This window comes from Sorghum bicolor, chromosome 3 (assembly GCF_000003195.3).
Source record: "Sorghum bicolor cultivar BTx623 chromosome 3, Sorghum_bicolor_NCBIv3, whole genome shotgun sequence".
NCBI lineage: Eukaryota > Viridiplantae > Streptophyta > Magnoliopsida > Poales > Poaceae > Sorghum > Sorghum bicolor.
In genome coordinates this window covers 5,356,561-5,463,670 of record NC_012872.2, presented here as the reverse complement: position 1 = coordinate 5,463,670, position 107,110 = coordinate 5,356,561, and the positions used below count along the sequence as shown (strand labels likewise).

The 107,110-nt window shown below is 43.5% G+C and overlaps 15 protein-coding genes, 1 long non-coding RNA gene and 1 pseudogene across 26 annotated transcripts; 4 read left to right on the top strand and 13 right to left on the bottom strand.

Moving 5' to 3' along the window:
- On the bottom strand, positions 4,148-5,876 carry LOC8075127 (cinnamate beta-D-glucosyltransferase). Its single transcript, XM_002455122.2, has one exon. The coding sequence runs from the start codon at positions 5,874-5,876 to the stop codon at positions 4,428-4,430; it is 1,449 nt and encodes a 482-aa protein (XP_002455167.1). The 3' UTR covers positions 4,148-4,427.
- Positions 9,323-11,310, bottom strand: LOC110433460 (lectin-like). Of its 2 annotated transcripts, none has more exons than XM_021455630.1 (3): positions 10,242-11,310; positions 9,977-10,095; positions 9,323-9,841 (listed from the first exon to the last, which is right to left on the bottom strand). In XM_021455630.1, the coding sequence occupies exons 1-3, from the start codon at positions 10,524-10,526 to the stop codon at positions 9,451-9,453; spliced, it is 795 nt and encodes a 264-aa protein (XP_021311305.1). In that variant the 5' UTR covers positions 10,527-11,310; the 3' UTR covers positions 9,323-9,450. The 2 variants fall into 2 exon arrangements, with proteins under 2 accessions (XP_021311305.1, XP_021311307.1); XM_021455632.1 differs by having other exon boundaries at positions 9,323-9,838; positions 10,242-11,309.
- LOC8075126 (PHD finger protein ALFIN-LIKE 1) lies at positions 13,329-18,336 on the bottom strand. Its single transcript, XM_002455121.2, has 5 exons — positions 17,995-18,336; positions 17,858-17,890; positions 17,541-17,763; positions 14,140-14,263; positions 13,329-14,053 (listed from the first exon to the last, which is right to left on the bottom strand). Exons 1-5 carry the CDS (start codon positions 18,107-18,109, stop codon positions 13,820-13,822), a joined length of 729 nt encoding a protein of 242 aa, XP_002455166.1. The 5' UTR covers positions 18,110-18,336; the 3' UTR covers positions 13,329-13,819.
- LOC8075125 (NF-X1-type zinc finger protein NFXL2) lies at positions 19,485-24,993 on the bottom strand. 2 transcript variants are annotated; one of them, XM_021456448.1, is made up of 13 exons: positions 23,693-24,993; positions 22,882-22,995; positions 22,750-22,805; positions 22,469-22,535; positions 22,110-22,202; positions 21,799-21,884; positions 21,529-21,691; positions 21,204-21,404; positions 20,883-21,073; positions 20,677-20,758; positions 20,214-20,420; positions 19,994-20,086; positions 19,485-19,926 (listed from the first exon to the last, which is right to left on the bottom strand). In XM_021456448.1, exons 1-13 carry the CDS (start codon positions 24,905-24,907, stop codon positions 19,759-19,761), a joined length of 2,736 nt encoding a protein of 911 aa, XP_021312123.1. In that variant the 5' UTR covers positions 24,908-24,993; the 3' UTR covers positions 19,485-19,758. The 2 variants fall into 2 exon arrangements, with proteins under 2 accessions (XP_021312123.1, XP_002455165.1); XM_002455120.2 differs by having other exon boundaries at positions 20,003-20,086.
- LOC8059114 (protein DOG1-like 2) lies at positions 27,790-29,063 on the bottom strand. Its single transcript, XM_002455119.2, has 2 exons — positions 28,460-29,063; positions 27,790-28,369 (listed from the first exon to the last, which is right to left on the bottom strand). Exons 1-2 carry the CDS (start codon positions 28,988-28,990, stop codon positions 28,061-28,063), a joined length of 840 nt encoding a protein of 279 aa, XP_002455164.2. The 5' UTR covers positions 28,991-29,063; the 3' UTR covers positions 27,790-28,060.
- Positions 37,585-38,190, top strand: LOC110433557. The gene is made up of 2 exons (XR_002451039.1): positions 37,585-37,751; positions 37,866-38,190. It is a non-coding gene; the product is annotated as an uncharacterized LOC110433557 (long non-coding RNA).
- Positions 40,791-42,086, bottom strand: LOC8075122 (fasciclin-like arabinogalactan protein 11). The gene has a single exon (XM_002455117.2). The coding sequence runs from the start codon at positions 42,069-42,071 to the stop codon at positions 41,016-41,018; it is 1,056 nt and encodes a 351-aa protein (XP_002455162.2). The 5' UTR covers positions 42,072-42,086; the 3' UTR covers positions 40,791-41,015.
- LOC8075121 (E3 ubiquitin-protein ligase MBR2) lies at positions 44,279-49,947 on the bottom strand. Of its 5 annotated transcripts, XM_021456574.1 has the most exons (8): positions 49,654-49,946; positions 48,459-48,517; positions 47,156-48,360; positions 46,399-47,067; positions 45,741-46,147; positions 45,561-45,659; positions 45,320-45,475; positions 44,827-45,205 (listed from the first exon to the last, which is right to left on the bottom strand). In XM_021456574.1, the coding sequence occupies exons 3-8, from the start codon at positions 47,244-47,246 to the stop codon at positions 45,080-45,082; spliced, it is 1,548 nt and encodes a 515-aa protein (XP_021312249.1). In that variant the 5' UTR covers positions 47,247-48,360; positions 48,459-48,517; positions 49,654-49,946; the 3' UTR covers positions 44,827-45,079. The 5 variants fall into 5 exon arrangements, with proteins under 5 accessions (XP_021312250.1, XP_021312249.1, XP_021312248.1 ...); XM_021456573.1 differs by having other exon boundaries at positions 48,459-49,946; XM_021456572.1 differs by having other exon boundaries at positions 47,156-48,517.
- LOC8075120 (acyl-coenzyme A oxidase 4, peroxisomal) lies at positions 52,390-57,586 on the bottom strand. Its single transcript, XM_002455115.2, has 13 exons — positions 57,387-57,586; positions 57,152-57,262; positions 55,932-56,038; positions 55,579-55,656; positions 55,071-55,194; positions 54,852-54,925; positions 54,717-54,776; positions 54,057-54,166; positions 53,714-53,873; positions 53,502-53,578; positions 53,251-53,422; positions 53,033-53,125; positions 52,390-52,901 (listed from the first exon to the last, which is right to left on the bottom strand). Exons 1-13 carry the CDS (start codon positions 57,400-57,402, stop codon positions 52,770-52,772), a joined length of 1,314 nt encoding a protein of 437 aa, XP_002455160.2. The 5' UTR covers positions 57,403-57,586; the 3' UTR covers positions 52,390-52,769.
- On the top strand, positions 62,083-62,642 carry LOC110433392. Its single transcript, XM_021455397.1, has one exon. It carries the CDS (start codon positions 62,205-62,207, stop codon positions 62,457-62,459), a length of 255 nt encoding a protein of 84 aa, XP_021311072.1. The 5' UTR covers positions 62,083-62,204; the 3' UTR covers positions 62,460-62,642.
- On the bottom strand, positions 62,569-63,672 carry LOC8059113 (late embryogenesis abundant protein EMB564). The gene is made up of 2 exons (XM_002455114.2): positions 63,389-63,672; positions 62,569-63,278 (listed from the first exon to the last, which is right to left on the bottom strand). The coding sequence occupies exons 1-2, from the start codon at positions 63,540-63,542 to the stop codon at positions 63,148-63,150; spliced, it is 285 nt and encodes a 94-aa protein (XP_002455159.1). The 5' UTR covers positions 63,543-63,672; the 3' UTR covers positions 62,569-63,147.
- LOC8075119 (transcription factor bHLH51) lies at positions 67,569-69,445 on the top strand. 3 transcript variants are annotated; one of them, XM_021455396.1, is made up of 3 exons: positions 67,569-67,794; positions 67,877-68,238; positions 68,608-69,445. In XM_021455396.1, the coding sequence occupies exons 2-3, from the start codon at positions 67,996-67,998 to the stop codon at positions 69,091-69,093; spliced, it is 729 nt and encodes a 242-aa protein (XP_021311071.1). In that variant the 5' UTR covers positions 67,569-67,794; positions 67,877-67,995; the 3' UTR covers positions 69,094-69,445. The 3 variants fall into 3 exon arrangements, with proteins under 3 accessions (XP_021311071.1, XP_021311070.1, XP_002457305.1); XM_002457260.2 differs by having other exon boundaries at positions 67,570-67,794; positions 67,952-68,238; XM_021455395.1 differs by having other exon boundaries at positions 67,569-68,238.
- On the bottom strand, positions 70,258-75,403 carry LOC8075118 (pyruvate decarboxylase 1). The gene is made up of 6 exons (XM_002455113.2): positions 74,792-75,403; positions 72,218-72,381; positions 71,495-72,145; positions 71,075-71,192; positions 70,782-70,970; positions 70,258-70,694 (listed from the first exon to the last, which is right to left on the bottom strand). Exons 1-6 carry the CDS (start codon positions 75,272-75,274, stop codon positions 70,524-70,526), a joined length of 1,776 nt encoding a protein of 591 aa, XP_002455158.1. The 5' UTR covers positions 75,275-75,403; the 3' UTR covers positions 70,258-70,523.
- Positions 76,354-89,673, bottom strand: LOC8059112 (cytosolic purine 5'-nucleotidase). Of its 3 annotated transcripts, none has more exons than XM_021457960.1 (17): positions 89,528-89,673; positions 86,387-86,506; positions 85,758-85,847; positions 85,563-85,678; positions 85,385-85,484; positions 84,547-84,618; positions 84,268-84,315; positions 84,105-84,182; positions 83,897-84,016; positions 83,678-83,783; positions 82,046-82,209; positions 80,628-80,762; positions 80,265-80,395; positions 79,946-80,008; positions 79,782-79,860; positions 76,970-77,037; positions 76,354-76,656 (listed from the first exon to the last, which is right to left on the bottom strand). In XM_021457960.1, exons 1-16 carry the CDS (start codon positions 89,609-89,611, stop codon positions 77,002-77,004), a joined length of 1,542 nt encoding a protein of 513 aa, XP_021313635.1. In that variant the 5' UTR covers positions 89,612-89,673; the 3' UTR covers positions 76,354-76,656; positions 76,970-77,001. The 3 variants fall into 3 exon arrangements, with proteins under 3 accessions (XP_021313635.1, XP_002455157.2, XP_021313634.1); XM_002455112.2 differs by lacking the exon at positions 89,528-89,673 and adding an exon at positions 87,641-88,265 and having other exon boundaries at positions 76,362-76,656; XM_021457959.1 differs by lacking the exons at positions 86,387-86,506; positions 89,528-89,673 and adding an exon at positions 87,641-88,265 and having other exon boundaries at positions 76,362-76,656.
- On the bottom strand, positions 90,259-98,363 carry LOC8075116 (annotated as a pseudogene).
- LOC8075115 lies at positions 102,061-103,245 on the bottom strand. Its single transcript, XM_002455110.2, has one exon. It carries the CDS (start codon positions 103,243-103,245, stop codon positions 102,061-102,063), a length of 1,185 nt encoding a protein of 394 aa, XP_002455155.1.
- Positions 103,381-106,872, top strand: LOC110433599. The gene is made up of 4 exons (XM_021456070.1): positions 103,381-103,384; positions 104,067-104,287; positions 106,354-106,379; positions 106,495-106,872. The coding sequence occupies exons 1-4, from the start codon at positions 103,381-103,383 to the stop codon at positions 106,568-106,570; spliced, it is 327 nt and encodes a 108-aa protein (XP_021311745.1). The 3' UTR covers positions 106,571-106,872.

Below are 107,110 nucleotides of genomic sequence, written 5' to 3'. Positions count from 1 at the left end.
GTTTGTGTAAAAGTTTCAGTAGCATGCAGATGTTTTGTGTCGCGGTATCCTTGAGCCCAAGGCCACCCAGCTCCTAGCCTCCTTTGGTTGACACACATTTGTCCAAGCTGCCATGAAGCTAGCCGGGGCTGCTTTGCCCGTTTTGTCTGCATACCAGAGAAAGACCCTCCTCCTTTTGTCGAGTTGATCAATGACTGCGGTTGGTAGCTGTAGCGAGCTCATCAAGTAAACCAGCTGTGAGTCTAGAACTGAGTTGATTAGCACCGATCTTCCCATTGGGTTCAACAGATTTGCCTGTCAGGTGCTTAGGTATCTGTCTGCCTTCTGAATGTAGGGAATGAATGCTGAAACAGGCAGTTTGTGAGAGGATAAAGGAAGTCCCAGGTATGGCTGTGGGAAGGAGTCGCGCTTACATCCGATAGCTTGCACACATTTAGTCGCCAAGGTTTCATCCATATGGATCGGTACCATGGTGCTCTTTGCATAGTTAATGTGTAGTCCTGTGATAGCAGCAAACTGATCAAGAATCAACTTCAGTGCTGTCGTACCCCTTTGGTCAACCCTGAGCACAACTAATATGTCATCCGCGTACTGTAACACTGCACATGGCAAGCCATCCTCAGTCGGATGCCTAATGTCCGAGCGTCTTCTGATCAGCCCCTGTAAACTTTCGCCAACCAGTAGGAAAAGGTAGGGGGATATGGGGTCTCCCTGTCGAAGTCCCTGTCTGCATGTGATCCAAGGCCCTGGGCAGCCATTAACAAGGACTGCTGATTTTGATGAGCTGAGCATGTAGTGCATCCATGAGACCCACTGCTCCGGGAAGCCTCTCGCCCTGAGGACTCTGAAGAGGCCGTCCCAGTTGACCATATCAAAGGCTTTGGCAAAATCTAGTTTCAACACGATTGCTGGTTTCTTTTTTTTATTGCAGACCTGTACAAGCTCCATGGCATAGACAAAAGTATGTGAGATTGACCTTCCCCTAATGAAGCCGATCTGATTCAAGTTGATCAACTTCGGGATTTCTGCCTGCAGTCTCATTGTGAGTACCTTAGACATTAACACCGAGCAGCCTAAGTGTGATGCGTAATTACGCAGCTGGAACCACCCACCGGTACCAAGATATAAATGGCTAACCGACTAGATTTTGATCTGAAGGCAGATAATTGACCTGAAGAAGTTTGTTAGTGCTTCTGTCTTTCCACGGTGGCCTTCCACTCTTACTGAACGGATGAACTTAGTGTGTAAACGCTGAGTAAGGGCCTGTTTAGATTTGAAAATTTTTGGTCTAAAGAGGAAAATTTTTGTGAAATTGGGGCCTGCACGCACTTCCATCGAAGCCCACCAATGACAACTGCAACTGCATGCAGCCCAAGTTGTGTCAGAAAAAAATTGTCAAACTAAACACCTAAAACTTTTCGCGTGCGTCAGACTTCTGAGTTAAAGTTCTGACCACAAAAAATTTTACTATTTTGGCCAAAAAATTTCAAATCAGAGAAGCAGACTCAAACACAGTTCGATTGTAATAGTTCACCTTAATAAACGAAGCGTTTGTTAAAAGAAAAAGAAGAAAAAATTGACATTGCTAACATTGAGTAGCGTTTTGTTAAAGAAAAAGAAAGAAAAAAAATGGAGGATGAAGTAGGTAGTCGGTTAGCCATTTATATTCTGGTACCAGTGGGTGGTTCCAGATGCGTAATTACGCATCACACTTAGGTCTTGTTTAGATGTGAATTTTTTTAAGATTTTGATAGTGTACCACTTTCATTTTTATTGAACAAATATTGTTCAATCATGAAGTAGCTAGGCTTAAAAGATTCGTCTCGTGATTTATAGACAAACTATGTAATTAGTTTTTATTTTCATCTATATTTAATGCTCCATGCATGTGCCACAAGATTCAATGTGACAGAAAATCTTGAAAATTTTTTGGTCTTTGGGGTTAACTAAGGGCCTGTTTAAATTCGAGACGAAAAATTTTTGAGTGTCACATCGAATATGTCAGAAGGACGTCGGGAGGGGTTTTTAAAAACTAATAAAAAAACAAATTACATAGCTCGTCAGGAAACTGCAAGACAAATCTATTAAGCATAATTAATCTGTCATTAGCACATGTGGGTTAGTGTAGTACTTAAGGCTAATCATAGACTAACTAGGCTTAAAAGATTCGTCTCGTGATTTTCAACCAAACTGTGTAATTAGTTTATTTTTTTATCTATATTTAATGTTCCATGCATGTGTCCAAAGATTCGATGGGATGGATAAAAATTATTTGGGTGGGGAACTAAACAGGGCCTAAACAAGGCCATATCCATGGCATCACCATCACAGCGTGGTACACGACCTGCAGAAAAATGGTATAAATAAAAGAACTAGCTTGTGGCAGTTTTCAAAATCTTTTAATCTTTCGTCTGAACAGTTTTCCAAATCTTTTAATCTTTCGTGCTGGACGCAGCAAAGAATTAAATGTTGGCGTTTAAAAACAAGTGTAGAAAAGAAAACCTCATGTGGTGGGGTGACAGATCTCAGATGTCACACATATGCAGATACAGACACAACAAAGACTAACCACAAACACAACTGTACAATTAGTGGAAATCTTACATTCTACTCCCTCCATACCAAATTATAAAACATTATAAGAATTTTAGAAAGTAAAAACATCTCAAATTTGACCAAATTTATATAATAAAACAATAAAACTGATAACACCAATTAAATATCATTAGGTTTTTCATTAATTATATTTTTATAATATATCTATTTAATTTCATAAATCTTTATAATTATTACTATAACTTTGGTCAAACTTGAAATACTTTGACTTTCTAAAATTTTTAAAATTAATTTATAATTTGGGATGGAGGTACGCAGAAGTGAAGTTTCGCCATGCGCCAATTCAGACCAGCGCGTACCGGAGTTTCCTCCTCTAAGAGAGAAAAAAATGAACAGAAAAATGTAGGCTATTTCACTTATCCGTCGATCGGTTAGTTGACGTGGTGTTACATCCGCGCATTTAGACTCTTTTTTTTTTCAAGAGTTTGGTTTTCTCGAAAAAATGGTCTCTGGAACTTTAGAAGAAGTGGTCCTATTTGGTACAAATCTATCCTTCAAACTGTTTCCCTCTTCAATAAAGAAGTATCTCTACCAAACGATTTAGTGACATATTCTACAGCTACAAAGCAGCCTTATTCCCTCAACTAATTAGAATCAGTTTCCATCCAGAAACATTTTCTCAAGAAATGGAATCCCTTCAAAACAGGGCTCTTCCTTATGTTTCCTACTTTTTCCATTTCAAACTGTAGATGTTTTTTTCAGCTTGATACATTGTTTTAATTATGTATTTTAGCATAGTGTGTATATAAGTGTATATATAATAAAAACTAGAAAAGTTAAGACATCCACTTTCTATCTCATATTCATCATGAAAGTAAGAAAGGTCTTCCCCAATGATGCTTTTTACTTGTAGCCCCAAGTGCCATATAGGATTGGATAAAAAAAGTGGCACTTGAGGCTTGCATAAGTTACATCTACTTATGCAAGCCACTATAAAAACTATAGTGGCTTGCATAAGTTACATATGCATGGGGAGAGAGAAGACGGTATATGCTAAGAGAGACAGAGAGAGGGAGAGAGAGAGAGGAAATAAAGGTGAGGTATGATGAAAGGAAAAATTTATGTACAAACCACAAATAATGATAGTTTGCATTGTATGAATAGTAGTTTCAACATTTTCTAGTCTATGTGGAATTGTGGATCACTTTATTTGTACTAGAACTATTAATAGTGTTAGCCTACTAGAACTATTAATAGTGTTAGCCTCAATGGTTGTATCTTTTCATGCACGTAGGAAGCACATAGACACAGGATCTATAAGATACATAGCAGTAATTGTTTTTTAGATAAAGGAAATTTTATTTCGGGCTTCAGTCATCCTCTCTCAAAAATGCATCATGCCAAATTATTACAACAGGAGAAACTAAAATAAAATAACTAACGAAGGAAAATACATCCCCAACAAGAAACTCGAGTAGTCCTATGCGACAACTGACTTGCTCCATATGAGACATTATGGAATTCTCACTATGAGACATTTAGTAGTAAAAGTTTATACTAAATTTTGAATGCTAAAATACTAGAAGAAACGAGGATGAAAATTCGGGTTGTGTATTAAGTCAAAATCAAGCAAACAGTACAAGGGTGAGCCGTGTTTTTTCACGCACACAACAAAATAGATAGGCCTCTGATAGACAAAAGGACCTTTAAAATACAGGAATTTCACAGAAATTACATAGGAGTTTCATAATACGAATCGATTTACTTTTACAGGAATAACAAACAAAGGGAAAAAAATCTCACGTTCCAAATGAGCTAACAAGGAAGCAATTGACATCTTGAGAGCCTGCGTGGAGTAGAGTAAGGTCAGGTTACCCGCTCATCGTAACCTCGTCTGGTTGCCTTCCACACGCTCGCCGCACAACCTCGTCGACGAACGTCTGGACGTGCCGGTCCGACGACCCGCCGGGCGCCACGGCCGCCCGGGCCACCGCGCTCCACGACCTGGCACTGGACAGCATGGCGTCGGCCTCTGGCCCCGCCACGGCGGCGTCCACGGCCTCGCGCACGGCCTCCCGCCGCAGCGGCGCGCGCAGGCGGACGCCCATCCTGAGCTCGTCCACCAGGAACTTGGCGTCCGTGCACTGGTCGCCCCATTGGGGGAAAGCTACCACGGGCACGCCGGCGGCCACCGTCTCTAGCGTGGAGTTCCAGCCGCAGTGCGTGAGGAAGCACGCGGTGGCAGCGTGCGCCAGCACGCGCTCCTGCGGGCTCCACGGCACGACCATGCCGCGGCCCGCGACGGTGTCCAGGAACCCCTCCGGGAGCAGCGGGCGGGTGTCCGGCCGCACCACCCACAGGAAGGGCCGGCCGGCGGACGCGAGCCCGTGCGCCATCTCGGCGACCTCCTCGGCGGACAGGACCACGATGCTGCCCACCGACGCGTACACGACGGAGCGCGGCGGCTGCGCGTCCAGCCACCCCACGCAGTCGTCGTCCTCGGCCTTGATCAGGTCACCCCGCACCGCACCGCCGCCGTCCTCCTCGAGCTCGATGAGCGGGCCGACGGGGATCAGCTGCGGCGGGCGCGGCGTGACGCCCGGGAGCGCGGCGAGCACGTCGCGCTCGAGCTCCGTGAAGGAGTTGACGAGCACCCACGCCGCCTTGTCCACGTTGCGGAACTGGCCCAGAATCGCGTCGGCGATCATCTTGTACGGGTTCGACGGGAGCAGGAACGACGGCACGTCGGCGACGGACAGCGGCGGGAGGCCCGGGAGCGCGACCCGCGCGTCGTCGGTGTCATCCTCGGGCGGGAACTCCACCAGCCCGCGCGCGTAGTGGTAGTAGAGCGAGAACACCGCGCACGACTGCACCCACAGCACCGCGGCGGGGACGCCGGCCTCGGCGGCGACGTCGACCGCCCACGGAAGGAACGGGTTGCCGACGACGCACGTCACTGGCCGCCCCGCCGCGGCCTGGCGCGCGAGCAGCTCGGCGAACGCCGCCCGCCCGGACGTCTCGAGGTACCGCATGAGGTCGTCCTTCTCGTTACCGTGGTCGTCGAGGAACTCGAACCGGATGCGTCCGCTGCCCACGCGCACGCCGCCGGTCGACACGGCCGCCGACGAGGAGGAGGCGGCCGCGAGGCAGGCGCCGACGCCGGAGGTGGTGCAGCAGGTGACGAGGAGGCCCTTGGCTGCGAGGCGCTTGGCGAGGCGGAGCGTAGGGTTCAGGTGGCCCTGGCTCGGGAAGCAGACGAGGACTACGTGGGGCGGTGCGGCCGCCGCGGCGGCGGACGCTGACTCGTCCCGAGCGCTCATGGCCGCGCGCGGTATGCTAGGAGCTCGTTGTATTCGCCTACTTCTGAGAGGTGTCATCGAAAAATGCAGCTGCCTCGCTATATATCTATTCAGTTTTTTTAAAAAAAAAATTGCGAACGTTCACTGATTATTCACGTTTGTATCTATGGGCACTGATTATGCCGCGTTATTTTCTGAAGTGAAAAATTTCGCGACACCGTAGCATTTTCGTTTGTTTGTAGTAATTATTGTCTAACTCATGGACTAACTAGGCTCAAAAGATTCGTCTTGTAAATTCCGACCAAATTGTGCAGTTAGTTTTTATTTTCGTCTATGGCCTTGTTTAGATGCGAAATTTTTTTGGATTTCGCTACTGTAGCACTTTCGTTTGTTTGTGGCAAATATTGTCTAATCATGGACTAACTAGGATTAAAAGATTTGTCTCACGATTTACAGGTAAACTGTGCAATTAGTTTTTATTTTTGTTTATATTTAATGCTTCATGCATATGCCGTAAGATTTGATGTGACAGAGAATCTTGAAAACTTTTTGGTTTTGGGATGAACTAAATAAGGCCTATATTTAATACTCCATATGCATATGTCTAAATATTCGATGTGACATTGAAAAATTTTGAATTCTGGAGTGGAAGTAAACAAAACCTAGGCCCATGCAGACCACGCAAGTAATAAAACTCACCGAAGAGTACACCATACACTTCCCTGTAAACGTACATACACTCTATTTTTATAAGGTCACTTTAGTGAAAGTTTCATTTGAGTTTTATTCATATTAAATAGGCTGTCATATAGGTATTTTGAATGACATGACAGTGTATTTAAAAAGAGAGAAAAGAAATGGGTTTCATCTAGATGAAACTCTCATGGCACAATTACCAACTCTTTATGAGTCTTGAAATTAAATACCTATAAAACTATGGAATGAAACTCTCCATTGAGAGTGGATGTTTCATCCAAGTTTCATTTCATTTCACATAATATGGTAACCTTGGAAACAACGCTACAAAACTCTCTACTGAGACAACATTGGAAACAACGCTATGAAACTTTTCACTGAGACTGACCTAAGCATCACTCTATATTTATAAGCATCTCGGAAAGAATTAAGTCAGAGTTATCATAAGTGTCTCACTGTTGATGACATCTTCGAAGAACTGAGCTGGAGTCACCACACTGCTGGTGATGCGTACAATAGCACCATTCAAGTTATGGCACAGGTTCCGCCATCTAAAATCTAACCAATTAATTAAGCTATTTATGGCACAGGTTCCACCAACCTAACCAATTAATTAAGCTATTGTTCAATTCACGTCTCCAACAGCCTCCCTCAATCATGTTTCCCATTTTTCTCTCGGTTAGTCTATTTCTCTCTACGGAATAAGCAAATAAACCTTAAATACTGCCCTTTCGTTCTAAAGTATAACTTTTATTATATTTTTAGAATCTATATTTAGGTGCACTGCAAAAACAAGGTACCTAGAAAAAAAATAGAACTTAAAGTTATAATCAGAAAGAGAGGAAGTAACTTGGATACAAGAGTAAGAGGCATTTCATTCGGTAATGCTACTATTAACACATCCGTCCGCGTCGGACGGAATTCCGACTCGACCGAACGCAGCGTTTCGCTTTCTCCGCTCGTTCTTATCCTATCGCCCCCTCCGCTTCTGCTTTCTTCTCTAACAACTTCCCTCACTCGCTCCTCTCTGTTCCTCCTTCGCACTTGCTGGTCTGCGCTGTCTTCCTCCTTCTTCCCTCATACCACCACGTTCTCCCACAACCTTGCCGCCTGTGCTGACTCCCCTCTTCTTCCCTCGCACCACCGCGCTCTCCACGTATCCACCAGAGAGGAGGACGACGGCGGCGGCTTCGACAAGGTAGGTGGCACATGGATGTGGATCTGAGGCATTCTTTCCTCTCTAGATCTAGATCTGAGGCCTCCTTCCTCCTCTAGATCTGGATTCGAGCCCTCACCTAACTCCTTCCTCATCATCCCGCTGCTGCTCCTCCTTCCTCCTCCTCCTCCTCCTCTCCCGTTTGGATCTAAGGGATGTGGTGGCGCCTAAGGTTCCAGGAACTCTTGGTGTTCAGCTCTCGTGTTCGTTGGAATGGTTCTTTTTCAGTGTTGCAACAAGCGATTTGAGAATGTTGCAGTGGTATTTTTTTGTTGCAAACAATTTTTTTTCTGATGTTGCGTTAGTAATGCTTTGAGATGTTTTGCAGTTGTTGCAACATAATTTTTTCAATGTTGCAGTGAATGTTTTTTTAATGTTGCAATAGATTTTTTTTTTGATGTTGCAGTGCATACTTTTCGGTTGTTGCATTAGATGTTATTTTGATGTTGTAATAGCTTTTTTTGTTCGTATCAGCAGTTTGTTTATTGTTGCAACATAATTTTTCGTTTGTTGCATTAGATGTTTTTCGATGTTGAAATAGTTTTTTTTGTTGTTGCAGCTGCTGGTCGGGCCGCGGCTATGGGGGACGAGCTGGTGGTGGACGGAGGTGCTCGAGGTCGGCGAGGTTTGAGGGTGGGCGATCTGTGCGCGTGGGGGGCAGAGGCGTGTCCCTGGCGTGGCGAGTGGGGAAAAATTGGTTTATTTCTTCCTACACAGCGGCGAAGGTGCTTGGGGGTCGTCGAGGTTGAGGACGGGCGGATCTGTGCGCGTTGCGGGGGAGGGGGTCCTCGGCGTGACGAGCGGGGGAAAAGGTCTGCTTCCTTTCTTCTTCGTACAGAGGCGGGCGAGATCGGATTCACATCTCTAGTTTTTTCCCTGTCCATGCGGAGGATGGGCGGTGGTGTATATAAAAGGTCAGCGTCCGGACACTGGCGCCCGGATCGAACGTCCGGGCGCTAGCAGTACCGCTATTTTTTTCCCTGTCCATGCGGAGGATGGGCGGTGGTGTATATAAAAGGTCAGCGTCCGGACACTGACGCTCGGATCGGACGTTCGGGCGCTAGCAGTACCGCATTTCATTTGGCATTGCTGATCAGCCGCTGAACGACACATCCACAAGGCGGCAGTCAGCGATAGTGGTGGAGGCAGGGAGAGGCTTGAGGCAAAACCCCATTAAGCCAATGCAATTTCCATTGAAAAAAATAAAAATCAACCAAATTTTGATAAAATTTGCACGTTTGGTCCCCTCTGGCAACAGAAAAAATGCATTTCTGGCCCGCCGCTGGTTGGCGATCAGTATGGACAACAAAGTGCACAAGCCATAGGGTATGGAAGGTTGAGTGAATTTTTTGGTCACTGAGTTACCGGACTGTTTTTTTTTTTTTTTGCAACATTTGGACTACTCGTATCCACCTCAATTTATATGTACCAGAGTGTAAAATAGAAATTAAACTAAGATAATTCTAATATACTACTCCAACACATGTTAGTTAAGGTGACAACGTCATAGATTATTTCATTTCAATTGTAAGGGTTTTTTTTTTTCGATTGAGCGAAGCCTTAAAACACGCAGTGCCTCACATGTCATTATTATTCCACGTATCTCATTGGTCTTACAAGTTGTTTTTGGCACACCCTGACACGAAAACAAAAGCGCGAAATGAAACAAATTAATACTAATCATCACTCCTTGGGGACGATCTTGACGCCCTTGATGAGGAGCCCCTTCTTCCAGAGCCCACCATCGTACTCAAACAGGGAGATCTCCAGCTCGCCGCCGCCGCTGTGCCCTTCCCCCGGCTGCGCCGCCGTCTTCACCTCCCCGGCCTTGAGCTCCAGCCACTGCTTCGTTGGCCTGTCCTGCAGCTTCTCCTTCCGCTCCTGCACCGCGCCGTCGGGGAACCTGAGCCGCAGGTTCACCGGCACCGTCCACCCGTACGCCGGCTCCGTCAGCATCACCTCGAAGACGACGTCGTAGGTGATCCCCGGCGTGAGGTGCGACAGCTCCAGCTTCCCGTGCACCTCCAGCCAGCACACGTTCTGCAGCGACGCAGCCTCCACCTCGGCGTCGCTGCTTGGTTGGTTGGTTGGTTGGTTGATTTGCCAGCAGCAGGTTCAGAAATCATCAGAACAGAGCGAAAGTCAGCTGCTGTACAAACAAGACTTGAACTGAGCATGTTTAATTAAAAAAGGTAATAGCAGTACGTACTTTGTTTCTTTGACGGGATGCCAGATCCAGTATCTGGGATCATCGCTCCAAGTGATGGACAGTGCCCTAGCGAACAGCATGAAGCAGTTGCACCTGGTTTTCTCGTGCACCCAGTACTTCTGCATCACCATCAATCAGAGCATATTGCATCAGTAGCGATCTACTGACTCCTACTACAGTAGTAAGCATCAAAGGTTCAGGTGTATACTTGTTCGTGCCTGAAACAAACTTTTTTTTTTTGACGAATCCTGAAACAGAAACTTACCTTCGTTTTGCCAGCAAGGTAGACCCCCGTGCTGTACACCTGATCCTCCAGTTCGGCGGCAGCTGCAGGAGTGCCGCCCGTCGTCGTCGTCGCCGCCTGCGCGACTATCTCATGGAACTTGTGAGGAAGCGGCGCCCTCTTCGACTGGGCCTGGTTGTTGCTGTTGCTACCAGTGGCAGAGGCAGCGCTGCTCGCCACCACGGCCACGGCCCGGCCGTCTCCGGCGCGCGACGAGTCGGACGCCGACGCTGTCTCCTGCCGCGACGTCGACGTCGACGCCCCCATTGATCGTCTGCGGCCTGCAGTCTACAGTCTACCTGAAACTGAAACTCGATCGTTGCAAGAAAGCTCAGCAGATGGCTGCCATATATATATATGGCTGCACTGCAGAAAGAAGAACCAGAAGGTAGTCTAGAACAAGATGATGTGAGATAGCATTTTTCAGATTGCTGATGATAATGAAGTGCAGAGCGAAGGAATAATGTAGAGCCGCTTGACTTTTGGCGCCGTGTGGACGGCATGCGAGCTGTCCATGCAGAGCATCGTTGAGTTATCGGCAGAGACGAGAGGGACGGCATAAAGCGATTGCGGTTGCGGCTGTGGCGGGGGAAAGCGGGGAGCTGCTGAGCCTGTTCTTTTTTTGCTCCAGCTTTGAGCTAGTGTGGTATCTGATTCGAGATGATGGAGTTTTGTAGCGCGGAAACGGTGGTGTTACAGGACAGGAGAATCTACTAGCCTGCGGCGTAGGGTAGCCTGCAGAGTTGCACTGATGATGCTGCGCGCCACTGCTTGCAGCTATGGAGGACGTAACGGCGACTATGAGGACAATCATCAACAACTCAATACTAGTAGAGCAAAGTTCTTCTATCAAGAGTTCAAGACGGACGCACTTGAAAAGTTCAAAACCCTATATGCTTTCTAGTTTCTACAAAAGCCGGTAAGGTTTACCTCTGTCAAAAAATGAGAGCCAGCGATATGCATGTGTAGTAACTGGCAGCTAAGTCTAAGGTTCAGAGAGTTGTACTTTCCTTTCTTAATCCAATCCATGTATGCACGAGAAGAAGTAACAGAATTTGACAGCCGGAGTTCAATACAAGATCTCAAATCTCTAGTCAGTGCACAACTCTGTTATGCAACGATGATACTTGTGCAAACGATTAGGGAGAAGGAAATATAGGACATTCTTGTTGACGTTCCTTCTCGCTTCGTTGAAAAGCCATGAGTGAAAGTATTATTTAAGAAAAACACCGTTGAATGGTTGACAGATTCGACAGATCCGTTCAAGCGAATAGACTCGTTAACACTCTTGGCGCAGTTGACACATTTGTTCTTGTTCATCAAGACGATGAAGCTAGGCTGGCTGATCACCGATGGGACATTTAACGACTGCTATACACTGATTCCACTTAAGCCGTCACAGAAAAAAGAACAATTTGAGTCACTGCTATACACTCCGCGACGAGGCAGCACTTCGTCTCCTGCAGAGTCCCAAATAACGCAGCCTCAAGTTCCTTACATCCCTCCTGTTCTGAAGGAATTGACAAATTTAAGGTTGTTCGCTTAACTTATAATAAGGCCCTATTTGGTTCCCCTTACTAGCTAAAATTATTTTAGCTACTCTTGGATGACTAATGGAACTAAACTATTTTAGCTCTTTTTAGTCAATGTGTTTGGAACTTTAGCTACTAAAATTTAGCTAGCTAAAATTTAGTTGGTGGAACCAAACAGAGCCTAAATCAACGAACAGTATTTTCAGTTATGACTTTTCAGACGAGCGAACGACGACCCCCCGTTGATTGTGGTCAAAAGGGATGGTTGCTTCAACAGCCAGCTAAAGTTATTTTAGCTATTTTTAGGTGACTAGTAGGACTAAACTATTTTTGCTACTTTTTAGTTATTGTGTTTGAAAGTTTAACTACTAAAGTGACTAAAGTTTAGTTAGCTAGAATTTAATAAGTGAAATCAATCAGACCCTTTGCCGCTCTTTGGTCAGTCATGTGACTCATGTCTCTATGTGATATATGCCAGCAGTTCTATCCAATAGCTCTAGCAATTCATAAATTCACTGCCTTAGTTTCTTATGAACTCTGGCTCTGTATCTTTTCCCCCGCTCGTGAAGGTATCGGCTTAATGTGGAGAAGGCAGAATGAATATAATACCTACAGAAACAACATTTCCATAAAATTTTCAGCGTGAGTGCCAAATCACATTTTGTTTAATTATCAGGTTTGCAATTTTGTTAAACGACAGGATTTGTGTCTAAAGCACTTGGATGAAACTGATTGTAGGCTGCTACCATGGCTGGCTGGCTGGCTCCCAGACCAAAACGAAGAGGGGAACCGGATGAGATGCAATCCTAATGCACGCTCATCAGCATGGACACCAATGAGAACTCATAGACCGATAGCAAACAAGAATGTGCTGGGAGTTCTTGATGGAAGTCTGTTCCAGTAGCTCTTGAATCGGTCTATGAGTTGTGGTTTACAATTCCTACGAGCAGCAGCCTAAGACAACCATATTTCTGAAGTAATTGCAGGAATTACAGACTATGACAACTTGGGTGAAGAATCAATCATCTTTTGATATCTTTCTTGTGCTATTTAGGTTGTTGAGCAGGCTTGCGTCGATCTATTTCCCCATTATTTGTGCGACTGCTTGTACAGCCTATCTGAAGCATTCTCAAAGTTCTACACCAGTTGCCAGGTAGTATCATTCTTGTTTGCTATCGCTTCTCTCATGTTTCTGAACTTTCCACTTCTGCACCAGATGTCAACACGAGTGGCTGTTTCTCCCTTGTCGACTCCGCAGGTCGTTGGGTCACCTGAAGTATCGAGCCGTCTTCTTCTTTGCCAAGCGACGGCAATTGTCATGCGGCAGTGTTTCAGCCTGTTCACCAATCTACAAGTTATAAAAACTCTCAATTTGCTTGGCACCTTGTTGCTGTTATTTGTCATAGCATATATATAACCTCTCTCGACAGAAAGAATTAGGAAGTTCTATTAAAAAAAGGATGTAAAGAGTTACAACAAAAAAACAAATCGTAAAGCTAGTTTTCATACTACTATGTGCTACAGTTATCGCTCAATGTAAATATAAACATTTTCCTTTTCATGTATGGTCCATTTATTCTACTTGTGCTTCTCCTTTGGTACATATGTATTTTGCGTAGCAATCAATATGCCACTGACCGACCGATAGACAAAACAGTTTTGACAAAACTTAACCTTCTGTTCCTATATAGTTCGAGATGTTCTGTAAAGCCATGCATTATCAAAAGGGGTACATGTTACTGTAAGAAAAAACAACTCCATATTCAATAAAGCACGATTTCCTCTTCTTTTACCCCACATTAGCTTATCATAGGGGTACTCAACTCAAGTGCCTCTGGTTATCAAATGTCTTATCTTACCTCACATTAGCTTATCATAGGTAAAGTAAGAATAAGGCACAGGGAAGATAGCAATATAGTTCTAATCTTGTAAATGGAGCCTCTTGGCCTTCTCCTGCCTGGAAACTTTGCAATGCGCCACTGCACCATACATCCGGCATTCAGAGGCTTCCTGCGTTCATGAGTTTTGCTACTGCCTCGCCCTCTTGGAGCTGCAGCTCGGGCATTTGTAATGCTTTATGCTATCCGCCTTGGCGGGAGTTATCTTGACACACTTGCCATGGTACCACCTCTCGCACATGTCGCACCCAATCCAGAACTCATCCGCACTGTATATCCCACCACAGGTTCCGCATAGGGTTTCACCGTGATCACTGTCATCTTCTCCATATGCTTCGTCTGTGGCTTTTCCATTATTTTCTATCTGCCAATCATGTTTTGGTCGCGGTGTGAGAAATAAATTGGATGTAGAGTGAAACAATGGTAGCATCAATAACAAATATCTTTTACCTTTACAGGCTTGGATCTACCACCATTGTCCATACTGGACCTCTCTTTAGATTGCTGTTGTCTTGCACCGGAGACAACTTCAAAAACAGTTTGCAATTCATTAATCATGCCAAATAAGCGCTTCCTGTTGGATGACAGTGAAAGCAGTAAGATATTAGCTACATAGACTTAAGTAAACAGGAATTTAAACAAACTAATGGCACCGCAACATATCTATCCTTTCAAATTTGCATAAATAAGTATATAATCAAAGACTATGTTCGCAGTACTCAGATCACTGTGACTGTGTGACAACATCATCATCATCGAAAAAACAGGCATTGTACAACTGAAAAAAAAGAAACGAATGCTACTCTTGGTGCAACAGTACCAAAAAGTTTCATGCTAGTCTGGGTTCACATTGATTTAAAATGACTAACGAATCCACAAGAAACCAACACCCCCCCCCCCCCCCCACCACCACCCCAAAAAAAAACTCACTCATTAAAAGAGGGAAAAAGTTTATCCTCCAAGTTGCTAGTACAGCATTCACACAGATTACAGTATTTATATGAGTATTATCATTAAAAAAAGGAACTGCAGATTATAGACTCTAAAGTCTAAACTACCATAGGCATGTGCATTAGCACACTTATCATATCTGATGTAAATTACTATAGAAAAAAAAAGGCGCAGTGCAAAACACAACTTGAGAACTTTATGTCCATATTCCATATAAAAATCAAGAACACACAAATTGAATAAGATAACAGGCTGTAAATATCAAACATGTGCTCCTTATGTTATTAACCCACATACCTCTTGAGCAAAGAATGCTCTACTTTTTTTGGTAAACACTCTCTCCATTTGAAATTAGTAGCCATATTTCGTTCCATTATGACAAATTTTTACCAACAATTACTCTATTGATGTCATTTATGTGATTAAAGTCATAATCTAGTGGCATTAATTTTGTATTACAAAAAACTGTGTATTAATACAATTTTTTGGTCAAAGGCTTGTCCTAACGAAACAAAATACTCCTTACCAATTTCAAACTGTGGGAGCACAAATAACTGTGCTGTAACTCTAAACAGAGCATTACATATATTTCGGTATGGTATAATTTCTCCAAAACTCCATTGCTCTTCAGATAAATAAATAAACGTACTCTATTTTAACTTGCACTGATGAAACACAGCTTTCAACTGTTATAAACAGAATCACTCTTTTCTTCTCTTTGTTGGAAATGAATCACACAATTCCTCTCTTTGCTCTCTATCTTGATCCACACAAATATGAGAGAACAACACAAGTAACTAGCTCAACCTACAAAGCTTACAGAACTCACTTTTTACAACGAATCACTACTGCTAGCTTGATCTTCACAACCAAGCACTACTACTAGCTTGATAGCACTACTACTAGCTTGATCTTCACAACCAAACACTACTAGCTTGACAATTGATCATATCACATACACAAGCTTACATGATCTCTCATCTAGTATCTAATGACTTCACATCACAAGCATCTACATTTTATCCATCTCTCATGTGGCTTTAATTTCTATTCTCTCAGTCATAAGGGTGTTGTAGCCTTTATCGTCCTGTAAGTTGGTTTGCTACGGTAACCAGAGTGCTACATTGACAACCTAAACAGCACACCTCACCATCAGTTGTACTACTTTTACAGCTCAACTTCAAAACAAACTTCGCAACCAAATGTTAGCTAGCCATTAGCTCATGCAACGAATCAATTTTCTCTTTGACAAGAACACCTCATCTCCATAGATGCATGTAGATTGTAGATGTGTTTATTCATCTCTTATTACAAGATTATTTCTGACACCAACAAATCACACTCTACATGTTGGTTCTCTTTGCAAAAAAATAAAGAAAGAAAATAATATGCACAGGAGGTGCTAGGAGACAAGGGGTTAATCGCTGTTATGAATTTGAACACAAATTTCTAAGAAAATAATATGCACAGTTGCAATGAAATTATAAGATGTAAGGCTGCAGGTGTCTCATAATTCAGAATTTGGAAGTGATTAACAGGATTTGCTTGAAGAGTTGGGTTGGGTTTGGAAAGAGATGTCAAATTCTTTTATTAACAGAGAGAATATCAGCATAAATGCAAATTCAGTAGCCACCATTGGCAGAGAAATTCTTGATTCTCCAAATCCATAACACTCATGATTCATGAAATGTCTCTCTCTAATAAAAGAATTTCCTTATAGTAGGTGGGTAACCTTTAATTGTTTGGGTGTATCCAACCATCCAGGAGACCAGGACATCAATAATTAACCAAAGACCTCATAAATGTTTTTTCTTGAACAAGCAGGACAGCGTGTATTATTACATTAAGAAGAAAAAGGGTTTGGAACCCATACAACACACACAGTCACACCATACAATAGACTAGCGTATTGATACAAAGTAAACCCGACCTCGGCCAGGACACTAATGTTTATGCCAATATTGTCATGCCAAAATATCGCAGAAGTTAAATAAGAAGCACAACAAGTGCAAAATTTGTCAGATTCACAGCTTCCACCAAATATTACTTTTCCCTGTGGAAAGTGCCTTTAGAAAGTTGGCATGACATAAACATTGAAGCTAGCCTTCAACTAGCCGAAGTCAACACATGGAGTTTGGGACTACTGTTTACAGAGAGACCGTAGAAATACTGAGATGACTAATGTGTGAAGATGTTAATTGACACAGGTAAGAAGATTCCAGCACAAGCATGTGGCTACCAGAATTCAGAACTCGGTCAACTCACTATCATCAAAGACACAGAAAGCCGTGAAAATACCTACCTTCTCGTGATGTCATTACTTCCTGAGCTCATAACCGTTCAGCAACTAATGGTAAACAACCAAACTTGTCCGAAGTCTGCTTTATGAGGCTGTGCGAGTCTCTGTAGCTGTGTTTTTATTTAGAAAGCAAGCTCCCCAACTACCCTAGACTTGAACGTGTAAACTATCACTGGAAAACAAAAACAGCAGTGCCCTTTGCATCAAACTACTGCTGAGAGAGTCAATAAGCTTCACCTTCTCCACTTAAGTGCACAGGTCGAAATCCTCATGAGTTAGGAAACATCAATCAAAATTATGCATCCTAGTATAATTACTGGCAACCAGGAATCACAAATCCTTGCGACCAAAACTATTGCTCTATGAGATCCACAAACTGTCCACATAATCCAAATTTCCATTCCATCCATCGTGAATTTATGGATTCAGTTAATTCAGTTAATACTTTTGTGTGTAAGAAAAGAAAAGGAACACGATGCGATGCGCTTCTGAAATTTCCGTCAACGGATCAAGCTAGCGCAACACAGGAAGCATTGAACCCTAACAGAAACACCGTGATGAGAGAAGTAAGGCAGTGGGGGAGCGGTCGGAGGCAGCGTACCGGTCATTACGATTGAGGCGAGCGGCATAGTAAAAGGCGACGGAGAGGAGCCAGGAGTCGGAGTGGACGGCGACGAGCGCAAGCCAGTCGCGGCGGTTCATCCCGTCGCGCGCGAAGTTGATCCCGAGCGCAGGCTCCGGCAGCTCCGTGGGCACCTCCTCCGCCGGCAGCGCCACCTCCCACGCCTCGTTCGCGTAGCCGTACAGGCACAGGTTCTCCTTGTCTGCTCAAGCCCCCTCAACACAAATCAATCGCACCGCGGTTCGCCCGGAACAAGGAAGGGAGATCGAGAGGGGCGACGCCGAAGCGCAACTCACCTGGATCGCACTGCGCGTAGAAGACCTCGACCTCTGCGAACGAAACGAGGGAGCAATCGGGTAAGGTTGGGGTTCGAGCTTTCAAGTGGGTTATTAGGGTTCAGGGTAGCGGAAGGGGGAGAGTCGAAGTCACTGACCGTGAGTGAGGGCGCGGAGGATGGCGGAGCGGCGGGCGCGGTAGTCCTTGAAGATGTCCTCGGCGGAGCGGGGAGGGTAGACGACGTGGCCGCGGCCGGAGGCGGCGTCCCCCATGGCGGGCGGGCGGGCGGCGTCGAGGATTGCGGGCGGGTCCTGGCCCCTCTCGTGATCTCCGGCGAGCTGGTGGGTGAGGTGGCGTGGCGGTGGCGGTTCGCGAAGAAGAACCGTGGAAATGGACTGCTACTGCTGGGTGCGGGCCTGCGGGGGCGAGGGCGAGGGCGAGGGCGAGGGCGAGGGCGAGACGGTCAGATCGGAATGAGATGGGACGATGGGCCGGTACACATGACAACCGGTATCCGAAATTGTAATCAAATTCGTCCCAATTCTAGGCCTTGTTTAGTTCCTCACCAAAACTCAATTTTTTTCAAAATTTTCTGTCATATCGAATTTTTATATACATATATAAAATATAGATGAAAACAAAAACTAATTTTTATACACATATATAAAACATAGATGAAAACTAATTACACAGTTTATTTGTAATTTGCGAGATGAATCTTTTGAGCCTAGTTAGTTTATGATTGGACAATATTTGTTACATACAAAAGAAAATACTATGATGCTTATTTTCTAAAAATTTTGAAACTAAACAAGACCTAAACATGCGGATTTTATACCCGTCAGGTATGGTTGTACTGCACCCAAACAAGAAACCCTTGATTTCAAAAAAAAAACAATATGAATTTTCTATCCGGTTCAAACTATGTAAAGAAATTCTAAACATCTAGCATGGTGTTTATGTTGTTGCTTTTGTCTAGCCTATGATGTACAGTAATTCTGCTGCTACATGTGGTGCGGTGATCTTAAAATGTTTGTTTGGCTTGAAATGTTATTGGGTAGTGTTTTATTATGGATGGACTATATATTGCATTTTTTGTGTTGTTGTTGCATGTTACTCTAAGACATATGTGATATATGTTAATTTGCTCATATCATCAGCTTATATTGTCATCATTGTTTTGTACTCAACATATGTGTTGTTCCTTTGTTGATAATGGTAATGATATAGTTTCTCTTCGGTATGGGCAATCCAAGGTATGCACTACCAATATGGGCATAAGGGTGAGAATTTAGGGCCTGTTTGGTTCCCCTTGTTAAATTTTAATTAGCTAAAATTATTTTAGCTACTCTTGGATGACTAATAGAATTAAAATATTTTAGCTCTTTTTAGTCAATGTGTTTGAAACTTTAACTATTAAAGTGACTAAAGTTTAGTTAGCTAAAATTTAGCAAGGGAAACCAAACAGGGCCTTAGACCCCTGGGCATAATTAATCCTGTCATGTGTGGGTATGGACGAGCAATGTCCATTGAGACAAAAAAAAATATACTGGCCAAAAGCAGGCTTTATAGATAGTGCCATCGTCCGTTAGCTCAATAGTAATTCGTTTTAACGGATGCACCGAGTGGATGTACTAAAAACTACAATTTTAACAGATATAAGTGATGAATTATATAGTAACTGTATCGTTTGTTGACTTACAATAATGCAGAATAGCAAAATGAAAATACAACAATACATCATGCATACAATTGCTAATGTATAGTGAGAAAAAGTGAGAAAGAAAATGGTGACATGTTTCACTAGATGAACCTCTAGAATTGAATCCCTAATAACTATGAATTAATCCACATGTCAACACCGATTATTAGGATCAAAATAACTCTTCTCTAGGATCAAAATAACTCTTCTCTCATTTTTTTACAACATTGCACCCCTCGGATGCCTTTGTCTCGCCCTCTGCTCTTCCATTTCGTTCATCCAGTCAGAAAGCCAGAATATGCCTTTCCACAACAGGTACAGACCAGCAGCAACGATTATTGACAGCAAAATAATCAGTAGCACTCTCAGCACGTAAGTCTTGACTTCCTGCAAAATGTTGATACGTTATAAGGATAAGGAGCACGAGTTTCAAATAAAGCAGCAATGTGCCTACATCAGAAACCTGGAATTTGGAGATTTTAACTTCCTGTCCACGCTCACGCCGCTTCCTGCGTTTGGGCACATTTACGACTTCCACAGCAGGGCTCTGATTATTTGAAAGCACAGGAAATGAGCACAGGTGCACAAAAAGCTGGGATGTCCAAAACATTTCCAAAGAACAAAAGAGCATACTAATTTTTGTATTAATATTAAAAAATAGTAAGACTCAGTACCTTGTTCTCCTGACTTTTCCGGAGATGCAACTCTGAATCTGGAGCCTTCAGCTTCTTCTTGCAGTCTTCACCGCAGGCAAGCAAGCCAACTCCAAATTGACTTTTAGGTACTTCTTTTGGATCGCGACCAGACTTACGGTATTCCTTGAGGACATCTTGACATAGCCACTCTTGTTTCAGAGTGTTGCATGCACAGCGGATGTTGACCTTGATAGATAAATCATACAGTTAGTATAAATAAGTACTATTAACAGAATATAATTAAATCACAAATTCAAATTGTAAACAAACTTCCTATTAAGCAAAATACATCTTCTCACTATACTACAGTTCCAGCAGAAAGCTTGGTAAAATCACAGATCAAGGATTGGTGTACCACTTCAATATTATTAGTTATTCACTTATTCTACAGTATAAATGCTTGAGTATGTATGTCAGAGAGGACGAAAGCCTCAGACAATACCTTTTTCATGCACTGATCAACCGATGGGCATATACCAGGGTGACATACTTCTGAGCACAGATGGGGGCAATTTGGTAGTTTTCTGTTCAAAAAACATGTTCAAATGCTTGATAAAATCAATTTAATTTATGGAAAATTGTGATCGAATGTAGTAACAACAAAAGTTGCACCAATTTCAATACAAAACAGTTAGGAGCCAAACTGACCTATGACATGGGCCGCCACACGTCCTTACTTTAATCTGTTCCTTTGCATTTAAGTTGTTAAAATATACACATTCAAAAGCATGCACCATAGCACCACAATGGCATGGTCTTTTAACAAGGACTTTACAAGATGGACAATCGCTCAGATGGCATGGCAAAGGGCAAGGATGTGAACAACGAGGCTCCCTAACCTGAAATAAAAATTAGTCAATATCCTGCACCAAGCTTAAAATTATACAAAACTGCAGTAGCTTCTTCATATTAAGCTTTGTAAAACAAACTAAAACTAAAGTTCTAGGAAAGGAAAAGAGAGTATCTAACCCTTTGACAAGGAAGATTGCATTGTTCACAAGGCTCAGCAAGTGTGTTTGCTTTACTGATAGATGCTATACGATCTCCTTCAGGTTGATTCAATGGGACTTCTAACACATGGCAAGATTTTGTACAATAATGGTTGCCACAGAGGAGAGGATTCCCACATAAATTTTCACAGGGAAAAGGCCTCCATTTGCAACAAGGCATCTGCAAGAAGTGGAAATGAAGTATATGTTTTCTGTAGTCTGATTTTTGCACATGCCACACATGGGAGAGAGAAGCCACGTGGTAACAAATAGACTAAAAGATTGTGTTGTTCCCAAAAACTTACAGCGCGTTCTTGGCCAAGATGCTGCCCAAAGCATGGCACCAAAACCACCTCTTTGCATGGCGGGCATGGTGTCCCGGGTGTACACTCTATGTGCTTTCCCATTTTCTTTTTTGTCGGTTTCAGTGTGAACTCGGGGTTTGGAGGAGAAATAGGGCCATGACACCTGGATAGTGTATGAAGATTGCTAAGATAACAGAGGTGGTAATCCTTGATAGACAGCCAAGTGAAAACAAGATTCAATTACACATTTCTTGTAGTACCAATACAAACCTTTCTTTACACGTGTGGCCACAAGAAAGTTCTTCCCCACAGGTCAGCTTGCAAGGTGGGCAGGCTCCATAGTGGCATTTGTGGGGCTAAGAAAAGGAATTAAATATTACATAAATTCTGAGAATCCAGTTGTAACAGCAAAAGCAATTGAACTTACCAGGATAGCTTCCTTACAAACAGAGCCAAACAACTCAAATATGATTAAAGTAAAAATATAAATAACATGAAGTTAAATGCATATATACTGCAATTATACATAGAAAAATATTGAGATGTACCCAACGACAGGGAAAGAAGACACAGCAGATTACCCGGCATTCAAGCTTGTGTCGGCATAGGCGAGGTATACTGCATTTCTTTGAGCATTTGGGTGGTTTCTGGTTCTTCTCAGTCCCACAAGGAACCTGCAATAGAGTTATGCATATTAATCTTGGTAATTAAAACTTAGCAACAACGATACAACTATTCAACAAACTATACAGAAGCTGGGCCAGGAGACCCTTTTATAATTTTATTCTTTTTTCTTCTTATGATGAGCAAGCATCTTGTGTGCATGATGGACCAAGAAATAAATTTTAGCTGAAAAGAACCAGTCTAATGAAGCAGACAGCAGGAAACATAACTTATACAAGGAAACAAAAAACAGAACTGAGAGTCTACCGAATTCCACCTCAAAACATGTTTTCCCACAGGCGCAAGGAATGGTCTTCATCAGAGGACAAGGTGAACAAACACCTCTGTCAATCAACAGGAGATATGTTAAAGAAGAACCTTTAAAACTTGGGCATTAAGAAGCAAAATCCAAAGACAAATGTAACAATCTCATGTATCTATTATGCACAACAGTAGGGGACAATCCAAACATTGGCATGTGCTACGAGCATATGCTTCAAAATGTAAACAATACATGGTAATCCAATGTGTATGTTTGATTTGGAGTTCAGACAGTACCTGTGGCATGGTGAGAGGCATTTATGATTGCCGCATCTGAGCTTCTTATCACAAGTCTACAAAAAGATATATCTATCTTTTAGTTCTTGAAAAGAATTCAATACCATGTCCAAAAAAAGAAAAAAAATGCACCTCGGAGCAGGGTGGGCAATCCCTAGCACAGCAGCGTCGTTTACAAGCATGGCGACCACAGTTTCTCGAACGTTGACATTTTCTTTCACACGTCAATTCTTGGTAGCACGGCACCTGATGCAGACACGCAATGCATCACATGAGCATGAAGGTTAAGAACTTGCATCCTGCTAACTAGGCCTTGTTTACTTCCACCCAAAAACCCAAAATTTTTCAAGATTCCCCGTCACATCGAATCTTTAGACGCATGCATGGAGTATTAAATATAGACAAAAATAAAAACTAATTGCACAGTTGGGTCGAAATTTACTAGACGGATCTTTTAAGTCTAGTTAGTCCATAATTGGACAATAATTACCACAAACAAACGAAAGTGCTACAGTGTCAAGAAATTTTTTCCTTCGCGAACTAAACACGGCCTAATAGCATAGAAGTATACATATGCAGCTACAGCATTCAATGTTAGACTAAGGATGTTTGCACAACCTACTCGCCAACACTCAGAGAATAAAAAATGAGGAAGCACTACTTGTTGCTGTGCCAGGTCATATTTGCATATTAGGGTAAAAAAGCACAACAACAAAAACTAATCTAAAGCAAAGAGGCCTCCAGACATCAAATATAGGCCATTGATCTTAAAGAAGTATGTAAGCTATATACAAGATTCTAAAGCATTATCTTTTGATGTACACATTATGAGAACTAATTGCTAATAGTGTCTCTAAGTTGAAAGACAACCAGATAATTCTTCTGTTCAATTTATCCACTTACATGGATTGATCCATCATAAGTATACTAGATAAGACTGTACCTCCTTCTTCAGACCCCCACAACGGCAGGCCTTTGTGATCACAAGACGGCAAGTCTCATCACATGAACCACGATGGCACCTCTCTGGGCACCTGTGTCGTCCACACCCAAGCACCTTCTCACATGTCGATCCACATGTGGCAGCCTCTGCATCACACTCCAACCTTGGATAATCCTTCTTCCCACATGGGCAAGTGCGACGACCACGGAGTGGGCATTCCCCACACTTGCCCCCATGGCACCCCCTCTCACACCTATGCTTCCCGCAATCTAACATCCCACCACACTCCCTCTTGCACTGGAAAATCCTTTCAAAGCACAATTTCTCCTCCATTGTCTCTCCACACTCACATTTGTGACTCCCCTGCACTGCACACGGCGGGCAGGGGCCATCATGACAATCCACTGGACAGCGGTGGAGTCCACAGCTAAGACGTTTGTTACATTTTCGCCCACAAGAGTAACGCTGATGTGCACAGCGTCGAGGCTCCCTGTGCGCTCCACAGAAGCACCGCGCATTAGGAACAACGGCCGGGCATGGCGGGCACGGCCCTGGGTGGCACAGCAGTAGGCAGGTATGCTCACATCCAGAGTCGAGATTGGCATCAAGACGGCGGCCACAGACGTCGCCGCAAGAGTGGGGGAGGATCCAGGGGTCCGGAGCCGGGTCTACTGTTTTGGTGCAGAAGCAGACGTAGGAGGATGGGGTCTCGGACTTGGGGTAGGCGAAGCGGCACTTGGGGCATCCCCAGGTTGGGCACGGCACGGCGGCGCCGGATGCTGACTGGTGAGCCCATGACTGGATGCAGGGGAGGTGGAGGATGGCAAAGCAGGAGGAGGAGCATGACCAGACTGGGTCAGAGGGGCGGATAGGATCGAAGCAGATCAGGCACGGCGGCGATCGGCGGCGCGCGGCGGAGGAAAGGAAAATGCCAACTTTCGAGAGGTCGGCCCCCTCACCAGCAACCGAGAGGTAGGCGGAAACAACAGAGGCAGTTGCGGAGTCGGAGGCGGTGAGATCGGCCTCGTCCGCCGAGGAAGATGAGTAGGAGGAGGGGTCGGAATCGGAGATGACGCTAGGGTTCACCGCCGGGGCAGCGGGTGCCCGCGACGGTGAGGGTGCTGGTGGGCGAGCAGTGGATGCGGCAGCGTTGGAGGTGCGATTCGGCTTGCGGGAAGAGGATCCGGCAGCGGCGGCGGCGTAGGAGGACGGCATGGCCGGCGGCGTGGTCGTGGCCGGAGACGGCGGTGGTGGTGCGCGCGTGAAATGTGAGGAGTGGCCTTTTGCAGGTAGATCCACGATATCTTCCTTCTGCTTTTTTTTCTAAAATCGGCGCGGATATTTGTGGGCTCTGAGCACGGAGCCCACAGTGAACCTGGGCCGAGGTGAATTTGTTTTCCTACTTTTGGTCACGATTTTCTTTTTCGAAATATACACATTTGCAATTGTAGCTTTTGTTTGACAAACATTGTCCAATCATAGAGTAACTAGGTTTAAAAAATTCGTCTCGCAATTAGGCAAACTGTACAATTAGTTTTTGTTTTTATCTATATTTAATACTTTATGCATCTCCCTCTCTCCCTTTTTAATTGTCGTCGTTGGTGTACGTGCCATAAATTTGAATCGATTTGTAGAAAATACATGCAACATTTGTATCTCTAAATATTGTTAAAAAAAACTATATTCAAAGATCTTTCTAATGATACTAATTATGTATTATAAATATTAATATTTTTTAATATATAATTACCGGTAGTTGTTTTTTGAAGCGCAAACGACACTTAAAAAGGGATGGAGAGAGTATGTCGCAAGATTCGATGCGATGGGAATTTTGAATTTTTTTTTATTTTTTGAGTGAACTAAATTCACTCCAAAAATAAAAAACTTTTCAAGATTCCCTATCACATCGAATCTTATGACACATGCATGGAACATTAAATATAAATTAAAAAATAACTAATTGTACAGTTTACTTATAATTTGTGAGATGAATCTTTTGAGACTAGTTAGTCCATGACTGAATAATAATTGTCAAGTACAAACGAAAGTGCTATAGTAGCCAAACCTAAAAATTTTCACTACAGAACATGATATATTGAGTGGTTTGATATATTGAGATCATAATAGAAGACATTCCTTCACTACAGAACATGATGGGATGATCGAGTGGTTTAGAAAACACAATAGAACTTCAAGGAAACAATTACTAGAGCTTTATTATCCCTAATTTGAAACAAGGATTCCTGTAAACATGACACCTAAGTCACTCTAACCACTTTTCCACCGTCACGGTGAAGTCAAGCCAGATTATTTTCATTTCACTACTCCAGCATAGCAGAACCTTATTGAAATATAACAACTCTACTACTCAATACCACGAGAATTATTTTTTTACCATTATATCGAATAGCGTGAGATAGCACTCTTATTGTTGCCACTAGGCAAAAGTAGATCGAGAGAGAAACACGATACGAAATTACTACTTTTGCTCACATTGCACGCCAGCACCTCTCGCCAGCACAAATCCAACCTTGCCCCTAGTGTCTTTCTACTCCCCTTGGGGCAGGGCGAACCACAGAAAGGGTTGGATGCCAACTGCGGAAAGAGTTGATGGAGCCACATATGTTTACTCCATCGTGATAGTGATATGACATAGCACTCTTATGGTTGTCGCTATGCTTTTGCCAACATAGAGAGAAACACGATATGAATTGCCACTTTTGCTCATGTCGCATGCCAACACGGATCCGACCCTACCCCCTAACGTCTTTTCTAATCCCCCTGGGGCAGGGCAACCGCAGAAAGGGTTGAATGCCAACCGCGGAAAGGGTTGGATGCAACCACATACCTTTACTCCATCGTGATAGTGGCGTGAGATAGCACTCTTACGATTACCACTACACTTTTCCCAGCAGAGAGAGAAACACGATACAAATTTGCCACTTTTTCTCACGAAGCACGCCAACATAGATCCAAGTATCCAACCCTACTCCTAGCGTCTTTCTACTCCCCCGAGGCATAGTAGACCGCGGAAAGGGTTAGATGTAGCCACATATGTTTACTCCATTGTGATAGTGGCGTGAGATGACACTCTTACAGTTGCCGCTACACTTTTGCTAGTAGAGAGAAACACGACACAAAATTGCCACTTTTACTCATGTAAGTCACACACCAACACTCACGCCAACACAAATCCAACCCTTCCCCTGGTGTCTTTCTACTCCCTTCGGGGGCAAGGCAGATCGTGGAAAGGGTTAGATGCATCCACATACATTTACTCCATCGCGATAGTGGTCCTAAGAGATGGCTCTGGGGAGCGATGTTGTCGATGACGATGGCAGGCAAGCAAGACCTGGATCGTGCGGAGTAGAGAAAGAAGAGGATAGGAGAGGTGAGTAGGTTGCGCAAGGGAAATAGAAAGACGCCAAGGGCAGGCCAATCATTTCACATGGGGCTGGTGACTCAGATCTACGCTGGTGTGAGGTCCCGCCTTAAGCAAAAGTGGCAATTTCGTATCTATTTCTCTCTCTACTAGTAAAAGCTAGTGGCAACCGTCGTGCGATATGTGTATCGTGAGTTCGTGATCGTCCTTGGAAAGGTGGCTTTCGGTTCATTTTCGCGGTGCAGAAAACGTGGCTTCTGGTTCATTTTCTTGGTGCAGATGTCGTGTGTGGCGAAAAGAATCTCTCACACCACGGGGCATTTGGCAGGATTCTTCGCTTGTTTTGGCTGCCACAAAAAAACGGCTACACAGCCTAAAAGCTCTATTACTCCATCTTTTCTTTCTCAATCCGACATTTCGCCCCCAAATGATACTAGGCCCTTGTTTAGGTCTTGTTTAGATTCAAAAACTTTTTGAATTTTGACACGGTAGCACTTTCGTTTTTATTTGACAAACATTGTCTAATCTAGAGTAACTAGGCTTAAAAGATTCGTATCGTGATTTACAGGTAAACTGTGGAATTAGTTATCTTTTTTATCTATATTCAATGTGATCGAAAATTTTGTAAAGTTTTTGGTTTTTAGATGAATCTAAACAAGACCTAACAAGAGCACATTTTTACTCTAAAGACAGACATGGCACGACTGCACAGTGCACACACTGGCAACACCTTGAGGCAGAGTAAGGCTTTGTTTAGTTCTAAAATATTTTACAAAATCGACATGTTCAAAACAGCTAGAGGAACAAAATGTTCAAAAGCTTATCGCGACAGCTCGTGCTGACCAAGCCAGCAGCCTTTATGGGTAGCTAGGCGACAAGCGCGGCGTCACGGCTACGAACGCGCGAAGGCGCGCAGCCATGCGCCGCTTGGAACAGGGGAGCCATTACACGATACACGCAAAGCAGAGCAGCCAGGCGCGTCAGCGTCACTCCGGCGGCGCGGCGGCGGCGGCGGCGGCGTTGCCGGCGTGCCCGTCCTTGCGGCGCCCGAAGTCATGCACGGCGAGGTGGAGCTCGGCGGCGGCGAGGAGGAAGTGCACGGCCTGCGCGGGGCGGAGCAGCGCCACCACCTCGCGCATCGTCTCGAGCCGCAGCCCGTCCGCCATCTCCAGCACCTGCCTCATCCCCTCCGCCTTCGTCTGCATCTCCCGGTCCATCGCCCCCGCGTCCATCCCGCCGCCGCCGCCGCCGCCGCCGCCCGCGAGCTCCACCATCGTCTTCGACGTCAGCGCCTCCTGCACATGCGGCCCTCGTTGACCTCACTGGATATTTCATTTCTGGAAGAAAAAAAGTGCCGCTGATTTTTTTTATTTTTACTCACTCACCTGTGCGGTCGCGGCGACCTCCTCGATCTCGCGCTCCCTGCTGATGGTGCGGTGCTGCAGCTGGTCGGCGGCCCGGAGCTGCGCGACGCTGAGGTCGCTGAGGTCGTCCTTATTGAGGCCGCCGCCGTCGAGGAAGACGGGGAGCCGGTGCTCGAGCTGCATCCCGCACTTGGTGTACAGCAGCTGGATCGCGGCGGTGGGGCGCCACCCGCCGCACCAGAGGTAGAGGTTCTCGGTGGTGGAGGTCCAGGACGGGGTGAACATCATGCTCACGTCGCCGGCCGCGGCCGCGGCCTTGGTGCTGTAGTACTGCGCGTAGTGGCCCATCACCTGGTCGACGAGGCGGCGGAGGTCGGCCTCGGGGGCGGCCGGCTCCGCGGACGCCGCGGCGCGGAGCTCCTCCAGGTCGCGGGACTGCTCGCCGATCCAGGACTCGAAGAACTTGGAGAAGGACTCGTTGGAAGACAGCAGCGGAGGAAGGTTGTGAGAGGGAGGCGGCGGCGGCGGCGGCGGCGGGAAGGTGGCGGGCATGGCGATCGATGTGCTGTGGCCTGTGGGGGTGCTGGGCTGGGGCTGCTCTGCTCTGCTGCTGGCTGGCGGTGGGCGTTGTGGCTTGGTTGGCGGTGGGCGGGGCCCGTTATAAAGGTGGTCCATGTCGGCCATTGCGTGGGGCCCGGCGCTCTTTTCTCTCGGTTTTACTCTCTTTTTTTATACTTTTTTGACATTTTTTTCAAAATTATTTTCCTATAGAAAACCATGTATTATACTTGAGAAAAGTTTTGTGGTCGGCAACGCTCCATGTAAGCATGGCCATCGAGTGGGACCCACGCAATCTTTATCTGCGACGTCGTTAGCTTCTTGGTCCGTGCCTGGGTGCATCACCCCTGGGTCTGGGGGCTGTGGGCTTCTCAAGTTTCAGGATGACATAATTTGCTAGTACTGACTCTTTCAAAAAAAAAAAATAATTTGCTAGTACTGCAGGTTGAGCTAGAGTAAATACGCTCCGTCAGTATATAATTTTTTTATAGATATATTATATAGAAAAAATAGTTATAATCATTTCTACTGTATATAGTAGATAAAGAAGTTGTTCGGTTCCCCGCAAACATTCGAAACACCACACTCGTGGCTGACACGATAGGTTGGCCGATGTTTGGGCTGCGTGTACGTTGAGATAGGCACATAGTATTTGTGTGTTGGGTTTCGCCATAGGTTTGGCGGCCACTTTCCTCGCCACATGACGCCATAGCTTCTATGCATGGTCACGCCACATCTTGCGTGGCGTGTGGTGGCTTGGCACTCAACAACAGGGCCCAAAGAGACAAGCTTTACGATGACATTAGTTCCACGTCAAAAATTATTGACAAAAATTATTGAAATAAGTGGATGTCCAAAATTATGGTGATGTGCCACTGTCTTTTATTAGGAAGCCAAGTCATGTAGTGTGTCACAATTTCTTAGAGACGTCACCGGGGTCCTTGGTCTCATACGGCGCATTTGGTTCCTTGCGTAGCCAAGCTTGGTTCGTACCTACAACACCAGGCCCTTTCCAGCCAAGATCGACGCATGCAAGGGTGTTTATCTGTGTTTAGAGTCAGAATATAGACAACTGGTGATCGGTTGGGCAGTTCACATGCACGCCTGCTCTCTCACGAGTCCAACCTGGATGCCGACCACAACATCAGCCAAGCCGCGGGAAACGACTCCTCATTGTGTTTCTAGCGAGCCAGGCTGGGAGGGAGCTTTTGCGTCAGCTGAGACAAGTCCAAAGTAGCATGCAGAAAACCAAACACGAGGAAAGAGCATTAGAGGAGATGGGTCGAGGGTGCATTCAAGATAACAATTACGCTCATATAGTCTCCAATGAGACCTGCATTAAGAAAATAACCTACAAGTATCTAGGATTTTTTTTCATTGAGCAAAAAAAAACAACACTGAAAATGGATTTTAAGATTACTGAATCTGAGTGGTATAATGCATGATCTAACTTATTTCCACCACAGCAAGTTGAGGTAGGCTTAACTTCTCATATTTCTTTTGTCAAAAACTACATCATCACTGCCAACTCAGAAGTCCCACATAATAGAAACTACTTGAAGTCAACATTTGCAATGAAATATTAGACCCCTCCCGCAACATCCGATGGTTAAATAAAAATATCTTGTTTATCAATTATATGCATATACAAAGGTGACGTGTAGTTATTTTGTTGAAGCTGCAAAAGGAAACACTTTTTACTCCTATATTCTAGTTTTGTCATGCTAACTTATTTGGTGAGAATGACCCCCTTTTGTGATGGCATTGGTTCTACATCAAAATATGTTTGAAATCAACAGAAATTGTCAAAACAAGTGGATGTCAAAATCTATTATGATGATGTGGCACTGTCTTTTGAAAAGCCGAGTCATGTAATATGTCAGAATTCCTTAGAGACGCCACCAGGAGCTCTTGCCCTCATACGGCGCATTTGGTTCCTTGCGTAGCCAAGCCTGGCTTATACCTATAGCACCAAACTCTTATCGTCCAATGCGTGCATGGGTATTTGTTTGGTTGATATCTGTGTTCAACCAGGATATAGATAGCTGGTGAGCGGTTGGGCAGTTCACGTGTATGCTAGCTCTCTCACGCGTGCAACCTACTTGCGCCTGACGTACGGTGCTAGCCAGGCTGCGAGGAAACGAAGCCCTGTTGCGTTTCTGGCGAGTCAAGCCACAAGGGAGCTTTTGCATCAGCCGAGATAGGCCCAAAGCAACAAGAAACCAAGCGCGGGGAAAGTGCATCAGAGGAGCTAGCATGGGGCGCATTTAGGGTACCAATCACGCCCATAATCTCTATGTGATTGTGAGAAAACAACCTTAAAGTATCTGATAGAGATTATAGTTGTTCCATGTAGGCTTATTTTCTCATATTTCTCTTTGTCAAAACCTACATCATCGTCACTACCAAGTGAGAATCCCACATAACAAAAACCACTTGAAGTCAACATTTGTCATGAAATATTAGACCCCTCCCGCAACATCCAATGGTCAAATGAAAATATATCGGTTATCAATTGTTATACGCATATAGAAAGGTAACGTTTAATTATTTTGTTGAAACTGCAAAAGGAAAGACTTTTTACTCCTAATTCTAGTTTTGTTATGCTAACTTGTTTGGTGAGAATGGCCGTGTGAAGTTGATTTTCGGTAGTTTCATTTACCAAACCTCTTTGCTTATAGCTATAGTTCCATTCTTCATTTTTTAGGGGGTCAAAATAATATTGAACTTCCTCCTTTTGTTGATAAAAATAGTTGCATTACTGATGAGGGATTTTCCTTTTGTTTCTCCACATACAAGTCGATTTTAAAATTTAAATTTTGTGATGTGTCAGCTAATATCGTAATTCATGTTTAAAATATATATTATTAGTTATTATTTTGGCATGCTAGGACATCTAATAGTAAATTAATACCAGAAGTTTAAAACTATATATGAAACATAATCATGAAAATTCATAATGTGTTTATCAAAAAGTTATAGTGTTCTCTATCACCTTACAAAATTTAAAGTTAAAACTCAGCTTGCACATGAAGAAATAGATATAACAAAACTTGTAGAAGGGTCCATTAGACTGAATGAAAAATCAAACTAAATGTTAGTTTAGTGAATTATCCAGACATAAGACAAGCTTGCATCAGAGTAACTTTGTTTTTTCTAAAAAACAACATAGTGATTTTTCTTATAAAAAATGCAGCATAATACTCCTTCATATTAAGTTATAAGTCATTCTAATTTTTAAAGAGTCAAAGTATCTTAAGTTTGATCAAATTTATATAATAAAATAATATACCAAATAAGTATTATTAAAACTATTCATTAATTACATCTTCATAGTATACCTATTCGATGTCTCAAATTTTTCTAATTTTTTAAATAATTTTGATTAAACTTGAAAAGTTTTTACTCTCTAAAAAAATTAAAATGACTTGTAATTCGGCATGGAACGAGTATGATCTCTACATATGTTGTACTTTTATCTCATCAGTTTGGACTCGTACTCATCACGTCATCATCGTACTGTGGCCTTGTTTAGGCGTTGTTTAGTTCACCCAAAACCAAAAAGTTTTCAAGATTCTCCGTCACATCGAATTTTTCGACACATACATAAAGCATTAAATATAGACAAAAATAAAAACTAATTGCACAGTTTATCTGTAAATCACGAGACGAATATTTTGATCTTAGTTAGTCTACAATTGGATAATATTTGTCACAAACAAACGAAAATGCTACAACAACGAAATTCAAAATCTTTTCACATCTAAACAAGGCGTTCACCCAATTTTTTTTTATTAGATTTCTCATCACATCAAATCTTATGGCACATGCATGGAGCAATAAATATAGACGAAAACAAAAACTAATTGTACAGTTTATCTGTAATTTACGAAACAAATCTTTTGAACCTAGATAATTTATAGTTAGATAATAATTATTAAATACAACCGAAAATGCTACAATGTCAAAATTTAAAAAAAATTTACAACTAAACACGACCTAGGTGAAAAAACAAAGGTGAAGTCATCTCTTTTCTCACGGCCTTGTTCGCAACTCGCGCCGTCAGTTATAGAGACAGATAGAGGCGTACAGCCGGCAACCAAGTGGATGGCGAGTAGTTTAAGCCGGAGCTGCCGTGCCCATTTCCCGGTACGGCGGCGTCTTCCCCGGGCCACGGGCATGAGCGGATGAGAGCCCATGAGGCCATGACGTGCATGCACCAAAAGCTATCCTTTGGCTAGGCTCTGGATCACGATTACTCGTCAGGTCGTCACGTTGGCTCGGAACTCGATGGGTTTCGAGGAGGAGGACCCCACATGTAAGCGACCCGACGTCCGTATAAAATCACCACCAACTTGGGGCGTGGTGTTTTTTTTTGTCAAATACTTATTTCCAAAACAGCTTCATGGGTAAAGCTGTTTTTCTCCTCCTCTCACAAAGACATAAGTTGGATGAAGCTGGAAAAAAGTAGCTTATTGTAGCTTCTCCCTCATTTCTCTCTCTCAACTATGCATAAAGTAGTTGGTGAAGCTATTTTGCGAAACACTTTCTCCAAAACAGCTCAGCTTCATCTAGAAAGTCACTCATGAAACTATTTTCTAAAAAAACAGCTTTACTAGTGAAGTTGAGCTATACCAAACAAGCCCTTGGTGTACGTATGATGAAGTTGTTGGTTGGAGTGACTTGAATTTAATAGTGTTTAATTTAGTATAGTATGTGATACGGAATATTAATATTGTTTATATATATATATATATATATATATTGTCGAATTATTAGGACAGAGTGAATAGTAACATCGAGGAACCAGGAACCGACCTGATCAAATTAGGCCTCGTTTGGGACAGAGGAAAAACGTAGAAAAAGTGGATGATTGAGTTACAGGGGAAATGAATCCTATATGCGTGTTTGGAATAGAGGAACTCGGACAAATCTTTCCAGAGGAACGGCAACAAAGGTAGTACTTTTGGAGGAATGAAAGAATGAGCTCAGAGCCAAGGGAAAATTTTCTGCGGTGCTCGCGGCCACGCTTAGCGCACAAGCCAATCTTTTGCCCTGCATTCTTCCTCTTCATAGGCTGCCTATAAGCACGAACGACATCATGCTACAAGCACGTCGTGCGCGTCTGCTTCTCTTGGGCGGTGGGATGCTATGCGGCGGTGGTAGAACAAGGGCGCCCAGCCCCAGGCGAGGTGCTGGAGCTGGAGCAGGTGGATGGATGCAACGTGTGGAGGTCTTTTATCAGACACAACTTAATTACGATAAAAGCAAAATGACACCAAGCTAACCAATCTACTAAGCACGAGTCCCGTCAGCAGGAGATCGTTAAACTATGTGTGCTTTCTTACTAAATAATACATCTATATTTTCTGCATGTGCTATTTTTATTCCTCTCTTTTTTATTTCTGTGTTCCAAACACCTTTTTTTGATTGTTTCCTGTGTTTTTCTATTCCTCTGTTTTGCCATTTCACTCTTACCTATTTCCTATATTTTATTTCTTTCCTCTGTTTTCCATTCCTTTGGCCTTGTTTAGTTCCAAAATTTTTTGCAAAATCGACACTGTAGCGTTTTCGTTTGTATTTGACAAAAATTGTCCAATTATGGACTAATTAGGCTCAAAAGATTCGTCTCGTCTATTTCGACCAAACTGTGCAATTAGTTTTTATTTTCATCTATATTTAATACTCCATGCATGCATCTAAAGATTCGATGTGACGGAAAATCTGAAAAATTTTGCAAATTTTTTTGGGAACTAAACAAGGCCTTTGTTTCAAACAGGCCCTAAAGAAAAAAAAAACATAGAGGAACTGAAGAGAGTCCACTCGCAGGCGCAGGTGAAGTGCACTTGAAAGGGTGGTTTGGTTTCCTTCCTTGAGACCGAAGGAACATGGGAAACAACAGGAAGCAAAACCAGCAGCTGCATGCAGCAGTTGAATACTGCTCTGCGATTGGCCTATCGTTTGGCACGTGAGGGGGCATAGCCCGCGGCAGAAACCAACAAAACCATTGGTGGATCATCAGGTGATCCCCCTCCCATGTCTGTCCTTATTCTCTTCGGTCTGGTCTTTTGCCCATTCGTTTAAAATTATTCGTCAAATTCACCGTACATTCAGCAATATTTTTCTCTAACAATAAATTAGCAAATAATATTTTCAGCTATGACTTTTCAGCATTTGTTTATGCGTACGATTACTCGATTATCGAGAACTTTTGGGATTATTGTTTATATTATTTCCCTCCCTTCTTTTTTTTCATAATTTTCTATACTTTTTCTGTTTTAAAACTTCTACTGCTACAACATTGTTTAGTATCAAATTTTTTTACAAAATGGATACTGTAGCACTTTCGTTTGTATTTAACAAATATTGTCTAATCATGGACTAACTAGGCTCAAAAAATTCATTTCACAAATTACAGGTAAACTGTGCAATTAATTATTTCTTTTATCTATATTTAATACTTCATACATGTATCGCAAGATTTGATGTGACGAAAAATCTGAAAATTTTTGTAAAATTATTTAGGAACTAAACAAGGCCTACTTCTATAATGACGTTAGAGAAAATTAGGTTGAGCCGTGGGTGCAGGTGGGTGGTAGCGGGAGGTGACAAAACTCACAAGACCAGGGGCGGGCGTGAGTGACCGCGTGACGACGACGCAATGCGCTTCGGAAATCCCGAACGAGGGCAAAACAGTTTTTGCCGCAATGGGTGCTTTCCGACAATGCGGATTGCGGAGGCAGTGCAGTGCACACACACTCCTCCTACGGTACGAGGCAGACTGCAGTGCTCCCGATGTATTTTTGCCGTCCCAAAAGAAAGAAAAAGGTTCGTCCGGTGGGCAGGAGGGAGCGGGGCCTGCTATCGTAATTTCACTCTGCTCCACTCCAACCTCATCAAAAGAAAAAGAAGACCCACATGTAATAAAAATCATTTTATTTCTCTAATTTTGTCGTGATCTGTTACCACCCCCCCCCCGCCAGCTAAATTCTAAACTATTCAAACTGTTCAAATAACCTCTCTGCTCTCAAATGAAGTGGTTTTCAAGACGGTTTATTCTTTTTAGTTAATGTAGAGATATGATAAATAGTTGATAAGATTTTGGATCCATGAAAAATATTTAAACTTTCAAAGAAAATCTTACAGATGGATTGGGATATGAAAAAAAAACCTAAGTTAAATATTTAGCACCGTAAAATATGTATAGAAGCCGGCGCCTTGTGTGTAAGTGTGTTTCCGGCGTATCCTTAGACATCTCGCCATAGGGAATGCCGGGATGTAACTGATCATTCCTTCTTCTCTTAATGAGGTACGTGCGGTGCACGTTTTCAAAAAAAAAATGTATAGAAGCTTGACAAAATTACTCTAAGAAAAAGGAAAAAAATATCCCAAAAAAAGATCTCCCAAAAAATTCGAGTCATTAACTAAATGTGTTTTAAAAATTTTCATAGCAAAAAAAAAGATAGATGCAACCGGCATGACGCTACATACCTTAGTGCTGAATGCATTTGGGCCATGCATTCCTAATGGCTGTGCCTTATGTTTTTTGATGTGAAAAGTTTTCAAACATGAATTAGAATGTTTTGGATTTTTCTAGTTTTTTAGATTTTTTGGCCTTTAAAGCTAAATCTAGTTTCTGAAATCTTCTCAAATTATTTTCACGTGAACTTGTATTTTATTATATTTTTCATATCCCAGTCTATCTCTAGAATTTTAGTCAATTTTTTTAGAAACTTGGAGACGTTTTATGCGATTTAAAGATCTCATTGTCAAGTATTTATAATTTTTTAATTAAAAAGGATGAAACCGTTTTCAAAACTAATTTGAACCTGTGCAGGAAGGTTAATTTACGATTTTAGAGTTTGAGAAGGATGTAGTATGCTGAACCGATGGGTTATGGGTGTGGCACCACTTAGTGACCGAGGCCTTGTTTAGTTCCAAAAAATTTTACAAAATATGAATAGTAATGTTTTCGTTTGTATTTGACAAATATTGTCCAATTATAGACTAACTAGGCTCAAAAGATTCGTCTCGTCAATTCCGACCAAACTGTGCAATTAGTTTTTATTTTTATCTATATTTAATACTTCATGCATACGTCTAAAGATTCGATGTGACAGGAAATCTGAAAAATTTTGCAAAATTTTTAGGAACTAAACAAGGCAACTTTTTGAGTGGAGGACAAATATCAATAGGGAGGCCATTTACTTTTCAGTCACATGACAAAGTAGCTAGGTCATTAAAAGGAGTCTTGACTTTCGAGAGTTTAGGCCTTGTTTAGTTTCCAAAAAATTTGTAAAGTTTTTCAGCATCGAATCTTGCGGCACATGCATAAAACATTAAATATAAATAAAAAATAACTAATTACACAGTTTACCTATAATTTACGAGACGGATATTTTGAGTCTAGTTAATTCATAATTTGATAATATTTATCGAATATAAACGAAAGTGCTACAATGTATATCTTGTAAAAGTTTTTGGAGCTAAACAAGGGTTGAAGAATTTCCACGCTAAGTCAAACCGCCATTTCTATTTTCAGACGGATGGAGTATTTATTTTTGTTTTCTCCCTCCCTCTTGCCGCGATCGCGTCATCACTATTCATTAGGATGGGTAAGGCCCTAATCTCCTCTGCCATGGACAATAGTGAATAGCCTTCAGGGTTCTTGTCTTGCTCCTGGGCCAACACCACGCGCTGGCGAGTGGCTACCGATCTGGCGCCTGCCAGCCAGGGTCAGGTCAAAGGAATTCATGTATCCCTCTTCGTTTTCTCCCACTTCTGCTAGTTTCGTTTCATTCGCAGATTCGCTCCTCTTTGCTTCAGCCAATCTGCCTGTCAGCCTGTGTATGCCTGCCTTCTTCTGCAGGGATGAAAGGTGTTCGATGGAATGACGGCGAGAGATGCTCTTCTACAGGGATGCACGGATGTCATGAATGGTGCGTACGTATAAATTCTTCAGTTCTTCACCCATGTTTCCTGCTCCATCCTACTGCCAGTGGAACATCTCGTGTTCTTGTTGCCGCGTGCAGTGGACAAAGTCTTCATCACTAGTTGTTGCATCCTCAAAGCAAAACTATTGATACTAAATGGTGTGTCTGCTTGGGAGACTACTGCTGGCTAGTTTATGTATTTTGCCCCCCAAATCTCACTGCACCAGTCGCAGATAATACAATCTCACCTCCTCTGCAACTTGTTCAGCTCTAGGGACCCAGATATATATGGTGATGCAATGATGAACCTGCCTGCCTTTTTTTTTTGAAAGGAACCTGCCTGCCTTTTGTTTCCAAATGAATACATCACCGGGATAGGTTATGTACTAGTACTTTCAAACACAGTATGGTACCCAAAAATATGCTTTCGTTGAAACACCATGTCATTTTTTATCATTTCATCTCTAGCATTGGACATGAATGTCAACACACTTTACAGCTACATGTAATGATATTTTATTGGAATTGAACATGATTATCTTCTTTTCTATGCATAAAACGAGAGAAGGATTTGTAAACATGCACTTCATCTCTGGTCTACAATCTAGATTCTAGACTACTATTTTGTGAGTGTTGCATATATGGCCTTTTGCGATGCTTAGGCTAAACATGTTGACATTATCATTTCATCTCTAGCATTGAGACCAGAGAGCCTTCTGTTTGTTGGCAAGTCTCAGAAGGAATCAACTAACCCCCACACAAGAATACAAGATGGTGTTGATCGCAGATGCAGTCATAGCCGGATACACTAGTAAGTTAGCTGATCTGATTGAAGACAGGGTGATGAGAGCCCTTGATGTAGTACAACATCTTCAAGTGCTCAAATGTCGTTTAGACTACATGAAGAGAGTAATTGTTGATGCTGAGGTGAAGAGGATCCATGATAGTGCCATCAACACCTGGCTGAACCAGCTGAAAGACATCATGTATGATGTTGATGATCTGATTGATTTCTGATCTGTCAAGAGCCAGAGATCATCCTATAGGCAGCTATCCTCTATGCTGAACCAATGGGTATGCCGCAGAGCCCCATCCTTCTTTTGTCTTGGAGACTTTCAATTCAACTGTGAGATTGGTTATAGAATTAAGGACATTAACAAAAGACTTGAGAGAATTTTGAAGGACAGAGTTATGCTTAGGTTGGATAGAATTATCCATGAGCATACTAGCATTCCTAATGTAGACGTCTGTCAGACTCATTCTTTGTCAGAAGTTGTTGTTAGGGCAGATATACCACCAGAGAATCCCAGCTTCATTTGGTGCTTGTGAGGGTTCTGAATCTCAGCTTCACAAAACTCCAGGGAATCCCAAAGTCAATAGGGCATCTTCCAAATCTTCAGTATCTTCCGTTGCTGGGTTGCAGTGAGCTTCGGGTGTTGCCTAATAGTATCGCAGACTATCAAACCTGATGTTTCTTCACATCAATGAGATTGCGATTACTTCGATGCCACATGGAATTGGGTGATTGCACCGTCTTGACATGCTCATGGGAGTTTTTGAAAGTTCTAATGGATTCAAGCTGGACGCATTGCAAAGCCTCTCGCAGCTTAGGCATCTCCGAATCGATAAGCTTGAATGAAAGAGTAAAAGTGGCAGGTGTAATTCTGAAGGACAAGACAAGGTTAAAGGAACTGTCACTTACTGCACTATAGTCAGGAGCATATCCGAAGAAGCACTTCATGGGACAAGTGAAGTCCAGAGAAATATGACTGCACTTTATGAAACTCTTGTGCCGCCACCAAATCTGACCCACCATTTATTCATGGTTTTCTAGGGACCAAGTTTCCATCATGGTCCCAACCCCAAGTTTCACCATCATTGGCAATTTTCAGAAACTTGGAACATCTGCATCTCAAAGATTGCATCTCAAGGCCCCAAATTCCACCAGTTGGAACAACTGCTTGATCTGCTGGTGCGAAGTTGTTCGTTTGAGTTTATCTGTTCAACAGTATTTTTCTCTCACAATAAATCAGCGAACAGTACTTTAAGTCATGGCTTATCAGCCAACCAACGCAAGACTCTCCTGCATTAGGAATTGTGAAGCTGCCACTTTCACTGCAGAAAGTTTTCTTGGTAGACTGTCATATGGAGGAAAACATAAGGACATGCTTACCACAACATTTGGGGATCCTGTTACATTCTTCAACAACCGGTGGCGATGACAGGGATATGTTCCCTAATGAATCAATAATATATACAACTGAAGAGCTGGGCAATCGGTATCTGTTCCATGTTGCTGTAATGCTCATGCAAGGACTTCGAGCATGGAAAGCTCACTGCGACCTTCTTGATTTGATTGATGTGCGTTTTGACAAAATTGAACTGAATGTCTTGTTCCTTGGTTCTTACTCCCTCCGTCCCTAAATATTTGTCGTTTTCGTTTCCCGAGAAATAACTTTAACTAAATATATACTAAAAAAATAATAATATTTATGATACACAATTAGTATCATTGGATAGATATTTGAATAATAAATTTATTTAGAGATAAAAATGTTGCAAACATTTTTTATAAATCGAGTCAAAGTTGTCGATACGCAAACCGTGGTGACAAACATTTAAGGACAGAGGGAGTACACTTATACAGGCTGTAATGCTACCTTTTCTTTTTATTTTTCTTAGCGAGAGAGGTTGTAATAGTTATTATTTGCAGGATCTCGTAAAAAGAATTGTGTTTCTCTCGAATGTATCTGCTTCAATACTGTTCGAGTGATTATTTTTTTTAATGGAACTAGGCCCAATTTGATAAAGTTGTGGTTTCATGTTTGTGTGCGTTAGGCACTGAATTAAATAGAACCGGATACTGAAATATACGCAACTCATATTTATTTAGTGGAAATACATAAAAATGAGACAACGACATTACATTAACCATTACAAGACATACTCCTAGCAATTTCAAGGGCAGGGAAGAATAATTTCATCCAAAAATGGGCACGAAAAGACCAACAAGACCTGCAAAAAAAAAGTATACAAAAAGATGGCATGCATGATGGATGTCACGGCCGTAAACCTCATCGCCGTCCCTACAGTCCCCACCACACGCCGGCGAGCGCAAGAGCCGCGGCGAGGCCGGCACCTCCCGTCGTCAACCTCGCCGGCGCGAGCGACGCGGTCGTCGCGTCCGGGGACGCCTCCGCCTCCGCCTCGGGCGAGTCCGCGACGGCCGCCGGCGTCTTGCCCTTCTTCTTGGCCGGCGCGAGCGGCGCGGGCGCGGGCGCTTCCGCCGCGCCGAAGAGCTTCTGCGGCAGCAGCACCTTGTCGACCTGGTAGACGACGAGGCTGTCTTCGGAGTAGAGCGAGTTGGCGACGGTGGCGTTGACGACACCCGTGGTGATGTTCACCTGCTGTCCCTCGGAGGTGACGTTGAGCGGGTACTCCCCGGGGGAGGCGCTCCCTGCCTGCGTCCGGAGCGGGTTGCTGACGGTGTCGAACTGCGACATGGGGATGGCGGTGGACACGACGTGGTACTGCACCAGCGCGTTCTTGTCCTGGTCCGACAGCGAGTTGAGCGTGCCGGCGGGGAGCGACGTGAAGGCGTTGTCCGTGGGCGCGAACACCGTGATCCCGTTCCCGCCATTGCTGACCTGGTTGTCGATCTGCGACGCCACCCCCGTGGACTTGAGCAGCCGGATGAAGGTGTTGAACTGCCCGCCCTTGGCCAGCACGCCCGTGATGTTGCTCGACGTCGTCGTCGTTGTCGCTGCCTTGGGCGCCGGCGCCGCGGGTGTTGCCGGCGTGGGCGTCGCTGGCGCCGCCGTCGGGCCCTGTGCCGACGCCGTGGCGGCGGCTACGACGAGCACCACGAGGACGCGCGCGAGTCTCTGCATGGTGACTGCTGCTGCTGCTGCTGATGGGATGGGGCGGCGACGTGTTACTTGCCAAGTCTGTGCATGGAAATGGAAATGCAAATGCAGGTGGATCGGTGAGGCAGGGGGCTTGTGACGCTGCCACTTATAGGCAGCGAGGTGGGTGGAGAAGAGTGAGCTGTAAGAGAAGGTGGTGGGGGTGAGTCTTACAGTTACAGGGCACCAAACGGTGAGGTGAGGTGAGCTGCCGAGGTGGAACAGCCTAACAGCCATGCTTGCTTCAAGCAGCAGCAAGTGCAGATAATTCAGATTGCAGGGGGCTAAATTTTCCTCATCTTTCTGACGATCACAAGGTGGTAATGATGCTGATTTGTGGCCTTTGTGGGGGAGTGACAGGGTCAGTGATAGGCTGTTGTTTTTGGTAGGGCTGATTAGCTGAAAAACAAAGGCTTGCCAGCTTAGGCCTTGTTTAGTTCATCCTGAAAACCAAAAAGTTTTCAAGATTCTCCGTCACATCGAATCTTGTGGCACATGCATGAAACATTAAATATAGACGAAAACAAAAACTAATTACACAGTTTAGTTGTAAATCACGAGACGAATCTTTTGATCCTAGTTAGTCCATGATTGGATAATATTTGTTACAAACAAACGAAAGTGCTATAGTATCGAAAACTTTTCACTTTTGGGAACTAAACAAGGCCTTAACGGAACATGGAACGGGACAAATGAGTGAACGAGGAGGACGGTTGATGTTAGCCCTCCGGATGAATTTCATCAGGGATAGATAATCCATCATAAATCATGATTGGGTAGAGTTTGTTATTAGACAACTCAAAACAACAGGTGACTTGTTTCCCTCATGAAAAACAACAAGAACAGGTGACTTGTTTCCCTCAGAAAAAAAAAGGTGACTTATAGTTCTGACTGAAAATTGGTAGCGGGTTTTTTTTTTTCTTGTTTCCTTCCATTCAAGGGGGGTAACTCGGCTTAGGACAAGATTTCTCTGCAGTTGTTCACTTCTTGAGCAAGTAGCAACCTTTGCTATCACATCCTTGTCTGGATAATCCTGGGCCTAATTCATTTGGTTGATTTTTTTTTTAAGAAAACAAAATTTCAACTAACTTCAGATAGCTTCCTAGATCAATCCAGTCCTCATTTAGGGGTTGTTCGTTTGGCCTGGAATTCCAGCCAAGAATGATAGTCAAATTTGTATAACCGTGAATGAGTGGAACGATTCCTGGCCAAGAATCTCCCAACACGATACCTATACTCTCCAACTGAATACACCTATTTTGAGTATTAGGAGAGGCATAACCTAAATTTCGGTATCCTCTTTCCTTGAGACCCATTTGCAGAGAGTGTTGTCTTTTAAGTCTCGTTGTTGGAGAAGACTAAAAATAGGTATGAGACTTTTTACCTGTAGCGCTACCCAAAAGACAAATGAGTCTTGTATTTTAGGTGACGATTGAGTCTTGTATTTTGGGTGACGATTGTTGGAGATAGTCTTAGCTAGATCCAGTGGTATTATTTCTAGATGAATGAATGAGTGCAGGTTAGGATCTACCAAGGCTCAGCTCCCCTGTTGCTCACCACAAAGACACTCTGTCCAGTGTCCAGTGGTGTCACCGAACCAGCACATGAACGATGAGATCTGACGCCAGGGAATATTTTGGGGACAAAAGTAAACGAGCAGCTGAGGTGCATTTCTGTCATTGTGAATAGCCTCTGCATCTAACGTTTTATTTCTTGGGGGGAGTAGGAATTGGTTCAACAATGATTCTTTCAGCTTGGCAGGGAAACAAAACAAAAAAAAAAAACCGACTAGGATCGAAATGCATCGCACGGCTGGGTTCCGGTGTGTTCTTCGGCAGTTCAGCCTGCCACGATGCTAACATCCGATCCAACCGTCTCCATCAGCATGGTGCCGCATCCATGTAGAGTACATACACGCACATAACCACACATCAGGTCTAAAGCAAACAAGAATGCTTAGTCTATCTAAGGTCTTTTTTGGAAGGGCTTAATTAAAAATCCTACCAAGAGTACACAAGAAACACAGCTACAGAAGCCGAAAACAAGCAGAACTGATTGGGCCGACAACAAAGAAGAATTCTTCGTTCCGTGTGTTAAATTTTAGCTTCCATCATATCAGATGTTTAGACACATACATAACTAATTAATCTATGATTTGATAATGTGGTGCTACAGTAAATATTTACTAATGGTAGATTAATTAGACTCAAATAATTCGTCTTGTGGATTACTGACGAAATCTATAATTTATTTTTTTATTAGTATACGAATACCCTATATAACATCCTATGTAACATTTGATATGACATCCGTTAATTTTTAGTCCCTGCATCCATTAGTCTAAAACGGGAATAAAGAACAGAGTCTGCAGGCGCATCCAGTAGTCAAACGCGAATGAAGAACAGGGTCGCAGGCCATCAAGTTCAGTTCTTCATTCTCAAGACTCAGGTCCAACCAGCCCACACAATTTATATCTGTTACAGTGCTCATCCCAACCATTCAGGACTTCAATCATCATACTTCAGATACAACCAACTTACTTCCTCAGTCCCAAATTATAAGACATTTTGGCATTTCTAAATTCAATAGTTTTTAATCTCTATCTAGATGCGTAACAAAAGTTATGAATTTTAAAAATCCAAAATGTGTCATGATTTGGAATGTAGGGACTAGGGAGTACAAAGTCTTTAAGATTCATAGAAACCAGAATAGGTGACCTCACATATTATAGCCCATCAGACTAGGAACGCTCTAAATCTCTCCGTTATTTTCTCATGTAGCAACCAACTGCAGATGTTCACTTCAGCATACGACATCGTAATCCATGTAAGATGCTTCTAATGCTTCTAATCAATGGAACTCTTAGGGGAAAAAACACCTTCAATCCGAAGTTACCAAGCACCAATGGTTGCCCCTAAGCAACTCCACCATCAATTGCAACTTCACCTAGGTAAGGCTGGCACCAGAGAAGTACCTCGCAACTGATTTCAAGTGTCGGAGAATCCGAAAACCAGGACATGAGCTTTTAACCACTTGATTGATGATTAGTTGCTTTCACAACTAGACTGTTACAATACAACAAAAGAATTCAGGCTAATGTAACCCAAGAGATAACTAATTAATCACCATAGAGCATTTATTTACATGGCTGCCAGGACGAAAAGAATGAAATGGCATAATTTAATCTGAGCCTAAAATGAATGGATCGAGGAGCACAATAGTTGCTTTGCTCCTCTGGTGTTGTCCTAAGCAGCGGCTGCTTTGCACACCGGGCATGAATTCTTCGTCTGCAACCACTTCTTGATGCAGTCGGCATGGAAGTCATGCCTGCATTTCAGTATCCCCAGCATATCCTTGTCTTTGTAACCCTCCTGTCAGAATGCATCCATCGGTCAGAAATAGAATTCAACAGTTTTGGTCCAACGTTATATAATATTAACTTATTAGGTATCAGATTACACATGAATTATATTGAGAAAATGTACCAGGCAAATGATGCAGCTTCCATCATCTTGGTCATCTTCATCAATTTGCATCTGGCCAGAACTGCAACAGACCACTTCTTTCACACACTTCGAAATTTTTTCATCAGCCAAGCCTGTGCTGACGTTACCCATAGATTCTCCCAAAGCCAACAGGTCCTGTAGGCAATGAAGTATTAGTTAGAAGAAATCTTCAAATTTCCAGAGCAAGACAGTTGGAGGAGCAAAATGCAGTACTCCTTACCTCATAACTCATGTTGTCAATGTCCAGTCTCATGTCCCTGTGGGGGTCAGCAGCTGCTGCTCTTGATTCGTAAAAGACTAACTGGTCCATCATGAACCGCTACACAAACAGCAGCAATATCAGTTTCAAGTTATACAACAACTCAGCTTTCACTGAAACAGGGAAGAAAAAGCTATGTACCTCTGCCTCTACCATCAATGGATGAAGACTGTAGTAAGAGCTCCTAGCCCTTCTGTACCTTCCATTGTTAGCATGCCCTACTGATACATGTCTTGCATGTCTAGAAGCCGCAGCAATTCTGTCACGCATGGATGTAGAGGTTGCTGCAGAGGTAGCATGTGGATGATTCTGAATGACCATCTGATGGGGCATGGCTCTAGAGCCAGATGAAGTAGCAGGAGCTCCATTAGGGTAGATAGGAACAGTTCCAGTATGAGCAGTACTAGGAGCATAGCCACCATTAGCAAATATTGCAGTGCCAGATGATCCATGGATAGTTGGGACAGCACCAACACTTGGGCTGCTGCTTCCAACCACAGGATAGTAGGCCCTCCCTGTCAGGGCCCTGCTAGTGATACCTGGTGCACCTACAAAACCATAAAAATTTCTGCACTGTAAGTATGAATAATGGTAAAACTAATCAATAACAGAAACTGCTATCATTAAAACGAAATGGATTGTTCAGTTCAAACTCAAAAGACATGTATTGCATCATGTTTTAAATCAACTCATGAAAGCAGCTCCTAACCAAACTTTGAAGGATCAAGTTTGCTTCCACCATGTCATGTAAAACAATATTAGATAATCAAGCATATTTAACTAAGCATCAAATACTAACCTGATGGAACAGTTCTTGTTGGCAGAGAAACAGGTGCTTGGTTCCTTTCGACTGATGTACTTGAGGAAGCACTTGCAGTTGAACCAAATGACGACATGTGAGCACTGTTTAGTGGGTAGGTTGAAGCTGATCTGGGTTCTAATGAAATATTATGACTGTGGCGTGCTCTCACATTCCTCTGGAATCCTTCTTGATGAATTAAGTGTTGGCCATCCCAACCACTTTGGTCAATGCTTAAAGGTATTTGATGAAGCAAGGGCTCAGCAAGTGGAGCAGGATTTGGCTGCACAAAGTTAGATGGCTGAGTATTGGAACAACTTCCAACATAATAACCAGTAGCACTGATCCCCGCAGGGTGTACACTGGGATCTTTTCGCTTCATTGCAGCCCTTCTGTTGTCTATATGGGAACCCACTGGAGCAAAGCCTTCCTCAGACCTATGTAGATAATCCACAGCAGGTTCTGCTGGTAAATGGCTACTGGAACTTCCAGCATGGTAGTGAACAAAGGGAGCGTGTGAGGTTCCTGGGTTCCCAACTCTATAACCTAGAGTTTGCACAGTGCGACTTGAAGATGGAAGATCATTTATTCTATGTCCCATATTCCCATGAGTAGAATGACCAATTCTAAGGGGCGCATCACTTCCATGATGCAGTAGAAGCTTCTGGCCTGAGATTAGAACAAGAAATGTTATTTATTTTATCACAACTTTCGATAAATTTACACAAGTATAGAGTACTGGAGTCAGTGCACCTACCTAGAGGCAGTGATTCATTGTGTGGGATGTTCTTGGGTTGAATATGATCCATCTCTGGCAGCTGGAGATGACCCTGGTTATTCCGAGCCATAAAACAAGAAGTCAGGTGCGCCAGCCCTTAATAATCTGGAAATGGAAAACAAAATCGATATCAATAATCCAGCATCACATAACATTAAGAGTTAAAGACCCAAATGAAAGCATAAATTGCCATGATATTATGTGCCTAAGATATTGCTAGGTCACCAATATTGCTATGTCACCAATGCGGCACTACATATATTGTGTGCCTAAGATATCACAAAAAAAAGTACCAAAATCATTAAAGTGCATTCCATATTCAATATACATGGATAGAAAAACACATTTCTGAATGAACACATCGATGGACAGCAAGATGAAACAACACAAGGATTCAGAATTTCAATCAATTCATACAACTGAAAAGTCACACAAAACATATGGAAGAAACACTATTTTTATGAGATATTTACATTGTGAAATATATGCAGTCCAAATTATTCTTCCTTGATTGACAAGCAAATGCGCTATAAGGTATACATCCCTTGACAGGTAAACTGCTGGTAAATACACTACGGAATACAGATATTGGCACTTGAAAGTGTCCTTATCTCCCACAACGATAGTACTAGATACAAACTGACAAGGGAAATTATCAAAAGTCAGCTACATGGAACCTAACAACGCAAAATGACCTGTGATAATGTCAAGTAGAATTTCAAGTGTACCATAAAGGCTCCAGAAACTAGAAAAAAATAACCATTTTTTATATACAAATAGGCACTCATATAAAATAGATTTACAACCACATTGTATATCACATTATTCCTTCCAAACTTTTCATACATTCTTATTAACAAATCAAATAAAATTAATTTTACTATACATAGCACAAAAGAAACAAAATATACAAAGAACAGAAAAGGCAGATGGAAATGAAAGAAGAAATGCTCCAAGCAATACATGCCCAGAGGCCCCAAACTATGTCATTCCTAAAATTCTTGGCGGGTGCGCTTCTGCCCTTCCTCTGCTCATTGGTAAATCCACCCCACTCCAAATTGAACAGATAAGTAGCTTGGATTTCTTTCGGATAAGGTTCATCTTGCAAATATTAATCAGAATCAGCACGCAAAACTGGAGGCAAGCTGCAGTTTTTCTCGTGTATCAGCTCTTGCTTTCCAGTTCTACATAACTGAGAGGTTAGAAACACCTTCCCTATGCATGATCAAGTTCATAACCAAAAAAGTGTTGAAGGATATACTAAATAATCACTCTGACTTACCAATATTCACAACAGCCTAACATCATCCTACAAATGATAATGTCAGATTCATGTTTACACTATAAACAAAATACAAAAATAGGTTAGAACGAAGGTGATAAGGCAGCAAATGTACTATTAATCTGTAAGTCCTCAAGGGGACAGGGTTAATCAAGACATCACATAACCAACCAAATAAATGACCACCAAACAATGCCATTAAACATCATTCAGATTCGACAGCAGCATTCAACATTCAGAAGAAAAAAAAATCAGATGTCTCATGTAGCAAAATCACCACCACCACATCCTAAATGGTGGAGCTCCACATCGATGACAAGTGCTCCAGAGGTATCGAAATGGTGGAGCTCCGAGAGGAAATCCTACTGTAGCATCTCCACATCCTATTCGAGTGCTCAAGTAAAACAAAAGCAAACACGTATCTGACCCATCTATATGGAGTTAGTACATTCTTCATCGATGGAACTCAAGATGCCAAAGCAGAGACTACATACCCAAGGGGTAACTTGGATCGAAACAGTAGGCCCAAAGTCGCAGATTATGGTAAACATCATAACAGGCATTTCAACATAAATAATGTTTTTTTCGGGGAATTTGATTCGACACACACAAATGAAAAAAAAAGATTTAAATGGAAACCACACAACATGGAAATGGGGAACAATTACTCCGATTGAATAGGTACCACAACATTACTTGGTTGCGGAGACCAAAAAAAAGGTCAGGAGTACATCCCCTAAATAGAAACCACATGTTTTGAGTAAAGAAAAAAAGCCAACTTTGGCTGCAGAATTAAACTCGGACTCATTCTATTAATTGTACCCTATCCAGAAAACAATTATGGTAGCTTGATGGTTTACCAGAAAAAAAATCTTGTATCCGTAATCATACGATCCCCTTAATAAACAACAAGGAACTCACATCGGCCGATTCGATCCCACAGGGGGAAGAAGAAGAAGCAAAACAGAAAATCTCTCTACGGCTCAACATTTCTAAAGCACGCCTCGCATGTCCCTCGATCACGGCGCGTCAAATCGCCGCCTGTGCCGCCACAACCACAACCGGGCCTATCCCAATTCCCTACACCGGCGGCGAAGGCTGGGGAATCCTGGGCACTACACGAGTACCCGGACCCGGACCAAACCGCCGATCGCGCGAGAAGCAGAGGGAAAACAGCTGAATCGAGGTGCCGTACCTCGCTTCGGGCCGATCCGGTCCGTCGCCACACGGAATCGGAAGCCGAGGCCCAGCCGGGCAACGTCGCCGGTGGAGATCGGCGATTTGGGTTGCGGCGGGCGGTCGGAGGGAGGAAGGGAGATGTCCCCGGAGGAAGCTTCGGTGTCGGAGGGGAGACGCAACGCCAACCCAACCGCGGCTCGCTGCGTGGCTTGCGTCGCCGCTGTAAACAAAGCGGCGAGCCGAATTTGTCCGTATGAGAGAGAGAGAGCAGAGAGAGAGGAGGCCGGGAGGGGAACGGAGCGGGGAGGGTGACGCGCCGGCTATTTATAGCCGCAGGCAGGCAGGCGGGCAGGCGGGCGGGCGGAGAACGGGAAGGAAGTGGGGGGAAGCCAGGACGGGACGGGACGGGACGCGGGCGGGCGGGCCCCACCACGGCTCCGTGTGTATCTGGATGGCTGGCTGGCTGGCTGGGTGTGGGCCCCGGGACCCACGGCTCGTCTTTACGACCGGGAGGAAGGATAACGAAAAGTTGCTTTCGGAGTAGCGTACTGTACGTGAAGCTTTTTTTTTCCCGCAATCTGTATACTAGAAGAGTCCCCGCTGGGCCCACGGGTCAGTGGGACCGAGGGGCCCTTTCCTCGAGTCGACACGTGCTGGTATACGGTGTATATATGGTATGGATGGGCGTAGCACGTGGTGGGAGTATCGTGTATATACTATACTATACTATACGAGTAGGATAGACTAGGAGGAGATGATGGGGTAAGACGTGAACGGACCAGGGGATGGAGAGGTGCTTGTTTGACTGGCGCCGCGCGCGGGCCGGTCCGTCATTGTGTCACGGACGCACGCACGCACGCCCGCCCGCCACGATACAAGCTGGGGTGGGGTGGTGTGGTGCTGGTGGCTTCCTGCCCTTATTTCGTTTTCGGCATGGGATGCGAGGACGGACTACTACCGTGCGGAGGAGGAGGAGAGGACAGTGGGCCTTTTTGGTGTTGGGTTTCCACGTCTCGTACTCGTTGTGGGTGTAAACACGATCACGCACAGCTTTGGATTCCAACCCGGCAGTAGGGGAGGGCCGGCGAGAATGCGATTGGCCGGTCCGGCGCCAGGAGCAGAGCAGAAGACCGTGGGGTAGCTGAGCGCGGCAGGCGCGGACTGGCAGGTTGACTCCGGACCGCTGGTGGATCGATGACAAACTCGACAAGTCCCGTCTGGAACAGGGGGGGAGTCCCGAGAGAGCCGAATTCCTCGCGTTTGCCCCGGGCTCACGGCACGGGCCCCATGGCTATCGCGCTTGCACATAGTTGCACAAGTTTTCGGTAAACAAGGCAATCGTACACGTACTACGACACTGTCCACCACGGCTGCTCGCTCACGACTCGTGCTTCAGCCAGCCCCCAACACAGTATCGCATCTACAATACTCCTAGTCAGGAGTATTATATATTAGTGTATTTTTGTTTTTTTTTTTAAAAAAAAAGAAAGAGAGCGCGTAATGCAGAGTTTTCTTTCCAGCACGGAACACGGTATATGCCTGGCACAGAGCCGTGCTGCTACAGCTAACAGCTTGAGACGAGGCTACAGGCTGAAGAAAACGATACAAAATGCTTCCAGTACGGCTGTACTACTACAGTACTGTACCACGGCCAGCGGTACCCAGCCAGTTAGTGGACCCGCGCGGCAGTGAGCGACGGTCAGGAAGCGGACCGACACCGCAACCGCACCGCAAGCGGGAAAGGGGAGGGAAACGTGGGCCGTGGGCGGGACACGGCCCACGTGACAGGAGGCAAAGGCAGGCAGGCGTCCGCGCGTCCAAGCCAATGGCAGGCGGGCAGCCGAGCGAGAGAGAGAACCCGTGCCGTCCCGGTCCCACCGAGACCGAGCCCCCGCACCCGCGGACCGCGCATTGGGTTGGGTGGGTTCTGCTGCCCTTTTCGCCACGTGAAAAATCCGCGCAGTCTCCCCCCGTTCCGTTCCATCCGTCCGTCCGTCCGTTCCCCACCCGGCACACCCCCGGAATCCGAGGGGCGGGCCGTCCCCGTCACGTGTATGGCTTGGGTGCGCCTGCGCGACCGCGTCGGGGAGGTTCGGTGGGAGCCGTCGTCGCCGACTCGGCCCCGCGGGGACGGACCCGAAAGCCTTCACCAGCCGTCACCAGCCACCAGAGAGAGAAGAGCTCGTGGATAGAATTGGATGGATGGATGGATGGATGGACCGATAATTGGAGGTCTCAGCTCAGGTCGGCCGTCACGCAAACGCAACTCGCTTTCGCAGCTACCACTCCCTCCCACGCATCATCACACGATGCGCCAGCAAACGTAAAAGACTCTGCAGGTCATCGGCATCGCCCTCGATCGGGCCGGCTCTGCAGGTCTGCTGCAGCACGCCTGCTGCCTGGCGCTGCATAAAGCTACCAGCCTACTTGCACTCAAAATAGCCATAGATGCGAATATGGGATGGATGGTGTGGTATGGTACTGTTGCAGCTGTGCTGTGAGTGTCAGGTCACTCTCGCCCTACGCTAAACCCAAACAACTAGCCTGATTAGCCGAGATATGATAGCCACGCTAAACCCAAACAACTAGCCTGATTAGCCGAGATATGATAGCTTCTAGAGGAGTCGTCTTACTACGCGTAAAACGCACCTGTTTTTGTTCATTGATTGAGGCTCACAAGGTACCCAACACAACAACAATAAACACACCAATTTTGCCTGGTGTTCCCCCTCCTCTCCTCTCTCCTTCCATCTGTAGCAAAAACGGCGAATACAGCAAGATTAGCTTCAGTCGTGCTGAAACAAAATATCTCTGTGCTCTTTTGCCGCCTCCACCAGAAGAGTAAAATTTACATATACAGGAATTTGTTCCCATCCAGACTCAGACTCACTCGGTACAATAGTAGTACATCTTGAAGCAGCCAACACTGACCGGCGGTTTCCAGGCACGTTCAGGGAACGTCCTCGGTTTGTTCTACCGCCACCGCAACAGTGACGACGGCGACCTCATCCCTGATTTATATTCGCTTCCAGTGCTTTACTTTGCAACATGCGGATTGGGGGAGGGTAACTTTCATCAAAATATCCCTGCTGCAACTGCAAAGGTGGTTTACGTTGTACAGTATACAGTACATTACAACCGGGCTTTGGCTAGCGCGGCGGCGGGCTTGAAGCTCGCGATCCCGGTGATCTCTCTGCCGGTCACCAGGCTGTTGATGTCGTATGTGCCTTCGTACGAGTAAATTGGCTCCAGGTCACAGAATGCCTGTACAAGATCGTGACAGTAATAATTATTAACAAAAAAAAAAGGAGGGTGATGGTTGGTTGATGTGTAAACCACCACTGCAAAAAAAAGACAACTAGCCATGAGCACTTTCGATATAGGTCACTGCATACCTTTGCCACAAGGAAATCAGCCAAAATTCCGTTCCCACCCAGCAGCTCTCGGCCAAGGGAAACCACCTCGCGGGCCATCCTGGAGTTCCAAGCCTGAAACGCAGACACAGCCAGGAATAAAGGAAAGCGTCATTAAGCCACTGAGTTCTCGAAGCCAAGACGGCGCAAAGAAACGAGCATATCTGCCAGCTGAAGTCCACACACACAGACGGACAGACCTTCCCTAGGCTAGCGTGGCCTGGCGTCATTTTCCCCGACTCGTAAAGCTTGCAGAGGCGCCAGCCAACAAGGAGCATCGATTGGATGTTACCGAGCATCCGGACAAGCTTCTCTTGGTTCAGCTGGAAGGATGCTAGAGGGACGCCAAACTGTTTCCTCTCTTTCAGATACCTGTTGTTTGGTGTAGACGAAAGGTACAAGGTGAAATTATCGCCAGTGACAAAGTATCAAATTGAATGGTGGTGCGTACCGGTGGCACATATCGAAGACCCCCATCGATATGCCGATTGGTTGCCATGCCACCATAATGCGCGAAATAGCAAGCACCTGCTTGCATAGTGAAAGTAGGTAAGCAGGTTACATCACCGAGCTTGTGATTTGGCTTAATAGCAGAAGTTAAAATCAGGAGAGAGAAAAATGAGCATAACAGAAGCAAAATCAGAAAAGTGTCATCAGCAGTACCTTGCTGATATCCTTAAATGAGGTGATGCCTGGCAATCGGTCTTCCTCAGGGACAAACACCTTATTAAATACTATATCACCGTTTTGAACCATCCTGAGACCGATTTTGTTCTCAATCTTTGTAGCTTTCAGACCAGGAGCTCCTTTCCTCACAATGAACCTAGAAGCAATCAAACGCAAATGAGGAAACAAGGCAATGCAAAAACTCATCAATGTAAACTTCTTAACAAGAAGATAGAATTAATGCATGAAACAACACATCAGAAGAAAATATGGCATATACATAATCAGTTGGATGCTTCAGAAGGAAAGTACATTGATGGTCCAAGGCAAGATGATTTACCCATTTAGTTGTTGTGTATCTGCATTCCTAGCTAATACCACGAGCACATCGGCGAACGTACTGTTACCGATCCAGCGTTTTTGACCATCTATGTGCCACCCACCAGGTGCCTGTCCACGATAAGCCAACACTTCAAGGTGCATACCACTGCTTGTGCTTGACAATAAAAAAATGATCCAGAAATAATGAATGCCAAGAGGTCACAGCTTACATTGTGTGCCTTCTACATTTTTTTGGATTTAGTCCAGTATGAGAAGTTTATGCTCTCATTTTTTAGATTCAAATGCTTTTTCAAGGAAGATGTGTTTTATCTGATCTATAAATGCACACAGATCAATGGATGATGTCAAAAGCAGTGGTTCTAGGGTTCAACGCAAAAACTATTTAATACAACTATCCAAGTAATCTTGTAGTTGTATATAACCCTGCTCTTTACTTTTACTGCGAAGCGCAGGAAATGAACAGTAAACACAAATACCATCTAAATTAGAATGAACAAAATGTCCTAGCTGTCCCCAAATCTATATCTTATACCAGGGTATGCCAAGAGACAAAATGAATAAACTGAAACAAAATAATAAGCTTGTAGCCTTGTACAGACTGTATTGAAAGTGCTCCTTTATAGATTCTTGCAAAATCCAAATGCATCAAAAGCTTAACCTTGCTCGCTGTAGTTCTCAAAGAGCTTGCATCACTTCCATAATTTGGCTCTGTCAATGCCTACAGAAGAGAGACCTTTTTAGGAAAAGATTCTGTCAGTTACACATTTTTATGCCTAAGAATACTGTAACTTACCCAACAGCCAACGGTAGTAAGTTGAGCAAGGGATGGCAAGTACTTCTGCTTCTGTGCCTCAGATCCACAAAGGGCTGTTCTTCAGACAAAACATAAAGAGAGAAAGAGAGAAAGAGATAGGGCAGTTCAGCTCCAGCATTCGGAGTAATTGATAATGGTAATTGATAAAACTTCTTAACACAAGATAGTATAAATTAAAAAGAAATCCAGCTTTTGAACCTATTGTCACCATCGCAAGAGAGGAGTGCACCAGTATAAATGTGGAACAGCTTGCATCTACCCGTGCCATTTCTGCCATAGTAACAGCACTGGCTGTAATTGAAAGTCCTGGGCACCCATAACCCTGCAGTAACCAAGACTCGTATTAAACTTGAGAAACACTGGAGCACTAAAACATAAATGTAGATAATACATAGCTCCATACACTTCAACACTCCACAAAAGAGGCGAAAAAAGGCATTAATGTTAAAGAAGAACAGACTATAGTAAGTGATCATATATTCTGAAAAGCCTTGGCAATTGACGACAGTAAGCTCATGCAAACTAATCGGTCGAAGCCATTTGCACGAACTCTTCTAAAAAGTAGAAACTAAAGTACTGAAGAGAACCAATAACATAATTGCTCAACTAAATTTGACTCTAACCGTACATTCAAATAAATATTACCCATACAGAGAAAGGTAATTAACAAATAAAGTGGTCATGGCAATGTCAAGAAAATCAATACCTTTATTGTACCACCAGCAACACCAAGGCTTGCAAGTTTAGGAATGGCATCAAATGGAAACTCTGCCTTTTCCCAGTACTGCAGTAGCGAATCAATAATGATTATGGTATTGTATAGAAAAGGTTGACAAGGAACTGCTTTAAGGACATTAGGAGTCAACCCAACTATAATAAAAAAAAGTGACTTATGGATAAATAGACTGTAATGCAATCTGACAATGTAATATAAAAACGAAAGCATATTTGGCAATGACTTATGTCATAAGCAAACTGTTTTCAGATAGTTTAACCCAAGATGGGGTAACAAGGTACGTATACAGACAGACTAGTAGCTAATACTCCAATTTAACATACCGCTGCCATAATGGGCGCAATTTCTTTCTCCACAATACCCCTGACCTTCTTCCTGATGGAGCGCTCTTCACTGGTCAGCAAATCATCAAACTGATAGTAATCCGAAGCTGCAATTGAGGGTGTACAAACATATAAGCCAATAGATAAGACAGTATACTTGAATTTTCGTAATCGAAAACCATGGAAACTAGCACAGAAAACTGAACTTTAGGTATTAGGATCATATATATCTAGGGCCTTGTTTTGTGAAAAAATTTTAGATTTTGCTACTGTAGCACTTTTGTTTTTATTTGACAAACATTGTCCACTCATGGAGTAACTAGGCTTAAAAGATTCGTCTCGTGATTTACAGGCAAACTGTGCAATTAGTTTTTGTTTTCATCTATATTTAATGCTCCATGCATGTGCCATAAGATTCGATGTGACGGGGAATCTTGAAAACAAGGCCCACCCCCTGAGCCACATAGAAGGTCGAGTAGTTTAATACCTGCCCAGAAATTGTCAGGGTGCTGCTACTTAAGAATTACAGCAAAACAGGTCGGGAAAGAGGAGGACATGGTTGCACATTTGTGGCTGTGCATTGAAGCTATGAAAGCAACCCATCCAAGAAAGAAAGAGCCTACCAAAACACTAAATATTTATTTCTGTTCGCAACATGCCAAATCGAGGCTTCTGTAATTGTAATTCGGCTCTAAAGTGACAAATTCTAGAAAGCTGCATGATTCCAGGGTCGCACTAGGACTGCAACTGCTTATCTGCATAACTGTAGAACCCTCTAAAAGCCTCAAACTGTTGAGTACAAGTTCAGAAGCATTGCTATTTAATTGGAAAGCAACCTGCATATCTGCATATGCTGGTCTAAATGGGGCCTATGCAATAATTAAGGGAGCAGCTGGAGCTGCAATGAAAACCACCAAACAATACCAAAACTAGACAACGGTACCAGATGATAAAATGGCCAGGTAACTGGGTAGTTAGCCAATTATACTAGTACGAACGTCTCGTCGAAATTGGTACTGAAAGAAGAGGGCATGTTTTCCCATCTCACTGTGCCAATCATTTCCTCAAAAAACAATTGTACCATTCCCGGGGGGATAGCTGGACAAAACTGAACAGACAACCACCGCTGCAATCCTAACACTCCCGATTCCACGGCCCAAAGATCACAATCCCCTCACTCCTTATCCCAGCGAAATTGAATGAGGGAATAAAGCACTCACCGGACGGCGGGAAAATGGAGGCCGGCGTGGCCTGCGGGAACGCGAGTGAGAGGTCCAACGCCGGGAGCCCGACCTTGGCGCGGTCCTCCTCCCGCCTATCGCCGCCCGTAACTGCACTAAAGAGATCAGCCAAGCCAATCATCATGCAGCCGATACGGCACGGGGAGGGATCGCCCGACTCCGCACCAAATCGAGCCGTTCCACAGCGCAGGGACAGGAAGGAAGGCCGACCCACCTCGCTTCTCGGCCATCCCAGCGGCGCGGAGGAAGCGTCAGCGGAGTCCTGCACGAGGCGAGGGTTTTCGAGTTCCGGAGGAGGAAGCGAGAGAGGCCGGCGGGAGATGGAGATTGGAGGGAGTACTCCGTGCGACTGCGAGGTGAGAAAGAAGAGTGGGCGACGCCGCTCTGCTCTCGGCTTGACGGAGTAAGCTGGCTCGGCCCCACACGTCAGTGGGAGGTTTGAGGAGTCAGCTGACACAATTGAATATGGGCACATGGCAGAATGGATAATAGCGGGTGATGAAAGCAAAAACACAGCTCAGATACGGCTCTGTACGAACACAAGTTGCATGAGGTTCCAATCCGTATTCTGTCAAGTTTCTAGAACACGGCTACTTCTCGCCATTCAGGGTTGGTTTGGAGATGACGATTCAGAGAAGTTTGATTCATCATAATATAATTCAGACATAAATATTCATCACACAAGAATATTTTCTACAAGTGTTAAATGAGTTTATACGCACAAATCTAGTACTAGACACTAGGAGTAGACAAACATGTCCATATTTTCTTATCTTTAGTACTAATAAATTAATTAAAAATTACCAGTATATTACTTAGTCATTATAAATTCATAATGGTAAAATTCATTTTTTATAAGTGCTTATATGTTGATCGATGCACCACTGTGTGCCAATTAGGCTGACAGTGGTGCTAATTGACATATTTTATTTTAAAATTAGTGATTATCATGATAAAATTAGTATTAGTGTATATTCATTAGTATAATTACTTCCTCTATTCTTTTTTACATGTCATATTAGCTTTGTCTTAAGTGACATTGTTACTATCTTTAACCATTTGTTTTTTCAACTTCTTATAGTTTCACAACATATAAATTATAGATTATAAAAATATTTTTCATAAGAAATCTAAAAACATAAATCTTATATCATGAATCTTTTTTTTACTGATGATCAAATATACAAATGATCAACTAAGGACAACCCTAATATGACACGTAAAAAACAAAGAGAATAGCTAGTTGCTATTATTTTCAAATAATAAATATAATTATTCAACTATTTCCGCGTATATTTTCATCTTATGTGTGAAATAAAAACCAACAGAATAATTACAATTTTGTTGTGCATGTATAAGTTTTTTTGTGAGTTATAAATAAACCGACAGAATAATGGTAATTTTTCTGTGTGTATTATCACGCACAAAAAATCATACAATTACCCTATGGTTTTTCACATTTTTCTGTGAGGATACTTTATAATTTTTTGTGTGTATCAAAAAAACGCATAGAAAAATTCGTCACTCACAGTGATATTTGAGTTTCTAATAGTGTATATCTTTATATGGGTGGTCGTGCTTGCTCTCTTATTAATAAAATATGTGCTCAGTCGTATGAAAATCTACCAAATCCACCTCAGCACACACATGGATAGAAGTGGATACAAGTATATATGAGGTAAAGTCTAAACAGAGAGTGGCAGCTATATGGTTCTTTAGGTGTACTAGCAAGAATGCAGGTGGGTTCACCGATCAAGGAGGTTCAAGGCCAACGTACCTACGAGTGCATGCAGCAAAGAAACGTACGTACAGCAGGCTTCACGCCATTTTAGAGCGACAAATAAGTCCCGCGTCCAAAATAAGCACGAGCTAGTGTGTTCTCTTTCTCTAAACATAGTACTAGCGCCCTACTAGCTAGCTAAATCCACTCTCATCCACTCATATCTTAGACAACCACCCTCCTATTAAAACAACACTTGGTCTGCCTCTCTCTACCTCGCCCAAGCAAACAAAACAAACTTTAATTTAACTATATATTCCCGTGCAGATCGATCAGAGCTATAGCTGAAAGACAACAGCAAGCTATAGCATCCGTGGAGAAGAAGGTGATGATGAACAACACGCGGCTGGCCGTGGTGCTGTTATTTGGCCTGCTGCTGGCCGGGCAGGAGGCCGCCGCCGCCGCCGCCGAGGCCAGCTACGGCAAGGCTGCTAGCAAGGCCGAGTGCGAGATCCCCGGCACTTGCGACAGGAAGCTCGGCGACATCTCTGATCGCCCAGGGGCGCAGGCCAACAAATACAATCGTGGCTGCAACAAGATCACTGGGTGCCGCGGCTGATCCATGCATGCACGCGTATGTGTGTGTGTGTGTGCAGGTGGTCGATCGATCCAGCCTCACTGTGCGTCGCATGCATGCGGTCCGGGCGTGCGCGCCGCAGGGCTAGCTCATCGTCGATTTTGCGTGTGTGTGTGTGTGTCTCCATTTCGTATGCTGAGGTATATATATATACTATACTATTAAAATGTGCGAAATATAAATATGTTTATGATTTGTTTATATCACACTGTCCACTTCCATCAGTGTTCCGTCAAGGAAGCACTCATCCATGTAAATTGGCAGCCGTACGTTGTAGGCTCATATTCTCTGCAAGGTGTTGTTAAATCAATAAAGGTTGTTATAAAAAAAATACAGATGATTTGTGCTCATAGCTTGAACGCTGGACAGGGGATGAATCGATCTTACAATTGGAACTTTTCTTTTTATATAATTTATTTACTGGAGTACTGTGGACTATCTATTTGAAGTTGGTACACACGGATTTGTTGGCTCCAAGCTTTGACATGCTCCCTTGATCCTAAAATAATAGCGTGTTCGTTTTCGGGAGTTAAGTAATTTCAAGTTTGACTAGTTTTATAAAAAAAATAGCATAAATATTATATATCTAAAAGAAGCCATTAATGTTGGTCATCATTACTCGGTGAAAATTAATGAAAATTTTATTCTCCTTTAAATAGGATGTCACATAAATAATTTTGATTACATGCTCACAACAATTAATAGCTAGTCAGGGTGAATCTAACCTTGCTACTACCTCCCACTAAATAGAGCCCCCCAACATTTTTTAAGAAGAAGAAGAGGGGTGGGGGGGAGAGAAAAATGCGAGAGAATAAAAACAAGATCCACTTTGCATCCTAGGCTACAATGGCACTATAGCGAGTATATCTCTACCCTAACGTGAGAACACGATGTAACATAAAAATGAACATAAAAATAACAACAGTAACATAAGTTAAGTTATGACACCTTACTATCCACAAACTAGATGACACCTATCATCCTAAGGGGGGTGGCTACTAGGAGCAGAGTCACACGAGAGCGAGGGCAATGCGACGCGGTGGAGACGTAGAGCGACACCTACCATCCGTCATTGGTGGGCGGTTGCTAGTTCAGCAGTCGCACAGGGAGATGACGAGGCGACTAGGCTGGATCGCACATTGTTGATGATTTCCTATACTATGTGTAAAGCTAGACTAGCTCGATCATTGACTTGATTATAGAACTGCAGAGGGGATGGGCCAAGTCAAACAAGGAAAATTGCGATGCAAAGGAAACAACACACGTACACCTATGTGGCCGTGGCTACCGATAGGGTCGTCGGATCCTCTCTTGGTCAGTTCCATCGGAAATGTAATCAGGGATGTTTGATTGGGGTTGTTAAAGTTTAACTCGTAATGTAGCATTTTCGTCTTATTTGATAGTTTGTGTCTAATTATATATTAATTAGGTTTAAAAAATTTGTCTCATAAATTACTCTCTAGCTGTGTTTTTAGTTTTATAAATAGTCTATGTTTTAGTACTCAATGCATATGTCCAAACATTCAATATGGCAAGAGTTAAATGGCAAGAGTTAAAGTTTACCAACTGCAACCAAACACGAAACATTCCAAACTACTGAAATCTGTCCACCTTCTTCCATTTCCCTTCTCCAAGTCTCCTATCCCGGCCCTCCTTCCTGCTAACATTACTGTTGTTCATCTCTTCGACACTGTTGGCGTCCATCAGCTTAGCTCTATCTATATCGGATGACGGTTACAGGCGGTTGGATACACATGCAGGTTTTGGTGAGAAAACTTGACGTTGGAAGACCAATTTTGGTAGGTGTACTGTGTACGTAAATGGTTGTGTCAGCTGTATTAACTTGAATCCACACGTGTTAGGATTTGAAATTAGCTATAAATTTTTATGCGTTAGATTTGTCAAATTTTTTAAACAAAAATCCATTAGGTAAGACAAGCTAGATGTATAGGATTTATATTAATTGGGTGAATAGAAATTACTGCTTTGTTTAGTTCTAAAATCTTTTAGAAAATGGAGACGGTAGCATTTTCATTAGACAAATATAATTGTCTAATTATAAATTAACTAGGTTCAAAAAATTCATCTCACAAATTACAAGTAGATTATACAATTAATATCTATATTATGTACCGCAACGCAACGAGGAATGTAAAAATTTTTACAAAATTTGTTGGAAACTAAACCAGCCCACATATCAATTTATTTACTCTGAACACTGTTGTAGCATCTTTTTTTTCTTTCGGAGATTCCGTAGCATGCATCATTTATTTGACTTGTACTGTTGGACAAGAGAATGATATCATCATTATTAGCTAATCTATCTCAGAAAGGGAAAACCCGGCCCAGACGACAGAAGAATCACGAGCTTCTTTCCCCATTCTTAAACAAGGAAAACTCCCTAGATGCTGCTTCCCAGAATAGGACCCGTGAGTTGTTTCTCTAAACATAGCACATGCAGGCCGCCAGGCCCTACATCTGTTCTCATCCACAGATATCTTAAGACAAGCAGCCTCTACAAAACCTGCACTGCACAGGTCGATCATTACACTAATTACAAGAAATAAAAGCACCTCTCCCCCCAGCTAGCTAGCTAGCTAGCTCCTCATATATATTTTCTTTCCACCGCAAGAGGAGAGGAGAGGAGAGGAGAGGAGCGAGGCTAGCCCCCCAGCATGGCGGCGGCGAACAACACGGCGAGGCTGGCCATGGCGGCGGCGGCGGTGCTGTGCCTGCTGCTGCTGTCGACGGTGCCGCAGGAGGTCGCCGGCGCCGATCAGGGGCAGTACTTGTCGTATGACAAGGTGCTCAGCTGCAAGGCGCTGGGCAACTGCGACGACAAGAATCAGAGCCCCGAGGCCAAACGCCCGATGAAGCCTGTCAACGGATACACCCGCGGCTGCAGCAAGATCTTCAAGTGCCGCGGCTGATCGATGCATGGATGGATGGATGCGCATCATAGTCCGTGTGGGCGTGCATGCCAATTGCCAACTGATGTTTCTTGCGTTGCATATCATCGATCCGCGAGTTCTGTGGCTATTGTATACTGATGTGTCCGTATGTGGCTCTCAACTTCTCATGGTTAATGTGATATATAAGTACAGTGACAACAACCAAAATGGCAGAGATAGGACGAAGTTGTTTTATTTTATATATTGGGCTGAAGCAAAGCTGTGCTGCAAACCTTGCTGGCATGCATGGACATGCATGCGCAGGCACCAAAATTTTGCAGCACGACGCGGATGCTTCCTTGTGGCAATTACAATATACACACACATACGTACGGCTAAGGGGCTACAATGCAAAGACCAAAACTTTGTAGCCTGCACTCGTAGTACTGTTGCACACAAGCTTGAGCATGCTTGTAGCACAGCATACAGCATGTATATATGCTTGTAGCAACAACTACATCGACCTAATAATAACTAAGGTCACATACACGGACGAGGTACGGACGTACGTGTATTATTACATACTATATATATACTCCACTACTAGGCCCACGGCGTGGTCAACAACTTGTACCGGCGGCCTGGTGGTATACTACTACGTACGGTGATGATCAACGACGTATACGGACGACTGGAGCGACGATATATATGCATGCATGATGACGGATCAGTTGCGGCCGATGTCCTTCATGGCCTCCTGAAGCTGCTTCTCGTCGGGCTCGATGACCACGCCGCCCTCCTTCTCGGCGCGCTCCTTGCCGGACTCCGTCGTGCGGCTGCGCCCTCCCTTCTTGCGTCCTGCATGGAACCGCGCGGTCAAACATATGGAAGAACGCATGCATGAATCCAACATGCATGCGTGCGTGCACGTGGGAATATATATATATATATATATATATATAAAATACCTTCGGCGAGGCGCTCCTGAGCCTCGAGGTTGGTCCCGCCGGTGCCGCTCTTGATGACGGTCTCGCCTTCCTCGCGGACGCGGCGGTCCAGCGCCGCCCGGATCTCGGGGTCCTGCAGCTCCGCCGCCTTCTCCGCCTGCTGCGACGCCGCCATTGCTATCCCCACCACCACCGGCGGCGGCTAGCCGGCCGGCCGGACGCTCGCTCGCTGGCGCGCACACAGCAAACTCTTCAAGCTAATCTACTTTACTACCCGCCGTCGATCGAGCTCAGGTCACTCTTGCCGTTCAGAGTGGACTCGAGCGGCGCCGTACTTATATATACACAGCTAGCGAGCCTCGTCATCTTTTACCGCGAGTGCGAGAAGGGGGTTAGCGTGGCGGACATGCATGCTGGCGACCGCGCCTGCCCCCGGCCGGCCGGGCCGGACGCGTGTGAGGAGGATGAGGGGCTTACCGCGCGGCGAGCGAGCACGTAGCTGCCTGCGTGTCGCGGTAATTCGATGGATGGATGTTACCGTCTGCACGCACTGCATGCATGCAGCCGACGTGGAGGCCAGGGCACTGTCGGCCGAGCGAGCTCCCTCCTCCCGCTAGTGTAGTACAGCACTGGACGACATGCATGGGCCTAATAATGCCTAATGGGCTAGCCTGGAAGTATCTCGTCACGTAACTCCGGCCCGGCCCAATTGATTGGCCACCCGATAGTCAGTTTCCGGGTTCTGGTGGACTCTCGCCGCCTTACTTAGTCCGATGGGTTGTAAACTTCAGTTTTATTCCTCTTAATGATCACAAAAAAAAGACTGGCCACCCGATCGGCTTCTTGCAAGAAATAGCTATGCAAGAGACTTGTATATGCATCCCGTGAGAGCATCTTCAAAAGATTAGTAAAAAAAATTAATTAAATTTCAGATTTAGCAACTCTCTAGAATAGATTTGATAAAAAATATTAGAGTACTCCAACAGACTAAAGAATAGCTGGTGAGGTAATAAGGTAAGATGGAGAGCTACTAAATTTGGAGAGTCGTTTTACAGTCTGTTAGAAACGTTTTTCTTCAACAATAATCAAATTTAATTTTAGAAAATGATTTAGCTAATCTCTTAGAGATGCCGTAATGATGATGGTAGTACTTAGTCTCAAACAACAGTAAAAGGTACACCCAGTGTTTTTTATCCATGTGATTACTAAAAAGTTGAACCATTGGAATCCTCTGTTAAGAATGTCAAAAAAGAAAAGTGAATCTAGCTAACACGTCCAAACCAGAAGGCAGCAGCAGTTTTCATCGCCATAGACAGAGAACGTCAAAAGGATTCTAAGGATCCGGAAAGATCATGGATCGGAGATTACATGGCCCCCTTGTTTGAACTTAAGCAACAAAGCCAAGGCTACAACAAGCCAAACAAGTAGACATGGATAGATATGCACTGTGCTGTGCACAAGCAAATCTGAGTTATTAATATCACATATCTCTGTCACTGTCAGCTTCAGTTTGCACCATGTTGCTTAAAACCGATAACCATTGCAGACAAATACTCCGGGCCTTTTGAATGCAGGTATTTGTGGGGGTACAAGTCAGATCAGAGGAAGTTTGTAGTTGTAGCACAGACAAGAGTTGCAAGAACGCTCTGAAAGACGCAAAAGAACATTTTTTTCTTCTAAACTCATACGCTTCAAAAGATTTGTCTGAACCTCATAATTACAGTATCTGATATTTCTTTTCCACAAAACTGTAACTAATTTAAAAAGAACACCTTCCTCTCCAAATAGAGCCAAAGTAGCATTTTTTTTCGTGACTATGTCTAGACGCGTATTGCATTAAGAGTAGCATAATGCGCAACTTTACATGTAATGGTTGTATATATATACTCCCTCCATAAAAATACTTGATGTTTTTTTAAAGTTTTATATAGGTTCTCAAGGTGTGTTACTAACAATGATTTTCTATTATAATATATGTATAAAATGAAATAGATTTACGATATTAAGATAATGTAAGAGCAAATTCATTCGGTACCATCCGCGAAGCCCCAACATTTCTATGCTATTGAAAATTATAACTTCCCCTCCTTGCTATTCTTTTATACTTTTCCGCTGCTTACATACTTCCTCCGCCCATAAAAAAATGAAACTATGGGATGTGTGTCAGTCCAACTAACTCAAGTTTGACAAAATTTATAGTAAATAGTATTAACATTTATGTTTTCAAATAAATTTATTATAAAAATATATTCTATAACTAATCTAATGATATTTATTTTGTTTAATGAATGTTAGTATATTTTTATATAAATTTAGTCAAAATTCAAATTGTTTGACTTCTCGAAAAACGAGTATTGCATTCTTTTGTGGGAGAAGGGAGTATACCATTGAAAATTATAACTTTCCTTTGTTGTATGCCAGCGCCATCAATTTTACATTTTTTTTCAAATATTGAATGTTGTGCAAACAAAAATCTGGGACACCAATATATGCATATCTATTCCTGAGTTCAATGTCATGGAAGGATTGATAGGCCAGAAAAAAAATACTTCCATATGTTATAAGGGTAAAATTGTCTTTTCCACTTCCGCTTAAGAATTATGTGGATGCAAATTGATAATAGTGGCACATAATAAGGGAAGAAAAATTAAAGCTGATGATAACAAAGGTAAGATATAATTTTAAATGGTATGTGTAATTTTTTAATGTCATACAAGGAATTTTCTCTAGATCAAAACATCTTAGAAGTCACAACAGTCGGATAAAGTTTAGCATGGCCTGGGCGAATACTAAATTAGATTTCTTCACGAATCAGTTAATGACAATGGTTGCCACGGTAAAGGACACATGAATTTCAGATGCCTAAACGCAGGCCGAGACACAAGGACAAACAAATCATACTATGGCGTTTGTCATTTCCGTCTCTGAAACAGTCGTCTCCACGGTTTCTTGGGCAGCTTGTCGACCTGCAGCAGGTCCACATGCAGAGCATGGCGTAGTATACCAAGGAAGGAGTCCGAGGGAACCGTCTCTCTCTATTAAATCCTGCACAGTTTTGGCCTCGTCCATATCCTTGTTCACTGGTCAAAGGCTAAACCATTTCAATTGCTCCGCGCCAGATCTCTAAACAGTCTGAATAAAATGCTCTGCAAGTAGCCACGAAGCCGTGCTGGTTCTGAATTCTGGTGTCACATGTTTTCAGGGGGCAAACAAACAATTAGGCAGCACAAGACGACAGAGATCAGTGTTTATCAGGGGATAAGTTCGAGTAAACAGTGTTTGGTTTCGACTGTCTGATCCTCAGACCGCATAGGACACAGAATCAATGCATTCTGAATTTCTGATGAGAGCGTTGATTGGTGAAACTCGAAACTAATCATATGCAGAAAGCAAGCTAGGCAAGTCAGCCAGTCAGTCTGAAAGGATGCAGAGACCTCTCCTGATGTTGCTTGTTAAGGAGCGTGCTTGCAGCTAAATGCCAAGACTGAAACTATTGGAGCATAGTACGGTTCATGAGCAGTCATTTAATCGTGTCCCTGTCCGTCTCTCTCACTCGTGGGGCAGAGCATGGAACACTAGTCAATGGATTGCGAAGACTTTCTTCCATGGCTGCCCAATTCCAGAAGAGGAATCTCGTGATCTGTCTGTCTTCCATACTTTCAGAAGTTTTTGGCAGGTTAGATTAGATAGATGAAAAAAAAAGTTACTACTAATAGACTCCTCATCTGCTTCCTTCCAACTAACTTCCAAGCATATTTCAAGATTTTCAGTCCACCTAACAGCAGTGAAAAGAATCTTTACTTGAGGCCTTGTTTAGTTCGCGAAAAATTTTAGATTTCGCTACTGTAACATTTTTGGCTTTATTTGACAATTATTATTTAATTATAGACTAACTAGGCTTAAAAGATTCGTCTCGCAAATTATAGATAAACCATGCAATTAGGTATCTTTTTATCTATATTTAGTACTTCATGCATGTACCGCAAGATTTGATGTGACAGAGAATCTTGAAAAATTTTGGGAAGTAAACAAGGCCTGAGTTACCAAACATATGATGATATGACTACAGTCTGAAGTCATGTGAATCCTTGTCACCAGAACTGAAACTTGTTAGGCGGCTCTTGAAAACCCTCCATTTGGCAGGCTTTTTCTTCATATCCTACTCATGGCACACTCATGCATGCATACCTCATCCATCTTCCTAGTGGGAACACATGTGGAGAGAGGAATACCAAGATATATATATGTAGAGTGGTTGGCCAGTAAAAAAGCAGAGTACACTGCACACCGCAGTACGCCCCTACCTATCATCACTCATATCATAAGAAGATGATCACATCTAGCACACAAGCATATGCATATCATCACTCATTCCAGAGAATGAGATGACAAGACGTTGTTGCACCACTTATTGCAAGCAACATCAGGTACTCAGTACTCTCTTTCTCTGCTTGCTGGTTTGCTGCATCTCATCTTCTGTTATTCTGATCCTTATGCTTGCTGCATCAGTTCTTCCAATTTGCAGTCTCTGTTGATGCTGTTCAAATATTCAGTCAACCTCTTTGTTGGGCCTCTTTGTTCCAGTGAAAAGGACCTAAAGGTGAGGCACTTTGGTGATGTCTGGTTGAATGGCTGCATGCCAGCCTCTGCAAGGGAAGGAGCTGCAGCCAGTGCTTCTTCCTCGGCAGGCAAGCTCGGCTCCACGGGCCGTGAGGGTAGCGCCGCCGGAGATGTCGTCGTCGTCGGGGTCGGGGAGGAGCACAACGGAGGCGAGGGCGCTGAAGATCCACAGCGAGGCCGAGCGGCGGCGCCGGGAGAGGATCAATGCTCATCTGGCTACGCTCAGGAGGATGATTCCTGATACTAGGCAGGTTTGTGGTTTGATCCTTCCACCTCAATGGTTCACTTGTGTGAATCATTTAGCAAGATTTCTGAAACACTACCTGAGCAATTTCAGAGATTTTACCACGTTAGTTCTTCTTGTGTGATCCTTCCATGGTCCATAATCTCAGTGTTAGATATCTCCCTGTCAAACGTCTGTCCTTTGGGAATAATTTATGGATAAGTTTGAGGTTTGCAAGAAAGCCATATGAATGGAACCTTTGCACTCACATTTGTTCACATTTCATCATGCTTTCCACTTTGGACTTTGGAGTTCTCTATAACAAGACAAACAAAGCACAATGCTTATGACGTCTAAGCAAAGGTTTCAATTTTACACTCTCCCTGCACTGCTGCAGATGGACAAGGCCACCTTGCTTGCCAGAGTGGTAGAGCAAGTGAAGCTCCTGAAGAGGAACGCAAGCGAGGCCACCACCCAGAGCGTGCCCCTGCCCCCGGAGACCGACGAGGTCTCCATCGAGCTCCACACCGGCGCCGGCGCCGACAAGGTCATCTACATAAAGGCCTCGATCAGCTGCGACGACCGGCCGGACCTCGTCGCCGGGCTGGCCCAGGCGTTCCATGGCCTGAGGCTGAGGACGGTGAGGGCCGACATGACCTCGTTAGGAGGAAGGGTGCAGCATGTGTTCGTACTGTGCAAAGAGGAGGGCTGGGGTGGTGCAGGTGTAGGTGCAGCAAGTGCAAGCCTCAGGTCTCTGAAGGAGGCTGTCAGGCAGGCGCTAGCCAGGGTTGCTTCCCCAGAAACGGCATACGGGAGTAGTAGTCCCTTTCAGAGCAAGCGGCAGAGGATTCTTGAATCACATTACTCCATCATGTCCATATAGAGAATGCTATATTAGTATATGTATATCCAGTTCCTGAACTGTCAGAGCCTGTAAGAGATGGTAGGAGAATCTTCAGGTCAAGAGTGAGTGCTAATTGTGTTTTGTGTGTGCCCAAAATGGTTTGTTTTACTGTGTGTGGTTTGATTTGGACCGTGAACTGTTGCTAGTGCTGAAATAGTCTGTAAAATCACATGGGCATGGCCCGGGGACCAGGGTTTGCATGGGGTGTGCTGTAGACCAGTGTGGGTGACTGTATCATATGGATGCATGCAGAAATGCTGCCTCCTAAGTCAGATGATTGGCTTGACATTTCAGGGTTTGGGTGAAAAGACCGTGACACCTTTTGAGTTTTGATTGGCTCCCTGTCTAGAATATACTCTGCCTTTTGCTCTATCTGTTGTCTGAGCATTTGGGTTTCCAGAGCTTTCAGACTTTTTCTACCCTAATGCAATTCCAGTAGGGGTATCCCGTCCTCCTGCTTCCTAATAAAAAAATATATGAAAGATAAATTTGTTCTTCAGGAAAATGATATGAAGCATAATGAAAAAATAACAAGGTTACAGAGAAGAAGAAAAACTTGCTACAATTTCTGGCTCAGGTGTCACATGGAACTAGCACATAACCAACTAATATTCTTCTGTGCAAATGGGCTTTATCATGCATAAACTTGTTCGTAATGTCTTTTTTAAAAACTGCTCATAACTGTGACTCTTTTTTTTAATAAAACTATGGGCAGTTGCCGGGTTGAGAAAAATTGCTTTCTTTCAAAGACCAGAATTTGCTTTCTTAACGATGTTACTTTCACTTCTTTTGAGAAAATTGTTTATATGCCGGGACCAATCGGAAAGGGTTACTGCTCCTTCAGCTACTGCAATTTCATGTCTTCGGTTTCAAAGTTGATCTGCCTAACCTAATAGTTGTTCCCCTTTTGGCCTTTACAACGAGCAATGCACTTAGTTGATAACAGAGAGTGCTTGATATACGAAGTGCACGTGTTGGACTAACTCAAGAAATGTATTTCCTTCGTTTACTGAAACTACTTTCTTCCATTTACAATTGCTAAAGATTTTAGATCTTGGTAAGAGAGAGCTCTTATGGCCAGACTTGAAAGAATAGGCTGAAACTTATGCATGACACCAGGGCAGGAGCTCTAACAGAAGAGAATTTACAAAGTGCCAGAACGAAGAACAAAAAAAAATGATTTCAGATTTATTGGCAGTAATACAGCTATACAAGATCAGTTTCTGAAATCATCTATGTGAAGTAGCAACAAGGGCTTGCAACATCAGTGAATTACAGGGAGAAATTATTCAGAAATGACAGTGAAAAACAAAACAAAAAAAATTATTCAGAAATCCCCGAGTCTTCTTGATATGGACATCACCAGAAAGAGGATTGATTTACAGCGCAATTCAGGAGACCTGATGCACTCACTGAGGATTCGGTGGACGGCTATTTGCCGCAGAAACCCTAGATCCCCACTCGAGAAGCTCTCTGCTGGTGTCATCCTTATGCACGATGACCTCAATGAAGCATAAGCAGTCCTTCTTGGGTCCCAGAGCTGCCTTCAGTGCCTCCTTCAGCTCCTCCTCAGTTCGAACCTGCGAGCAGAGAATGCGAAAAAAATGTCAGTTGCAGCTGGCATTCGTGAGCGCAGAATTGCAGTACTACAACATACAGTTACGAACCTTTGCTGTGTAGCACTTGCCCTCTCCATTGTGGAATGCCTCCACCAAACCAGTGTAGTTCCAGTTCTTGATAACGTTATAAGGACCATCGTGAATCTCCACCTCGATTGTGTATCCTCCATTGTTTATCAGAAATATGATGGTGTTCTGCTCCCATCGGAGCATCGTTGACACTTCTTGTGCCGTTACCTGAATTACAGTCAAATTAAACTCTTGCCACATACTGTATTTTCAAGGAACTGAATTGATATGAAAATGTAAGAACTTCCATCGTTTGGTAATTGGTATCATACCTGGAAGCTGCCATCTCCAATGCAGGCAATGACACGTTTATCCTTAGCAGCCTGTGCGTATCCTAGAGTTGCACCCACTGCCCAGCCAATTGATCCATACTGCATCTGGAATTCGTACCTGGTGAAAGCAAAGAACTCCTGGTTAACTCATGACTGAAAGTATCTCAACATGCTGAACCAAAGTTTGATGTCACTACTATATAATATGAAATGTTTCTTTATGGTAAAGAGGCTGACAACATTGAATATCTAGTGGTGTAAAAGAATCAGAACAACATTCCATCAGATTTTTATCTTACTTGGCCTAAATCAGCGGTACCACTCACCACCCAGCAACCAACAGTACAGAAGAAAATGACAGATGAATTTTGTATCACAATGAAATTCCACAGCCAAATCGTGATTCGAAGAGGAGCTTACCCACAGCCTTCTGGTAGCTTCAGCTTCTGGCAGTTAAACCACGAGTCCCCAGTCTCTGCAATGACAGCCGTGTTGCCAGACAGCATTGCCTGAATATGCTTGAAGAGTATGTTCACTCTCAATGGCTCTCCAGGTTCAGACGCGAGTGGCTCGCCAGGAGGTACATAAATGCGACGGAAGTTCTCATACGCAGCAGTGTTCTTCTTCAGACGAGTTGCGAGGGCATGCAGGAAATCCTTCATCAGAACACACCCAAACGCAGGGCCATGCCCGATCACCACCCTCTCTGGTTGGACAATGATGGCCTTCTCCTTCTTGATGAGCAGTGAGTATCCAACCGAGCTGTAGTCGTTGAATATGGGACCAGCAAATAGGTAGGCATCAGCAGACTCGACAATTTCGGCACAGAATGGAGTGCTCACAGCGCCCCAGTACGTGCCAATGAACCTAGAGTGGTGTTCTGGCACTAGCCCCTTTGCGGAAGGCATCGCCGCGACAGGATAGCCGCAGGCATCTGCCAGCTCTACAAAGGCTTTGCATGCTTTGGACACCCTCATCTTTGGTCCACCTACAAGCACCGGTTTGACAGCTTTGTTCAAGAAAGCCACAGCGGCTTCCACTGCTGCCTCCAAGTTCATATGGTTCGATAGCCTACAAAACGAACAGATTTATCAGCATGAGCAATGCCAAACTGTTCATCACTTTTGCCTTGGGGAAATATACCTTGGGGAGAGGAAGAAAGGGACAGGATGACGGCTGAAGGTGGGATGTGGGATCGAAGGGAGGTTGCAGCTGATGCTAATGTAAACAGGCTTGCTCTCCTTTATTGCCGTGGAGATGGCAGTGTCGATCTGTTCATGTGCATCTTCCAAGTTGTTCACCACAGCCTGTGATATATGAACAAAGAACATAATACCTTTTTTTTCTCGAATACGCAAGAGAATTGCCTATCATTGCATTAAGAAGATATGGTTTAAGTACAAATAAAAACCGGCTTAGCCGGGGAACTGTGAGGCTACATTTTTAAAGTAACTATCAACTGCGAAAATGATGGAGTTCAGAATGAATATTAATACCTTTAGCAAAAAGTTCAGAATGAATATTATCTTCCTCTTTCTCTCTTACCACAAGAGCATGTCTTATTAGGCTTTCAGGAAACATGGAATATTTACCAAAGGTAGAAAGGGTTTTGGACTTTTGGTTACTATAAATGGATGTTATCTGTTGTGGCACTGCACTCCAGTGTAAGCATTTGAACTGTCATTTCACAAGTCTCTTATGCATGATGCATCAATCAAGAGCTAGAAGTCCAGAATTGATGTTTCATCAGTAAATACCATGCACGGTAAAAGTTGTGCTTGCAGCAATTATACATGGCTGCAAATGGTATTCTCTAAAAACAGATATGCCGTGGTGAACCAACCAGGGTTTTGAAGAAAAGATATGCATCATATGGTTACCGCAGTTTCTTACTGTTTGACTAACATTCTGCATTTCTGCTACTACCACCAGAAGGGCGACCAGTTTCTTCGCAGCATCAACAAGGTGCAGGAAACCTCGCTTGGTTGTCTCTTTCCGTGTCTAGTCGTGTGCGCTTCAGCCGTTTCTCTTTTTCATCTCGGAGTTTGAGCATCTTCAACAGTTTACTAAATGAACTTGTCATTTCTTGTTTATTTGACAAAACTAGAAAATAGTCACTCCAACAGTTTAGTAAATAGGTTGTCATCTTTTGGCAACTTGCCATCCAGCAACACCGCGCGTCCATACTCCATATTTGTCAACTTACTGAGTTTTATCAAACTATGCTGGTTTGCTATCTAGTTTCGGTTCTTCTTTCCACCTCGGCCGAAACACTCTTTTTTTTCTTTTTCTCTTCTGATTAGCGCTTGTATCCATTTTTTTCTCTCGTCTGGTAAAAATCACAGCAATTTTCTAGCTGTCTTTTCAGAAAAGGAAAAAACATCATTTCATTTTCATCTAGGTTGGCTGGCGTTTGGATAATAAAGACATAAAGTAAAGGGATATGGAGAGAGGGTACGGACATGTATGGATATAAACAGTCCTATATATCCCAATACCATACATACCTCTTTTTTCTAGCCCATTATGGCCTTGTTTAGTTCACTCTGAAAACCAAAAAAATTTCAAAATTCCCCGTCACATCAAATCTTGCGGCATATGCATGGAGCATTAAATATAGATGAAAACAAAAACTATTTACACAGTTTGTCTGTAAATCATAAGATGAATCTTTTAAACCTAGTTACTTTATAATTGGATAATGTTTGTCAAATAAAAACGAAAGTGCTACAGTGTCAAAATCCGAAATGTTTTCGGATCTAAACAAGGCCTATGTTTCCCTTCCCCCTATCTCCACTCCTAAAACCACACGTGAGACATAGGTTGTAGGGTCCAACAGTGGACACCTAAATTTGTCATGATTTTTAGTCTCTTGGTTGTCTCTTTCGGTGTCTAGTTGTGTGTATTTCAGGCCTTATTTAGATCCAAATTTTTTTAGAATTTTGATACTGTATCACTTTCGTTTTTATTTGACAAACATTATCCAAATATGGAGTAACTATGTTTAAAAGATTTGTCTCGCGATTTATAGCTAAATTGTGTAATTAGTTTTTGTTTTTATTTATATTTAATACTCCATGCATATACCGTAAGATTCGATGTAACAGAAAATGTTAAAAAAGTTTTAAATTTTTGGAGTGAACTAAACAAGGCCTCAGCTGTTTTCTTTTTCGTTTGGGAGTTGTCGGTGGTTTAATTCTAATTTCAGTTCTTCTTTCGACCCTGACTAAAGCGCTTTTTTTTCCTTCTTAGTAGCGCTTGTATCTATTTTTTCATTTTTCTCTTTGTCTAATAAAAATCATGACAAATGTATTGCCATCCTTTTTGAAAAAAAAACATTTCATTTTCACCTAATAACCACACGTGAGACATGCTAGGTTGTAGGGTCCAACAGTGGACACGTAATGCAGTACCAGGAGTCAGCAGACGTCTAGAACTGGGCCCCACCATTATTACTCGGAGTCGCCACGTCATAAAAAAAAGAAAAAAAGATAGGAGAGGAATTAGGCCTTATTTAGTTTCACACTTAAATTTTTTTCACCAATCAAATATATATAGATAGAAACAAAAGCTAATTACACATATTACCTATAAATCGCGAGACAAATCTTTTAAACCTATTTAATTTATAATTAAACATAAATTAACAAATAAAACAAAAATACTACTGCAGCCAAATTAACCTTTGGAAACTAAACGAAGCTATACTCCTTTTACCTGATAGCACGTGACGGTCTGGAAGCACCTGAGCTCCTGCGTGAAATCAGGCAATCCGATGGTGTGATGCAGGATCCTGTTACTCCCGTAGTCGTTGCTGTTGGGCCCGCCGACGATGCACACGACGGGGAGGTTCTCGCTGAAGGCGCCCGCGACGCCGTTGATGGCGCTGAGCCCGCCGACGGTGAAGGTGACGGCGCAGGCGCCCACCCCGCCGCCGCGCGCGCGGGCGTACCCGTCCGCCGCGTACGCCGCGTTGAGCTCGTTGCAGCAGCCCACGAGGCGGACCCCTTCCTCGGCCTCCAGCTCGTCCAGGAGCGTCAGGTTGAAGTCCCCGGGGACGGTGAAGACGTCACGGGCGCCCACCTCCGCCAGCCGCCGCGCCAGGTGCCGCCCCAGCGTCGCGTCGCGTGGGGCGGAACCCGACGCCGCCTGCGCCGCGCCGTCGGAAGAGGCCGGGACCGAGCCGATCGCCGTGTCCATGGCGGGGCCGGCGGAGGAGGCGAGGGAGTGGAGAAGGTTCGCGCGATCGGGGGGACGAAAAGTTGGTTTGCCTCCTAGACGAGCGCCGAGTAGGATAGGATGTCGGGCGGCTTTGGATTGGAGTGGAGTCCAGTGGAATGGTCGAGTTGTGTCCGTGGTATTTATGGTAGATATGGTGGGGCCGGGCGTGTCAGCGAGCCTGCTAGAACAGTTGGCGCTGGCCTTGCGTGACAAGTAGGGTCGCGTGGCCGTGGACTTTTTGGCGAGGGTCAGACGGCACGCACGTGGATTCAGTGACTTTGCTTAGGCAAGTCACGTCGTAACTTTACTCCTGCCATCCACCCTCCAACCAATATCCAAGGAGCCAGATCGATTCGAAGCTCTTTTTTTTTTCACGTGACGGAGTCTTGCGTTCCCTTCAGTCGCGCCTCACTGCCATTCCGCGCGCAGCGCGCCCAGCCATCCTGTCTGAGCTCTTCGTCGGTCGATGAACAACAGGAGCGGAACATGGCCGTCGACAGGCAGCGCGCCATGCGCGTCCCGGCGTCGGTCTTACCTGACCGCATCCCACGTGTCCTCCTTCACGGCGTTCACGTCCCTGACAACAACACACCCGGCGACTACGACGCCCGAACTTCGCAACGTCCCGCGGGCACCACAACGTGCGGCGGCTTCGTCGATCCTCGCGCAGCACAGCGTGGTAAACGTCTTAGACGAAGCTCGAGTGTCCATACACTACAAGAATCCTGCTAATCCATGACGAAATATTTCCGTCACGGATCACCAAAAATCCGTCACAATATAGTATCTGTGACGGTTTTAGGTATTGTCATAGATTGAGCGTCATAGATTAACCTCAGTGACGGTTTTCCAAAAACCGTCACAGACTAACATGACGGTCTTAAACCGTCATAGAACAGCCCAAAGCCCAGTCCAAGCCCAATATCTGTGACGATTCTAAACTGTCATGGATGAAATACCACATCATCTTGGATGCTTACATGGATGATGACATGGATGCTTATGTCACCATCTTGCTCACATGTTTTATTTATTTTAAGAGATATCGGCTCATTTCTTAAGAGACTAAAATCAAAGGTGGCCCATTTATTGAATGGCAAATATCAAGATGATAATAATTTCTTATCGCACTCACATGGATATTACAACCATTTGGAAGAATTTGTTTATGTATACAAAGATACAAAGATACAAAGATGCCATTTACACACATTTTAGAAAAACACTAAGTCATACAGGCAACATTGTCTATCCACCATGCAGCAATAAGCAATGCAGCCAACTTGAATGATGTTCCTTCCTTCGCTTTGCCAATGTTGTTTATCCACCAATTCTTATTTTGCACTGCCCTCAAGCCTTTCCTGAAACCATGCATGAAAAAAGAAACGTTGAAGCAAATGGAGATTCAGAAAGCTTAACAAATAATATTGCAATGACAAGCCAATATAACACTACCGGTTGGTGAATTATAAATTACAACACAAAAAGCTATTAATTCCTATAAAAAAACTAGTGCATCTATTAAATAGTCTGGCAGCTATTTCATTAAGAAAAAGAAATAAATGCAAGTCACATATACACGAAAATACATTCTCATAGTCAGTGCAGCTAGAGAAATACATGATTTACCAAGGAAACATCAGTTTTGACTTATGGTAGCAAACAAATACATACCAGTTGAAGTAGAAACTAGCAAACTGAGTTTTCTAAAATCTCAGTTTCCACCCTTGCTTTCTCAATGTCTGCTCAAAATAAATGCTACTGTTAATACCTGTAATAGATATACTATTCAAAAATTTCCAGCACACTAATAATATATGATTATTAAACTTATTTAGCAAATAAGAGGTATGAGCCCTTTGGGGTGCATGCATAATTTTCCTACAGCTGTTAAGTTTCAACTGAAAATTTCGGGGAGGGGTGGGTGCCCCAACTGCGACGATGGTCTGACGGATGCACACAGGGAGGAAGAGCCGAGGCTAGGTAATGGCAAAACGTGGTGAAGCACCGGCGAGGTCGACGACGACGAGATGAGATAGGCGACCGGTGCGAGAGGGCGGGTGGAGCTCCGGTGAGGTCGATGAGGACGAGATGAGGCAGGCGACCGGTGCGAGAGGACGGGGTGGTTGTGGGGAATTGAATGCGGCGGATGTGAGTAGAGTATAGAACCAGTAAGGACTGAGCGGAGCGGAGTGGGCAAGGCCGATGGAGTGGATTGGAAAACAAGAAGACACGAGGAAGGGAGAAGCCACGCGTAAACGTTCATTACAGAAGGAATCACCGTGAAGCTAGAAGGAATCACTGTGAAGTTAAACAGTTAAATCAGAATCTGGTCGGATGAAAATCAGGCGGGGGCAACTGGAGCCGTGGATAGTCCAGATCCAACGAACGTAAAGATTTTGGGAGACGTGGCCATTGGTTCTATTTGAGAAGCCCACCAGGTTTGTAGAGTTAAATATGCTTGCATCACTCTCTTTTCTTCTACCTCTACTTGGATGATTGATAACTGTAAGGTCACCACCATAATGAAAAATATGGCCACAATATTCCTCCTACCCGCATAGCATGTCTTAGTAGCTTAGTCAGAACACCCTACTTGCTCACTCTCCATCATTTACTCTTCGAAAAAAGTCTACATAACCTCCTAAACTATTCAGTCTAGTCTACTTTATCCCCCGAACTATAAAACCGGTCAAATAACCCCTTGAGTGGTTTTGGAGGGTGGTTTTGTCTTTTTCTTTATTATTTATTTCCGCTGAATATTTGGAAAATCATAATAAATCATAGAAAACATATAAAATGAAAAATCCAATTTTGTTGGACTCTCGATGAGTAGATCTACATAGTGAATATATAATATAGTATACTTTAGTGCAAAGTTTTTGCTATAGCTTTAAATCTATGTTTTTTCTGTAATTAGTTAGAATAATTTATATATGTAGTTTATAAGGTCCAATTGTGGTGAAATTTTTATAGTGGGCTTATTATTCTATGCTTGAACTATAGTAAAAATTCCATACTCATTAGATCACATATAACTTAGTTATAAATAAAGCATAGATTTAACAAGAATAAAGCTAAATAAATCTATAACTAAGTTATACTTGATCCAATGGGTACAAATTTTTTACTATACTTTAACCATACAATAATTAGCTCATCAAAAAAATTCACCATAATTGGACCATAGAAACAATATATATGAATTATTCTAATTAATTACAGAAAAATATAGATTTAAAGTTATAGCAAAAACTTTGTACTAAGTCATATCATATTATATGTTCACTGTGTAGATCTACACATGTGGAGTCCAACAAGATTAGTTTTTTCATTTTATGTTTTTTCTATGATTTATTATGATTTTTTAAAGATTCAACGGAAATAAATAAAAAAGAAAAAGACAAAACCGTCCTCCGAAACCGCTCAAGGGGGTTATTTGACCGGTTTTGAAAAGTTCATGGGGTAGAATATCTGGTTTTATAGTTCAGGAAATAAAGTAGTCCACCCTAGATAGTTTGGGGGGTTATATAGACTTTTTCCTTTACTCTTCTTGTTCTCTTCTACTTGGATGATTCATAACTGTAAAGTCACCACCCTAATGGAAAAATATGGCCACAATATTTGTCCTACCAGCATAGCATGTCTTGTATTCTTTTCACAAGCTCTAAGGTAGCTGCCTAGCTGCAAGCAGCATCTTCTATTACTCTAATTAGTCTTCAGTCATTGTAAAGAAGATTGGTATTCTTGAATCTAAACCAATAAACACCACTGTCATGGGGGGCAGGCAGCAGGCAGCCGCCTGGGGACTCCCATGGTCAGCAGCTACATGGGGACATGCAATGGTCAGCAGGCGTGCAGGAGCCCGAGGAGGCTGGTGGCTGAAAGGGCCAATGTCATCAAGGCTATTAATAGCAATTAAGGAGCAGCTGAAGGGGCCTCAAGTGTGAAAGGGCCAGAGTCTGTGCGCCTAGCAAGGAGCCCAGCTCCTATATATTGTAACCAGCATCAATGGAATGAATCAAGCAATGAAGAATGAAGTTATCTCTCAACTCACCCCCATGCCATCTCTAATCTCATCTCCCTGCTATCAGTCTAATCTCTCATCCCCTTGCTTCGGCAGCCAGGCCACAAAGCCTTGGCGCCATTATCCTACCGCCATTACCCCCATATGAACTAAGGTCTTGTTTAGTTTCCAAAATTTTTCAAGATTCCCCGTCACATCGAATCTTGCGGCACATGCATGAAGCATTAAATATAGACGAAAATAAAAACTAATTACACAGTTTACCTGTAAATCGCGAGACGAATCTTTTGATCCTAGTTAGTCTATGATTGGATAATATTTACCACAAACAAACGAAAGTGCTACAGTAGCGAAATCCAAAATTTTTCTCAAACTAAACAAGGCCTAAGCATCATAACAACGACAATAGCAAAAAGCCAAAGGTAAAGTGCAGCAGCGAGTATGGAGCGGTGTATTTACCTGTTCTTGAGATTGGAAATACATGAATGGAGTATAGTGTAGAAAATTTGAAACCCTTGATGTGTATATATCAGCATATCTACAGAAAATGCAAAATTAGTTGCATTCAGTTTGGAGTTCATACAACATTTTTCCTCACTGTCAAAAAAATTATAGCCACTCACTTTTCAATTTGCCTGGTCAGATGACTCTTATCCCATAGGCCAGCACATGACAACCAGCCCCATCTTAAGAGGAAAAAGAAAAACATACTTGCTTAGCTTACTTTTCTAAAATTAAAGAGATAAATACCAAGAAATTTATGAACAAGACTGATAAATTGATTACATACATGGATATTAAAATCATACAAATTGGAAATCAGAAGCAGAAATAAGTGCAATGACGTTTGAAAGCAGTTATTTATGTAAGAAATATATGGGATAATAGATCTGAACACCCAGATTTGAAGGATTTCCAAAACTCGCTACAAGAATAAGGTACCTTTTATTGAAAAGTTCTCCATCTGCTTCTAGCATTGGCCCAATCTTTTCATCTAATCTTTGCATAACAATGAGCAACTTTTGCATACTTTCCGTAAGCTCCTGTTCATCCATACAAGTTGCAGCAAGCGTCTGAAAAATAATGTATATCAGTGCAAGCATCTTGAGAACTTTACAAAATCCCTGAGTCCTAAAAACTAAGCCAAAATCACCAGATTATCTTAATTTTTGGTTAAGATGTATAACAATTCATACATGGCAGCAGTGCACTGCTGAAAGTAATACAAATGTTAAAGTTTTAAACATCTGAAAAGGACATTCAGCATGCTGAAGCTCACTAAAGCATCAGGCTTCACTCTAGTACCTGTGCAGGACGTGAATTAGAGCGCCTCTGCAGAGCCAGGCGAAGCTGGTTAAAAAGATCCCCCACATTTTCTTTTTGTTGTATAAGTGTAACAAGCTTTTCTTTCTGATCATGGCTTTTGACCAGTGCATCAAACTGCAAACACAGAAGAGGAAATTGGTGAACAAGAGACTACAACTCGATTGGCTACATAGCACTGACAGCATAACAAATTGTGGCCTATCTAGGTTTGCTTCCACATTAATTCAGAATCAACAGATGCATATACTTGATAATGGTCAGTATAAGTGTATCACCAGCATATTGGAATTAAGGTGCTGTTTGGTTGATGCAGTGATAACGTAGATGTAAATGGTAACAGTCTAACAGATCACACTGTAATTAGCGATGGAATGGGCGATCCCATTGATTGTTTGGTTTCCCCATGTAATGGTATCTGTTACCATGTGGAAGAAAAACAATTTGAATGAACCTTCCTGAAACGCCTCAGGTCTATGGCAACAATGTGCTCTGTCGTTCCTGGTCTTTGCCATTTCATTAAGGGGGTGTTTAGTTCCCCATAAAATGCAAAACGCAAAATGCCAACTACTTTGGAATGATGGAATGCAAAATGCCAAAATTTTCAGGGTTATGTTTAGTTCCATCCAAAATGCAGAATTTATTGCCCTCATGAGAGCCTCTTGGGGCTCTTTTGGCTTTTTTTGGCCTCTTGAGGCCAAAATCCAAAATGGAGAATAACCACCTTTTTGCCAAAAAATTTGCATTTAGTTCCATTATGCAAAATAATGAAGCAAAACCCAAATTTTTTTGGAATAGAAGGGGAACTAAACACCCCCTAAATAGGAAAAAAAAAGGTATAAAGAAAAAACACTCAAAGATGATGCCCTAACCTCAAAGGCCACCACAAGTCCACAATGGCGGAATGTTAAATAAACGCACCACGGACAACAGAAAGATGGCCACAGCACACAGTTAGAACCAGGGAGGTCCCAGCAGCACACCGGACAGTTACTTCAATCACCGTCCTGACCACCATATCATAGGAGTGGCATTGTTAAAAATGCAGTTGTTACGATGCTTCCACGGCTCCCAAGCAGCAAGGAATAAGAGCGTATAGGCACCAACTAAACTAAAACTGATCCAAGAAGTCACCCATATGAATTACAAGGCAAGGCAAATCTAAGAGTCCTGATACCGTCAAATGAAATGAATCAGAGAAGTTTTTGTTCAAAAATTCCTTTAAGAAATAGGAAATACAATGTGAGATGGAAAATACCGCAGACAGAATCAGTAAATGTTCAAGAGAAAGCTTCCTCCTGCTAACCAGAAATTAAAATGCTACTGTAAATCTGTAATGCCTAATGCTCTACACATTGTCATTATTTTTTTAATTACTCAGAAAAGGTAAGCAAACTAACCTCATCTTCTAGCTCTCTGCAGATTAATGCTGTCCTCCATCGTAAATGAACTTTTGACTGGCTTACATCTGTGTAAATATGGTCCCCAACATATAATATCTCATCCCCATGAATGTCTAGTGATTTCTCAACCATCTGAGCACTACCACCAGAATATAAGCCACCTAAATACCGATTTCATAAAAGGGGTAGCAAGTCAGTCACAAAACTGGCAGTGGATAATAGAGAAGAGCATATCGAAGAAAGAAACTAAGGTTGCAGGATCTAGTCTAGTGACATAAGAAATTACGCATAAGAGTTGGAGTAGCTCTTGTTTTATTCCCCAATCCAAACTCTCCCTTCTCCATTTCAGAATAAAAATGAAAAAGGAATCATACTGCACTAATGAAAGACAAGATCCAAGCACCAAAATGGGAAAACAACATGGTGCCTGCACATCAGAACATCCAAACTTCTGCACAACAAAGACCAACATGTGGTTCTGCTGTCGATAAGCAATGATGTTACAACTTTTGCTAAAAAAAAAGGAACAAGTCTACTTTTTCGCCCCTCAACTCGAGTTTGTCTAATTTTGACCCCACCTGCAAAACCAGGTAATCTTGGCACCTCAACTACCAATACCGTTCAATTTTGGCACCTCAGCCTAGTTTTGGTGGTTTTCCAGTAACTCGGGCCCAGCATGGGCCCACATGACACTCCATCCATCTTTCTCTCTCTCTCCCCCTCCTTTTCTCACCACCACTGTCCCCATCTCCTTCCCTCCTCTATCTATCTGCCACTGCCGCCTCTCTCCCACTCTACCGTCCACAGCACCACGTCCAACTGTACCAAAGGAGACATGCTCTCAGAGCCGTCCACCTCTTTATCTTCTCCACCAGTCCTCCATTGCAGCCTCCTCCTTCCCTCATCCAGCGCACAGCAGATTGCCCTCACAGCTGTCCCCATGGCCAATGGTGCTCCATGGCATGGGGGTGCCCTTTCTCTCTCTTGTCCACCCAGGGGCTGCATCGAGTTCGGCCATGGCACACCTCCTCTGTCTCTCCATCTCTCTGGTGATGAGCAAGGGACAGTCTGCGGCAGCAGTAGCACACAGGTACGAGGCGGCGGGGTGGTCCGCACACAGCAGAAGTGAGTGGAGCGGGGCAAAAGCGAGCACTCTGGATATAGCTATGGGAAGTGGCGTTGGGAGAGAGGGAGGTGGGGAAGGAGAGATGGAGCTTATGACAGGCGGGCCCAAGCTATTTGAAAACCACCAAAACCAGACCGAGGGGTAAAAACTGAACAACATTCAAAGTTGAGGTGCCAAATTTACTAGTTTTGTAGTTTGGGGTTAAAAATAGACAAACTTAAGAGTTGAGGGGGCCAAAAATGGATTTGTTCCCAAACAATATAATGTCGCAACTATAAAAATCATCTTAGATAGGGATGCTACCATGAAAGAATGCCCCCCCCCCCCCTCCTTAAGTTCTTCTTTTGGTTTCCATTCATTGAGTTTTTTTTTTTTTTTTTGCTAGAGCATAATACATATTCACAGTTTGAAACGAAACATGTCCCTTCAAAGTGACAGAAAAAGAGTTATTGGAGGTTCTATGAGTTACTGGTTCACAACAGTAACGGCGTGAAGAATTCGACCTGACTTTACTTTAAAACAGGGGCGCATCAGTCCATCATCTGTTACAACCTCATATAATGGATGTGAAAGCTGGAAAAACTCTGGCTTCCTTGCGGAGACTATAACCTATAGTAAGAAAGAATCAATGGATATTAATAAAGTTTCCAGTATGTTGTAAGCAATGACTGTTAAACAGTCACTTCTACAAAGCTGGTATAAGGGAGAGAGATAAAACTTACCATTTCAAAAAGATCTCTCCATCCCACATCATTAGGAAGAAAGCGATTGAATGCATGATTCATCATTTTGTTTGTATAATGGAAATCTGAATTAGTAATGAGAAGAAACTTTTTTCCAGCCTGATAGATTGAAAAGGCAGCATATCAGTACAATGGTTCTATTACTTTGAATTGATCATATGGCACCATAAGGTGGAACTGCGCTAACCTCCTTTTGATCAAGAAGAGCTAAAGGAAGTTCTGGATCAGGCTCTACAAACCGCTCAGGCTCAGCCATTATTTCTCTCTACATTTCAACCAGCTAAAGAAGTTTTCAGAAAAAAAAATAATAGTCATATATCATAATCATATTATGATTAAGGGAAGAGTACCTTAAGTTGGCCTTCTACATGTGCTCGAAAAAGTGCTTTGGAAACAGCCTGGAAAAAAAAGGTACACCAAACTTCGTTTATTACATAGCAAAAGTGGACAAGGACAAAAGTTCCACAAATCAGAAGAGACATTGCTTGGTGGGCGGACCTTTTTTTTTCTTTCTGTTTCTGTATAGACTAATTCTTTTACTTTATTTTTAATATAATATAGTAATAGCAGGTCTCTACGCTGATGTAATCCCTTCAACGAGATGAAAAGGAAACAGCAGTGCTCATTACATTGTACAGTCCTTTGTAATCCAATGGCCCAAGTTCAGCTGGCACCAATCCCTGATCTAACTTGTCGACCATCTGAAGAAAATTGCAATATCCAGGTTCAGTTCAAACTTGAGAAATGTTTAGTGTGAGAGATCACATGCAAATTCAGAATGTCTATATATCATTTGAAAAACACTACAACTACTCCCTGAATGAATCAAAACAGGATTGATTGTGTTGATGTGTATTGATATGGAATAAATACATTCAGATTTCTGAGCACACATCATGTTTCTTTGATGGGCTCCTAATTGTGATTTATTCTGCCAAGGACAAATCAAATGCCAATGTATTACCAACTTCTGTTTGATGCTACTACAAACCCACTACTAACAAACAGAAGGATCATAATCTGGTTGTTAGATCATCAAGAGACATGTCTACACTTACATCTATATATTAAATTAATTTCCAAATCAGTGAGGTAAAATATGGCCAAACTCCAAGTCCTTAGAAGGCAAAGGTGTGGTTATTCAAGGATGAAAGAGCAGAGAACACCATACTACTAGCAAAAATATTTCAGCTGGCTTGCTTAGCATAGTATCTCATCTAAACTTGTACCATTTCTGCAACTCTTGCCAAGTCTTTATGCTTTAGCTAGTCTAGACAAATACTTAGCTTCTGGAAAATATAACTCAGTCACTTGGAAATCAACAGAGAAACCATTAGCTCCCTGGGTACGCTAATGAGAAAGATGGAGATGGACTTAAATAGTTGAGATGTCAAGTGACATCACATCACATCACATAACATAAACACTGGAATGACTATATCATATAAAAGGAAGAGGTAAGGAAACCTGCATGAACATGACAGCTTCTGAAACAGAGAAAAGGGTGTTAAGAAACTCCCATCGACTTTCTTTCCGCAGGTCCACCAATTCTCTTCCATATATTTCACTATTCAAATTTCAAAGACATGAATTAGAGTTCTCATCTCTGAAGCCCAGAAACTTTGACAAAATGTGTTACCTATACCTCACAGCACGAGTGGAAAGCATCTGAGTACCATGCATGGCCCTCTTAACGTAGCCAAATCGATCAGCTTTAACCAAGTTTCCCTTCTCTTTATCAATAATAAGACCTCTTATGACCTGTGGCACAGCAATTGTATCATTAGAGGTGATGTATGTGCTTCAAGGTATTATGAAAGAAGTGCACAGCAGGCACTACCAGGTCAGGGTCAAATTTAAGGTCATCTACTGGGAAACCCATGCTCTTGAGGTTGTCCATCCCATAGTCATATGCACGTCCTTCCCAGGCCTGCAGAAATGTTATGTCATTACCATAATATTTGCATTGAGCAAAATTATACTAGCTCCAACCCAAATATAAGCCCTAGGTTTTATCCTATGTCAAACTATTATTTTAACCTTTGACCATCAATAGCTAAAATTCATATACATTGACAACATAAGACTGATGTTAGTAGATTCATCATGAAAAAAAAATACTTTTCGCAATATATAACCCTTCATATTTGAATTTGACACCGCATATATTTACATAGAAATTAAGTCAGTGTACAAATGGGAATATAGGGATTGGAGGAAATATTTATATCTAAAATTATCTACATTACAAACACATTGAAAACTCACAGCATCTAACCCATGACACTTTATGAAGCAAAAATTAAAGGAAAAACAACTTTAATTCACTTGGAAATTTAAATCACTCATACGCCATCCTTTGTTGTTACCAGTCAAATCAGCTCAACAGATTTACAGAGTTTTCTAAGAGTGTAACTCTTGGCATCAGAAAAGTTTATAGGCAAATCAAGAAAATGGGCCATGAAGTACCATCACATTGTACTGAATTAATGTATAATCCATATCATAGCCAACCACACTGATAGATCGAAGATTTAGTGTCCTGGTGCGGAAAATTCCGCGAGAAGAGTGTCTTACTGAAAATGGGGCCTGCATTTTTAGCAAATTGATGTTAGTATTGTTTCGGAAGTCTGACTGGTTTTGTCATCGTGATGACACTCAAACAAGATATGATTGGCAAAGGGGAAACCAAAAATGGAAGTTCAAGAACAAAGTGCTAGAATGTTAGCAGATAGAATATAACTGCAAAATTAATTCTGATTTACAATGAAAATAGTATTAGCGAGTTTGATTATAGCTTGGCTTTCAAAAGAATTAATGCTTTTTGTCTATTCCTTATTTCCTTGGAATGGAATGTGTTAGCATTTCCATGATCAATGTATTCACTAAAGTTATATTCCACTGAATGTTGGAGCTTTTGTTGCTAGAAAGGCATGTTTCTCGTATCTTAATCATAAAAAAGGGAACGCCTTTGTCAAGAACCATCATGCAAAAAAAAATATCAAACCATTTGACAACAGTTCTTGGGATGCATTTTGTAGTAAATCTTTTTTTTTCTCAAACACGCAGGAGAGCTGTGTATCTTTGTATTAAGGCCCTGTTTGGTTCCTCTTGCTAAATAAAGAATTATGACATTCTTGTTTGTATACATATCTTGTGACATTCTTGTGAGAAATAAAGAATTGTAATAGCACATTTCAAAATAAGTGAATAGTAATGATGTTTCTCCGAACTTCAAAAATTATAACGGTACCATCTGAAAAATCATTGATTCTATTATTAGATTATTAATAATCAGTTAGAATTATCTATTCTCTCTGCCCCGAAATACTTAACGTAACAATATTTAAATTTTATCACAAAATACTTGCCATTCATACTTCTCTTTCTCTTCCAATAAGTACTTTTTCACAGATATTAATGCTAAGGTAAAAAAATCTTAGTACTCCAGAAAAAAAAGAGTTTGAACACCTAAAGAAAAGGACATATAGCCCAATAACAGTCCTAGAAATCTGACTGAATTACCGCATCGCGGCAAACCGGACATGCAGCCCGAAAACCTCTGTTCTCCATAACTCTGTTCTTGATGAAATGGTACTCTAGGCACGACGTATGAAACGTGTGGCCACATGGTAGACTGCGCAGTCGATCCTTCGTGAGAGGTTCGAGACAAAAGAGACAATCTCCGTCATCAGAAGCTTGGGGTTCACGGAGTATGCCCACCTGTCTTACAAAGGGGATCCAGTCCGCTATCTCTGCCCTCGTGCAGATCTGTAGCCTCCGCACCGCGGCCCCCTCCCCGTCCGCGAGCTCGTTCATGGCGACGAAGAGGCCGAACTGGAGCCGCCTACGCATCACCGCCGCCCCATCCAGGTTCAGAACGAAGTTCCCGTCGGAGAGGGCGCCGGGAGCTTTGGGATCCCAGTTCCACGGACAGGCGAGCGAGGCCTCAAAGACCAGATGCGCGGCCCCGGAGAGGACTGGCGCCGGCGGGGCTGCGGCCTCTGGCCGTGAAGCGAGAGAGATCGGCGGAGCTCGGACCGCCGCCCCTGCTCCGCGCCGGAGCAGCGAACTGCTCACCGCTCCCATCGGCGAGCGCGGAGGAGAAGAGCTTCTTGGTCTCTCGTCTCGCCTCTCTCGTTTCTTGGTCGTCTCGCCTCTCTGGTTTCTTGGTTTTTGCTTTGCGCAGATTCGCATTCTTCGGCTAGTCTCAACGTTTATATGGGAAGAAGAGGCGGCATTGGGGCGTTTGCGGGGGTGGCCCGTTGGGGAATTGGGCTCATGGGGGCCAGGTCGTTGTGTTTGTGCACCTGGCTCAATTTTCAGCCCGGCTCGCCAGATGCAAAAATGACGCCTAAGCCTGGCTCTGGGGAAACACCGGCTGAGTTCGTTTCTTTTGGGCTCGGCTACATGCGGCTCCTTACGGCTCTGAGAGAGCAATTCGAGTCACCTTCCACTCTCATCCTCTCAACCACCGATGCCTCTCCCTCACCGCCTCGCGCACGGCCGCCGCTGCTGCCGATGTCATCTTTCTCATGGTTGGCTTGCCCTCCGACGTCTGCTCCACCACCCTCTCTGGCTTGGCCCCAGCAGGCATCCTCGTCGACATGACCACCACCGACCCCACCCTCGCCGTCGAGATAGTCGGCGCCGCCGACTGCTCGGCCGTCGACGCCCTGGAGTCCCAGGTGCGGGTGGCACTGGAGTCCCGTTAGGAACGCCTGGCGCCCCGTCCACAACGGCCAGATCCGCCCCGTCCACCTCGCCGCTGCGCTGCTCCAGCCCCACCCGGACCCCGCCGTGCTTCTCGACTTCCCCCACGACGCCGCCTCCGCGGACGCGGACGCGCACCGCGGTGACGCGGTGCGGGAGGAGGTGGAGGCGGACGAGCGTGGCCGCGTCCGGACCCGCTCCGTGCGCCGGAAGGCGCGCTCCATGTCCCCGTTCCGCACGCACTGGCGGACCGCGTCCCACGTGCCTGCAGCACCGACGGTGCCCGTCCCGGAGCACGAGTCTGCAGATGAGGCGCGGCAGACAGCGACCCCTGCGGCGCCGCGCTCATCGTCGTCCTCGTCCACCGCCTCCTCCGCCTCGTCGGCGTCCTCCTCGTCCTCCCGCGGATCCCGCCGATGGGGTGGCTGGCCGTCAGGGCGCGCCACCGCAAGGCGGGTGGGCACCGGGAGGGCGCAGCCGCCTAGCGCGCGTGGCCGACCGGGGCGCGCCGCCTCTGCTCGCGCGGGCACCGAGAGGACGCCACCGCCAGGCGCGCGTGGCCGTCGGGGCGCACCGCCGCTGCTCGCGCAGGCACGCGTGGCGCACGTCGCCGCCGGTGCGCGCCGCCGCAGGGCACGGGGCACCGGGCAGGGACTCGTCGGCTTTGAACACAAGCCCGTTCTGCACGACCATTGGGACACGAGACCAGTGGAAGCGGTGCATGACGTGATGGAACTCGCCAGCATGACGACTTGGCTGGAGCGGTGGCCGTGTTGACAGAGCCGAGTGTGTCATGGCTGCCATGGACCTCCGCCACCGTCGCATTAGGCAGACCCCATGAGTGTTCGATGAAATGACTATGAGGATAGAGAAGAGAATGGTGGGTGGTAAGGCTACCATTTGCTGGTCACGCGGTAGGCATATCCACTGGTACAAGCAAAACAAACACCATCTCACTCGAGCCAGGCTCAGTTGGCACATGGTGCGCAAACAAGAGTAGTTGCATCAGTAGGGGCTAGCTTGGCAAAGCTTGGGTGAGCTGAGCCAGGTGCGCAAACACGCCCCTGGACCGTGGGCCTGACCCACTATTGTCATGGGCTTGAGGCGCAACTTTACATCTTACTAGAAACTCAGCGCGGTAGGCTACCCGGTTATGTCAACGCGGAGTAGAAAGGACTACATTCATATTAATGTATGTTTACTTATTTAGTGATGCAAAATATAAAAGAAGCATTGTTAGTTGGAAGACTAATAAATTTTTAACACATTTTTTATTTTTGAAAGCAGGAAGTGGGAACACCATTTGTATATATCACTCTAAGAGAAAAGGACTGCGTTTGGCGTTGATGAAGGTTTATATACAACAAAATGCATTTTCCGTTGTTACATCAGCTTCTAATTAATAATCAATCATAATGATATTCGAGAAATGGAGGCATTTAAAAGGAGGTAAAGAGATGGAGTATTCCCGTAGATAATTAGATTGCATTAAATCATGGTAGGATGAATCCTTAAAAATTACTACATGAAGAAATATAAATAGGATAAATGTATAAAATGTGGCTGTAGTTAAATATATTGTATCTTTTTTGAACTCCATAGTGAGTTTATGCTGTTTGCGAAATATAAAAAATCTGGAAAGGCTGCACAGATACTTTACAACCTATATGATATATGGACACTTGACAGTAATCCTCAGATGTCAATCTTTACAAATCACGGTCACCACTTAACGCTTGTTACAATCTCTTTGGCATAGGCTATGGCATGTTGAAGGTGAGTTGCTTGCCTATGCTCTGCATCATTAGCCACCCCCTTTGCTGACTCCACTGCTGCCCCTCGACTCATAATGAAACCAATCATCAGCAGTTGCCTGCTACAAGCAAGTAGGGCATGGAAAATCCATCAAACAGAAGAAATATCAAATGCCTAAATTAGGATATGGGGATCCACGTGCAAAAAACTAAAGAAAGAAATATCAAATGCCTAAACAGATTCAGCACACTGAAATCCACAAAATAGCAATTAATCTGCAACACATTTTGCTCGAGTCATGTTCCAGCTAACCTGCGTAGAATGGAAATCAATTAAGCAACGACCACAGCACAAAAGAAAGAACCTCTCTAGAACCCATGCAAGAAAGATTGAACCAAGGAAGTTTCAGATTTTTTTTTTTGGAAACAGGAGGGCATGTGTGACGCCCTACTGGTATTCAGAGAAAAAAGGAAGTGATTTCTTTCCCCACTCCTGAGGATCAAACTCAATCTGAGGTGGCGTTGTTCTGTGGAGGCAGACACCCTGAGCATGATCTCGATAAGTACCAGAGAAAGAATAGAAATGGCATTAAACAAATCTAATAGCCAGTTGAGGTGGTTGTTGCGATCCACAGCTGATTGTCTTGCCTGTTATCAATGAAAGGTTAAGGAAGAGCATTTTTTTATCTAGTCTAGTCACAAAAGGCATGGTTGAAATGCAGTACCAAGCAGTAAACCATACAACATTTGATACAATTAAAACAGTCGCTACCATGATTCCATAGCGTATCATGGGTTTCCGTTTATTCAGCATATTTGGATGATTTCACGGAACAGCAAATACAACTGTAAGAGAATATTTTTATGTTACTATAGTTTGGATATTATGGTGCCTAATTGAGAGATTAATCAGGCAGCAGTCGAATAGCATAATGTTCTGAAGCACAGAAGAATGGTTCACTTACTCTTTATCAGTCACGAGCTTGACTTCTGCAACCAGAGCAACATTGTCGAGCAGAGAAATGATTTAACACAGTTTGTCCAGTTCTATCATTCTATGCACACAAATACAATGTGGAAGTCTAAAGTGAACAAAAATCGAATCTTTATTTGAACACTTCTGAGTGCTACTTCCCCAGAAACATTATTGTCAAACAGTGAATTAATATACACTTCAAAAAACATAAACTAATACTTACACCATCCAAAAGGCACAAAGAAAAGAAGTGTAGATTGTGACCGTCCATTAAATTAAAAGGTGTGAAAGAAAATAGGATCACAGGTAGCTACTCGCATAGGGATATTCAGGTAAAAAATTGATTATGCACTTGAAACAATAGCAACTCATTTTTACTGAAAAACAAGGAGCAGTGGGGCAGGGCTTCACCTTGAGTGTGTGTTCGATCTCCTAGTTGGTGGCGTTGGCCCAGAGCAGATGGTTCCTGATGGCGCTCTCCATTTCCATGAGGAAGGCCTAGACCTTCTTGCCGTCCTCCTCAGCATTGGGTCGTTGAAGGATGAAAGAGAAGGATACGAGGAAGTGGTCTGCCACGCCAGCTGCCGATGCCATCGCTGGTGACTCGCGCCGTCCAGGGAAGAGCGGGTGGGTTCGTGTCACCATGACACAACGCAGTTAGACTGACCGCTGCCGCACTGCCGTGCCGTGATAGCTAGCTGGTTGGCCACCTATTCAAGTAAATGGAGGAGGAGACGGAGACAGGCAAGGATTTTGAACTCACGGCATTTCGAACGGCCATTTCATCAAACACCCTGAGGACGTACCTCCGCTGGCTGCAGTAGACGTCGGAGTTGGCGTGATTCTTGGCGCAAAGGCGTGGAGTGCGGCACCTAAACGGGCCCAGGCTGGGCGTCGTCCCGCGCTTTGCCTCCATCGTTGCTGCCTCAAGCTGTGCGATTGGTTGCGTGCCTGGGTCAATGACTGACGGCGGCAGGCGAACTACGGAGCGCGGCGACGGCAGCCGGGACACGGGGTGCAACGCTTGAGGAGCCGGTCCTTTATTGAGGAATTATAGCACCGGTCGGACACCAGTGTCAGAGATCAATCCTTACAAGAACCCTACTAACCAAGCTGAGCACTATAGGATGTGGACTTTGCGGCCTCTGAATCACCACCAGAAGCTGGCACTCTAGCTCAGCTCCATGCCCTGTATCATGCATGTACTTTTGTGTCTATCTCCTTCAATTCATATGCACTGCAAATATTTGTTCAGTTTCGGTCAGAGATGTCTTTTGTGTCCGTTTCGACTAATGCAATAGTTGAATGACGCCATAACTGTATAATCACGGAGAGGGAGGGGATTCTGCAACATGCATGGTTTGCCCTTACTCAAATAAACAGGTTGTACAATTTCTTATTCAGTTACATTCAACCCATTATGTAATATGAATTACATTCAACTATCAGATAAAATGATCTTAAATAAAATACCGAATGCTGATAGTAAACACTTGAGCCTAAAGAAAGCACAATTCTAATATTCAAACCTGGTATGTCGTTGTCCTCGCACGCTATGATTTTTCCTTCTTGCACACAAAAGAAAAAATGCAATGAGATTTAGTGCTGGAATTAGGTAGCAAGAAAGAGTGCAACTGTACAAAGAATTTTCATGCCTACCTACTCTAAGGTCTTCAATTTGGTTTAGTTCGCCAAATAATGGATGATATAACTTTTATTTGAGATTTTCCTATGACACGCAGAATTGAATAGGTTTTATGATATTGCTGAAGTTGAGCCCCTTGTTGATGGGGATGGCAGCAACAATTGACAATTTGGTATTTTCATTGAGGGTGGACTGTGATTTCTTTCTTTGATATGCTTCACAATATCTAATTCAACTTCCAGATATCTAATTCTCTATTGGGTCAAACCCCTAGCTGAATCTGCTAGGCCCTCCTAGAGTCTTTTTGTCCCCTCTTTTCTTCTCTCTTTGTTTCCAAACTTTTCTTACCTTCCATTAGTAATGTACATTATGTACAATACATATAATAATACCATAGTAGTGGAAGCAACTATTGTATGTGTTTTCTGTTTCCACAACAATTAGAGCAATGAGAAAGAGCACTAAGAGAGTAACATTTAACTGATTCTCATCTGCCTTGAATTGTAGGTTATATTAAAGAAATATTTTTGGTCACTCTCCTCACCAATCGATGATGATGACCTTGCAGTCTTAGACCTGGCGTCCTCTCCGAACTCCTTGAAGTTGTTGATGGTGCCAGGGCATCAAGCAACACCCCTGTTGCAACAAGCAAGAAAATAAACAAAGAACATTCAGTAACGAATTTCTAATAATAGAGTTGTTGATGCATTTTCCCACGTAATGACCAACTTCAACTTATACTTTGCAAAGAAACATCAAGATCCAAAAAAAATAAGAAGAAGAATAGACAATTCAAAGATGCCCATAGGCCTACAAAAAATGTAGCCTGGCAATCTCAGAATTTTAGTTTTATAGCATCTGACACTAATAGAATAACAAAGGAAAAAGAAATTATCACACCTTGCTCCTGTAGAAGTTCTTAGGGTAGAAACGACATGTCCATTCCTCTAATTTCATAGATAGCCAACATCATTGGCAAGACACACATCCATGTCCGGACACACATCCATGTCCGTGCTAGCAGCATGACTATCAAAGATGACACAGCAGAAATATTCAAAAGAGCGAAATTTATGCAACACATATCATATATTATATAGATAAATGTGTCAAACAAGGCATACAATTCAGAGGAAGGATTTCAAGAATAGGACTAAGCGAAAGAGGTGCAAAGAGACTAGTAAGGAAGTAAAAAAGGAATAACAGTTTCTGCATGTGCAAATTGGAGCCTTGTCTTTCCATACATACCATCAGGGCAGTTTTCTACAATACCAATAATCTTTAGAGCCTTGTCTTTCATCCTGCATTTAGAAACATTAAAAAGTTATTTGCATCTAACTCTAGAGTCTTGTCTTTTCATCCTGCATTTACAAACATTAAAAAGTTATTTATATCTAACTCTGGAGCGGTAGGGTATCTTCAAAAACATATGGCAGAAAACTCTGGCTCCCTTTCCATGTTTCACTCTTACATGCTTACAAAGAAACCAGAGAGAAGAAACATACTTAGTTGTAAATTTGAGGTGACAACGACTCGCAAATTCAGCTGTGACATCTGTAGAAGAGGTTCCGTTTGCTTCTTTAGATCAGGCTCCTTCCTTTTCATGTATGCTTGGAAATTGTTCCAAAGTTAATGTTCTTTACACAGATACAATAAATAAAAAGAGAAACACATATTCATTTGTGCATGGCCCTTCTAAACAGGAAACTAGTTTTTCAATATGTATGTATCCCTGCATAGTAATCAAGATCCAGACAGCTTGAGGAAGGAGTTACATACACAAAAATCAAAAGTTGCTGAACAAAACTGAATTGAACTTTCTCAAACTTGTGAATTTGCTACAAGAAAGATGATCTTTCAGAATTTGTACCCCTTAAAGCACAGTGATTTTATAAAAGACATCTTGAGGCTAGCAATTTTTTCATGCCGCAAGTGAATTTCAATTCAGTACATTTCCAACAAAATTGTATCCCTCAAAGGCTCACATAACTTCGAGATGACCAAGCTAAAAAGGCTCAGACCAATAAGAAATTGCAGGTTTAATGTAGTGATTGCTATTGCCTAATAGTAGTAGTAGTGCTAAAAACAAAGCTTTTGATGCATGGAGATATGCTCTGCTATCTGCATTGTTGGATCCACTGTCACAAGCCATCGTGTTGTCCACTTCAATAAGAAATTTATGCAGGTTCAGATCAATACAAAATGCAGGTGCTGAAACAATACTATCTATCTAGGATTCAGAAGCGCATGATTCAGACAAAATTAGTAGCACTTAACAAGCAGTAACAAATCACTACCAAATTAAAACTCTTGCATCCTATCCCACATGAGAACCAAGTAACAAAGCATAGACTTTCTGAACAAAAGAAATAGAGAGACAGATAAGAGGAGGGGAGCAAGGGACGGACATGGACCAGTTCCAGAGGCCGGTGTAGGGGTCGCAGGCGTCGCGTCGCGTGCGGCTTGGCGAGGTCGTCCGGCGGCGGGTGAGACGAGCTTGGAGCTGGGCGTCGTAGAAGCTGGGTTCCGCGGCGACCTAGTCCTCCACCTGCTGCGCACGAGTGTGGCTCGGTCGTCGCAGGCGTCGCGTCGCGTGCGGCTTGGCGAGGTCGTCCGGCGGCGGGCGAGACGAGCTTGGAGCTGGGCGTCGTAGAAGCCGGGTTCCACGGCGACCTCCACCTGCTGCGTCGTGGGCAGATGACCGGGGCAGGGCCGTGCAACGCCGGAGTAGATCTTTACGTTGCCGGATCTACACGTCGCCGAGGCGAATCCGGAGCCGAGCTCACTGGCCGACATGGAGGTTGTCGGCGGAAGCCGACCTCGACACGAGCATGGCAGGGGGCTGCGGTTCTTTGTGTAGAGGGGAGGCGGCGTGGGAGGAATTGTTTTTGACTCCAGGTTGACCACGGGAGTTCGACGTTTTTTTCCGGAGCGATGTAATCACAGAGGCAGGCCGATTAGTTAGTGGAGACGATAACAGTTGGGTTTTTTTAGTTGTAGAGATAGAGATAAAACAGTATGAGTGGGTGCTGCTAGGCAGTAGGGTTTACTCAGCTGGGAGCCCGCGAGGGGAATGAATGGCCCAATTGGGGGTGAAGCGAGCGGGCTCACTCGCGTGTAGGCCTGAACTTCACTCGGCTTTCCGCTTTTGTGTTTTCTGCTTTTGAGTGCTGCAAATTGAGAAACCAAAAAAAAAATATGGGCACGTAGTTCCACTCAAAATACTAAATTTTTCATGGTGCTGGCGAGGGTGAGCACTGGCTCCCAAACGTTTTTGGGCTATTTTTGGCCTCTTGAGGCAAAAATCCAAAATGGAGAATATCTTTTTTTTTTTTTGCCAAAAATTTTGCATGGAGAATATCTAGTTGGTTTACAGCAAAACCCTGGCGATAGCTAGTTGGTTTACAGCAATGTAGTGAACTGTCTTGACAAGTGAAAGCACAAAATTAGACTGGACAGGAAAAATACATACCGCAAAACCTTTCCCCTTCGTGATTCCAACAAATTGTCCAGGCAAAAAGTGGCGAACCGTGATGGTTGTGCCAACAGGAAGAAGCGCATCCTCAGTGACAGGAAATTCCCTTAGCTTTCTCTTCAGAGGCACTCCCTGTCTCTAAAGTGGCCAACTTCAGGCTTTGGTAGGTGTTTTTCCTTCTTTTGACCTGCGCCAAGCTAACAAACACAAGGAGAAGAATTTAGGAATTTAGCAATACCTTTTCTTTTGCAAAGTAAAGGTGGATGGAACAAACAAAGAAAAAACAAAAGTTAAACACTCTGCATTGCATTAGATCAACTTAAACAAAAAATTAAGGCAGGATACTTCTTACTAGTGTCTTATTCATGGTGTAAGTGCATGAGATGCTTTATGGTTAATGGTTACCAAAACTTCGCTCCAGTTAAATTGTCACAATTGACTTATGAACTCCTTACCAGTAAATTGATAAATAAAGGATTAAGTTGATAGGATAACTTGCATATACCGATATTATGTTGCTGAAGAGAGTCAAATGGCAAAAGACAAAAGAAAATTCAACAACACCAGACCAATTATCTTCCTTTATTTTTTTTATAGTTCTTTCTGTAGGCACTGCAGGAAGAGCCAGAACCAGATCATTGCCGCATGAGTTTAGAAACATGGCAAATTTCAAAAATAACCCCATGTCTCTCTTTGGTTTGGAATACCACCACATAAAACGTTTTGTTGCAAAGATCCACCATTACCCAACTCGGTTTTGTAGCAGAAACCATCCCACCAAGATGCAACCAGCTTGTTTCACCTGCTTTTTCTATCCTAGAGTGCCTGATGCTCTTTATATAAGTTAGATACATTAAAAATACAAGACCTGTATTTCATTAAATCCATCGGTTTATGCTATTTGCAAAATTCTTCACCACAGCATGATCCAAGCACTAGAACAAGCTTTACTCAGTTACCATGGACTATAGTGGTTCCACATGGGCAGAGTCAGGCGGAATCTGATGAGCCTATGCTCTGTGGGATGGCATTTGCAACAGAGTCAACTAGGGGCTAGGCATTTGCAACCAAACGCCTTATGAGGTGCAAACCAAAATACAAGTGAATGTGGGATAGTTTGCCATTTTCCATTAAAAATTAACTACCACCGCTTTAAAGTAGGAAATAGTATTGAGACATACTGAATCAACAAGATATTACTGATCTAAAACAATAATTTACAACATCTCAGCCATCACCATCCAGGTTTAAGCGACATCATTGCTTTCAAGACTAGCGAGTGAATCGAACCAGCAGCCGTTCAATACTTGATTTGTTTCGGTGGAACACGTTTGAAAGGGAGAACCCAGGGAAATTTCGTGTAGCACCTGTAGGGCGAAGAAACCCTCCTTCTCGGCGGTCTTGACCTGGGTAACAACGTTGTCGTCGACCCAGAGGACGGTGATGGGCACCTTGGCGCCCCACTTGTCCCACATCGCCGACATCCCGCACTTGACGCCGATCACGCCGGTGCGCCGCGATGTGGGGCCCATCACCCCGGCCCGCGCCTCGATGATCCGGCCCCCGCCGCCGCCCTCGCCCCCAGCGTCGTCGTCGTCGGAGTGGGAGACGAAGGCCTCCGCGGAGAAGAGCCGGGAAGGCGGCAAGGGGAGGCGCGGGCTCCCGCCGGCGGAGAGTGAGAGGCCGCGGAGGCGCGCGAGCAGGCCCCTCGAGGCGGCCGCCATGGTTTGCGCCTGGGCGAGGGCGGGGAGGCGCGACGGCGAGATGGGTGCGGGCGGGGTTTACGCGGCGGCGCGGCGAGATGAGTGGGTGCTGCTGGGCAGTAGGGTTTACTGAGCTGGGAGCCCGCGAGGGGAATGAATGGCCCAATTGGGGGCGAAGCGAGCGGGCTCACTCGCGAGTAGGCCTGAACTCTACTCGGGTTTCCGCTTTTATGTTTTCTGCTTTTGAGTGCTGCAACTCGAGAACGTTTAGTGTCTGCTATACAATGCAAAATACAAAATGTTTTTCCGAATAATAAAATATCAAATATTAAATTTTTTAGGGATATGTTTAGTTCTATCCAAAATGTCAAATTCTTCATGGTGTTGGTGGGGGTGAGCACCGGCTCTCAGATGTTTTTGGCCTATTTTTGGTCTCTTGAGGCCAAAATCCAAAATGGATAATAGTCACTTTTTTGCCAAATTTTTTACATGGTGTTTAAGTTGTGTTTAATTCCCCATGGAAATACAAAATACAAAATACCAAGTACTTTGGAATGACGAAATGCAAAATGCCAAATTTTTATGGGTGTGTTTACGTACAATCCAAAATACCAAAATTTCCAGGATCCAAAATATATGAAGCTGCTCTTTTGGGTTTTTTTTTGACCTCTTAAGGACACCAAAATGAAAAATATCAACTATTTTGTCAAAAAATGTAGATGGTGTTTAGTTCAATTCTATAGAATGATTGGCCAAAATCCAAGGCCCAGATAGGAACTAAACAGACCCTTAGTTTCATTATGAAAAATGGTAGACCAACCCATAATTTTTTGGGATGAAAGGGGAACTAAACACCCCCTCAGCTAAAAACCAGGCACATTACATGTAGAAATTGAGGTCCTATGGAATGGTAAACCAGGCACTTTTCAAATTGTTTATGAACACTTATTTCTCTTTTTAATCTATGGCTAAAATTTATAACTAGTCGTTCTCCATCATACTAACTCTAAATGTGATGAGATTTTTTTCTAATTTTTCAAAAATTATGGTCTCTTAAGATATTACATTCTTACTGTTGTTCTTTTGATTACCTTTTCTTGTATATATTTCAAAATTTGAATTTAAAAAATGACAACTTCGAATAATATTTTAAAACATCAAACGATTTTGGCTGAAGAAGTCATGAACATAAAAGTTGTATAATTCATCAAGATGTACAATTTTTGTTTTGGTCATTTTTTCATATGATAAAGTGAAAGTAACATTGTTTACAAATCTTACATATCTCTCTTGTAGTTTATGAAACCGCATAAACTACAATAGAGATATATAAAATTTGTGATCAATATTAGAACCACCTGTCGGATAAATATTTGACCAAATGAACAAAATAAACTTTATAGATCGAAGTTATAGAATTTAGTAGCCGGCAACTTTTTCGTTTGAATTTGTTTTGTTAAGCAAAACTACGTTTCAATTTGAAACTTTCAAACGCCCTCGGATGGAGAAACAACCAAATTAAACTTTGTAGATCTTGAGAAGTTATAAAATTTTATAGTTGACAACTTTTTGATTTAAAATCATCTTGTTATGCAAAACTATGTTTGAATTTCAAAATTTTAAATTCTAATTGAAGTTATCCAAATTGAAGAAAAACTACGTTTGAAGTTATCCAAATTGAAATTTGAATTTTTCAAACGCCCTTAGATGGAGAAACAACCAAATTAAACTTTGTAGATCTTGAAAAGTTATAAAATTTTATAGTTGGCAACATTTTGATTTAAAATCATCTTGTCATGCAAAACTAGGTTTGAATTTCAAAATTTTAAAATTTGAATTTTTGAAACAACCTCGGATGGAAAACCCACCATAAAGGAAATTATAGATCTCAAAAGGTTACGAATCTTTGTAGTTGATAACTTTTAAATTTGACATCATTTTGTCATGCAAAACTTCGTTTGAATTTGTCAAATTTAAAATTTAAATTTCGTAAATGACCTCGGATGGAGAAACTACGTAGATGAAAGTTATAGATCTCAAAATATTATGAAACCTTGTAATTGACAACCATTTAATTTGTAATCGTTTAGGGCAGTCCCAATGGTAATTAATGAGCAGTTTCTATTTTCATTAATTAGCTTGACAACTCAGCATTTTACTGATGTGACACACGAATTAATAAAGAAAGAGAGAAGAAAACCAAGAAATCGTTTCTATTCCAAGAAACCACTTCTTCCCTCGCAACGAGGCACATCGAACCCGGTCTTTTATCCATTGGGAAGAAACACCGGTGTCGATGGACATTGATGGCGATCCGTTGTGCCGCCGCCGCGCGGCCTCCTCCGCACGCGTGCAGAACGCCCTCGCTCCCGCTCGGCTCCCTCTCTTGCGCACACGCCTGCTCCCGCGCGCGCTTGGCCAGGCCGCTCCCGCGTTGCCCTGCTGCAACTCCCGCCGCCACCGCCTAGAGCTGGATTTCCCGTGCCGCCTGGAGCTGGATTTCCCGCCACCGCCTGCAACTCCTGCCGCCGCTCCTGCTCGTGATATTTTGCTTCTGGAGTGCTACGTGACCAAGGATATAGAGTTCATGTTCGTTTGCTTCTGTATGATGCTACGTGACCAAGAAATAGTGGCATTTGTTTGCTATCGTGAATCAAAGCAAGTTTGCGTTAATCTAGAGGCTATATGGTTGATTGCCACAATTAATCCATTCTCAGTTTATGTTGCGTTTAATTTATCATTTGTATTAATACTACCGTAGAAACTATGGGTTGAGAGAGATGGTTTCTAATAGACATTAATTGCTCTATTTCTCTCTTGGAAAATACAACTAGAAACTCTCCATTGGGACTGCCCTTAGTGTCACAAACAATCAATTTACACTCGTTTAGTATAATATATGGAGAACCGAAATGGCTTAAAGACACAAGTGACAAAGAGATGTAGTGGTAGAGGATGATACACATGAGTGGGGGGGTGTGGGTTTGAAGGCAGGGCTCATGATTAAAAAAATGTTTTGCTTTTTTTAAAGAATTTTTAGTGGTTGAATTCCAAAATCGATTTATAGGGGCAGCCGCCCCTACAAATCGATTTTGTAGGGGTGGTTGACCAACCCGCCTTTACAAATGGTGTATTTGTAGAAACACTTTAGTTGGGGCGGCTGGCCAAACCGTCCTTAAAAACAGAATCTGTAGTAGCGGTGGATGCTGCCATAGCGTTGACTAGGATTACGCCACTACTCGACATTCGGCATTTTTTTACGAGATCCAGTTACAGACATAGATGTTCACAAATAGGAGCGCACACTCATTCCTGTGAACGCATGCATGCACACCCTACCCTATGAGCATCTCCGAAGAATCGAGTTGGATCGGCAAATCATGAGATTGATGAAGTCACCGTAGGCGCCTCGCTATTGAGAGACACGCCGCCTACCACTGAAAACATAGCGTCGCTAAAACCTAGAATAATTCAAAAAAAAATACGAGCACCTCTAACAAATCGAGAGCAACCTAGCAGTCGATCTATTGGCACACGTAGCTAGCGCTCGACACAACTCGCCATAATTCGATGTGCAGAGCATGACTTGGTGTACATATACCAGCACTCATCACCATAACCTTCACATGTGCCAGTACGTCTTGTCAAATTCTCATGAGAGGTTAAAACAAATAACTTGTATCATTAAAAATGAGCATTGAAATTTACTAAATTAAATGGGCTAAAATAAACCAAATTATTTAAGTCTACCGAAACCCGACAAAAGGAGGACCAAACTTCACTTGACCTGTCGCAGAAAATGAGAAAAAACAACTTTATGAGCAAAGAAACCCGACATGGCAGCCCTCTCATAAGTCTTATGGCACATGGGCAAGAGTCAGAAGATTGGCGACCATATCGTTGGTGGCAGCTCCCATGGGTACGCCGGCCCTGCGTACTTGTTCCTCTCATGTCCGCGGTCGACCTCCATGGTCTCGAGCACGACTGAGAACAGCCATGTCTTGTTCCGTGGTGTCAAGAGGACGTACGTCTCCTGCGCGTCAACAATAATAGCCTCATCATCCTGGAAATAGCCGTCTTCGTGGCCCGGCAGTCCGCGTGTGGCTTCCCGCAGCCGCACCAGACCCTCGACCGCCCACTCGTCGTGACGACTACTATTACTATGGATGATACGACGAACAAAGACCTTGAGGTTGTTGTCTACCAAGCAGACGACACGCAGAGCGCCGTCGTCCTGGCGGCTAATGAACCGGAAGCTGCATCTTCCGCACGATCCGAGCATGATCTGTGGCAGCGTAACCATCGTGAACTCTGCGGTTGCCTCGTTAAGAACAAGCGCCGTGCCAGTGCCTTGGATACCCCAATACAGGGATCCATATGCGCGGCCTGCGAAGTAGAAAGACTTGACCGTGTTCGGAATATTGATCGGTTCCTCGCTGCTCCAGGCCCTCTTCACGAGGTGCCAATCGCTCCCCAAACAGAAGACGCTGCTCCACGCTCCCTCCACCTCGCTCCCCATGGAGAACACGTGGGCCACCGGCACTCCATGGCTGGAACTGCAGCAGTGGGGCCGGTGCAGAGCAGCCATAACTCTGAAGTTGGACAAACTGATGTGGCCGCCGCCTGCTTGCTGATTGGTTTGGTCGCCGTGGAGGAGGAACAGGCCGAGGAACTGGTGGCCTTCCATGTCTTCCGGCCGGCAAGGGACTGCCTTGTATTGCCGCGTCAGCGGGTCGCACACGACGAACCCAGGATTGTGGCGGCTCCCAGCTGCTGCAGTCTGCTCGTTCAGCATGTTGGGGATTAACTGGACGCCTCGGTAGAGGAGGATGAGGCTGCCACGGCTGTCTGCGATTTCCCAGGCACCATTGTTGCCTCCCGGAAGAAAGTCCAGGCGGAATCGGAAGCCGCGGGTCGCCGGTGACGACGGGACAAATATGTAGTTGCTACCCTCAAGAGGTGATTCATAGTTGGGGTCGACCGTGTGATAGTAGCCTCCGATCGGCTTTGGTCCCGGCGGAGTGGATGCCATTGGCTTTGGATGTCCGTCCGGCGCCGCCATCGTCGTCTATCGTATTTGCGCGTTCGAGTCTGAGTTACAATAAGGTCGCGTGATCTGCATCTAATCTAACAACAATATATACAGGCTAGATGGATATCGTGTTGTATATGGATTGGATTTAGTTATGTGAATTGGATGGGTCTCGTAATCCTACACGGATCTGGATAGTCGTGTGTTGTCTATATGGATTAGATTTTGAGTTTCTTGGCTTGGTAGAAAAGCCATGTCTTAAAGTACTGTCCATTGATTTATTGTAACAGATTCAACAGATAAGGTCAACCGAACTTGCTAAAACCTAAAAAAAGGGGGGCAAAATTTAGCCACCGGATAGTGGAAATGGCATGCCTTTGCTAGTGGACACAGAGAATAACGAGATTGTCAAATTTGCTCATAGACACCACGTCCAATAAAATATTTATTTCCGACATTGGAGGAGAGAGAAGAGCGATAAAAGATCATTTTTGCTCCTACCTCTTTCTTCTTCCTCTTTCTTTCTCTCTTTTCCACTCCAGGACGTCGTGTACTGAATCATCGACGGCGTGATTAGAAGCCAACACACGCAAGGCGGCTCTAGCTCCGTGTTCGACGAGATCCAGAACGCGGCAAGAGTGGAGCTAGGGCTCGAACAACCTAAAGAGAAGAAAACAGGGTGTGGTAGGGAAGCCTAAATACTTAGGCCTTGTTCGTTTCTAGCGGATTGGCCCGTTCCCGGGCCCATTCTAGGTGGAATGCTGCGGCCCATTTCTAATCCAGATGCAACTGGGAATATGCGTTCGTTTCGGCCTGACGTGGAATTAAAATTGGGCCGAAACAAAAACTAGCTTTGCTTTTTACTCTATCCACGGCCCGGAATGGAACCGGACCTCTTACCCTCCGTATCAATTCCGGCTCCTGGAACACGCCGAGCAGCCAAGGCAAGAAGAGGCGGACGACTCGAGCAACAGAGGCAAGAAGAGGTAACACAAGGCAGCGCGGGGCGACCACGGAGCGGCGCGGGGCGACTACGGGGCGGCGCCCTTCGCCATCCTCGTCCTTCTTGCCGGTACGGTGATCTCCTCGCTCTCCCCTTCGTCCTCGTCCTCTGTCCCTCCTCTAGGGTTCTTGGATCTCTAGTTCTAGATGAGAGTCCAGGTAGTAGGATGGTGGTGGTGGTGATGATTAGTTAGTTGGGGTTAGAAGTGGGCATCGATCTATCCTACTCCAGTTTGAGCTGAAAATATTGTTGAAGGTTGTTTATATGGGAGAAAAAAGAGACAGGAGAACAAGAGGAAAAGCCACCTCTCTCCACAAGCTCCTTGTCTGCCCGACATTTGACTATTTGAACTGCTGATACTGCCTGCCTCCTTGCATTTCGTGGTTCGCTTCCCTTAAGATCTGAAGAAGATGAACCCATAGTTTTAGCATTGTCTTGCGTCTAGTGATCTGCATTCTTAGTACTGCTCCGCTGTAAGTAGAGTTTTATTTTTTTCCCCTTTCAGTTACTGCACCTGCAAGTTGAATCGAGACCTTGGCGCAAGTGGCAGAGGTTACAACGTTATTTTTTCCAAAAAAAATATCACCTTCGAAAGTTGTTTGCATTGTGCCAAATTGCATGCAATTGTCTCAAGTGTTATAGGCTTCAGTTTACTTGTTCCTTATAAACAATCTACTATCTTTTACAAGTGAGTTCAGCAGAACGTATTCAGCACAAAATTGGATACGTCAGTTATTTGTTGAATGCATGTAAGGTAATGTAATATAACCATGACTATTTTAATTGGGGCCTTAGAGTACTACAGCCCACAAGTTACTGGATATCAACACGGTACATGGACATGACCACAATTTCATACTAAATTAACATCGTAGTTATGTGTCTTCATTGTCCGTTGCTTCTTACAGATAGAGTGCTTTCGTTTGTGAGATGTGAATATTAAAATTTATGTCATTTATGCGATTCAGAGTAGCATCTATATGCTACAAGTCTTTTGACTGCTACTAGCAACACCACCAGGCAATAGGCCCTGAAATTAGTAAACATTACAAAAAGAGTAGTGTGCTTTCTATTCATCACTTTTATAGCTGGTGCTACAACAAGCATGCATTATTTTCTCTTTTTTTTCTTTTTTGAAAGAGAGATTCAAAAAATCTCTTGTATCTTCTTCTTCTGCACATGCACGTGCAACAGTATAAGCAGGAGGGAAGTATAATCATTGAAGAGCCCTAACTGTCAAAATATTATGTGAATGTAAACTGTACATTCTTTAGTTTGTTCCTATGGTTGATACTTTCATGTCAATAAGCACAAGCTAGCTTTGGGCATATTTCTTTTGGGCCATATAAAATATTCTGAATCTGATATCCTCTTCTGGAGTATAGTAGCTACTGGAATGACATTATCTGTGAGCAGCATAGTAGCTGGACAGATCATGGGCTGACCTGCCATCCTTCTTTTGACATGTGTAATGTGCTAAAACTTTGACTTGTGTAATCTGAGCAGCATAGTAGCTGGACAGATCATGGGCAAAGCTTTTTACTACCAATCCTGCAGTACAATGAGAATTGAAGGGTGTACAAACTTACATCAGTCCTTAGCCTGGATGGCCTAGGATTGGTAGTTTTCTTGAGCTTTCCTGCTTGCTCTTGATGCATTTTGCTCTGCAATTTAGCGACCTGCATTAGATCCACAACAGCATGTCAGGTTCTTCACATTCCTAACTGCAGGCAAAGAAGACTCAATTTCTCTTTTCAGTACCATCAGTTCACAGTCAATAGTTACCTTCAGAGCAACATTTTAATATTAGTGTATATGATATTATTTGTTGACAGTATAAATAAATTAAAAATAATTGTAATTCTAGCATGTTGTTTTAGCTATTTTTCAGTTTCCAGAAATGTATGATGCAATGCTAGATGTATTGTGTATCCTCCGGCACTATTTAGATGTAGCTATTTCTTATTACTTGTAGCTATTTCTTATTACTTGTAGCACTATTGTGTATCCTCCAGCACTATTCAGTTTTCAAAAATGTAGCATGCTCTGAAGAGCCTAGTCTATTCTCCATTTCATGATCTGAAGCCAGAGCTTTATGCTTATTAACACTTGCATGTCCAATGTTCATGTTTCAGGTTTTGGAGAACCTTAGGATGCTGAGGTAGTACAAGGATAAATTTGCTTCGTTTGTTTGCCTAGAATGTTTCTATTTCTATTAAATTGTTGCATAGAACCCTTTCATTTTATACCTATATTTAATCTAAGATTTGTGCTAGATGTGATTTTGGGAAACAAGAGACTACTACTAGATACAGCAAGTACAAGACTCCTTTGAAAGCTTCAGTACCTTGATTTTGTTCGTTAGGTGGTCAGTGATATGGACCATATAAATTCTTCAATCGACTGTATATGCGGAGAGTTCTGAAGGGTGCATGTTCTTCCACGAGACTTACAGTTGATTCTCCATTTTTTTGATAGAGCTATGTTATTCTCGTGTAAATTTCCATCTTGCAATTGTGAGCTCATGAAGTTTTATTTTCTAGTAGCAGTCTTGTCCTATATGACAGCCAGTGCACTAGCAGCTGCAAGTAGTAGTTTCTTTTTCTTCTATATATGTGTTGATGTCATCCTGTCTAGCCGAACACATTTCTGAATCAGACAAGGAATGGATTAGACCAGGTTGTGTTTCAGACCTGGAATGAGTGGAGGAAATGGATTCACTGGATCCTGGCCAGGAACCGTTCAAGGGCAGGAACAGTTCCACTAGAACCGAACGAGGCCTTATTGGGTGGCTGGGTGGGTTCTCTGCATCAAATCCTATGGAGTTCGGGATCCGCTGCTGCTCGGCGGCTTGAATCCAAGTCAGCCACGACGGAGAAGGAAGGGGAGGGC

What these genes read in the sequence shown, in the direction of transcription:
- LOC8075127 (XM_002455122.2), bottom strand. Translation starts at nt 5,876, where the DNA reads ATGAGCGCTCGGGACGAGTCAGCGTCCGCCGCCGCGGCGGCCGCACCG.
- LOC110433460 (XM_021455630.1), bottom strand. Translation starts at nt 10,526, where the DNA reads ATGGGGGCGTCGACGTCGACGTCGCGGCAGGAGACAGCGTCGGCGTCC. An exon ending in ACCTTGCTGGCAAAACGAAG is followed by an intron (nt 10,096 to 10,241) that starts GTAAGTTTCTGT and finishes ATGGTGATGCAG; the next exon opens with AAGTACTGGGTGCACGAGAA. An exon ending in CATCCCGTCAAAGAAACAAA is followed by an intron (nt 9,842 to 9,976) that starts GTACGTACTGCT and finishes CAACCAACCAAG; the next exon opens with CAGCGACGCCGAGGTGGAGG.
- LOC8075126 (XM_002455121.2), bottom strand. Translation starts at nt 18,109, where the DNA reads ATGGGGGACGCCGCCTCCGGCCGCGGCCACGTCGTCTACCCTCCCCGC. An exon ending in CTACGCGCAGTGCGATCCAG is followed by an intron (nt 17,764 to 17,857) that starts GTGAGTTGCGCT and finishes GGGCTTGAGCAG; the next exon opens with ACAAGGAGAACCTGTGCCTG. An exon ending in CGCCTCAATCGTAATGACCG is followed by an intron (nt 14,264 to 17,540) that starts GTACGCTGCCTC and finishes GTCATCCAACAG; the next exon opens with GAAGCGCTTATTTGGCATGA.
- LOC8075125 (XM_021456448.1), bottom strand. Translation starts at nt 24,907, where the DNA reads ATGCCGTCCTCCTACGCCGCCGCCGCTGCCGGATCCTCTTCCCGCAAG. An exon ending in GTGGGGGTCTGAAGAAGGAG is followed by an intron (nt 22,996 to 23,692) that starts GTACAGTCTTAT and finishes TGTCTGCATCAG; the next exon opens with GTGCCGTGCTACCAAGAATT. An exon ending in TTGATCAGTGCATGAAAAAG is followed by an intron (nt 20,421 to 20,676) that starts GTATTGTCTGAG and finishes TTATCTATCAAG; the next exon opens with GTCAACATCCGCTGTGCATG.
- LOC8059114 (XM_002455119.2), bottom strand. Translation starts at nt 28,990, where the DNA reads ATGCCCGCCACCTTCCCGCCGCCGCCGCCGCCGCCGCCTCCCTCTCAC. An exon ending in AGGTCGCCGCGACCGCACAG is followed by an intron (nt 28,370 to 28,459) that starts GTGAGTGAGTAA and finishes CCGCATGTGCAG; the next exon opens with GAGGCGCTGACGTCGAAGAC.
- LOC8075122 (XM_002455117.2), bottom strand. Translation starts at nt 42,071, where the DNA reads ATGGCTGTTAGGCTGTTCCACCTCGGCAGCTCACCTCACCTCACCGTT.
- LOC8075121 (XM_021456573.1), bottom strand. Translation starts at nt 47,246, where the DNA reads ATGGCTCGGAATAACCAGGGTCATCTCCAGCTGCCAGAGATGGATCAT. An exon ending in AACAAGAACTGTTCCATCAG is followed by an intron (nt 46,148 to 46,398) that starts GTTAGTATTTGA and finishes ATGGTTTTGTAG; the next exon opens with GTGCACCAGGTATCACTAGC. An exon ending in CATTGATGGTAGAGGCAGAG is followed by an intron (nt 45,660 to 45,740) that starts GTACATAGCTTT and finishes CTGTTTGTGTAG; the next exon opens with CGGTTCATGATGGACCAGTT.
- LOC8075120 (XM_002455115.2), bottom strand. An exon ending in CTCCATTTTCCCGCCGTCCG is followed by an intron (nt 56,039 to 57,151) that starts GTGAGTGCTTTA and finishes CCTCAATTGCAG; the next exon opens with CTTCGGATTACTATCAGTTT. An exon ending in GCCACGCTAGCCTAGGGAAG is followed by an intron (nt 53,126 to 53,250) that starts GTCTGTCCGTCT and finishes TCTGCGTTTCAG; the next exon opens with GCTTGGAACTCCAGGATGGC.
- LOC110433392 (XM_021455397.1), top strand. Translation starts at nt 62,205, where the DNA reads ATGGCGGCGGCGAACAACACGGCGAGGCTGGCCATGGCGGCGGCGGCG.
- LOC8059113 (XM_002455114.2), bottom strand. Translation starts at nt 63,542, where the DNA reads ATGGCGGCGTCGCAGCAGGCGGAGAAGGCGGCGGAGCTGCAGGACCCC. An exon ending in TCAGGAGCGCCTCGCCGAAG is followed by an intron (nt 63,279 to 63,388) that starts GTATTTTATATA and finishes GGTTCCATGCAG; the next exon opens with GACGCAAGAAGGGAGGGCGC.
- LOC8075119 (XM_021455396.1), top strand. Translation starts at nt 67,996, where the DNA reads ATGGCTGCATGCCAGCCTCTGCAAGGGAAGGAGCTGCAGCCAGTGCTT. An exon ending in TGATTCCTGATACTAGGCAG is followed by an intron (nt 68,239 to 68,607) that starts GTTTGTGGTTTG and finishes GCACTGCTGCAG; the next exon opens with ATGGACAAGGCCACCTTGCT.
- LOC8075118 (XM_002455113.2), bottom strand. Translation starts at nt 75,274, where the DNA reads ATGGACACGGCGATCGGCTCGGTCCCGGCCTCTTCCGACGGCGCGGCG. An exon ending in AGACCGTCACGTGCTATCAG is followed by an intron (nt 72,382 to 74,791) that starts GTAAAAGGAGTA and finishes CATATATCACAG; the next exon opens with GCTGTGGTGAACAACTTGGA. An exon ending in GCAAGTGCTACACAGCAAAG is followed by an intron (nt 70,695 to 70,781) that starts GTTCGTAACTGT and finishes CTCTGCTCGCAG; the next exon opens with GTTCGAACTGAGGAGGAGCT.
- LOC8059112 (XM_002455112.2), bottom strand. Translation starts at nt 88,114, where the DNA reads ATGCGAATCTGCGCAAAGCAAAAACCAAGAAACCAGAGAGGCGAGACG. An exon ending in GCAGAGAGCTAGAAGATGAG is followed by an intron (nt 80,763 to 82,045) that starts GTTAGTTTGCTT and finishes CTGTGTTTGCAG; the next exon opens with TTTGATGCACTGGTCAAAAG. An exon ending in GGAGAACTTTTCAATAAAAG is followed by an intron (nt 80,009 to 80,264) that starts GTACCTTATTCT and finishes TTTCCTCTTAAG; the next exon opens with ATGGGGCTGGTTGTCATGTG.
- LOC8075115 (XM_002455110.2), bottom strand. Translation starts at nt 103,245, where the DNA reads ATGGCGGCGCCGGACGGACATCCAAAGCCAATGGCATCCACTCCGCCG.
- LOC110433599 (XM_021456070.1), top strand. An exon ending in CATCCTCGTCCTTCTTGCCG is followed by an intron (nt 104,288 to 106,353) that starts GTACGGTGATCT and finishes TTCATGTTTCAG; the next exon opens with GTTTTGGAGAACCTTAGGAT. An exon ending in GAGAACCTTAGGATGCTGAG is followed by an intron (nt 106,380 to 106,494) that starts GTAGTACAAGGA and finishes GATTTGTGCTAG; the next exon opens with ATGTGATTTTGGGAAACAAG.